Source organism: Mustelus asterias, unplaced genomic scaffold (genome assembly GCF_964213995.1).
Source record: "Mustelus asterias unplaced genomic scaffold, sMusAst1.hap1.1 HAP1_SCAFFOLD_798, whole genome shotgun sequence".
Classification (NCBI taxonomy): Eukaryota; Metazoa; Chordata; class Chondrichthyes; order Carcharhiniformes; family Triakidae; genus Mustelus; species Mustelus asterias.
Window position 1 is genome coordinate 2,827 of NW_027590745.1, and position 109,246 is coordinate 112,072.

The following is a 109,246-nucleotide window of genomic DNA, read 5'->3' on the forward strand; positions in this document are numbered from 1 at the left end:
CTGCCTGTGCCTGCAGGAATGGAGCTTTTAGATAAGTACCTGTAGTTTAATTTAACTCCCTGGTGGACCGCACTCCCCTAAACCCCTGCACCTGCAAAGACTTTTTCCCCCCTCTTCAGGATTTAGAGATGAGGGCAGGAGGAGAATGGCCCTGGGCCACAGACAGACACCATGTGTGTGGTCCAGGGCCCTTCCCCTCCAGATCTTGTCTCAGTCTTTAGTTTATTTATCATTGTCACAAGTAGAGTCTTGAAGTCGTTTGTCAGTCCAGTCCCTCAATGATGGGTCTGTGGCCCAAATCCCTTGCCTCTTCTCTGGGTTCTCTTCTCGCCGAAGGAGTGAGGGATAACTTTTGCCCTTTGGAATCAAAGATGTCTTCATCGCATCTCTACAGACACGTGCCCACACACCCAATATTAAAGGCTTCATTTCGTGGCGACTAAATCTGGAAATGATTGGACCATTCCCCCATCAATCGCACCCAGCAATTCTATAAATTACTCAGTTTGATTTTGTGCATCTAATTTGTATTAGATAGCTATCCTTCACTTATTTCGTTTTGATAAATAAGTAATTATGAATAGTGTGCAATAAAGTGTTGTTAGAAAACAAGTTTTATATTTCCAACCAAAAACAAAAAGTGCTGGGAACCCTCAGCAGGTCTGACAGCATCTGTGGAGAGAGAATAGAGCCAATGTTTTGAGTCTGGATCATCTGAGATTTTCCAGCATTATCTGTATTTGTTTCAGATTCCAGCATCTGCAGTAAATTGCTTCTATTTTATATTTCCAAGATCACTGCTTTTATAATTTATACTGAGGTAAAGGAGAAAATTCCTGGAAAGTATTTACTTTTAGGAAGGAGTTCTTGGAATTTGACATTTTCCTGAAAGGGGTTCACGGGATGTGAAAGTTTGGGAATCATTGGACCAGGCTGATCCTGCAGTAAACTAGACTTCCCAAAAACACACTCATTATTCCCCATCCCAACCCAGGACACTGAGCACATTTGTTGTGTTTCTACCTTTTGTATTTCTGGTACATTGATGACTATGTTGGTACCACTTCTTGCTATCATCCTGAACTGGTGAATTTCATCGAACTTTGCTCTGCCTTCCCCCAACATCACTAGGTCCATTCCCAACTCTTCCCTTCCTTTCCTAAACTCTCCATTTCCGTAACTGACGGACAATCAGTGTATTGGCAAGCTCAGTGACTCTCATAGTTACTTTGTGACTGTATAACATTGGGGCACAGCAACAGTGGACTCAGGTCAGTCACTTTATAACACTTGGATGCAGCATTTGGTAATAGAGGTGTTACTGGATAACACCATTGTATAATACAGGGGATTCAGGACAGTTACTTCATAATTCTTGGGTACAATTTTGCTGGGTACAGGCTTGTTACAGTAAAACAGGTACAGTGCTGGCAGATAGAGGTCCAGTATTCTGGGGTACAGTACTGGTGGGTACAGGTTTATTAGTGTACAACACTGGGGTACAAATCTGTTACTATACAACACTAAGCTACAGTACAGGTGAGCACAGATTTGTTACTGTACAACACGGGTACAATACTGGTGGGTACAGGTCTGTCACTGTATAACATGGGTATTGTACTGGTGAGTACAGGTCTGTCCTTGTATAACACTGGGGTACCTTGCTGGTGGATAGAAGCCTGTCACCATATAAACACTGGAGTACAGTGCTGGTGGGTATAAGTTTGTCACTGTATAAGACTGGGGTACAGTGCTGGTGGGTGTATATCTGTCACTGTAACACTGGGGTATAATACTGGTGGGTGTATATCTGTCACTGTAACACTGGGGTATAATACTGGTGGGTGTATATCTGTCACTGTAACACTGGGGTATAATACTGGTGGGTGTATATCTGTCACTGTAACACTGGGGTATAATACTGGTGGGTGTATATCTGTCACTGTAACACTGGGGTATAATACTGGTGGGTGTATATTTGTCACTGTGTAACACTGGGGTATAATACTGGTGGGTGTATATCTCACTGTAACACTGGGGTATAATACTGGTGGGTGTATATCTGTCACTGTAACACTGGGGTATAATACTGGTGGGTGTATATCTGTCACTGTAACACTGGGGTATAATACTGGTGGGTGTATATCTGTCACTGTAACACTGGGGTATAATACTGGTGGGTGTATATCTGTCACTGTAACACTGGGGTATAATACTGGTGGGTGTATATCTGTCACTGTAACACTGGGGTATAATACTGGTGGGTGTATATCTGTCACTGTAACACTGGGGTATAATACTGGTGGGTGTATATCTGTCACTGTGTAACACGGGTATAATACTGGTGGGTGTATATCTGTCACTGTAACACTGGGGTATAATACTGGTGGGTGTATATCTGTCACTGTAACACTGGGGTATAATACTGGTGGGTGTATATCGGTCACTGTAACACTGGGGTATAATACTGGTGGGTGTATATCTGTCACTGTAACACTGGGGTATAATACTGGTGGGTGTATATCTGTCACTGTAACACTGGGGTATAATACTGGTGGGTGTATATCTGTCACTGTAACACTGGGGTATAATACTGGTGGGTGTATATCTGTCACTGTAACACTGGGGTATAATACTGGTGGGTGTATATCTGTCACTGTAACACTGGGGTATAATACTGGTGGGTGTATATCTGTCACTGTAACACTGGGGTATAATACTGGTGGGTGTATATCTGTCACTGTAACACTGGGGTATAATACTGGTGGGTGTATATCTGTCACTGTAACACTGGGGTATAATACTGGTGGGTGTATATCTGTCACTGTAACACTGGGGTATAATACTGGTGGGTGTATATCTGTCACTGTAACACTGGGGTATAATACTGGTGGGTGTATATCTGTCACTGTAACACTGGGGTATAATACTGGTGGGTGTATATCTGTCACTGTAACACTGGGGTATAATACTGGTGGGTGTATATCTGTCACTGTAACACTGGGGTATAATACTGGTGGGTGTATATCTGTCACTGTAACACTGGGGTATAATACTGGTGGGTGTATATCTGTCACTGTAACACTGGGGTATAATACTGGTGGGTGTATATCTGTCACTGTGTAACACGGGTATAATACTGGTGGGTGTATATCTGTCACTGTAACACTGGGGTATAATACTGGTGGGTGTATATCTGTCACTGTAACACTGGGGTATAATACTGGTGGGTGTATATCTGTCACTGTAACACGGGTATAATACTGGTGGGTGTATATCTGTCACTGTAACACTGGGGTATAATACTGGTGGGTGTATATCTGTCACTGTAACACTGGGGTATAATACTGGTGGGTGTATATCTGTCACTGTAACACTGGGGTATAATACTGGTGGGTGTATATTTGTCACTGTAACACTGGGGTATAATACTGGTGGGTGTATATCTGTCACTGTAACACTGGGGTATAATACTGGTGGGTGTATATCTGTCACTGTAACACTGGGGTATAATACTGGTGGGTGTATATCTGTCACTGTAACACTGGGGTATAATACTGGTGGGTGTATATCTGTCACTGTAACACTGGGGTATAATACTGGTGGGTGTATATCTGTCACTGTAACACTGGGGTATAATACTGGTGGGTGTATATCTGTCACTGTAACACGGGTATAATACTGGTGGGTGTATATCTGTCACTGTAACACTGGGTATAATACTGGTGGGTGTATATCTGTCACTGTAACACTGGGGTATAATACTGGTGGGTGTATATCTGTCACTGTAACACTGGGGTATAATACTGGTGGGTGTATATCTGTCACTGTAACACTGGGGTATAATACTGGTGGGTGTATATCTGTCACTGTAACACTGGGGTATAATACTGGTGGGTGTATATCTGTCACTGTAACACTGGGGTATAATACTGGTGGGTGTATATCTGTCACTGTAACACTGGGGTATAATACTGGTGGGTGTATATCTGTCACTGTAACACTGGGGTATAATACTGGTGGGTGTATATCTGTCACTGTAACACTGGGGTATAATACTGGTGGGTGTATATCTGTCACTGTAACACTGGGGTATAACACTGGTGGGTGTATATCTGTCACTGTAACACTGGGGTATAATACTGGTGGGTGTATATCTGTCACTGTAACACTGGGGTATAATACTGGTGGGTGTATATCTGTCACTGTAACACTGGGGTATAATACTGCTGGGTCCTGTCACTATGAAACATAGAAAATAGAAGCAGGAGTATTCGACCCTTAGAGTCTGCTCCGCCATTCATTAGGATCATGGCTGATCATTCATCTCAACACCCTGTTCCTGCTTTCCCCCTATATCTTTTGATCCCTTTAGTCTCAAGAGCTATATCTAACCCCTTCTTTAAAACATACCATGTTTTGGCCTTAACTGCTTTCTGTGGTAGAGAATTCCACAGGCTCACTACTCTGTGAGGAAAGGTTTCCTCATCTCAGTCCCAAATGGTCTACCCCTTATCTTCAGACTAATTCCCGCAACCGAGAACATTCTTCCAGCTGCTCAAAAAAAACTTTTAAAAACTTAAACACTAGAGCAAGAACATTTTTCCTCAGATAAGGAGACCAAAACTGCACACAATATTCCAGGTGTGGCCTCTCCAAGGCCCTATATAACTGCAGCAAGACATCCCTTCTCCTGTACTCAAAACCTCTCACTATGAAAGCCAACATACTATTTGCCTGCTGCATCTGCATGCTTACTTTCAGCGACTGGTGTACAAAAACATCCAGGTATCATTGCACATTCCCCACTCTCAATCTAGTCATTCAGTTAATAATCTGCTTTTCTGGTTTTGCTAACAAAGGGGATAAACTCACATTTGTCCTCATTATACTGCATCTGTCATGCATTTGCCCACTCACTCAACTTGTCCAAATGGTACTGAAGCATTTCTGCATCCTCCTCATAGCTCACCCTTCCACCCCACTTTGTGGATAACACAGGTACAGTACTGATGGATACAGGTCTGTCACTATAACATGGGTATTGTACTGATGAGTACAAGTCTGTCTTTGTATAACACGGGTACAGTGCTGGTGTATATAAGTCTGTCACTGTATAATACTGGGGGTACAGTACTGGTGGGTACAGGCCTGTCCCTTTGTAACACAGGTAGGTGCTTGCATTGTTCATAGTCCCATTTCCTTTCTCCTCACTGAGTTGACTGCCCAGTTGTTCACACAGGACTGGTGCTGAGCGTCACCACATCCCAGTTTGACCTGCGGTTTCCCCACTGAAGATTTAGATATTGTATAAAATTGGCTCATCTTTTGTACTCAAATTCCTGTGACACACCTCAGAAGAAAAGTCAGGAGAGGAACTGGTATGTCTGCAGCTTCTTATCTAGCCCATGAGTTTACTTAAGAGCAATTGGATTTTGTATCTTAATGAGTGCACACACCCATATATTTCAGGAGAAGATCATTGTATTTTACATGGTACAGTGCTGTCCCCAATAAAGAACACAGTGACTCACTCAAATTCAACAATCTCAGATCATAACATCTGCCCCCATTTTTTCTCCTTTTAATCTACAATATGCTGGTTTTAGTTCTTCCCTCTTGTTTTATTTCAGTTTTCAGACTGTAGCTATTCATGATTCTGTCATTTTCCTCTGTACTATCTTTTGTTTCTCTTACTTGTGCCATGACCATCACTTATCCCCTTGCACCGTCATCCCCTTTAACATTTCATCTCTCCTGTCTTCCAACATCTAACAGGCCTTCTCTTTTGTTCTTTGTCCCACCTTTTCCCCCCTTTCACTTAAAACTTATTATACCACTTAACTTTTCCCACTTCTGATGAAAGTCACCAACCGAAATGTTAACTCTGTTTTTCTCTCCATAGATGCTGCCAAACCTGCTGAGAATTTCCAACATGTTTTGTTTGCTTGCTTCAGGAGATTTGCTGATGTGTTGAAATGCTTGTGCACATCCATCACAATTTATTACAGAACCTTCAGAAAATATACAAAATGAAACCCCAACATTTTATCCTGAGTTCCTTTGAGCTGGTACCTGGGATTCATCAGAAACATACTGATTGATCTTCGGATTTATATAGTTAGCTGTCACTCTCTGAAATCCCACAGGGAAGGCCCAAGCAGTAGGCTTAAAGGGACACGCCAGGCTGCAATAGCAGGTAGCCTGTGCACAGCGCCAGGGGATCATTGCCAGCTCTGGTAATGTGTCCTACCATCAGAATCTGGTGCTGTTGTACAAGTAACAGCTTGGGCAATGTGCGAGCCACGGCACAGTGTTGTATTCTCACCTTTGAGCTGGAAAGTTGAGTTCAAGCCTCAAGACTCAACACAAAGATCCCACAGTAAGACTTAAAGAAGAGCAGGCGAGCTCTCTATGGTGACCTGGTCACTATCTATCCCTCCATTAACATCACTAAAAGCACATTATTTGGTCGTTATCTCATTTCAAAGGGACATTGCTTTTGCTAAATTAGCTGCTGCATTTCTATACATTGCAGCAGTGACATCTTCAGAAAGTACCTCATTAGCTATAAAGCACCTGGGGACACACAGACTTTGAAGGGTGCTGTAGAAATGCTTATTTACTAGTCAACACTGTGAGTAAATGTTGTGATCCAATGAATGACACGTCAGAAAGCACAGTATATATCTTCATCAAGTTTGAAAAGTTGACATCACAGAATTATTCCCTTCAAGGTGCAACTCAAGAATTTGGTTCCTAAACCTTTTCCCCTATGATTTTTTTCCTGGAGAGGAGGGGGGCACTCCCCCAGGGGGCAAAGCACCTTCTCCTCACCTTGGCAAAATGGCCACTTCTTAGGTTTGTCAATTGTGGGACCTTAATTCTGTCCAGGCGAGGGGGGTCAAACCTTGAGGGTTTATGAACCTTATCACTAAATACTATCTTGAGTGCTGCAGAGCAACCCCCTGACTATCCATTGTTGGAATTGCAATCTTGGCTTCTTGGAGAAAGGGAGTTAATATGGACATCTGCAAAATGTTTCTGTAATCCATTGAAGGCCCTGTCTCTGGCTGGAAATGCTGCCCAATTGTTCACTTTGTTAACCCTTAGCATCTTGGATACTTATTTGAGAGTCGAGCTCCTGGAGTGCTGGTGGCCTAGTGCTGCTCCATACCAAGCTCCCGGGTTCCATTCTGCTTTTGCAGTGGGTTATCTGGGCTGAGTAAGATCTGCAGTAAGGGGTAGTGTCTTAGCTCAACATTCCTGGGATCATGAGCAAAGAATTGTCCAGCTTTCCCACAATTATCCAGGGACTTGCACCAGAATGTGGGCGTGTGAGAATGTGGGATGAGGACTTGACTGGGCTTGACTCTGATATTCCTCACAGCTGGACTATCTAACGAACATTATCCAATCTCACACACTAGGAATGAGCACTTGGGGAAGGTATCGGCAGAAACTCAACCCCAGGAGAGAGGAGATTACCAGTGCCCACAGGACGTTCTCCCAGTAGGAGAGGAAGTGAGCTGTGCCCAAGGAATACCCTTCCTGAAGGAGAGGAGGGATGACACTCGTACACATGGAACTCAGACTTAGGAGGTGAGACCAGAATATTAACATTTGTGAGCTTTAAGGCTGCTCTTTTGTTATTCAAGACATTCAGGGTCAGTAAGCTAAGGACAAATGATGGACACATTTGGTTTGAATAGACATCTTGACTTAGGAGACATGTGATATGGACACACGCACTTTATAAATAACCGAGGGCCATTTGATACGTTTCAGCCTTCTGAGAACTTTTTAAACTTCGCTTTCACGGTTGAAGATGCCATTCACAGGCACTGTTTCGCACAGCTCCTGTTCAATAAGACATGTTTCCCACTCACTGGATATCAAACAAGATAAATTAGAAAGAAAATGATTGGCGGGGGTGTGGGTGTTGTTAAACAAGGACCCCCTCCAATGTTAGAAAGAGCAAGAGAGGACCTGATCCTGGCTCAGCTGGGATGTAGCACCTTCTAATTACACTGCGCTAAACAAAACCTTCGAGGTTGATACGGAAACAGTCCATGAATTCTGCAGAGTTGATGGACGTTTTGTGAGAAAGGGAAGGCACTTTGATCAGGCAGGAGGAAGCGCTGTATTTAATGAGAGTTCAGGAGCCACCGCAGAAGTAACCTCGACATGGGACACTCTTCCGCAGATGCACCAGTGCCAAGTATCAGAGGGCAACCTTATCTTTAAATAGGTAGATCCAGGAACAACTACAGAAAGGCAGCTCCTCCTCCACCCCTCTCCATCTGCAGTATGTACCCACAGTTTGCTCACATCTCCTGAAGGACCTTCCCCTCACCCCATTCTGTGCTGAACACAACACCGACTCCACCATCACAACCCAATACCAATCGGACCCACATTCAAATCCTTGCTGCTCCATCTCACTAACACAATCCTGGCCTCAGGCCTCGTAACAGTCTGACAACCATTACATCAATCTAACTCTCAGTAACAATGGCTGGGACACTGCTTTAATCTACTTCAAACACATAAAGACATTTATAACGGGCAAAAGAAAATAATAAAGGGAAGTGTGGGATGGTTGTTAGAGGCAGACGGATGGGGAGAGGTAGGGAGAGGGAGACGGCAATGAAAAACAAGAGGCGACTCATCCATGGAAGAGGTTTGTGTCAGTGATTGAAGCCGCCGCTGCTGGACAGTCTCTGAAGCAGTCTTTCAGCACCATTTTGTTAGTCAGCTCCTTGTGGTCCAAATGCTCTCTGCACTCACTGATAGCAGCATAATAATATTCTGTCCTTCACACACAGGCAATCACAGAACCCAGCAAAATAAAACAACACAGCCAGCCCAGGGTGGAGAGGAAGAATCAAATAAAACCATCACTTACTTTGAAAAGAACTCATCCTGCTTGCTTTTTTAAAAAATTCCCAGTTTCCAAGCACGAGGAAAGATGGTAGGAAGGGAGCTTTGCAGATTAAAACACAAAAAAAAATCCTCCCACACGATCTTGCAGCCCACTGCAAACAGCCCAGAAGGTTGCTGACGTCACTGATTCATGAATGGATGTAAATTGGCCTGTTTTAGAATTCAGCACAGATCTGTGAGTTGCAAGAGGAGGGGGTGGAGGGAGGGGGTGGGGGGATGCTGGAAGCCAATGGGGATGTGTGTAGCTGCAGCCTGGCTCTCTTGGATTGAAAGCATTGGCCAGGTTCACTGATTAAGCTGAGCAGCACGTCGTGCCGTGGGCTGCATCAGGATCTTGAATTCTGCCTTGCAGCCTTGCGTCAGGAGCAGACTGACCTCCTTAGGCAGCGAGGCCACTGCTGCCTCACAGGCTGGGTGCTGCCGTGACGCACAACGCTATATGCGACGGATGATGCTGGGCTGTGCTGGGGCAAATACCTCCCTGTCAAAACGGGATTGCTTCGTCAACTGCTGGTCAGAAGCAAGGATGAGCCTGGCAAGCTTAAAAATGAGAGCTAGCGAGCTTCACTGAAAGTGACATATTTACACACTCCTAATGCTGGAAGGGTAGACTCATGACCTTTTGGTTTTCCTCTTTACCACTAGTCAAAAGCTAGGAGGCCTACCTTATAAAAGACTCCCATCGCCAATCTCGGTGATGAGACAGCCAGACCCTAGGCACTCAGCTCTCTGCCTCCCCCCCCGACTCGGTACTGCATCTTGTACAGCTTTCCTCAACAGTGCATTTTAATAATACAGAAACATCTTTAGATGGGCATTGACCATCACAACACCCAGTTAGCCAATCAGACTAACAAAGATGCATCAACAACAGTGGGTCAAAACACCATTAACCACCTCCAGACAATGCAGTAACCCCCAGGACTGCACTGGAGCATCATTGTGGATTTCAGTGTCCAAATCCTGCAATGAGGGTTGGCCGTCACCCCTGTGCTTTATGACTTACATTTGTTTATCAATGCAGCATCACAAGGTTTCAGGGTTTTAGTTTGAATGCTTTAGTACTTGTGTTCCTTAGCATTACATAAGGTGTCATAAGGGACTATTTTATTACAGAATATATCATCACATGGGGTTCATACTGTTACAGAATGCATATGAACATACAAGATAGGAGCAGAAGAAGTTCGGTAGAAGAGTCATTTAGATCCAAAACTTTAACTCTGTTATCCCTCCACAGATGCTGCCAGACCTGCTGAATTTATCCAGCATTTTTTATTTTTGATTCCCAGCACCTACAGTATTTTGCTTTTATTTGCCATCTGGCCCCTTGAGTGAACCTGTTCCATCATTCAATATGATCGTGGCTGATCTGTTCTCAAATTCCACATTCCCATCTACCCCCGATAACCTTTCATTTCTTTGCCTAACAAGAATCTATCCACCTCTGCCTTAAAAATATTCAGTGACCCCGCTTCCACTGCCTTCAGAGGCAGAGAGTTCCAAACTCACACGACCCTCTGAGAGAAAATATTTCTCCTAATCTCTGTCCTATAAGGGCAAACCCTAATTTTAAAACAGTACCCCCATGTTCTGGATCTGCCCACGATTGCAGAGTTCCCCAAGATTTTCAGAGTTCCTCAAATCACTGCTCTCATCATATTCTGAGGTCCACACTCAATGCCTTGCGCCTTCACTTGCACATTCTCAACTTCCCTCTTCAGCAGCACTGACTCACACCATCTCAAAACTGATCTGGTTCCCAATTTCCTTTCATCCTTTGCCTAATCCTCCACCTGGACATTAGCTTTCATTTTTTCCCCTCAGGTTTCAAGAACGGTAAACTTCCATCAAGTCCAATATCTCACTGAAGCCTTCTTCACCTTGACTTTCTTCCTTTGATCCCCATTGCTTCTTCCAATCTCACTGCTTGCCATGTTTTCAACTATCCCCTTTGCCCTTCCCCTTTCTGATTCCAAACAATCTGCATTTCCTTTGCCTACTTTCAAAGTAGGTGTGGTGTTGAACTCTTCTTCTATCATCTTCATCTCCTCGTCCACCTCTTTGGCCAGGTGTCCTCCTCTCAGCACAGCACACTCTTTTATCTATCTCCAGTATTCTCCCTCCACACACCTCTATCTTCTTACCTTTTGTTTTGCTTGGGAACTGTTTCTGTGACACAACCATCTTTATTTCCCTGCTCCCTTTACTCACTCTCATCTATCTCTCAAGGTGCAGCATTCTGTTCTTTAACGTTCAACCCCAACATTGTCAACAAACCTTTGACAAGGGTGGTGCTTGTTATTCCATATCAACCTCTACCTATTGGAGGCTGAACACCAACTCTCAGGCATCTCCTCTTATCTCTTTTAGACTATAACCCGACTACTGAACACCATGCCATCAGTTCCAATATGTCACTGACCACATCTTCACTAGGGATTTTCCCTCCAAGGCCTCCAACTTCACAGTCCCACAGATCCCCTAACAAGGGGTCATCAGCCTGAAATGTTAACTTTGTTTCTCTCTCCAAAGATACTGCCTGAGCTGCCAGGTATTCCCAATATTTTCTGTTTTCATTTCAGATTTCCAGCATCCCAGTATTTTGTTTTTTCATCAGTGCCAGGAACCCATACTGCATTACCACAAGAGTTTCAGGGCTGTCACAGAATCGTTACAGTGCAGAAGGAGGCCGTTCAGCAATTGTATCTGCACTGGATCTCCAAATAAGCATCATGAATTATAGATTCACAGAATTATTATGGTGCAGAAGGAGGCCATTTGGCCCATCGGGTCTGCACTAGCTCTTCAAACAAGCATCATGACTTGGCGTTATTCCCCTGCCTTTTTCCCGTAACGCTGCACATTGTTCGTATTCAAGCAATCGTCTAATGTCCTCTTGAATGCCTGGATTAAACCTCCCTTCACCACACTTTCAGGCAGAGCATTCCAGACCCAAACCACCCACTGTGTGTAAAACAAAATCACACCTTACATTTGCTCCTTTTGCAAATCACTTTAAATCTGTGCCCTCTCATTCTTGATCCTTTTATGAGCAGTTTCTCCCTATCTATGTCCAGAACCCTCATGATTTTGAACGCCCCTATCAAATCTCGTCTTGGCCTTCTTTTCTTCAAGGAGAACAGTCCCAACCTCTCCAATCTATCCTCATAACTGAAGTTTCTCATTCCTGGAATTATTTTTATAAGTATCTTCTGCACTCTCTCCAGTGCGTTCACATCCTTCCTATAGTGAGAGACATATCTATTGAATCATAGAATCCTACAATGCAGAAGGAGGCCATTCGGCCCATCGAGTCTGCACCAACCACAATCCCACCCAGGCCCTATCCCCGTAACCCCATGCATTAACTCTAGCTAGTCCCCCTGACACGAAGGGGCAATTTAGCATGGCCAATCCACCTAACCCGCATATCTTTGGACTGTCGGAGGAAACCGGAGCACCCGGAGGAAACCACGCAGACATGGGAAGAATGTGAAAACTCTGCACAGACAGTGACCCAAGCCAGGAATTGAACCCGGGTTCATGGCGCTGTGAGGCATCGGTGCTAACCACTGTGCCACCATGCCACCCCCATAGTGGGGCACCCAGAACTGTACATAATATTTCAGCTGAGGTCTAGCAAATGTCTTGTATATGTTCAGCACAACCTCCTTTCTCTTGTACTCTATGCCCCTATTATAAAGTCCAGAATTCTAGGTACTTTATTATCTCTCTCCACCTGTGAATGATCTATGCAGATCCTTCTGCTCCTGCAAGAATTTTAAGAATTTTACCCCTCATTTTATATTGTCCCTCAATGTTTTTCACCTCACATTTCTCCACATCGAAATGAATCTGCCACCCACTCCACCAACTTGCCTATGTCCTTTTGAAGTTCCGCACTGACCTCTTCACAGTTTACAATACTTCCAAGTTTAGTGTCATCTGCAAACTTTGAAATTGTCCCTTGCACACCAAGATCTAGATCATTAATATATATCAGGAGAAGCAAGGAACCCAAGGGCAATTCTCCTGCTTTTTGCCCCCATACCCTTGAAAATTGTTATGGAACACATCACAGCATTCTATACCATTAAATAATGCATCATCAAAATGGATTCAAATGTTACAGAATGCAATATCACAAGGGGTTCATAGTGATAGAGTCACAATGGGACAGAAGGAGGCCATTTGACCCATTAAGTCCATGCCCAATGCATCATCATTAGGCTATAATAGTTATAAAATACATCATCACCAGCGTTTCACACTGTTATAACACTTACCATCACAAGGTGTCCATACAGATACAGAGCACATCAAAAGATTCAAACTATTAAGACGGGTGGGGATGGACAGGAAATTAAATTAACCTAAATATAAATAAAACAGGAAGAAAGAACATAGATAAGAATAAACTAAGTGAGGACATGGGTGGAAAAGTAGAATTATGGAACAGGAGTGTAAAAGGATGGTTAAAAATAAAGTAAGAGAAGTGTTATTAAAATGAGTTAAACTGTCTGTACTGTACAGCAATGCACATCGTGTCTCTAAAAAGCTAGGGAAACTGAAGTACACTGTGAGAAAGCAGATTATTAAGACGTGGCCACAGAAAAAAACAAGTCTGGGAATTAAACATTGCAGAGTTAAACATATTTAGGGAAGATAATGAGAAAACATAATAGCAGTAGAAAAAAGTGGTGTGGCTATCAGTTTGTCAGAAATAGAACTTATAAAAGATAATGAAGTATTAATCACACTAATAGGTCTACAGACCAGCAATTAGAGAAAGGCATGTGGAGAAAGGAATATGTAAAGTATTAGGGGATTGAGTAAAACACATGAAATGATCTAGTAATTGTGGATGAACTACGGCTGAACTAGAGAAACATTTGAGGGGAAGTAAGTACAGGAATAGCAAGGACAAGTGTGGCAGGGAGAATATAAAGAAATTAGAAGAGAAATCAAAGACATAACTCAGAGGACAGAGAGGAACTAGGGGACTAAATTGTCAGCAGGCGGATAAATAAAAAAGGACATGGGGATAGGAATATGGTCATGCAAAATGGACTAGATAATATCATAGACAACAATAGAGAAATGTCTGAAATATTAAATAATTACTTCAGTATTGACCAGGGACAGGACTAATCGATATGGTAATGGTATTAGAAATAAGATAATTGCAATTAAATTAAAAAGAAGTGAAATACTAAATAAACTAATTTAAGTCCAATTTAATAAAGAGTAGATATTTAGGCTGGATGTTGCAAAGAGAAGGCTTAAGGGTGCTGGCCTAATAGAGTCTTTAAAATTATGGAAAGTTTTAATAGAGTAAGCAAGATTATTTCCATTTGTGAGGAAGAGCAAAACTAACAGCCATCAATATCAGAGAACCACCAGGAAATCAAATAGGAAAGTCAGGAGAGGCGTCTTTTTTTATCCATTCACGGGATGTGGGCATCACTGGTTGAAGCAGCGTTTATTGTCCATCCCTAACTGCCCTCCGTTTCAGAGCATTTGAGAGTCAACCACATTGCTGTGGGTCTGGAGTCACATGTAGACCAGACCTGGTAAGGACGGCAGATTTCCTTCCCTAAAGAACATTAATGAACCAGGTGGGTTTTTACAACAATCGGCAATTTCATGGTCATCATTAGACTTTTTTTATTCCAGATTTTGAATTCAAATATTACCATCTGCCGTGATAGGATTCGAACCCGGGTCTCCGGATTATCACTCTAGTGACAGTATTACTATGCCACTGCCTCCCCCACTCCCTTTGCCTAGAGAGTGGTGAGAATGTGGAACTCACTACCACGAGGTGGTGAAAGCTATAGATGCATTTAAAGGGAAGCTGGGCAAGCAGAGGAGGGAAAAGTAACTGATGGGACATGCTGATAGAATTAGATGAGGAAAGACAGGAGAGAACTTGAGTGGAGCCAAAACACTGACATGGACTGTTTCTCTGCCGTCTATCCTACATCATCATAAGGATTGTAACTGTTGTAGAACATGTCATCACGAGATTTGTGTGGTTATTGAATGTGTCAAAAAGGTTCCACATTACAAAGCATTTATAACAGGCCATTCAGCCCAGCAGGTGCATGCTACTCTTTATGTTCCACATGGGTTACCTCTCACTTATCTTCATCTAACTCCCATCAACATTTCCTTCTGTTCTCTTTCCCTCCTACACTATTCACCTCAATGACTCCTTGTGGTAGTGAGTTTCCCACTCTACTAAAGAGATTTCTCCTCAGTTGCCTATTGCATTGATAAGTTACTAACTTCTATTCATGATCCCGAGTCTGGACTTGGCTAAAATTGAAAGCAACTTCCATATATCTACCCAACAAACCCTTTAGAATCTTAAGGATCTCTAACATGTCACCCCTCAGTCCTCTTTCCTGGAGAAAAGAGTTTAAGTGTCACAAGTAGGCTTAGTAGAAAATTCCCTAGTCGCCACACTCCGACACCTGTTCAGATACACTGAGGAAGAATTTTAACATGGCCAATGGATCTTACCAGCATGTCTTTCGAACTGTGAGATGAAACCGGAGCACCCGGAGGAAACCCACACAGACACAGAGGGAACGTGCAGACTCCGCACAGCCAGTGACCCAAAGCCAGAATTGAACCCAGGTCCCTGGCGCTGTGAGGCAGCAGTGCTAACCACTGGGCCGCCACAACCTGTTTAATCTTTCCTGATAGGTAGAACCTCTCAGTTCTGATATTCTGGTAAATGTTTTACACACCTTGTTCAGTGCTTCTACATTTTATAAAATGGACACCAGAACTGTACACTTTACTCCTGTTGAGGTCTAACCAAGGTTCTATACACAACTTCTCTGCTTTTTAATTCTTTAGAAATTAACTTCTATGGGTTTTTATGGCCATATTAACCAGTGCTGCTTAGTGATTTGTGCATCAGTAACCTCCCACACCTCACAAATCCGTCTGTTCCTCTACCTCATTTGGACATTTTCAAAGATTACTAGATGGAGATCTGGAAAGGTCAGGTTGTCTTATGACAAATTACCCTGTTTGATTGGAATCCATCCACCATGTACCTTAAACTTTCACTCCCTCCAGCACTGGTGCACAGTGTGTACCATCTACAAGATGCGCTGCAGCAACTCATCAAGGCCTCTTAGACACCAAATCCACCAAACCTGCAACCATGACCAACTAGAAGGACAAGGGAAGCAGACGGATGGGAACATCACCATCTGCAACATCCCCTCCAGGTCACACCCCGTCTTGACCTGGAACTATATCGCCATTGCTTCACTGTTGCTGGAAGTCCCTTCCTAACAGCACTGCAGGTGCAGGTCCACTGCATGGACTGCGGCGGTTCAACAAGGCAGTTCACCACCACCTTCTCAGGTGTAATTAGGGATGACCAATAAATGCTGGCCTAGCCAGCAACGCTCACATTTCATGAAAAACAAAATTAAAGAAAAATAGCAACATTTTTGTGCATTATCACTTCAAGTTTCATACATTTAAGGAAAGCTAAGGGTTCAATATCGCTATTGAACACCCCACCACCAGGGGTCCACAGAATGCAAATCACAAAGTATCTATTCTGTTATAGGACACATCATTAGAATGGTTTCAGGGCATTACCACCAGAGGTCCTTAAGGTCATAAAACATCATGGCCGGAATTTTAGTGCCCTGCCCACCATGGGAATTGGAGCGGGCGAGGGGTGGACAATGGGAAGGTCCGTTGACCTCGGGCGGGATTTTACGGTTTCGGGATGAGCAAGGCCTTAAAACCCCGCCCCATCACATGGAGTCCATAGTTCATGTTACATGTTACCTGGGGGAGTCCTCACTGTTTTACAGCACATTATCACAAGGAAGGCTGTGAAAAGCAGATAGATTTTTTAAAAATTCATTCATGGGACGTGGGCTTTGCTGGTGAGACCAGCATTTATTGTCCATCCCCAATTGCCCTTGAGAGGATGGTGGTGAGCTGCTTTCTTGAATTGCTGCAGTGCACGTGATGTAGGTACATCCACGGTGCTGTTAGGAAGGGCATTCCAGGATTTTGCCACTGCAACAGCGAAGGAATGGAGATATATTTCCACATCAGAATGGTGAGTGGCTAGGAGTGGAACTTCTAGGTGATGGGGTTCCCAGGTATCTGCTGCACTTGTCCTTCGAGATGGTATCGGTAGGTGATCAAGGTAAAACAGTAAATGATCAATGGGAGGACATTGGATAATCTGGGGACAGAGAAGATTATTGTCCTGAGAGAAAGGAAAGACATTTAAAGCTACAACTACAAAAGCTACACAAGGTATTGTGCTCAAAATAACACCGAGAGATGTGATATAGTTTAATAATGCAGTAGAGAACCAAGCTGAATTCTGAAATTCCAGAGGGAAACTGAAAAAGGAAATGAAGAACAAAGAGAAAGTGAGATACGTTTAGTGGGTAGCATAAAGAGATATCTAAGAGAAGATGGAGTTAATTTAGGACCAAAACGGAAGTCTTATGGGAGGCATGGAGCATAGCTGAGGTGCTAACTGAATACTTTTCATTTGATTTCATGAAGTAGATGACTCTGCCAATGTTTAAAGAAAAGCAGAGGGAGTGGATAAATTAAATAGGATAGAAATAGCCAAAGAGAAAGTACTTAAAAAACTTGGTAGTGATTGTCTCTTTAAGGGCAACACAGCAGAGTAAGAATCACCTGGGTGGGTGACCAATCGGGACTGAGAGTGGGGAATCACCCCTGGGGGAGGAGTTCTCTTAGGCAGAGACATTCCTGAACTAGCAGCAGAAATGACAACCTCCACACAGAGCTCAGTCTGCGAATTTGGGAAGAGCTTGAAAATTCATCTCTACCCTCCAGCTAAAATTTCATTTTCATCCATATAATCCATCACTACCCCCCCCCCCCCCGCATAACTATTCCATATCCAGTCTTTCTGCCTCCATCTCTACTATTCACCTGCAATTCTGCTCTCCATTCTGACACTTCAGCCCCACACTTCTGCCTCGATCCCGACATGTGCCCGTCACCCTGACACACTATCTAAAACCTTACGCACTGCCTCTCCAACAAAACATTAGTACATTTAGCCCTGTCTCTCTACCGCCTGTCTCTGTAATGAGTGATGGTACAGTGCTACCTCTCTCTCTCTCTCTCCCTCTCTGTCTTTAAACTGAGAACAAAAACAGTAAGGTTTGTCTGGCTTGTCTCCATAAACCAGTAGGGGTACGGTAACGCCTGTTTCAATCTTGTTATGAGTGGGTGGTTTGCGACCTGTATCTCTGACTGTATATTGAGCACTGGTACATTGAGACCAGTTTCCCTGACTCTGTAGTGAACTCTGGTACAGCGAGACCAGTATTTCTAACTGTATAATGAACACAGGTACAGTGAGACCTGTATCTCTGCCTGTATAATGAACAATGTGTGATGTTGCCGGGGCCTGGGGATTGCGCTAGGTGAAATGGAGTTCTCTCACTCAGTTCAATAACTCACCGTTGTCCAGATACAATGGGCAGGATTTTATGGCCTCGCTCATCCCAAAACTGTAAAATCCCGCTTGAGGTCAATGGACCATTCCGTTGTCTGCCCCTCGCCCACTCCGATTCCCAGGGCGGTAAAATTCCGACCAATATAAATGTTTATTCACCTGTCTTCAGGCACTCATCGAAACAGAAATAAAGGAATTAAATACCTCGCTCATCCTTGAGCCCAATTTTGCATACAGTTCTGCACACAGTAAATCCTTCCTTCTCCAAGGTAGCTTCCTCTCACTCACTAGTGGGCTACCCACCTAGCGGGATTCAGTACTATGCTTATATAGTCTGATAAGACTGCACAATTGGTCCTCATCAGACTGCCATCTGACTCCCTATGGCCATCTCAGTAGGATAAGGTCTTGTCCAGATATTATGAGGGAAAAACCGACCTTCCAACGCACAGCCCCTGGTGACACCACATAACCCCTGGCCTAAACATATCTTGGGGAGCAATGTCTACCTGCAGACTGAATATACAGAAACAATTTCTGCTTGGAGGTTCATATCTGTTTCTTCCAGATTCCTGTGACCACAACCACTGCGCTGGGAAATAGAACCACTAGCCTTTTGAGGAGCTCTAGCATGTTCAGTGATTATTCATTTCCCACAAAGTTCTTTACCATTCAACTCATAAACAGTATCGTCTGCATCTTGAGGATCATCAAATTCAACAAAGCCATATCCGTTCTTTATGTCCACCTCCAAGATTTTTCCGTGGTCCTTGAAGACGCGCTCCATGGGCCTGGTAACTGAGCCTTCTGGAGTAAACCCGCGACATCTCCTTTCCCTCTCTTTTCCACACACCCACTGGTGGGAGGCTTCTGATGCAGCGCTCTCGGGCTGCTACCATAGCGCCTAGAACAAAGGACAATCCTGACCAATCAATACTTGATGTGGCAAGTGCTTTACAACACCAACCTTGACCTGGTAGGCCCCTGGGGTGTTTGAAAGTAGAGCTGCCCTATGGAATATGCCTGGGCATCCCCAGCCACACAAGTGATGGCCAAGGCATATGCTCCTTCCTCCAAGAACATGTCTTTGGACACCATGCTCGGATCCACCTAAGTTACAATGCTCCCCGACTCCCAGATGGCTTCCACAGTTCTCTCTTCCACGTGACGGGTTTTTGGGGGTGCAGGGTTGATGGTGCGGCAGGCTGCAATGAGGTTACAGTCCATATACTTGGGGTCATTCTTGTAGGGACATTGACCAGCCAGGTGTCTCACTTCCCTACAATAGCATGATCTCCCCTCTTTTTCCTCCGTTGTGTCTGCCATCGCAGTTGCGGTGAAGGTGTTATCCATATTGGATTCTATTCTGAGAGCCATGGCTTCCTAGTCACCTCTTAGGCAACGGCTCCAGATGTTGTCATCGGGGAACAGCGCCCTTCAGTTTGGGCCCTACTTCAGACTTCCTGTCTTCAGTGGTACTGATGTGGAAATGCCGGTGTTGGACTGGGTGGGCTACAGTAAGAAGCCTCACATCACCAGGTTAAAGTCCAACAGGTTTATTTGGAATCACAACCCAGATGGACCAGGTGTATGAGATCAACCATCTGAATCGTGATTCCAAATAAACCTGTTGGACCTTAACCTGGTGTTGTGAGACTTCTTACTGTTCATTAGTACTGCTGTTGCTCAACGGATTACACTGCTTGATCCACCTATTGGGGATTCCCTTGTCTCACCAATCTCCTTACATCCAGTGGTAAAGTCCTGATAAGCGATCCATCGTAGAATCCCTACAGTGCAGAAGAGGCCATTCGGCCCATTGAGTCTTCACTGACTCTGACAGAGTATCTTACCTCTCACCTACCCTATTCCTGTAACCCCATACATTTCCCACGGCTAATCCACCTAACCTGCACATCTTTGGACTGTGGGAGGAAACCCACTCAGACATGGGGAGAATGTGCAAACTGCACACAGACAGTGACCCAAGGCTAGAATCAAACTCAGGTCCCTGGTGCTGTGAGGCAGCAGTGCTAACCATGTGCCGCCAGCACAACTCTTCCCACCACAAGTCCTAGGCTGAGCTCCTCTGGTTATAGCCACCTCTTGGCCAGGTGCATGAGATCAACCGTCTGGGCCTGGGGTGCTCTGTCTTCTTTGTATACCCAGGCATGGAAGCGCTGAACCTGTGTAACCATCATCACTCCTAACCACGGTACAGTTTCTTTCTTCAGTGCCTCGTAATCCTCTGCTGCTTTCTCTTCCAGGTCATAATAAGCCTCTGGGTTTCACCAGGCACATGCGGGGCAATAATTCCATCCCGTTGTTCTCATGGCCAGGCGTTCCTGTTCACTGTCCGCTGAAATATCCTCAGAAAAGTTCCTCTGGAACTGCTGGGAGAGATTAAACCATCCAACTGGCAAGCTCAGCACTTAACCTATGGCGTTCAACCTGTAGTTGCTGATGACTCTTCCTTTACTCTTCCAGCAACAAACAGTTAGTCTCCACTTGAGTCCGAATGGCTTCGTACTGGGCCAGTACAGCCTGGACCGGTTGTTGTTGTATTAGGGCTTCCATGATTGAACTGAGTTCTCTGTGATTACCCATGACCTAACCCCACATTCTCCAGCAAATATGATGTCTCCAGGGGCTGGGGATTGCACTAGGTGGGGTGGAGTTTCTCAGTTCAATAACTCGCTGTTGTCCAGGTACAATATAAAGGTGAATGTTTATTTACAGAACTTCAGACACTCACCAAAAGAGAAAAAAAGAGAATTAAATAACTAGTTCTTCCTTGCGCCTAACTTTACACACAGTTCTACACACAGTACATCCTTCCATCTCCAAGGCAGCTTCCGCTCATTCACACGTGGGCTTCCCACCCAGCGAGACTCAGTACTCTGCTTATATAGCTTGGACCCTCGTTGTATCAATTATTAATCAGTCTGCATGTGACTTGCTGTGGCCATCTTGGTAGGAAAAGCTCTTGTCCAGATACTGGAGGATATCATGAGGGAAAATCCGACCCTCCAACACACAGCCCCTGGTGACATCACAAACCTCCCAGTTAAACCTGTATCTCTGACTGTATAATGAATTATAGTCCAGTCAGACCAATTTCACTGACTGTATAATGAACATTGGGACAGCGAGACCTGTATCACTGACTGTATAATGAACACTGGTACAATGCGACCAGCATCTCTGACTCTTTAAGGAACACTGGATCAATGAGACCTGGATCTCTGACTGTATAATGAACACTGGCACAGTGAGACCTGCATTTATGACTGTATAATGAACACTGGAACAGTGAGACATGTATCTCTGACTGTATAATGAACACTGGCACAGTGAGACATGTATCTCTGACTGTATAATGAACACTGGCACAGTGAGACCTGCATTTATGACTGTATAATGAACACAGGAACAGTGAGACCTGTATTTCTGAATGTATAATGAACACAGGAAAATGAGACCTGTATCTCTAACTGTATAATGAACACTGAAACAGTGAGACCTGTGTCTCTGACTGTATAATGCAGATTAGTGCAGTCAGACTGTTAGCACTGACTGTATAATGAACACAGGAAGTGTGAGACCTGTATCTCTGACTGTATAATGAACATGGGTACAGTGAGACAGATATCTCTGACTGTATAATGAACACTGGGGCAATGAGACTGGGGTCTCTGACTGTATAATGAACACTGGCACAGTAAGACCTGTATCTCTGACTGTATAATGAACACTGTTACAGTGAGACCTGTATCCCTGACTGTATAATGAACACTGGCACAGTAAGACCTGTATCTCTGACTGTATGATGAACACTCGAACAGTGAGACCTGTATCGCTGACTGTATAATGAACATTGGTACAATGCGATCTTATCTCTGACTCTATAATGAACACTGGGACAATGAGACTTGGATCTCTGACTGTACAATGAACACTGACACAGTGAGACCTGGATCTCTGACTGTATAATGAACATTGGCCCAGTGAGACCTGTATTTATGACTGTATAATGAATGCAGGGACAGTGAGACCCGTATCTCTGAATGTATAATGAACACAAGGAAATGAAACCTATATCTCTGACTGTATAATGAACACTGGAACAGTGAGACCTGTATCTCTGACTGTAAAGTGAACACTGGTACAGTGAGGCCTGTATCTCTGACTGTATGATGAACACTGGTACAGTGAGACCTGTATCTCTGACTGTATAATGAACACTGGGAGAGTGAGGCCTGTATCTCTGACTATGATGAACACTGGTACAGTGAATGCTGTATCTTTGACTGTATAATGCAGACTAGTACAGTCAGACTGCTATCTCTGACTATATAATGAACATTGGTACAGTGAAAGCTATACATCTGACTGTATAATGAACACTGGGAGAATGAGACCTGTATCTCTGACTGTATAATGAACACTGGTCCAGTGAATGCTGTATCTCTGACTGTATAATGCAGATGAGTACAGTCAGACTGTTATCATTGACTGTATAATGAACACTGGGACAATGAGACCTGTAGCTCTGGCTGTATAATGAACACTGGGACAATGAGACTTTGATCTCTGACTGTATGATGAACACTGGTACAGTGAGACCTGTATCTCTGACTGTATAATGAACACTGGAACATCAAGTCCACTGTCTCTGACTGTATAATGAACATTGGTACAGTGAGAGCTGTATCTCTGACTGTATAATGCAGACTAGTACAGTCAGATGTTATCACTGACTGTATAATGAACAGAGAGAGAGTGGGACCAGTATCTCTGACTATAATGAACAATGGTACAGTGAGAGCTGTATCTCTGACTGTATAATGCAGACTAGTACAGTCAGACTGTTATTACTGACTGTATAATGAACACTGGGAGGGTGTGACCTGTATCTCTGACTGTATGATGAACACTGGATCAGTGAGACCAGTATCTCTGACTGTATGATGAACACTGGTACAGTGACACCGATATTTCTGACTGTATAATGAAATCTGGGACAATGAGACCTGTATCTCTCTCTGACTGTATAATGAACACTGGCACAGTGAGACCTGGATCTCTGACTGTATGATGAACACTGGAACAGTGAGACCTGTATCCCTGACTGTATAAAGAACACTGGTACAGTGAAAGCTGTATCTCTGACTGTATAATGCAGACTAGTACAGTCAGACCGTTATCACTGACTGTATAATGAACACTGGGAGAGTGAGACCTGTATCTCTGACTGTAAAATGAACATTGGCACAGTGAGACCTGTATTTATGACTGTATAATGAATGCAGGGGCAGTGAGACCTGTATCTGTGAATGTATAATGAACACAGGGAAATGAAACCTGTATCTCTGACTGTATAATGAACACTGGAACAGTGAGAGCAATATCTCTGACTGTATGATGAATACTGGGATAGTGAGACCTGTATTTCTGACTGTAAAATGAACACTGGGAGGGTGAGATCTGTATCTCTGACTGTATAATGAACACTGGTACAGTGAGACCTGTATCCCTGGCTGTATAATGAACAGTGGAATATTGACACCTGTATCTCTGGCTGTGTAATGAACACTGGTACAGTGAGAGCTGTATCTCTGACTGTATAATGAGCACAAGGAAATGAAACCTGTATCTCTGACTGTATAATGAACACTGGCACAGTGAGAGCAATATCTCTGTCTGTATGATGAATACTGGGATAGTGAGACCTGTATTTCTGAGTGCATGATGAACACTGGTACAGTGAAAGCTATATCTCTGACTGTATAATGAACACTGGGAGAGTGAGAGCTGTATCTCTGACTGTATAATGTACAGTGGAATATTGACACCTGTATCTCTGTATGTATAATGAACACTAGCACAGTGAGAGCTGTATCTCTGACTGTATAATGCAGACTAGTACAGTTAAACGGTTATCAATGACTGTATAATAAACAGTGGGAGAGTGAGACCAGTATCTCTGACTGTATAATGAACGCTGGTAGAGTTACACTGATATTTCTGACTGTATAATTACCTCTGGGACAATGAGACCTCTATCTCTGACTGCATAATGAACACTGAAACAGTGTGACCTGTATCTCTGACTGTATAATGAACAGTGGTACAGTGAGACCTGTATCTCTGACTGTATAATGAATTGTGGTACAGTGAGACCTGTATCTCTGACTGTATAATGAATTGTGGTACAGTGAGACCTGTATCTCTGACTGTATAATGAACACTGGTACAAAGACTTGTCTCAGTCTCTCTTCTATCACTATAATATTTCACAGGATACAAAGTGGTTTGGTCACACACACAGGATCGTGAAGGGGGATTTTCTTTTGTCCTTGTATATCATTGATTCTAAACGGCAGCAATCACAACCTATTATATCACAAGTTAAAGTAAAGGTTATTTATTAGTCATAAGTAAGGCTTACATTAACACTACAATGAAGTTACTGTCAAATTCCCCTAGTCGCCACGCTCTGCGCCTGTTCGGGTCAATGCACCTAACCAGCACGTTTTTCAGAATGTGGGAGGAAACCAGAGCACCCGGAGGAAACCCATGCAGACACGGGGAGAATGTGCAAACTTCACACAGACAATGATGCAAGCCGGGAATCGAACCCGGGTCCCTGGCGCTGTGAAGCAGCAGTGCTAACCACTGTACTACCAGTGCCACCCCTCGTTAGTTCTATAACCAGAGAACTCCTGAAACTGGAATCAGAGGCTGCCCATGGGATACCGGACACACTCACAGGATCTCAAGGTTTGGAGATTAACACGAAATATGTGCTTAGGCGTATGGAACTGACAGGACATGAGCAGCGTGTTTACACAGCACACCGCACATTGTGTACCAATTACACAGCAACAGATGGATTGCTGCTGGTAAAAGCTGAAACGAAGGCTGGAAGGGTGGAAGAGCAAACAGGAGCAAAGGGGGAACATCTGGATTCACACCGAGAGTTCCCAGGCTGAGTGAGCCTTGTGTTTAAGAGGAGGCAGACAAAGGGCCTCAGGACAGATTGAATCGACACGATGTCGATAGGCAAAACCAGGGCGCGAGTGTTTGTGCTGAGGTTTGGCCCCACTCCTGTACACAGCTCCATAACGTGTGACCCTGGTGAATCTGACCAACTGAACACTGCATGAGAGGAGAACAGCCCCGTGAGCCAGGCCACATCAGCATTGCTGTGAAAACGTACACACACACACACTGGCAGCAACACAAACACTTACATGGGATGACGCTCTTCACCGGGACACATTAGGAAGAGGAAGCGAGTTTTGATCCTCAGCATTTCCTGAATGCATTGTTCCAGCGGAATAATCACTTTCCCTTTAACCAGGGACCCAGCACTGACCTATCTGCTGTCAGTGAACTCCTGCCAATGAATTTGTGACTGCCTTGTGTCTGAGGTGGCACTGCAAACTTCAAGCATGTGATCCCGCATTGTTGCTGCCAAGAAGCTTCAGCCGTCTGTCCCGTTACCCGCTCCTCCGAAACCACTGCCTCGGGACAAAGGTCAGCCTCCAACACCCACCCACACACAGGCAAATCATTAATGGAAAGTCTGCATTATTATACTGCAGCTTCTGTCTGTTTCTCTTGGATTCGAACATCCTGAGTTAAGGTAGTTTACACCTCACGGTGTAGGTTAGACACACCTCAGTCTGCAGACCCCCACCGCATACAGCTCAAGAATAGCAGAAAAATATATTTGAGTTCTCTCCCCTACACACTGCACCAAACACTTCCAGTTTAGATATGGGTAGTGTGGGGGAAGGGGAAGAAAGTCTAACTTGTCTCCCGCAAATACTGGGACTGGTGCCGCGGTAATCATGTAATGTGCAGTGTGAATGCTACACAGGAATGCACACACGTGTAATTGTGTATCATACAGCACTCACATTCACTTTTCCACACACTCACAGATACACTCTCACACTTACAGATATACTCACTCTCACACTTACGCACACTCACTCTCACACATTTACTCTCTCACACACTTTTACACACACATTCACTCACTCACTCACACACACACACACACGTTTTTACACAAATTCACATTCAGTCACTATCACACACTTACAAACACACACTCACTCACACACCTTCACACAATTTTACACATTTATTCACTCTCACATTTACACACACACTTTTACACACACATCCACTCAGTCACACTCTTACACATACTTCCACTCACACACTTACATACACACTCACTCACTCTCACCCACATATCCAGACACACTCATTTACTCACACACACTCATTTTCATAAACTTACACACACTCACTCTCACACACTTTTACACATTTCCTCTCACACACTCACGTTCACACACTTACACATATTCACTCTCACAAATGTTTACACTCACACATCCACTCACTCACACACACTTCAACGCAAACACACACATCCACCCACTCACATTTAAACACACTCTCATACATATATACTTTTACACGTACATCTGCTAACCCACACATACTTCCACTCACATTTTCCCACACACTCACACATTCACTCACACACACACACTCTCAATCACTCTAATTGTCACACTCCATAGAACCATAGAAAATTACAGCTCAGAAACAGGCCTTTTGGCCCTTCTTGTCTGTGCCGAACCATTTTTTTGCCTAGTCCCACTGACTTGCACTTGGACCATATCCCTCCACACCCCTCTCATCCATGAACCCGTCCAAGTTTTTCTTAAATGTTAAAAGTGACCCCGCATTTACCACTTTATCCGGCAGCTCATTCCACACTCCCACCACTCTGCGTGAAGAAGCCCCCCCTAATATTCTCTTTAAACTTTTCTCCTTTCACCCTTAACCCATGCCCTCTGGTTTTCTTCTCCCCTAGCCTCAGCGGAAAAAGCCTGCTTGCATTCACTCTATCTATACCCATCAAAATCTTATACACCTCTATCAAATCTCCCCTCAATCTTCTACGCTCCAGGGAATAAAGTCCCAACCTATTCAATCTCTCTCTGTAACTCAGCTTCTCAAGTCCCGGCAACATCCTTGTGAACCTTCTCTGCACTCTTTCAACCTTATTTACATCCTTCCTGTAACTAGGTGACCAAAACTGTACACAATATTCCAAATTCGGCCTCACCAATGCCTTATATAACCTTACCATAACACTCCAACTTTTATACTCGATACTCCGATTTATAAAGGCCAATGTACCAAAGGCACTCTTTACGACCCTATCCACCTGTAACGTCACTTTTAGGGAATTCTGTACCTGTATTCCCAGATCCCTCTGTTCAACTGCACTCTTCAGAGTCCTACCATTTACCCTGTACGTTCTTCTTTGGTTTGTCCTTCCAAAGTGCAATATCTCACACTTGTCTGCGTTAAATTCCATTTGCCATTTTTCAGCCCATTTTTCTAGTTGGTCCAAATCCCTCTGCAAGCTTTGAAAACCTTCCTCACTGTCCACTACACCTCCAATCTTTGTATCATCAGCAAACTTGCTGATTCAATTTACCACATTATCATCCAGATCATTGATATAGATGACAAACAACAATGGACCCAACACCGATCCCTGCGGCACACCACTAGTCACAGGCCTCCACTCAGAGAAGCAATTCTCCACAACCACTCTCTGGCTTCTTCCATTGAGCCAGTGTCTAATCCAATTTACTACCTCCCCATGTATACCTAGCGACTGAACCTTCCTAACTAACCTCCCATGAGGGACCTTGTCAAAGGCCTTGCTGAAATCCAGGTAGACAACATCCACCGCCTTCCCTTCATCCACTTTCCTGGTAACCTCCTCGAAAAACTCTAATAGATTGGTCAAACATGACCTACCACGCACAAAGCCATGTTGACTCTCCCTAATAAGTCCCTGTCTATCCAAATATTTGTAGATCCTATCCCTTATCACACCTTCCAATAACTTGCCCACCACCGACGTCAAACGTACTGGCCTATAATTTCCCGGATTTCTTTTGGAACCTTTTTTAAATAACGGAACAACATGAGCCACCCTCCAATCATCCGGCACCTCCCCCGTGAATACTGACATTTTAAATATGTCTGCCAGGGCCCCTGCAAGTTCAACACTAGCTTCCCTCAAGGTCCGTGGGAATACCCTGTCCGGTCCTGGGGATTTATCCACTCTGATTTGCCTCAAGACAGCGAGCACCTCCTCCCCTTTAATCTGTAAAGGTTCCATGACCTCCCTACCCGTTTGCCCTATTTCCGTAGACTCCATGCCCGTTTCCTCAGTAAATACGGATGCAAAAAAACCATTTAGTATCTCCCCCATCTCTTTTGGTTCCATACACAGTCTACCACTCTGGTCTTCAAGAGGACCAATTTTATCCCTCACTATCCTTTTGCTCTTAACATACCTATAGAAGCTCTTTGGATTTTCCTTCACTCTGTCTGCCAAAGCAACCTCATGTCTTCTTTTAGCCCTCCTGATTTCCCTCTTAAGTAGCTTCTTGCACTTTTTATACTCCTCGACTCTCACACCCACCCTCACCCTTACACCCACTTTCAAACACACTCTCTCACAGTCACACCCACTGTCAGTATAATGCACTCTCACTCTCACACACCCTCACCCATTCTCTCAGACACACTCTCATCTCCAATCTCAAACACACTAGCTGGGAGTTTCTGGTCCTTCATGCTATGGAATTGGAAATTCCTGCTCAATGCCAATGGACCTTTGGCTCATCTATCAAATTTTCTGAAATTTCCTGCTATAGGTAGGACGAGAAGATCCAAATCCAGGTGACTCTCACACACACACTCACACACTGTCCATTCTCAGGCACATTCTATGTCCCAGTGCACAATATCCAGTGTCCCAGCTGACATTACCTAGTGTCCCAGCTGACAATATCCAGTGTTCCAGCTGACATTACCCAGTGTCCCAGCTGACACTACCCAGTGTCCCAGCTGACACTACCCAGTGTCCCAGCTAACATCATCTAGTATCCCACCTGACTACCCAGTGTTCCAGCTGACACTAACCAGTGTCCCAGCTGACATTCCCCAGTGTCCCAGCTAACACTACCCAGTGTCGCAGCTGACATTACCCAATGTTCCAGCTACCACTACCCAGTGTCCCAGTTGACATAATCCAGATCATCCAATATCCCACCTGACTACCCAGTTTCCCAGTTGACATAATCCAGATCATCCAGTATCCCACCTGACTACCCAGTTTCCCAGTTGACATTCCCCAGTGTTCTAGCTGACACTAACCAGTGTCCCAGCTGACATTCCCCAGTGTCCCAGCTGACACTACCCAGTGTCGCAGCTGACATTACCCAATGTCCCAGCTACCACTACCCAGTGTCCCAGTTGACATAATCCGGATCATCCAGTGTCCCACCTGACTCTACCCAGTGTCCCAGCTGACATTTCCCAGTGTCCTAGCTGACATTCCCCAGTGTTCCAGCTGATACTACCCAGTGTTCCAGCTGACACTACCCAGTGTCGCAGCTGACATTACCCAATGTCCCAGCTGACATTTCCCAGTGTCCTAGCTGACATTCCCCAGTGTTCCAGCTGATACTACCCAGTGTTCCAGCTGACACTACCCAGTGTCGCAGCTGACATTACCCAATGTCCCAGCTGACATTATCCAGTGTCCCAGCTGACATTATTGAGTGTCCCAGCTGACATTCCCCAGTGTTCCAGCTGACAATGAACTCAGTTCCAGTGAGAGTCAGCACTTTGAGCAGAGAGGGGGGAACAGCATGGTAATGCCGCAAAGGTGCCCCATCTTCAAAAAGCTGGGGGAGGAGTTGGGTGAGCATAACATTCAGTAATGATCACTATATTATTCAAGTGTAAGATATCAATCACATGACTGTAGACAAAGGGGAATCACAGCTTTGACAGTCTGTACATGATATCAGGATAAATCTATGTCTGATTATGTGGCATCATTATGGGCAAATCATCAATTTATCTGTCTCAGTTTGATTCCACTCCTGGCTCCATCCTTGTTATCCTGTGGGGAATGGGAATCCCTCAACCACAGGCCCGTCTAGTGTTGGCAATTCTGATTGGGTGTGTTCCTGGACATTTCATCACATGACCTCCCGATGACACGACCTTCTGCCTCTGACTGCCCTGAACAGTCAGTCCTTTTGTTTCTCCAATAGTTTCATAACTAAAGCAAAACCACATGAAAAAGCACGTAATTTCTCTGAATGTTCTCTTCCCCCATGACATTTTACCAGAGAACGGCATGGTGGCACAGTGGTTAGCACTGCTGCCTCACAGTGCCAGGGACCCAGGTTCGATTCCAGCCTTGGGTCACTGTCTGTGCGGACTCTGCATGTTCTCCCCGTGTCTGCATGGGTTTCCTCCGGGTGCTCCAGTTTTCTCCCACAGTCCGAAAGACATCCTGGTTAGGCGCATTGGCTGTGCAACATCCTCCCTCAGTGTTACCCGAACAGGCGCCGGAGTGTGGCGACTAGGGGATTTTCACAGTAGCTTCATTGCAGAGTTAATATAAGCTCACTTGTGACACTAATAAAAAAACTTAAACTTAGATTCCTCACAGTTGTGTCCCAGAGATTGAACTTTCATTCTCGGAGTCCTCTGGCCCTACCGATCCTGGAGATTTAGCCAACCTAGGTTGACAGGAATTTAAGAGCGTTTTAATTATCCTTGGGTAATAGTTATCTCTCACCCAGCATTGCTAAGCAGGTGCTTCTCTTCAGTTAACCTCCCTGCTGCTTGTGGGATTCTGCTGTATGAGAGTGGCTACATTTCATAAGTACTTCATTGGCTGTAAAGCACTTTGGGACACCCCAAGGTTTTGAATGGTGTCATAAAAATGCATGTGATTGAATATCTCCCTGTTGTTGGTCCAGGGTTGGTTCAGGGGCACCTGTAAGCGGATGCCTGGAGCTCCCCGCCCAACCTCCGGCATTTCTGTGTTTCCTGTGATCTGTCTTTGACTCTGTTTAATCTGAAACTCTAAAGTACAAGCTGCCTGCGGAACATAAGGTCAGGTCATCAGCGTTCAGTAAAGACTTGAACCTGTCAGCTAAAAAAGGGAGTGCAGGTCTCAGAGTGGGGGTGGGGAAATTGTGGTGGGTTAAGTAAACTATGAGGGGGACAGTCAACCATGAACATTCTGCTCTCAGTGAGGTTAATACAGTTTAAAAAAGAAAACTTAACAAAACATAACCCTGCTGATTCTAACTGTGACACTCACAAAACCAGAACTGGATGACTCTCGAGAAGTGGCACTTCAACTCGGCCTACCTGTTCATGTCCCCAGCAGCGGCGAGAGACTCCAAGCAGGCAATGTCACACTTGTCACTGACTACAGGGAAGACAGCCTCTGGCCCGTGGCAGGTGTCTGTGGGAAGAAGCAAGCACCAAATGTTTGTCAGCCTGGCAGCGATCGGTAATCCACCCCCACTCCACCCAGGTACGAGGATCCCTTCCTGTTGATTCACATTCCACAACACGCAACAAATACACAACCTCCAAATCCGGCCTGTTGTGGATTCAGTTGTCACAACAAGGCCATCAAACTGGAGAGCTGCAGCCCGGCACTGCCCAGCTGATTTGTGTTCCTTATTGTGTGAGTGAACGTCAAACACAGAGACACACACACTCATATACACACACACTCATATACACACACAGACATACACACACACACACATACAGATACACACACATAACACAGACAGACATACACACACACATACAGATACACACACACACACATAACACAGACAGACATACACACACATACAGATACACACACAACACAGACAGACATACACACACACACATACAGATACACACACACACATAACACAGACAGACATACACACACACATACAGATACACACACACACACAACACAGACAGACATACACACACACACACATACAGATACACACACACACATAACACAGACAGACAGACATACACACACACACATACAGATACACACACATAACACAGACAGACATACACACACACATATACACACACACATATAACACAGACAGACAGACACACACACACATACAGATACACACACATAACACAGACAGACATACACACACACACACACACATACAGATACACACACATAACACAGACAGACATACACACACACACATACAGATACACACACACACAACACAGACAGACACACACACTCATATAGACATACACACATACAGATACACACACACACACACATAACACAGACACACACACACATACATAACACACACAGAGATACACACACACACATACATAACACACACAGAGATACACACACACATATACACACACATATACAGATACACACACATAACACAGACAGACACACACACACATACACACACATACAGATACACACACACACATAACACATACAGAGATACACACACATACAAACAGATAGACACACACACACACATACTCAAACATACACCCAGACACAAACATACACACTGGCACTCAAACACATACAGACAAGCACAGAGACAGACACACACACACACACATATACCTGAAGGAAGAAAGGATTAAATTCAGTCCTTGTATTTATATCTGCGAGTGAGTGTGAGATTGAGATTAGGTTGCTAACTCGCCAGGGTTAGCCTGGAGTCTCCAGGAGTTGATGATTAATCTCCAGCTGGACACAGCTCCAGACATGACCATCCCCTTTTTTTGAAAGCTGCTGTTTATTAGTTATAAAAATGTTGGCAATGGGGAAAAGGTTGTTTGACTCACAGTCAAGCATCATCCAATTTGATAATCAAAACCTTGATATTAACAGTGAGGCATGGGGAGAGTGGTGGGTGGGGTCTGAGCAGAGGGAGAAGGGGGTGGGGAGACTGCAAACCCAGGAATGATCTAGATCTGCTGAATTTGCCAGGACCTCAAGTGAATGTTTTTCCAGTGGTATGACGGCCATGGGGGATGGTCAGTAGATCCCCCTGTGGGCCTCGTAAAATACGAGCTCCTCTACTAGGTGAGTGGAGGCTCACCCAATAGGGAAGGAACAGCAGGGAGTTTAAAACCAGCTGACCCCACTCAGGCAGGCAGCTGAAAAACTTCAGGGCTGACCAGCACTCTATAGCCACTGAGCGGCATTTAAAACACATTGTAAATAAAGGATGATGGTGACGGAAGACTGGCCTCAGTAAGATATGCTTGGTGACGAGGAGTAAAGTGAGTTTTTTTCTTCCCTCTGGACCAACTTTACCGTGAAGACAAGTAATCCTCCGGTTGATAAACTTGAAGCCTAAGATGCAAGCATTGAAGGCTGGGCCCAGTACGCAGAGCGCGTGTGTTATCTTTTTTGGGCCAACAATATTGAGGGGGATGAGAAGCAGAAAGTAATCCTGTTGATAGCATGCGGGGTCCTGACCTTCAATGTAATCAAAAGCCTGACCTACCCGAATGCCCCCAACTCCAAAACCTTTAATGAATTGTGAACTTGGTTAAAGGCTATTATGAACCAAACATTCCGTAATATTCCAGTGATACCGCTTTAACACAGCAGGGTGAACCACTGGGGAATCTGTCACTGGATTTCTGACCAGACTATGTAAATGGGCAGAACACAGTGAATTCGGGCCACCCTTGAACGACATGTTGCGAGATGGACTGGCCTGTGGAATTAACAATGTGACAGTCCAAAAACAATTAATGGCAGAACCCAATTTGGATTTTAAGGCAGCCATTGAGATGGCTCTATCATTGGAGAATGCAGAGAAAGGAGCTCAGGAATTACAGGGGACGTCAGACAGCAATGTCCTCCGATTGGGGGGAGGGGCCTCAAGCAGCATTCATCCCTCAACTGAGAGTGATGGAATCAGTAAAATTATCACAGAATCCCATACAGTGGTGGAGCCCAAGTTGCATCACCAAGTAGTCAAGGAAGGGCAGGGACAGCCTTCAAACTCCTAGGAAGCATATTCCAGAAGGTTGTAGATGCCAGAGAGCGGACTATTGAAAGTTCTGCAGAAAACCACAACCAAGACTGAGAAAGGGACAGTCAAAATGTGTGCTAATTTTAAAAAATCGGCCAAGGTCAGAACCAGACCGTACCTTGCTGATAGGCCCACTACCAGGAATTGGGTCAACACAATTAAATCACATCTCCATGACAAGGGTTGACCCCATCATGATGGAGTTGTTAGTAAATGGCCATCCATTAGAAATGGAAATGGGGCTGTGGTTCTGTTATCGAGGAGTAGACTTATAATTGCCTCCAGGCTGGAATTCAGCTCCTGAACTTCGAAAGCACAAAGGCCAGGCTGGTCACCAGGGGAATCATTGCAGATAAAAGGCACCACAGCGACCCACGTGATTTACAGGCAGCAGTCAGCTCAACTCATACTCATCATTGTAGAGGGACAAGGGCCTATCCATATGGGGATAGATTGGTTCCAACGCATCAGACTGAACTGGCTGGAGATCTTTAGGCTGGGCACAGGGGGACAGTACAAAGTCACCAAGAAGCACCCTGAAGTTTTCCAAGAAGGGTTTGGCAAAATAAGGAGAGCCAAAGTTAAGATCTACGTCGACCCTGATGCTACAGTTGAGTATTTTAGAGCGAGACCAATTCCAAACGCCCTGTTGGAAAAAGCAGTCGGAAATGCAATGCCTGGAAAAGCTGGGCATCAGCTTGGGCAGAGAACACATTGGAGTAGGGTGAAAATTAGAGGCTGGAATAGGGGAAGAATGTGAGGCAGGGAGTTCAGAGGCTGGACTTGGGGGGTTGGTTTATTGTGAAGAGGGGGGTGATTGGAGCCTGGGTCAGTGGACCAAAGGCAGGAAGGCAGTCTTATTTAGGGTCTGGGACAGAAATACTCCTTTTCCTGGCTCACAAGTAGAGTTGATTGTCTCCCTCCGGTTGTTAGGTTTCCGGGGAGACACTGCCCATGGAGGTTAAACCAGAAAATCCCTACAAATTGGTGCACAGTTTCACTATCATGAATTGCCAATGGATATATGTTGCTCAGACCCCCTCTATATCTAACACGCATAATCTCTGCTTAGGAGTGTTTGATGGGACAGTATACTAGGAGTTTTACTTGGTATTTAGCCTGCTCAGTCCCTGTTTTGGGAGTGTTTGATGGGACAGTGTATTAGGAGTTTTACTCTGTATCTAACACGCACAATCTCTGTTTTGGGCGTGTTTGATGTGACAGAGTATTAGGAGTTTTACTCTGTATCCAATGTGTACAATCCCTGATTTGGGCGGGTTTGGTTTTACTATTAAGTTGTTGGGACAGCCAAAATTTTTCAAAGAAGGAATGCATTAGTCACCTTCTACCTCACCTTAAGAAACAAGATTCAGAATTATGTGTTAGGAATGTGAGAAATGTGAAAGCTTCTGATAAGCATCAGGAACTGCTGGAGTTTGCATAGTCCAGTGGATCCTGTACATTTTAACTGCACATACACTGCAACCTGCATGATGTTTGTTCAAAGGTTCGATCCTCAGTTCATGCTGAGCTGAATGATCTTGAACGCTACAACTGATCTTAGCGTCCCCATGGCCAGTGACAAGGGCAAGCAGTCTCATGGATGATAAATGGCTCTTTGGACAAGGTTAGTGGTTGCCAGTGGTGTGACGTCAAGAGTCAGCGTCCCCACTCAGGCGATAGTTGGGCTATTTACATCCTTCATTATCATAGAATCCCTACGGTACAGAAGGAGACCATTCAGCCCTGCACTGAGTCTCCGAAAGAGCATCTTACTCAAGTGCAGCCCCCGCATGGCTATGTTGAACTTTGTGCCTTGTGTGTCTACATTATGACATTCGAAACAAGATCATTGAAATGCGGGACAATATACTTAACCGGCAAGTTATAGGGGAACAGCTCATTCGTGTCACAGAATTGCATCCATTATTACATTATTGTTATATTATTTGAAAAGAATTAGGAACTATATTGTCATGCGCATGTATACATAGGTATCCAGGATGCCACATCACTCAGTGCTGCACCAAAGTCTATGCACCGAACTAGCACTGTATCTTTCTGCAGCACCTGGTGAGCTCTGAGAAAGACATTCAGCGTCTGCTCCCGTATCTGTGTAAAGCAGTGTGATCATTTCAAACTTCTGGGAACCACAATGCGCAACATGGTGGCAGCAGGTGTTTGCAAGTAAAACCCAAACATTATACACAAAATAAATGCCATATTAGATTATAAAAATCAATCCAAGTTCATGCCAGAGAAAAAACAATGGAATGAGTTGTGCAAAAGTAAATGGTTGCCACTGCAACAATGAACACATGATTCCAGCTCAAGATGGATTGGGGGGCTGATGATGTCGTGGAGACATTTGAGCAGCTTAAACAAAACTGCAGATTGACATTCAGTAGCTTTCTAAAGGCACGAGTGAACAGGAAAGGGTCAGCTCCATCCTTTCGTGGACTGGAGAGAAAGGTTTAGATCTTTTCAATAGCCGGGAAATGAATGAGGATGGCAGTAAAAGCACAAACATTTCTGAGAAATTCAGCACAAATCTCCAGCCAAAATCAAGCCATTGGAACCATTGATCTGAAACTCAGAGCCTGAAGCAGGAACCAGGTGAGCTGTTGTCAATTTCTTGAGAAATGTAGTCAACAAACGTAAATTCAAAGAAATGGCTGAAAGGTCGACAGATCGGTTCATTGGAGCTCAGCGCACCCTGATGTACAAAAGGCTCTGATTGGAAAGGGCAAGCCTACAATATTGCAGAGTGTTGACACTGCCAGAGCACAGGAAGCCATGAGTAGGCAGATAAAGACACTGACTGCCCAAACAGCTAGTCTTCAGTTAAGTCAAGAGAAAGAGATCAGGGTTGGTGCAGTGAAACAGCAACAAAAAACTGCACACCAGACAGGGAGAAAGACATCCCAGAGATGTGGGTGACCATGATCTCACAAATAGAAGGAAATGCCCTGTACACCTATCAAAATGCAGAGCTTGTGGAAAGTCCAATCACTGGAAAAAGATGTTCAGAACAAAGGAATCTGATGATAAAGGATTTACCAGAGGCAGAGCAACAGGACGACTGAGCAAGAAAAGAAACCAAAATATAAATATTCATACCCTGGAAGATGACAATGAATACAAAGACACAACAGACATAGGAAACATTGAACTGCATGAAATTGCCAAATGTGGCAAAGAAAAGACATTCACACAATCTTTTCAGATCAGGGAGAATGTGGGAAATAAACCCACAACCATAAATCTAAAGCAGAAGTTTGATACTGGAGCACAGTTTAGTATCATCCCACTCAAACAAGATCTTTCCTGAGAATTCGAAAGAAAATGGTTCCCTAAAGAAAGATGCTCTGAAACTGAAGAACATCACGCTGATGGCAACTGAGGGTGAAATTCTCTGGCCGCGCTGGTCTAAAAGTCAGAAATTCCTGCCCGACCATCAATGGCATTTCACATTCTCCACAACCGGCCCGCTAAAATTCCAGTGGTGGGCAGGCTGGGAGAATTCTGGCCTGAGGGTTGACAGCTAAGAACAACCCAAATTGGAGGGACACACAATGGGAAAGATGTTAACTGTATGGTTTTTGTCATTGAAAAAGATGGTTCTGCTATCCTGGGGCTGAGCAGTTGCAAAGAGCTGCAGCTATTCTCATTAAGTGATGAGATGAGGAAGGGTCACTGAGGGTTGAAGATGGTTACCCACTGAAAAGTGCCCTCTGATCAGAAACAAGAAAGATGTGGTCCAAATGCATCTAGATGAGATGGTTGGATGTTTTGAAGATTTTCAGGAGCACATCATAGAACCATAAAATCTCTACTGTGCAGAAGGAGGCCATTCAGCCCATCAAGTTTACGCTGATTCTCTGAAAAACATCTTACCAAGGTCTATCCAATCCCTGTCTTTCTTTTGACACTAAGAAGCAATTTAACATGGCCAATCCACCTAACCCACACATCTTTGGACTGTGGGAGGAAACTGGAGCACCGGAGGAAACCCACGCAGACACGGGGAGAACGTGCAAACTCCACACAGTCACCCGAGGCCGGAATTGAATCTGGGTCCATGGTGCTGTGAGGCAGCAGTGCTAACCACTGTGTCACTGTGCTGTCCAATCACTATTGATTCAGGAAAGAAACCAGTGATTCATCTCCCATATAAAGTACCAATAGAACTCAAAGGAAAGATTGAAAGAGCTCCAAGAGTTGGATGAAAAGAAAGTCACAGAGCCTACAGATTGTTGTGTGTGAGAAGCCAAAATAATGGTTACAAATTTGCTTGGATCCCAAAGATCTTAATCAAACAGTAAAAAGGAATCACTTCCCTTTTCCAATTCTGAGGAAATTGCGCCAGTTTTGGCAGCAGTAAATCTTTTCAGCAAGCTTGACACCAGAAATGGCTACTGGAAATCTTCACTGTTGACGACATTCAACACACCCTTTGGATGTAATAAATTCCTTTACCTTTTGGCCTGGGCAATGATATGTTCCAGCAGAAAGTGGACAAGACAATACAAGAGATGCAAAGGAGCAGTTGGTATAACTGATACTATCCAAATCTATGGTGTAGGTGAAAAAGATCAGGAAAGCTGAAATGTAGTGAAATACAGACAAATGCATTTTGAAGGTGACAAAATGTCTGTTCTTCACAATGATGGATATGCCTGGTACAAGCCAAAAATCTGAAAAATTCTCAAAAATCTGAAAAAATCTCAAATCTCAAAAATCTCTGCAATGGAAACTCTAAGAGACAAGAGAGGGTTAAGATATTTCCTTGGCTTGATCAATATGTGGGATCTACCATACCTCACATGTCAGAACACACAGCAAACATACCAGAGCTGGTAAAGGAAAATGTTGAGTATTATTAGTCAGAGTTCCGTCAGAGGAGTTCCAGCAAATTTAATGAAGTAGTATACAAGGAGACAAATCAGTCATTCTAGAACAGAGAAATGTATCATTCTGCAAGTAGTTGCTTCTGCAGGGCCTCTGGCACAAGATGGAAAGCCGATAATATTTGCATCCAAAACTCTCACATCACATGAGACTAGATATACCAACATAGAAAACGTGCTTTTGAATGGGAGAAGTTCCATAAATATATCTGGATGAAGTTCATGGTGGAGACTGATCATTGTCCATTGGAGCAGATCTACAAGGAAATACCCGTGTAGAGCACCAGCAGGATTACTGAGGCTAATTCCAAGGCTTTCAAAGTTGTGCTTGTACTCTGAAATACAAGCCAGGATGAGAAAAGGTGCTGGCAGAAGCCCTACCTCGGACGTCACCACAGAAGAGATAAAATCTAGGTCCATCATTCAGTGAATGTAGCAGCACCAAAACTGAGTCAGATTAGAGCTGAGACCAGCAAAGATGAAGACTTATAGATGCTCTCTCAGCAAGTGATCCAGGGGCAGCCTGATAAAGTACAGCAAACACAGCCAGCAATGTGGCAGTACTGGTCTATCAGAAATGACATCTCACTAGAAGATGGTGTTCTGCTTGCCATATTCAGGATCATTGTAGCCAAAATGATGCAGAGAAAACTTCTCCAGAAGATACTCGAGGGCTACAAGGAAATGGAAAGGTGTAAGCTCAGAGTCAGATTAACCATGTACTAGAGAGGCATCTGCAAATATGTGTGGTATGGACCAGAAGGAGAGAATTACACATCAGAAAGAGGAGATGATAGCTATTGAAGTACCAACCAGACCATGGAATATTGTGGGAACTGATTTAATCACACACAATCAAGAGTGGTATCTCATAGAAAGTTCCCTTTTATCAGAAAGGTGAAAGATTAGACACCTATAAACAATCATGGCAACAGTATACGCTCTAATTGCTAAGTGGGGGATTCCTGAAAGGACAATGCATGAAAATGGAATGCAATTTTCCTCTAGATAGTTTAAGAAAATTGCTGAACAATATGGGTTCTACATCATCATTATCTTACCCAAGAGAACAGGGTTTTACAGAAAGATGCATCCAGATGGCCCACGGAACCCCCACGAAATGCTGAAAGTCAAAGGAAGGCCCAAACTTGGCTTTATCAGTCCGAGCTGTATCTCCAAAAGCTGACATGAAATCATCAGCAGAGCTACTCAATGGCAGGAAGTACAAAACAAATTTCCTGAGCAAAATACATCCTCCCAGTGACCAGGAGGAGTAAGACAACAACTCACTGATGCACAGGTTGGAGGAAGTCAACACATTAAAAAGCATGCCAAATCCTTGCCCGAGTTGTTGAGAGGACAAACTGTACTCGGACAGGATTCAATCATGAGAACCTGGAACTAAACAAAAATTGTCGGTGAAGCAGATACTCCAATGTCTTACATCAGAGAGTGAAATCTGTAAGAGATCTGTAAGAAGGAGCAGTATTCACCGGAGCTGGTGAGGTAGTAAAGGTTATCAGTAACACCAGCAACCTCATTAACAATGACAGAACATCAGCAACATCAAGCACAACTCCTACAACATCCAGAGCAACACACACATCGCCAGTGCAGCATGTCAACTCATCACTGAGAGAAATTCATCCCAAATCCACAAGATGGAGGAACAACATCCTACCACCTAATAATGTTTTAGAGGAAAGAAAATAAGCAAAGGCTTGTAAGCTATTCGGATTAATTACTAAAGTCGATCTTTAGTTTAGATATATTATAAAAGAGCTAATGATTGGAACAATTGTATTGACCTGTAGAGGCATTGGCTGGAACTCTATCATCTCGCCCGCTATGGAATTGGAGCGGGCGAGAGTCCGACAACAGAAATCTCTGTTGACCTCGGGCAGGAATTTCCGGTCTCGCCCGAGCGAGGCCCTAAAATCCCGCCCATTATATCCAAATAAAGAAAGAAGAATGTTATATTGTTATATTATTCAGAAGAGTTAAGAACTACATCATTAGGCACATGTATACAGATGTCTCACTTCTCGGCCTTTTGGCGAAGACCAAGTGTCGGATCAAGCCCAAGATGGGGGCAGGGGGCAAACCTTATCTTGTCAGCTTGGATCTTAAGTTTGTCTCTCTTGTGGGGACCATGAATTGGTTTCAATTGTAATCTGAATTTGTTTTTGAAGCAAGCAAGGACTGGATTTGGGCTTGCCCAGCCTACCCTGAGCATTGGCTTTGTAATTTTAAGGATGGAGTAAAAAATGTTTTAAAAACAATTTGTACAGATGTATCCAGAATGCTACACTCACTCACTACTGCACCACAACCTGTGCACAGAACTAACAATACATCATTCCACGGTACATGGTGAGATCTGAGAAATACATTCAATGTCAACTTCTGTGTAAAATGGTGTGATTATTTCAAACTTCTGGGAAGCACAAGACACAGCACATTCATTCTTTGCAAAGGATTCTTGGTAAAGATGGAAAATAGAAAACATTGTAAATAGCAAAATAGCAGCTGATGGTGTGTGGGGATGAGACAGTGCAGAGGAGCTGCTCTGTTAGGTACTAGGTTATCCGTATTTAACCTGCCCTTGGAGTGGTTAATCGGATAGTGTGAAGGGTCCTTTATCCTGACTTAATCTGTGCTGTTCCTAATCTGAGTGTCTGAGACTGGGTTCTGGAAATGCTAAATATCGACATTCGTCACCTCATAAAAGGAAAGTAGAACACTCTGTAACAGAAATGTTTGCAGTCTCTGTTATCCCTGTTATTGTTTGCCTCTGCTGATTTTCTGTTAAAATGACCCCAGAAGATTTATTCTCTTTTCTAATTAATTTTTAAAATAGTCCAGGAGGTGAATGAATACAGGAGCGTGATATACTGTATCCTGACGAGACATCTGTACAATGCAGCCATATCCGATTCCTGCAGCATGGAACGTTGATGCAGACCACTCAGCTTTTTATAAAGCAGCTGAAATACTGCAGTTCATCTGAAGGAGCAGCTCTTCTTCAAAGACTCCAGGGAGTGTCGAGGTTTTCTTGGCAATGTGGATTGAGGAAATATTTGTCCGTGTGATAAAGTCACCTAACTCCCTGAGACTGATCCAGAAAGAATTCTTTGAAATCAGGCCTGCACTCCTGCCTCAATACCAGTGTCCTGTTGGCAAGTTGACAGCAACTCATCCCCATCAACAATTACACCCCACCCATTCCCCAATCTCCCAAACGCATTCCCCAACTCCCTCAACCCATTCTGCAACCCCCCAGCCCGTTCCCCAACTCCCTGCCATTCCCCAACACCCCCAACCCATTCTCCAACCCCCCCAGTCCGTTCCCCAGCTCCCCACCATTCTCCAACCACCTCCCATTCCCCAACCCCTTCAGCCCATTCCCTAACACCCCCACCCCATTCCACATCATCCTCCCATTCCTCAACACCCCCAATCCATTCCTCAACACCCTTCCATTCCCCAACTCCCCCAACCCATTCCTCAATTTCCCCACCCATTCCCCAACCCCACCAACCCATTCCGCAACCCTCCCCACCCCATTCACCAAAACCCCCACCCACTCCCCAATGCACATCCCCTATTCCCCAAAACCCCCAACCCATTCAACGCTCCCCATCCCATTCCCCACCCCATTCCCCAACCCCCACCCATTCCCCAATGCCTACCGCCAATGTCCAACACTCCAAACTCATTCCTCAACCCCTCCCCACCCATTCCTCAACACCCCCCCCCCTTCCCCAACCCATTCCCCAACGCCCATAACCCATTCCCCAACACTCACCCATTTGGAAGTTGGCTGTGCCCACAGGAGTGTCCCATGGGAGAAAAGAACAGGAATAAGAAATTGGTGAATGGAGAAGGTGTTAATTTGCCCTCCTGGGTTAATGTAAAAGGCCTCTTGAGAACTATCTCAAAGAGCATTTGCGGAGTTCTCCCTGTTGTGTGGACAATATTTATCCCTCAACAGACACCTTAGAAATAGATGATTGGGTCAGTATGTCACTGCTGTCTGCGGGAGCTTGCTATGTTTAAACTGGCCACTCTGTTTCCTACATTAAAACAGTAACCACTCTTCAAAAAATCCTTCACTGGTTGCAAAGCACTTTGGGATGTTCTGAGATTGTGAAAGGTGCTATATCAATGCAAGTTCTTTCTTTGCTCTCTAACTAAATTCCAAACCACGAGAGCAGATCATTAATTTTGAGTTGGCAGAAAGTCGACAAATCCTACGGACTTTGAAATCACCAGTTGTCCTAACAAATTTGCAAAGGTAGTTGCAGAAAAAAAACAGCAACGTTTTAAACAAGAGAAAACATTTGAAAAGCCCGTGTTTATTTATAGATGTGACCTTTGTACAAAGCAACCACTGGACCTTTCCTTTCACTTTTGAAAAATAACAGGTTCTGTCTATGGTTGCAGTTTATAAACAGGAAATGCTGGAATCGCTGAGCCTGACCTGCTGAGTGTTTTCAGCATTTTGTGTTGATACCTCAGATTTCTGGCGTCTGCAGGTTTTTGCCTTCTGCTCAGTCCCCAGGGTGAGGTGAGGAGCAGACACATGCATTCCTCTCAACTCCTAACAACTTCTGCCAGTGAAACTCCCCGTTTGTATTGCGGAATGGGGATGTGTACAAAATGAGACGCATCAATAGAATTAGTGACGAGGTGATTTGCTCCAGACCTCTGGGATGCCCAGCAAATCGATACAGAGATAAAGTACCAATCCAATTCAGCAGAAAGGGTCAGAGACTGAGGCGATGGCGAAGTGGACATACAGTGAAATAGTTCCTCTGGGCAGAACCTTGTGCCCTCCCCCCATGGCAGATTTGGGGACAGGGATCATTTAATTAGGCAGCAGGGTGGAGGGCGGAGGGGGGTTGGGAATTCTGCCACTCTCCCACCCCTGGTGACAAGGATCGTAAATGGACTTCTTGCACCGCTGCCGATTAAGTGGGCAATTAATGCCCATTCAAGGGTCCCTTTCCCCTACTTTCAAACTTTCAAGTTTGCTGATGACACCACCGTACCTCACAGTGTCAGGGACCCAGGTTCGATTCTCGGCTTGGGTCACTGTCTGTGCGGAGTTTGCACATTCTCCCTGTGTCTGCATGGGTTTTCTCCAGGTGCTCCGTTTCCTCCCACAGTCCAACATTTAGTCATGCTAAATATACTCTCAGTGTACCCGAAAAGACACTGGAGCGTAGTGACGAGGGAATTTTCACATTAACTTCATGGCAGTGTTAATGAAAGTCTACTTGTGACAAATAAATAAACTTAAAACTTAACTGAATGAGATAGAAAATCTGGTAAACTGGTGTGACGACAATAATCTCTCCCTCAATGTCAACAAAACAAAGGAGATTGTTGTTGACTTCCGGAAGCGTGGTGGAGAACATGCCCCTGTCTATATCAATGGGGATGAAGTAGAAATGGTCGAGAGCTTCAGGTTTTTAGGTGGCAGATCACCAACAACCTGTCCTGGTCCCCCCATGCCGACACTATGGTTAAGAAAGCCCACCAATGCCTCTACTTTCTCAGAAGACTAAGGAAATTTGGCATGTCAGCTACGACTCTCACCAACGTTTGCAGATGCACCATAGAAAGCATTCTCTCTGGTTGTATCACAGCTTGGTATGGTTCCTGCTCTGCCCAAGACCGCAAGGAACTACAAAAGGTCGTGAATGTAGCCCAATCCATCACGCAAACCAGCCTCCCATCCATTGACTCTGTCTACACTTACCGCTGCCTAGGCAAAGCAGCCAGCAAAATTAAGGACCCCACGCACCCTGGATATTCTCTCTTCCACCTTCTTCCGTTGGGAAAAAAAAAGTCTGAGGTCACTTACCAACCGACTCAAGAACAGCTTCTTCCCTGCTGCTGTCAGACTTTTGAATGAACTTACCTTGTATAAATAAGATCTTTCTCTACACTCTAACTATGTAACACTACATTCTGCACTCTCTTGTTTTCTTCTCTATGAATGGTATGCTTTGTATAGCGCGCAGGAAACAATACTTTTCACTGTATACTAATACATGTGACAATAATAAATCAAATACTGCGGGTATTAACCCAGCTAGGGGGAGGGGGAGGTGGGGGGGGGTAGGGGGGTTCCCCAGTTAGGAAGCATGCCAAGCAAACCCTGGCATATTTGCTTGCAGGTTCCAGGAGGAGGTGGGGGAACCCAGCATCTGGGTGTGATATCTCAAAGGATTGGCCACCATCAAGTTTAGTAACTAAACAAACTATTGGAAGAATCAACTATGTGTGCGGAACTTGGCTATCAGTTTCTGCTCAGCGATTCTGCGTTGTCGTGTGTCGTGAAGGCCGCCTTGGAGAACACTTACCCGAAGATCAGAGGCTGAATGCCCGTGACTGCTGAAGTGTTCCCCGATTGAAAGGGAACACTCCTGCCTGGTGATTATCGAGCGGTGTTCATTCATCCGTTGTCATAGCGTCTGCATGGTCTCCCCAATGTACCATGTCTCGGACATTCAGCTTCTGATCTTCGGGTAAGCGTTCTCCAAGGCGGCCTTCACGACACACAACAATGCAGAGTCGCTCAGCAGGAACTGATAGCCAAGTTCCGCACACATGAGGACGGCCTCAACCGGGATCTTGGGTTCATGTCACACTATCTGTAACCCCCGCGACTTGCCTGGGCTTGCAAAATCTCACTAACTGTCCTGGCTGGAGACAATACACACCTCTTTAACCTCTGCTTAACCCTCTCTCCACTTACATTATCTGTACCTTTAAGACTTGATTACCTGTAAAGACTCGCATTCCAACCATTATCTTGTAAATTGAGTTTGTGTCTTTATATGCCCTGTTTGTGAACACAACTCCCACTCACCTGATGAAGGGGCGAGACTCCGAAAGCTTGTGGCTTGTGCTACCAAATAAACCTGTTGGACTTTAACCTGGTGTTGTGAGACTTCTTACTGTGCTTACTCCAGTCCAACGCCGGCATCTCCACATAGTGACGCAGTTCAGCAGGTGCTGTCTCCACAGCAGAGATAGCTTTGGTTTGATTTTCAGAATTTGGACTCTCAACTTGTAAAGGTGCATCTGTGCTTATTATTTATTTAGTCCTCGCAGGAATATTACTTGACCCTTCCTCAGGTTGACTTGCTTCTATACTTTTTTCATTCACAACAATATTACTGGCAGGTGTAACCGGAGCAGACTACCCCCATTGGTTCTCCATGTGATTCCTTTCTTCTCAAGTGATGTAAATGCTTTTGCAGAATTTTATCTTGAATTTGCCCCTCATATACCTACCCCTTTCTGGCCACAACAACGCCTGGGACCCAACTCGGACCAGTCACAAATATTTGATATATATTAGATCACCGACCTCGAATGCCCTCTCAATCCTAGTTGAATTGTGATTCTTCTTTTGAACACTTTGCTTTGCCTCCACCATCCCTGCCAAATTGGGAAACACCAGGTCCAACCTGGTCCTCATATGCCTGCCCATCAGCGACTTGGCAGGAGTTACTCCAGTGGTCATGTATGGTGTCGTCCTGTCGTTGATGAGAAAACGTGCTCATTTTGTCTGCAGGGATGCTGACGGTTGCTTTTTCATGGCTGCCTTAAAGGTCTGTGATGTCCTCTCAGTGAGTTCATTCGATGAGTGGTGGAAAGGTCGATACAGAGATGCTTGATGCCATTTGATGACATGAAATGTTGGAACTCCTTGCTGGTAAATACTATTTCACTGTCTGAAACCAACATCTCTGAGCTTTGCCTTAACCTTTTCACTATTGCAAAATAAGTCGTGCACTTCATTTCATAAATATCCAGCCGTTTTGAGTGTGTGTCCACGATAAGTAGGAACATTGTACCCATAAATGGGCCTATAAAATCCACGTGAAGTCTCACCCATGGCCGGCCTGGCCTTCCCAAGGGTGCAGTGGGGCTGCGGATGGTAACTTCTGTTGTACCTGACAATGGTCGCACCGCTAAATCATGCTCCCTGTGTTTGCATCTATCCCAGGCCACCAAACGTAGCTGTGAGCCAACATTTTCATCTTGGACATACCTGGGTGGGCGCTGTGTAATTCCTCAACTAACAACTTTCTGCCAGGTATGGAGACCACCACCCTCAATTCCCGCAGAATGATGCCGTCTTCACCGCTCAGTGCATCCTTCCTTCTTTGAAAGGGTTTTAGCCGTTCAGACATTCTATCATAATGCCAGCCATCAAGAATCATGTGCTTTAATTCGGATAATATTGGATCTCTTTCTCCATTGAGAAAATTAAAGGCTAAGACATTTTTTTGTGGCACTGCTGGGGATGGCATATTGGGAGACAGCTCAAGGTGTCTGCATTTGATCTATGTGCCCCTAGCCAACAATAAACATTGTATCCTTACAGACGCTATCTGAGGGATTGCTTTATATTCTCTGAACAGTCCGAGTAACATTTTATGATCAGTGATTATGGTAAAATGCCGCCCACAAATATATTGGTGGAATTTCTTGAAGATGGTGGCCAAACCCTTTTTCTCGATCAGTGAGTATGCCTTCTCTGCTTCAGTTAGAGTCCTTGAAGCGTAGTGAATGGGCTTTCTGACTCGTCATTCATTTCATGTGATACAACATGGGGCAGCACGATGGCATAGTGGTTAGCACTGCTACCTCACAGCGCCGAGGACCTGGGTTCGATTCCTGGCTTGGGTCACTGTCTGTGTGGAGTTTGCATGTTCTCCCCATGTCTGCGTGGGTTTCCTCTGGGTGCTCCGGTTTCCTCTCACAGTCCAAACATGTGCGGGTTAGGTGGATTGGCCAAGTTAAATTGCCACTTAGTATCAGGGGGACGAGTAGGGTAAATATGTGGGGTTACGGGACTAGGGCCTGGGTGGGATTGTGGTCGGTGCAGACTCAATGGCCTGAATGGCCTCCTTCTGCACTGTAGGGATTCTATGAACATAAGGAGATGCATCACAAGTGAGTCTGATTCCTTTAGAAGGATCAAAGTGGATTAAAAGGTAGGATGGTTGCAGGGTTTACTTCACTTGTCTGAAGGCTTCTTTTTACTGTGTCTTCTAGTATCATCTTTGGTTTTTTTTTAATAACGCATGTAGAGGTGCCAGCATCATAGACAAGTATGGAATGAATCTCCCATAATCATTTACTATTCCAAGGAAAGACTTTCACTTGTATGCGGTGCTTCTTTAATGGCCCTAACTTCATCTTCTATCGGATGCAATCCTTATGTATCCACTCTAAAACCCAAATAAATCACCTCATTTGACTGAAAAGTACACCCCTCTCTCTTTAGTCTTACTCCAGCTTTGCATATGTTAGACCCCAATCAACTTTGCATACAATTCCTCTATTTTAGGTATACAGCACCTGGTCAGTCTCGGCTGCCCGGTTTATTGTTACTTTGTAGTCTTCGTATATTTGTACGATCCTATCTGGTTTGATGACCGGCACAATGGGAGCTGCCCACTCTGCAAATTACATGGGCTTTATGATGCCCAAATCTTCTAATTGTTTAAGTTTGGTCTCCACCTTCTCATGCATCAAATAAGGCATGGGCTTGGAGGGCTGAAGGGCCTGTTCCTGTGCTGTAATTTTCTTTGTTCTTTGTTAAGTCTGGCTCTATAGAATTTTGATGTAGCTTCTGGATCCACATGAACTTTGGCTTTCAAGCCTCAGATTTTGCCCAATTCATCTTGAATGCCCAATGGTATCTTCTGAGGACTTCATGTAAGCCCCCTTCATTCATTTTAAAAATTTCTAGCCAATTTAGTTACCTGAAGCCAATCTTGACCCATCAAGCTTAGTCCTTGGCCCAGAACTACAAGTAATAGCTGTTGGGTAGATTGCCGTTTGTAACTTAGAGGTTGTTGTTGTTTCCAAGATCCGTATAGCCTCACCCGTGTACATAGCCAGTTTGACTGCAGTATTTTTTAATCTCAGGGGTTAGACCCCTCTCAGTAGGTATCGATAAACTTGCTCTCCTACTACTGTGGTGGAGGCTCCTATCCACCTCCATTTTGAATGGACGACCATTGACCATCAGTATTATTGAGATAGGGGCTACCTTGCCCACTTTAATATTATTCAACTTATGTACATTTGGTCCCCCTTTACAATTATTCTTCATGCTGTTCACTGGAGGTGAAATCTTGACCCTGCTAGCACCCTGCTGGACTCTGCAATTGCTTCTTACATTCCCCATTCTGCCACAGGTATAACACAGCTTCCTTGAACTTTCATTTCTTCTGGGGGTGATTTCCCCCACACCGATAGCACTCTTCCCAAATCTTGGTTTGTTGACCGAATCTCTTATACCTCTGCACTTACGCTCTGCATTTCTTTGCTTGTTAAACCCTGTGGGCATCCTTGGCGCCGCTGCCACTAGCAACTTCCCTCCAAACTTGATGGATCTTGCATGCCTTGAAGCTCTATAGCATCCTTTTACACACTTTCCATGGCAAGGGCCATTTCTAGCGCCTTCTTTAGGGGTATTTCTGCTTCTGCCAACAGTTTTTTCCCGAATGGCAGTATTATTCACCCCACACACTAGACGGTCTCTCAACATATCATTAAGGGCAGACCCAAATTCACAATGTCCAGCTGTTTGTCTCAATCTCGCCATGAAAGCTGCAGTCACTTCCTCAGGAGCTCTTGCTGTTGAGTTGAACTTATATCTTTGTATGATTACCAAGAACTTTGGATGATAATGCCCTTTTACTATTTCCACCAGCTGTTTGAAGGTTTGAGAGTCAGCACATCTGGAGAAGTCAAGTTCCTCATTAAATTGTAGGTTTGGGAACTGCAAGTTGTTAGAAGTATTACCCTCTTCTCCACAATCCTCTATTTCATTTGCTTTTCAAAAATATTGCTAGCTTTTGATGTATTGAACCCAATTTTCTGAATTAGGATCAAAGGGTTGTAATTTTCAGAATAGAGGCATTGTTGTAACTTCCCGACTCTTGAATGGACCTGGCTTTAATGACTCTGCTCTGTCTATGTGGCAATTTGAAAGTTCTCTGTTGACCCTTATCACCAATGTGACATCAAAGAGTTGGTGACTCCCAAGTTTAGTAACTAAACAAACTATTTATCATAATGAATCAACTACGTACAGAGTGCAAGAAATGTGCCACTGACTATTTGGACTCCAGTCTCAGACTGACTGAGAAAGCCCGTGCTCAGCCCTGGGATTCGCACACTCCGGGCGCGATTGGTTGATTGGGTCACATGACCCTCCAAAACCTTGCACCCCCCCCCCCCCCCCCCCCCCGCCCCCCCGCCACTGCTGCTGATCCCTCTCCCCTCCATCCTCATTTCCCTCTTCACTCACCTGGGCCTGGGGCCCTCCTCGATCCGACACCTCAGGTGGGTGTAGTATAGTCATCGCCTCCCGGTGACATTGCTGAGTGCAGAAGAGCTTTCGGCCGTTGATTGACTGGCAGTTTTTGGTGGACATGACTTCCAACCCCCCCAATGGGAGCTTGCTGTGCACAAATTGGATGGCACGTTTCCTTCATTATAAACAGTGACTACTTCAAAAGTACTTCACTGGCTGCCAAGAGCTTTGGATTGTCCTGGGCTCCTGAAAGACACTACAGAAATGCAATCTCTTTCTTTCATTTCTCTCTGTTAATCTGTTAGATATTGTAGAGTGAAGCCTGACTGCAGCAATTGCTGATAAATAGCTGGCTGTCACCAGGTGAGGCATGTTGGGACTGGGTGCAGTATATGATGCTACGACAACGGATGAATGAACACCGCTCGACAATCACCAGGCAGGAGTGTTCCCTTCCAGTCGGGGAGCACTTCAGCAGTCACGGGCATTTAGCCTCTGATCTCCGGGTAAGCGTTCTCCAAGGCGGCCTTCACAACACACGACAGCGCAGAGTCGCTGAGCAGAAACTGATAGCCAAGTTCCGCACACATGAGGACGGCCTCAACCGGGATCTTGGGTTCATGTCACACTATCTGTAACCCCCACGACTTGCCAGGGCTTGCAAAATCTCACTAAGTGTCCTGGCTGGAGACAATACACATCTCTTTAACCTGTGCTTAACCCTCTCTCCACTCACATTGTCTGTACCTTTAAGACTTGATTACCTGTAAAGACTTGCATTCCAACCATTATCTTGTAAATTGAGTTTGTGTCTTTATATGCCCTGTTTGTGAACACAACTCCCACTCACCTGATGAAGGGGCCTGAGACTCTGAAAGCTAGTGCTGCCAAATAAACCTGTTGGACTTTAACCTGGTGTTGTGAGACTTATTACTGTGCAGTATATGAATGCAGACCGCCCTACCCCAGAAAGAGGTCTTACCCACAGCACAGGGCTGTTTGTAGCTTTGTGAGTATCACTGGTAGTTTAAGCTGCTTCTCCAGAAGTGAAAGGTCAGGCGATAACCTCAGTAACTCACTCAGCTAACACTCAGCGAACCACTCCAGCCGCTCAAATTACAAGTGAGCACCCAGTGACTCATGTCTGCACTTTTAAAGCTTAAAATAAAAGCATCATTCATGGAGAGGAGGGCGGGTATGGCTCTGGCTTGGGTGAACACTGTAAGAAGTCCCACAACACCAGGTTAAAGTCCAACAGGTTTATTTGTAGCAAACGCCACTAGCTTTCGGAACTGGCTGTTCCTTCGTCAGGTGGGTGGGAGTTCTGCTGATCCCTCTCCCCTCCATCCTCATTTCCCTCTTCACTCACCTGGGCCTGGGGCCCTCCTCGATCCGACACCTTAGGTGGGTGGTCACAGACAAGCTGCACATTGACGGAGTGGAATCCCTTGCGATTCATGAATGCGCCGCGTGTCACCATGGAGCGTCATCAGACCTTTTGGGTCCTCCAAATCATCAGATGATGCACCAGAACCCCCGCCCGCCTGACGAAGGAACAGCCAGTTCCGAAAGCTAGTGGCGTTTGCTACAAATAAACCTGTTGGACTTTAACCTGGTGTTGTGAGACTTCTTACTGTGTTTACCCCAGTCCAACGCCGGCATCTCCACATCTTGAGTGAACTCAAGCAGTGAACTCTAGTGAGTGAACTCGAGCAGTGCGGTGATGGATATGTCTGGTAAATCGGGGGTTGGTTTAGCTCAGTTGGCTGGACGGCTGGTTAGTGATACAGAGCAACGCCAGCAGCACGGGTTCAATTCCTGTACAGGCTGAGGCTTGTCAACCTTGCCCCTTGCCTGAGGTGTGAATCCTCAGATTAAATCACCATCAGTCAACTCTCCCCCTCAAAGAGCAGAGCAGCTTATGGTCATCTGTGACTATGGCGACTTTACCGTTCCCCATGTCTGGTAAATGTACTTATTTACATAAAGAAATTAGGGGCGAAATTCTCCAGCCTCCCAGGAGGCGTTGTTTCCTGCCGCGAGTGGGGGTGCGCTGCCAGCGGGACTGGAGAATGCTCCCAGAGTGAACAGTTGGAGAATTCCGGTCAAGATCTTTCACAATCTTGGGAAGTTCCAAAGCTCTTTGTAACCAATGAGGTACAGTCATTATTGTCATGCAGGGACCCTAGCAACCAATTTCTGCACAGTAAGCTCCCACAAACAGATCTTGGTTGTGGGATAAATATTGGCAACAACACCACAGAGAACACCCCTTCTTAGATAACACTACGGAATCATTTACATTGCATTCAAAAGATGACGCCTGCATCAATTCTGTCAACCTAGTTCCCATTTAAAATCTCCAGAGGTTTTCTAAGAGTGGATGATACCTTTTGGGATTGCCCAGGGAGCTGGCTGGAGCACTGGAATCAGCCCTATCAACAATCTGTATCATCAGAAGGATTGAAGTGGACACAGGACTGGATGGAGTTGGTGGGAGGATTTACCCACTCGGAGTGACAGACACCTGAAAAGTTCCAACAGTTTTGGAAATTATGGGCTGGAGTTTAACTGCTCATTGTGCTGGCTGCCGGGGAGCCCAGCAGCACATGGGGAAGCCGGAAGTTTCCGGAGAGGGTTTGTGAGTGTCTTTTTAACCCAGTCACTGCAATAGCAATCTGACTGCCTGTTGGACCAGCGGGCATGAAATAAAAACACAAAAATGCCTATTTTTCACTGAACTATGGGGATCCTGTCGGCTGAAAGTTGAAAGATTACCCAGATGTCTCAATAAAGCAGGAAATTTCAACTGCAAGAGAATATCTCACTTCACTGAAATCTCCTCCAGCTCTGATGCCGCTGCTGTAACAGTCCACAGGAAGATTCACTCCCCAGCCAATGCAAGCAAGAAATGTGGCCCAGTGCGCTCTATGGTGGCACGCGGCGCATTCATGAATCGCAAGGGATTCCACTCCCTCAATGTGCAGCTTGTCTGTGACCTCACAATGAACTTCATGCAGGTGTGAGCCCATTGCCCATGGAGCGTCCATGACAGCTACATCTTGGGCCACTCTCAGATCCCAGCTATCTTTGAGGGAGAGCGGCAGCTGGACAGATGGCTCCTTGGGGACATTGGGTACCCACTCAGGAGGTGTCTGATGATGCGACAAACACCAGCGGAGACTCATTATAGTGAGCCTCATGCTTCAATGCGCGTGCTGATCGAGCAGGTGACTAGCCTGCTGAAGATGTGGTTCTAGTGCCTGAACCGGTCACCCCACAGAGGGTCCTCCAAATCACTGTAGTCTGCTGTGCTCTCCACAACTTGGTGCTGCCAAGAGGAGACCACCTGGACCTGAAGGAGATGGAGGAGCACCACATCTCCCCGGATGAGGAGGACTTCGAGGAGGGCAGTGAGAGTGACCACGCAGAAGAGGAGGCGGAAGAAGCCCGGGCAATGGTCAGAGCCTGACTGGGCCGACATGCTAGGAATGGCCTCATCACATCTCGCTTCGGGGACAAGCAGGGCGAGGGAGCAACTAGCTCTCCCACCATGGGGACTAACATCTAACCAGTGATGTGGTGCCAGCAGTGTGCTCCTATGCTTTTGTGCAGGGCACTGAAGCTATTGGCCAGACTCTGCGGGAGAACAATGATGGCTTGCATTGAGGAAAGAGCAATGCTCCTCTCATCCTCAGCGATATGTCTGACTCCTATGAACTGAACGCGACCTGCCATCGAAAGGGCTTATCATAGGGCTCAGAAATGTGGGCTGCGCAGCATCAGCTACTACAGGTCCCCCACCCACGTCAGAGGTCGTGGTGTTCACCTCCATCTTACAGCTGAGGTGGGCAGCCTGGCAGCACCTCAACAGCTCTTGGCCTCGTGATCACTAGAGAACACTGTTAGGCTTGAGAGGGGTGCGCTTTGACAGAGGGGGCGGTGGGGGGTTCACCCCAACATGGCTGGGGGATGGGCTGCTGGCGGAGTGGGGCTGCCAGCAGCAGCGCCTCCTTACTGTGTTGTCGGTGTGGGAGGGACATGGCACTGCCATTCTCACACTCCACAGGGAGGAGGAGCTGGGTGAGGCGGTGGTTCTCCAAGCTTGGAGGCATCAACAAGACAGGGTGGAGGCTCTGGGTGAACAAAATGACATTTAATGCCAAACAATCAGTACAAAATGCTGACCTATCAACCCTGATGCCTATATTCACCCATACCCAAAGTGCCTACGGTTCCTTAATCTTCCTCATCCTCACACTGAGCCTAGGTGTATCCCCAGGATCCACAGCTAAGGTTGAGGTGGTCTGCCGACTTCCACACTCTTTTGCCTGAGATGACCTTGACGGGCATCCCCTTGCTTCCGGGCAGCACCGATGTTTGACTGTTGCCTTCCTCCGTGTGTCACAGGGAGGGCAGTGTCAGATGGGCTGGAGACTCCCAGGGTCCCCTGGCTGGAAGGTCCCTTGACTGTACTTCTGCTGATCCTCTTCCCTTTGGGTTCCTGAGGGCCCCTGTGCTCCTCCATGGGATGGAGGGGGAGCTGGAATGAGATCCAGAAGCGCCGCTGTCCTCTGGCACTGCCACTCATGGATTCCCACCAGTGCCTGCACCATGCAGTTGAAGCCCTGCGGCATGGAGCTCACGCCCTCCGACATGGCAGTCATGAGTTGAGCCATGGTGTGGACATTTCCTGCCATGGAATGCTCATCCTGCGGCAAGGTCTCCATTGCAGATGTCACCCTCGCAGTGTTGGCCTCAATCCGCTGCAGGGACAGCATCATTTCATTGGATAGATGGCGATGGGGTTCCTCCAATAGGCCTTGCAGTCCTTAAAGGGCTGCTTCCTGATACTCATGACTGCGCCTTTGCAACTGCAGCAGCTGTGGGACAACCGGGCCCAGGGGTACATCATCAGCAAGGGTAAGGGGAATCCTAGGCTCCAGCATCTCTCCCCGAGTGCCAGCTACCTGGGACATCCCTGTCTCTATTTGTTAAGAATCTTCAGCTGTGAGTGTCCCAGAAACCTGTCTACTTAGTGAACCCACTGAGGTTTAAGTATCTGTTCTGGTGCCAAGTGCGGGTGCCAGCTGTGATGCCTCTTCAATGGTGGGGTTGGAGAAGTCCCCCTCTGGGCTGCTGGAGTCTGGTGGGTCCAGGTGGTCCAAGGATGGTATGGTCTGTTCTGTTGGTCGGTCTGCAAGAGAAGGGACATGGCATCAGTGCACTGCAGGGGACATGGAGGGAACATTGATTACTCACTGGAGACTTGAGGAATGACAGCATACGTGTTGAGGATTCTCTAATTTCTCTGCTGCCCCCACAGTACCAACAGTATAGGCACAGTCTTCCTCCTCCCCAGCCAGATCGAGGGCACGCTCCTCAAAACCCGTGAGGGTTCTCAGCTCAGGCATGACTCTTGCTGGCTGCACCCGCTGACGCCTGATTGAATTTGTCCTGCAGTGACAGATGGGGAGAGTGTAAAGAACAAAGAACAATACAGCACAGGAACAGGCTCTTCGGCCCTCCAAGCCCGTGCCGCTCCCTGGTCCAAACTAGACCATTCTTTTGTATCCCTCCATTCCCACTCCGTTCATATGGCTATCTAGATAAGTCTTAAACGTTCCCAGTGTGTCCGCCTCCACCACCTTGCCTGGCAGCGCATTCCAGGCCCCCACCACCCTCTGTGTAAAATATGTCCTTCTGATATCTGTGTTAAACCTCCCCCCCTTCACCTTGAACCTATGACCCCTCGTGAACGTCACCACCGACCTGGTGAAAAGCTTCCCACCGTTCACCCTATCTATGCCTTTCATAATTTTATACACCTCTATTAACTCTCCCCTCATCCTCCGTCTTTCCAGGGAGAACAACCCCAGTTTACCCAATCTCTCCTCATAACTAAGCCCCTCCATACCAGGCAACATCCTGGTAAACCTCCTCTGTACTCTCTCCAAAGCCTCCACGTCCTTCTGGTAGTGTGGCGACCAGAACTGGATGCAGTATTCCAAATGCAGCCGAACCAACGTTCTATACATCTGCAACATCAGACCCCAACTTTTATGCACTATGCCCCGTCCTATAAAGGCAAGCATGCCATATGCCTTCTTCACCACCTTCTCCACCTGTGACGTCACCTTCAAGGATCTGTGGACTTGTACACCCAGGTCCCTCTGCGTATCTACACCCTTTATGGTTCTGCCATTTATCGTATAGCTCCTCCCTACATTATTTCTACCAAAATGCATCACTTCGCATTTATCAGGATTGAACTCCATCTGTCATTTCTTTGCCCAAATTTCCAGCCTATCTATATCCTTCTGTAGCTTCTGACAATGCTCCTCACTATCTGCAAGTCCTGCCAATTTTGTGTCGTCCGCAAACTTACTGATCACCCCAGTTACACCTTCTTCCAGATCGTTTATATAAATCACAAACAGCAGAGGTCCCAATACAGAGCCCTGCGGAACACCACTAGTCACAGGCCTCCAGCCGGAAAAAGACCCTTCCACTACCACCCTCTGTCTTCTGTGACCAAGCCAGTTCTCCACCCATCTAGCCACCTCCCCCTTTATCCCATGAGATCCAACCTTTTTCACCAGCCTACCATGAGGGACTTTGTCAAACGCTTTACTAAAGTCCATATAGACTACATCCACGGCCCTTCCCTCGTCAACCATTCTGGTCACTTCTTCAAAAAACTCCACCAGGTTAGTGAGGCATGACCTCCCTCTCACAAAACCATGCTGACTATCGTTAATGAGTTTATTCCTTTCTAAATGCGCATACATCCTATCTCTAAGAATCTTCTCCAACAACTTCCCCACCACGGACGTCAAGCTCACCGGCCTATAATTTCCCGGGTTATCCTTCCTACCCTTCTTAAATAATGGGACCACATTAGCTATCCTCCAATCCTCTGGGACCTCATCTGCATCCAGTGACGAGACAAAGATTTGCGTCAAGAGGCCCAGCGATTTCATCTCTCGTCTCCCTGAGCAGCCTTGGATAGATTCCATCAGGCCCTGGGGATTTGTCAGTCTTTATATTCTCTAACAAACCTAACACTTCCTCCCTTGTAATGGAGATTTTCTCCAACGGTTCAACACTCCCCTCCGAGACACTCCCAGTCAACACATCCCTCTCCTTTGTGAATACCGACGCAAAGTATTCATTTAGGATCTCCCCTACTTCTTTGGGCTTCAAGCATAATTCCCCACTTTTGTCCCTGAGAGGTCCAAATTTTTCCCTGACAACCCTTTTGTTCCTAACGTATGAATAAAATGCCTTGGGATTCTCCTTAATCCTGTCTGCCAAGGTCATTTCGTGACCCCTTTTTGCCCTTCTAATTCCCCGTTTGAGTTCTTTCCTACTTTCTTTGTACTCCTCCAGAGCTCCCTCCGTTTTTAGCTGCCTGGACCTAACATACGCCTCTCTTTTCTTTTTGACCAGTCCCTCAATTTCCCTGGTTATCCACGGTTCTCGAATCCTACCCTTCCTATCCTTTTTTACAGGCACATGCCTGTCCTGCAGCCCTAACAACTGTTCCTTAAAAGACTCCCACATGCCAGATGTGGATTTACCCTCAAACAGCCTCTCCCAATCAAGAGCTGCCAATTTCTGCCTAATCCCACTAAAGTTAGCCTTCCCCCAATCCAACACCTTACCCATAGGACAACACTCATCCTTTTCCATGACTATCCGAAAGTTTACAGAATTGTGGTCACTGTTCGCCACATGTTCCCCCACTGAAACTTTGATGACCTGACCGGGCTCATTCCCCAGTACTAGGTCCAGTATAGCCCCCTCTCTAGTCGGGCTATCTACATATTGTTCCAAAGAACCAGTGGGAGACTGGTGGAGGGGAGAATTCACTTACCCTGGCTGAGTGAAGATCATTCATCTTCTTCTGACACTGCTGCCTCCTCCTCGTCTGGTGTGCACTTGCACTGACGAGGGCTGCTACTGCATCCCAGGCGGGGGTGGTGACCCTGCTGGAAGGCCATCTCCTGGAGTGGGGGGTAGAATGTGTCCCGCCTCTGCTCCACTCCATCCAACATCCTGGTGAGGGCTCCCTCTGAAAAGTGAGGTGAGGCCTTCCTGGCTGTCATCCCCTGCAGTTGTGGAACAAGTTCTGGTGGAGTACTGGGGGTGCTGTAATATGGAGCTCCCCAGTGACTGCAGCAGTTAAGTTGTTGCAGGGCGGGCGTATCAGATGGATTGGTCGCAAGTGCGGTGTGATACTCGTGGGCATAGAAGTTATTGCTAATGAGGCATAAGATTCAACTGGAAAACATGCTGGCACCGTCTGGAAAACACTCAATTTTAGTGCTGGAACCAACACTCTGTTGAAGTTCATTTATTAATGTCAAAAATAGGTTTACATTAACACTGCAATGGAGTTACCGTGAAAATCCCCTAGTCGCCACACTCCGGCGTCTGTTCGGGTACATTGAGGGAGAATTTAGCATGGCCAATGCACCTAACCAACACGTCTTCCAGACTGTGGGAGGAAATCAGAGCATCCGGAAGAAACCCATGCAGACACGGGGAGAACGTGCAAACTCCACACAGACAGTGATCCAAGCCGGGAATTGAACCCAGGTCCCTGGCGCTGTGAGGCAGCAGTGCTAACCACTGTGCCACCGTGCCACCCATTGTCCCTCCTATGAGAAGAGAGCACAGAACATCAGGGAGCGATTGAGATTTGGGGGGTGGCTCTCCAGCCGTCTCCACAGTGGCAGGTAGAGAATAGATAAGTTGGAGATAAGTTGCATGCTTGGCCATCAGCTACCTGGTGACAGAACTAAATATCACTCAGTCACATGGCATACAGCACACACACATATTGACTTGATGTCAGCAGCTTGTCAAATGTGACCATGCACACAGTGATGACTTAATGCCATCTTACCCTGACAATTCTTAATCACATATTCAGCTCCCACAGGCCTATCAAGCATTCAGCAGGAGGTGTTGCAGGAGAATGAAGACTCCTTGAGGAGATCACTTCCAAGGTAGTGAAAGAGAACCAGAGAGCAAAAGCCTTTCACTTAGGCAAGGAGGCAGGTCTCAGTATTTATAGGATGTTTTGCCTGTCATTTGTTCAGCATCCCCCCGGCCCCTCAGGTTCCGCTGCCCTCGTGTCTCCCTTCCGCAGGTGAGTTCCAGGAAACCCAGGAACCCATGCAGTCAGAATTAAATTCTGAATGCTCAGCTAAACAAACACTGATTGCTTTTTGACGTTTATTCATATGTCTCCAGGGGGTTTCCCACCTTCAGCCAAACGAGTTGAAATCAAAGCCAGAGGTTGGTGGGTTGCTGCTAGCTTCCCGGCGCACCATCAACTTCAGTCCTTTTAATCTGGGATAAAAGCATTGTCCTATGATGAGAGACTGAGGAAATTGTGTTCACCTTCTCTTGAGTTTAGAAGAATGAGAGCTGATCTAATTGAAACATACAAGATCAGGAAGGGGCTGGACAGGGTAGAAACTGAGAGGGTGTTTTCCCCTGACTGGTGAATCTAGATGTGGAGATGCCGGCGTTGGACTGGGGTAAGCACAGTACACTTCTTACTGGTGAATCTAGAACATGGGGGCACAGTCTTAGGACAGGGGTCAATCATTTAGGAATGAGGAATTCCTTCACTGAAAGGGTTGCGAATCTTTGGAATTCTCTACCCCAGAGGGTTGCAGATGTTTGAGTATATTTCAGGTTGAAGTAGATGGATATTTTTGATCTCTCATGTATTCGAGGGTTTGTGTGTGTAGTGGAGGTGAAGATGAAGATCAGCCGTATTTGTAATGTATGGCGGAGGATGCTTGTCTATTCCCGCTCCTATGTTCTCAACCAGCTGCCCTCTCCCAAACCCACTCATGTTTTTCAAATGTCTTTGAAATTCCTGTTGACTATTCCCAATATGCTCTGATATCTTTAGATAAGGGCTACTCTTCCTCCAGGTTCACACTCGCGCACTTCAACTTTTATATTTCGTTCACTTACAAAATCTCATGTCCTCCATCCCACAGAATTGCAGTTAGCTCTCCATTAACTCCACCCAGAGCTGCTGGGTTAAGAGACTCATGGGTCTAGCATTAAAGAGAGGTGGTGAGGAGAGTGTGGTGATGTGGGGCACACACAGCAAGGTGGGGCACTCCCACAGCATTGTACCCTCCTCGTTAAAACAGCAAAAGTGGGTATTCGACAGGTTGGGGACACAATACCTATTTATCCATATAAAATCTTTACCCTCCTTGACCCTCCTCTGCCCATCGGTATTCTCTTAACATTGGGGATATTACTATAATACCGAAGCCTCAGCTTTGGGGATCCTGAACTGAAGGGTGGGTGGACTCTGGATTAAGGATTCTGAGCATCAGTATAACCCTGGAGAAGATTCCCCTCTCACTCCTAGGGTCTAAACCTATGGCCAGTTCCAAGTCTATCTGCTGTGGACTCTCCTCACTTTGGTTCACACATCTCAGCTCCTGTTCATTTGTGCAGTCCTGCCATATCTGGAAGAAAGCACACCCCAGCCTGGACACAACAACCTTATAATAGCCTTGATCCAACTGATTTTCTTTAATGAAACGTTTCTCCCATAATAACAGGCTGGGAAAGAACCAGGCATAAAACAGGTCTCATTCCCAAACCTGTCATTAGTAAGTGCAAAAGCAAGCTGCTTTGATACTGATTGTGTGCTATGTAAAAACCACCAGTTTGAAACTGAGGGTCTCAGTGCTACCAGAGGCCCCAAGTAAATTTGGCTTGGCTCGCAGTTATCAGGCCTCAGCACCTACTGTATATATTTACAAAGAGGATGAATGGCAACTGAGCAATATCTTCAGGACATTTTCCAGCAGTACCATTGTTGAGGGAGCCTCAGCAGCACCTTGACTCTTTGGAAAGAACTTCAATCCAATGGCCTAGTGGTATTATCGCTCAGCTATTAATCCAGAAACCCAGATAATGTTCTGAGGATCTGGGTTCGAATCCCGCCACAGCAGATGGTGGAATTTGAATTCAATTAAAAAAATCTGGAATTAAGAGTCTACTGATGACCATGAAACTATTGTTGATTGTCAGAGAAATCCATCTGGTTAACTAATGTCCTTTAGGGAAGGAAATCTGCCATCCTTACCTGGTCTGGCCTACCTGTGACTCCAGAGCCACAGCAGCTGCCCTCTGAAATGGCCTAGCAAGCCACTCAGTTGTAACAATCCCTCCAAAGTCTCAACAAAGAAATGAAACCGGACGGACCACCTGGACCATCGGCCTAGGCACCGGAAAAGACAACAGCAAAACAAACAGCCCTGTCGACCCGGCAAGGTCCTGGGTCTTGGGTTCCAAAATTGGGAGAGCTGTCTCACAGACTAGTCAAGCAACAGCCTGACATAGTCATTCTCACGGAATCATACTTTACAAATAACCCCCCCCCCCCCCAGACACCACCATTACCATCCCTGGATATGTCCTGTCCCACCAGCAAGGCAGACCTAGCAGAGGTGGTGGCTGTGGTGAACCATAGATGGTTACCACTATGGGTACTGAACCATAGATGGTCAGCACTATGGGTACTTGTACATATGTTACTGTTGTCACTGTTGGGGTTAGGGTTGGGGTGTTCTACCTGTTGATATTGTTCTGTGGTACACTCCAGTTGGCTCCGCCTACCTGTAGGAGTATAAAGGTCACTGCACTGCCTGGTGACCCTTTAGTCTGGGATTGTATTGTTATATAGTATGCTCCATTCTTGTTACTAATAAAAGCCTTTATTTACCGGGTACGATCTAGCCTCCCGAGTGATTTAATCGCGCATCAGTGGCACAGTGATATACAGTCAGGAGGGAGTTGCCCTGGGAGTCCTTAACATTGACTCCAGGCTCCATGAAGTCTCATGGCTTCAGGTTAAACATGGGCAAGGAAACCTCTTACTGGCTACCACGTACCATCCTCCTTCAGCTGATGAATCAGTATTCCTCCATTTTGAACATGTTGGGTGGTTAGGGTGCAAAATATACTCTGGATGGGGGATTTCAATGTCCACCAATGTCCACCAAGAGTGGCTGGGCAGCAGCACTACTGATCGAGCTGGTCGGGTCCTAAAGGATATAACTGCTAGACTGGGTCTGCAACAGGTGGTGAAGGAACCAACAAGAAGAAATAACATACTTGACCTCATCCTTACCAGTCTGCCAGTTGCAGATGCATCTGTCCATGACAGTATCGGTAAGGGTGACCACTGTACAGTCCTTGTGAAGATGAAGTCCCGCCTTCACATTGAGAATAACTTCCATTGTGTTGTGTGGCACCATCACCGTGCTGAATGGGGCAGACTTTGACTGGGCATCCATGAGGCACTGTGGGCCATCAACAGCAGCGGAATTGTGCTCCAGCACAATCTGCAGTCTCATGGCTCGGCATATCCCCCACTCAACCATTACCATCAAGCCAGGGGATCAACCCTGGTTCAATGGAGAGTGCAGGAGGGCATGCCAGGAGCAGCACCAGGCATACCTAAAAATGAGGTGTCAACCTGGCGAAGCTACCAAACGGGACTACTTGCAAGCCAAATGGCAAAAACAGCAAGTGATAGACAGAGCTAAGCGATCCCATAACCAACAGATCAGATCTAAGCTCTGCTGTCCTGCCACATTCAGTTGAGAATGGTGGTGGACAATTAAACAACTCACTGGAGGAGGAGGAGGCTCCACAAATATCCCCATCCTCAATGATGGAGGGGCCCAGCACATCAGTGCAAAGGATAAGGCTGAAGTATTCACAGCAATCTTCAGCCAGAAGTGGGCGGCACGGTAGCACAGTGGTTAGCACTGCTGCTTCACAGCTCCAGGGACCTGGGTTCGATTCCCGGCTTGGAGTGGAGTTTGCACATTCTCCTCGTGTCTGCGTGGGTTTCTTCCGGGTGCTCCGGTTTCCTCCCACAGTCCAAAGATGTGTGGGTTAGGTTGATTGGCCATGCTAAAATTGCCCTTAGTGTCCTGAGATGCGTAGGTTAGAGGGATTAGTGGCTAAAATATGTAGGGGTATGGGGGTAGGGCCTGGATGGGATTGTGGTTAGTGCAGACTCGATGGGCCGAATGGCGTCTTTCTGTGCTGTAGGGTTTCTATGATTTCCATGAAGTGCCGAGTGGATGATCCATCTCGGCCTCCTCCAGTGATCCCCAGCATCTCAGATGCCAGTCTCCAGCCAATTTGATTCACTCCACATGATATCAAGAAACGGTTGGAGGCACTGGATACTGCAAAGGCAACATTCCAGCAATAGTACTGAAGACTTGTGCTCCAGAACTTGCCGCTCCCCTTGCCAAGCTCTTCCAGTACAGTTACAATACTGGCATCTACCCAACAATGTGGAAAATTGCCCAGGTATATCCTGTACACAAAAAGCAGGACAAATCCAACCCAGCAAATTACCGCCCAATCAGTCTACTCTCGATCATCAGTAAAGTGATGGAAGGGGTCATCAACAGTGCTTTCAAGCAGCACCTGCTCAGCAATAACCTGCTCAGTGACGCCCAGTTTGGGTTTGCCAGGGTCACTCAGCTCCTGACCTCATTACAGCCTGAGTTCAAACATGGACTAAAGAGCTGAATTCAAGAGGTGAGGTGAGAGCGACAGCCCTTAACATCAAGGCTGCATTTGACCGAGTGTGGCATCAAGGAGCCCTAGCGAAACTGGAATCAATGAGTATCAGGGGGCAAACTCTCCACTGGTACATAGGAAGATGGTTGTAGAGGGTCAGTCATCTCAGCTCCACGACATCTCTGCAGGAGTCCCTCAGGGTAGTGTCCATGGCCCAACCACCTTCAGCTGCTTCATCAATGACCTTCCCTCCATCATAAGGTCAGAAGTGGGGATGTTCGCCGATGATTGCACAATGTTCAGCACACTTTGCGGCTCCTCAGATACTGAAGCAGTTCATGTTCAAATGCAACAAGATCTGGACAGTCTCCAGGCTTGGGCTGACAAGTAGCAAATAACATTCGCGCCACACAAATGCCAGGCAATGACCATCACCAATAAGAGACACTCTAACCACTGCCCCTTGACATTCAATGGTGTAACCATCACTGAATCCCCCACTGTCAACATCCTTGGGGTTACCATTGACCAGAAACTCAACTGGACTCACCACATAAACACAGTGGCTTCAAGAGCAGGTCAGAGGCTAGGAATACTGTGGCAAGTAACTCACCTCCTGACTCCCCAGAGCCTATCCACCATTTACAAGGTACAAGTCAGGAGTGTGATGGAATACTCTCCACTTGCCTGGATGGGTGCAGCTCCAACAACACTCAAGAAGCTTGACACCATCCAGGACAAAGCAGCCCGCTTGATTGGCACCACATCTACAAACATTCAATCCCTCCACCACCAACGCTCAGTAGCAGCAGTGTGTACTATCTACAAGATGCACTGCAGCAATTCACCAAAGATCCTTGGACAGCATTTTGCAACCCACCACCACTTCCATCTAAAAGGACAAGGGCAGCAGATAAATGGGAACACCACCTGCCAGTTCCTCTCCAAGCCACTCACCATCCTGATGTGGCAATATATCAACATCCCTTCGCAGTCGCTGAGTCAAAATCCTGGAATTCCTTCCCTAATGGCATTGTGGATCAACCCACAGAACATGGACTGCAGCAATTCAAGAAGGCAGCTCACCACCACCTTCTCAAGGACAACTAGGGATGGGCGATAAACGCCAGACAGCGACGCCCATGTTCCACGAATGAATTTAAAAAAAACCTTCCGGCACTGTATAACAGTCAATGGCTTTATGCACGCACACTATATAAAGAGTTGTCAATGGGTTTCTACACACGCTGTATAGGGTGTTGTCATTGGGTTCATACACACTATACAGGGTGTTGTCTTTAGGTTATTGACACTGTCTAGACTGTTGTCAATGGGTTTATACACACACTGTATGGAGTGTTGTCAATGGGTTTATACACACTGTATAGAGTGTTATCAATAGGTTTATGGACACTGTATAGAGTGTTGTCAATGGGATTATACATACTGCATAGAGTGTTGTCTTTGGGTTTATACACACTGTATAGAGTGTTGTCAATGGGTTTATACACACACTGTATAGAGTGTTGTCTTTGGGCTTATGCACTCTGCATAGAGTGTGGTCAGTAGGTTTACGCACACTGTATAGAGTGTTGTCAATGGGTTTATACACACTGTATAGAGTGCTGTCAATGGGTTTATACACACTGTATAGGATGTAGTCTTTGGGTTTATTCACACACTGTATAGAAAGTTGTCTTTGGGTTTATACACACACTGTATAGAGTGTTGTCAATGGGTTTATACACACACTGTATAGAGTGTTGTCAATGGGTTTATACACACGCTGTATAGAGTGTTGTCAATGGGTTTATACACACACTGTATAGAGTGTTGTCTTTGGGCTTATGCACTCTGTATAGAGTGTGGTCAGTAGGTTTACGCACACTGTTTAGAGTGTTGTCAATGGGTTTATACACACTGTATAGAGTGCTGTCAATGGGTTTATACACACTGTATAGGATGTAGTCTTTGGGTTTATTCACACACTGTATAGAAAGTTGTCTTTGGGTTTATACACACACTGTATAGAGTGTTGTCTTTGAGTTTATACACACATTGTATAGTGTTGTCAATGGATTTAAACAGACACTGTGTAGAGTGTTGTCAATGGGTTTATACACACTGTAAAGAGCATTGTCAATGGGTTTTTACACACACTGTTTAGAGTGTTGTCTTTGGGCTTAGACACACTGTATAGAGTGTGGTCAATAGGTTTATGCACACTGTATAGAGTGTTGTCAATATGTTTATGCACACACTGTATAGAGTGTTGTCAATGGGTTTATACACACTGTGTAGAGTGTTGTCAAAGGGTTTATACACACTGTATAGGGTGTTGTCTTGGGTTGATACACACACTGTATATAGTCTTGTCTTTGGGTTGATACACACTGTGTAGAGTGTTGTCTTTGGGCTTAGACCCACTATATAGAGTGCGGTCAATAGGTTTATGCACACTGTACAGTGTGTTGTTAGTGGGTTTATACATGGTATATAGAGTGTTGACAATGGCTTTATACACAGTGTATAAAGGGTTGTCAATTTGTTTATATACATACTGTATCGAGTGCTGTCTTTGTGTTTATACACTCACTGTATATAGCCTTGTCTTTGTGTTGATATGCATACTGTATAGAGTGCTGTCTTTGGGTTTATACACACACTATTTACAGACGTATCAGTGGGATTATACACACTGTATAGAGTGTTGTCAATGGGTTTATACACGGTGTATAGAGTTGTCTTTGGGTTTATACACACTGTATTCAGTGTTGTCAGAAGGTTTAGTCACACTGTATAGAGTATTGTCAATGGCTTTATTCACATACTGTATAGGGTGTTGTCTTTGGGTTCATAAACATACTGCATAGAGTGTTGTGAATGGGTTTATACACACTGTATAGAGTGTTGTCAATGGGTAAATACACACACTGCATAGAGTGTTGTCAATGGGTAAATACACACACTGCATAGAGTGTTGTCAATGGGTTTATACACACACTGTATAGAGTGTTGTCAATGGGTTTATACACACTGTATAGGGTGTTGTCTTTGGATTGATACACATACTGTATATAGTCTTGTCTTTGGGTTGATACACACTGTATAGAGTGTAGCCTTTAGGCTTAGACACACTGTATAGAGTGCGGTCAATAGGTTTATGCACATTGTATAGAGTGTTGTCAATGGCTTTATACATAGTGTATAAAGTGTTGTCAATTGGTTTATATACACACTGTATAGGGTGTTGTGTTTGGGTTGATACACACTGTATAGATTGTTGCCTTTGAACTTAGATACACTGTATAGAGTGCAGTCAATAGGTTTATGCACACTATAGAGTTGTCAATGGCTTTATACACACACTGTATAGAGTGTTGTCAATGGGCTTATACACACTGTACAGTATGTTGTCAATGGGTTTATACACGGTATATAGAATGTTGTCAATGGCTTTAGACACAGTGTATAAAGTGTTGTCAATTGGTTTATATACACACTGTATAGGGTGTTGTCAATGGGTTTAAACATGCTTTATGGAGTGTTGTCCATGGGTTTATACACACTGTATAGAGTGTTGTCAATGGGTTTATACACACACTGTATAGAGTGTTGTCTTTGGGTTTATACACACTGTATAGAGTGTTGTCTTTGGGTTTACACACACTGTATAGAGTGTTGTCTTTGGGTTTATATACATATATTTAGTATATATAAATGATTTGGAGGAAAATGTAACTGGATTGATTAGTAAGTTTGCGGACAACACAAAGGTTGGTGGATTTGCGAATAGCAATGAGGACCATCAGAGGATACAGCAAGATATAGATCAGTTGGAGACTTGGGCGGAGAGATGGCAGATAGAGTTTAATCCGGACAAATGTGAGGTAATGCATTTTGGAAGGTCTAATACAGATAGGAAATATACAGTAAATGGCAGTACCCTTAAGAGTATTGATAGGCAAAGGGATCTGGGAGTACAGGTACACAGGTCACTGAAAGTGGCAATGCAGGTGGAGAAGGTAGTCAAGAAGGCATACGGCATGCTTGCCTTCATCGGCCGGGGTATTGAGTTTAAACATTGGCAAGTCGTGTTGCAGCTTTATAGAGCCTTAGTTAGGCTGCACTTGGAATATAGTGCTCAAATCTGGTCGCCACACTACCAGAAGGATATGGAGGCTTTGGTGAGGGTACAGAAAAGATTTACCAGGATGTTGCCTGGTATGGAGGGCATTAGCTATCAGGAAAGGTTGGAGAAACTTGGTTTGTTCTCACTGGAGCGACGGAGGTTGAGGGGCGACCTGATAGAAATCTACAAGATTATGAGAGGCATTGACAGAGTGGATAGTCAGAAGCCTTTTCCCAGGGTAGAAGAGTCAATTACTAGGGGCATAGATTTAAGGTGCAAGGGGCAAGGTTTATACACACACTCCGTATAGAGTGTTGTCAATGAGTTTATACACATTGTTTAGAGTGCTGTCAATGGGTTTATACACACTGTGTAGGGTGTTGTCTTCGGACTTTTGCACTCTGTATGGAGTGTTGTCAATGAGTTAATACACACTGTATAGAGTGTTGTCTTTGGGTTTATACACACACTGTCTAGAGTGTTGTCTTTGGGTTTATACACACACTGTCTAGAGTGTTGTCTTTGGGTTCATACATACTGTATAGAGTGTTGTCAATATGTTTATACACACTGTATATGGTATTGTCTTTGGGTTTATGCACACGCTAGGACCACTATGACTTAGACCACTTAGACACACTATGTAGAGTACTGTCAATGGCTTTATTCACATACTGTATAGAATGTTGTCAATGGCTTTATACACGGTGTATAGAGTGTTGTCTTTGGATTTATACACACACTGTATAGAGTGTTGTCAATGGGTTTATACATGGTATATGGAGTGTTGTCAACAGCTTTAGACATAGTGTATAGAGTGTTGTCAATGGCTTTATACACGGTGTATAAAGTGTTGTCAATTGGTTTATATACACACTGTACAGAGTGTTGTCAATGGGTTTATACACACACTGTACAGAGTGTTGTCAATGGGTTTATACACACACTGTACAGAGTGTTGTCAATGGGTTTATACACACACTGTACAGAGTGTTGTCAATGGGTTTATACACACACTGTACAGAGTGTTGTCAATGGGTTTATACACACACTGTACAGAGTGTTGTCAATGGGTTTATACACACACTGTACAGAGTGTTGTCAATGGGTTTATACACACACTGTACAGAGTGTTGTCAATGGGTTTATACACACACTGTACAGAGTGTTGTCAATGGGTTTATACACACACTGTACAGAGTGTTGTCAATGGGTTTATACACACACTGTACAGAGTGTTGTCAATGGGTTTATACACACACTGTACAGAGTGTTGTCAATGGGTTTATACACACACTGTACAGAGTGTTGTCAATGGGTTTATACACACACTGTACAGAGTGTTGTCAATGGGTTTATACACACACTGTACAGAGTGTTGTCAATGGGTTTATACACACACTGTACAGAGTGTTGTCAATGGGTTTATACACACACTGTACAGAGTGTTGTCAATGGGTTTATACACACACTGTACAGAGTGTTGTCAATGGGTTTATACACACACTGTATAGAGTGTTGTCAATGGGTTTATACACACACTGTATAGAGTGTTGTCAATGGGTTTATACACACACTGTACAGAGTGTTGTCTTTGGGCTTATGCACTCTGTATAGAGTGTGGTCAGTAGGTCAGTGTGGCCAGTCTGCAGCCGATGCCTCCTGCCGGAGTGGACATGCGGCCATGCCATCCCACGAAACCTTCAGGATGAAGCGATTCCTCGCTAACAAGATGAAGCAGAACCGGCCGATTCCACAGTGTAAAGGGATACACCATCACTGGTACATTACCAGCCACAGCCATCTCTCCTGCTCTCTTGCCCCTGCAGGGAAGAGTAATCTGTGGCTGGTAGTGAACCAGTGATGGTGCCAGGAGACATCGGCCGCAGACACGCAGCGGAACCCCCCCGACCGGAGGATGAAACATCACAACACCCCCTCTCCCCCACCCTGCCCCCCCCAGGGGATGAGACGTCACACCCCCTCCCCTCCACCACCCCTCCCGCCCTGACCAGAGGATGACCTGGGTCAGAGAGCCGTTGCAGTTTCTGACTCTGCTCTTTGGAGGCTGCAGCAGCGACTTCAGACTTTTATTTTGCAGGTCGGTTACAGCGCGGACGCGGATTGGGCCAGAAGACGGTAAAGTGGGATTTGGCGGTAGAGTTGGGCGCGCGGTTCATTAAGTCAATTTAAATGCATGCAAATGCATTTAAATCGTCGCGCCGCCCGATTCGGGCGCGGGAATCGGCTGTCGGTAAAGGTGCAATCTGCTCAGATTCGGGTGCAGATTGCGTTAAAGGCCCACCGTGATTTGGTAAAATCAGGCCCACTGTGTAGAGTGTTGTCAATGGGTTCATCCACACACTTCATAGGGTGTTGTCAATGGGTTTCTACACACACTTCATAGGGTGTTGTCAATGGGTTTCTACACACACTGTATAGAATGTTTTCAATGGGTTGATACACACACACTGTATAGAATATTGTCAATGGGTTTATAAAGGGTGTATAAAGTGTTGTCAGTGGGTTTAAATTTATTCACACTTTGGATAGAGCAGTTGTCCCCAACCTTTTTAAGTACAAGATCACGTCTAGGATCAAAATGCAGCACAAAAACTATTCTTCAAAATTCAACTTTACTAAAATCCCTCAAAATGTACTTATGCATAACACTCACCATATCCTTGTACAACAATTCCACCTTTGTGGCTACTGTTAAAACATCAAGCAGCCTTCTCTTGATGGCTGTCAGAATTTTATCTTTGTCTTTAAAGTGTTTAAACAGGTGTCAGCAGCAACCATCATAGCCTCCTTGATAACTTCTGCATTGATTAACAATTGCTTAGGTTTTGCAAACAAATGGCTAATGTGAAAAGACGCCTTTTTTCAAGCCTTATCTTTAGGTACAGATTTTGAAAAGAGTGACTGTTGGACTTGCAAAATTCCCTTTAATTCCCCAGCTTTCTTTGGCGCTGTATAAAGGGAAATGTTCTTGAAATTTTACATGCATTGTCTTGTGATGCTGTTCCAAATTACCTTTTTTACTCAAGGCCACACTCCGTTGACAAATGCTCTTGCCTTTTACATTCATAAAAAGAAATTCACTTTCCCATTCCTGGTGTAAGTGATAGGTTTTTGCCCTCTTGGTGGTCCCTGGCTCTTCACTTATTGTTTTGTCTTCACCCAACTTAGTTCACGTTTTGGCACCTCGATTCGGCAGTCAATGTACTGATTCATTCATCATCACAAGGAGCCAGAGTTTGCGCATTTTTGGCATGGTTCAGCATTCAATAAGTTGATTTGCTCTGTGATGAAAGTGTGCAAATGATGAGTATATGTATAGTGTGTTTTTTAATGTTTCAAGAGAATGTTTTAAAGTTCAGCTTTTTTCTACAGGTAGTCAGTATGTCTGGAGGGAACATAGCTCAGGTGCTGGGAAGCAGGATAATTAAGCATTTCAACCTTGTATGTTAAGTAGTGTTAATGGGCTTTTGTTTAATTTAGTTCTCCTGAGATTTCACAGTAGAGTGATTGACAGGATCATGTGATATTGTGGTTTATGTGCAGTCCTGGATCTGTAGCAAAGAAAGAAAAAGGCTTTTGAAGAAAGAAATTGGAATTTGGCTGTTCTGGTTGAAGCTAGGAGAGTTTTGCAGGGTTCTGAAAGCTCTATATCTCTCCAAGGCTGTCTACACTCAGTATAGCAAGTATATTTCTGCTTGCTAACTGTATTTAAAGGGGATTTAAGTCTGCCAGAAGAATGCTGCTTATTTGGAACTGAAATAGTGATAAGTAAGAAATTCAAATTGTTTCTTTTCATGTTTAAGGATTGTTCGACTATTAAGAGTTAACTTGCTTCATTTTGTTCGAGTTATACTTAAACAGTGTAATGAATAAAACTTGTTTTGATAAAACATCCATAATTTATCAGTGGAATTATCCCTGGAGCGAAGTATCCTTTCCTCACATTTATGCCAAAACAAAAAAATTATTGGGGTCTAGTCTGGATTCATAATATACTTTAGGGTTTGGATCCGGGACCCCAACAGTAGATGAATGGGAACCAGCTGTATGTAACATTAGACCCGAACAGTGCGTCGTGATGAGAAGGCGAACTTACGTACATTTTTGGTGCAGTTCGGCAATCAATGAGTTGATTCACTAGTCATCACGAGAAGCCAGAGTCCCAAGCATTTTCGGCAGCTGTTCAGCAGCTTATTCATTCATCATCACAAGATGCCCAAGTCATGCGCATTTCGGGAGTGCTTTGGCAGCCAATGGAAATTGACTTTTTGAGACTCCCTCATCGACCTGTCGATCCCATCGTCTATTTGGAGACCACTGGTATCGAGTGTTGTCAGTGGGTTTATAAGCACACTGTGAAAAGCTATAAATTCATTCACCTTCAACACAACAGCAGTGACAGACCTGCACATAGCCGCAGTACTGTACCCCAGTGTCTTATAGTGACAGACCAATATTCACCAGTACTATACCCCATTGTCTTATAGTGACAGACCTGTGTTGATCAGACCTGTACCCTAGTGACTTAGTGATAGACCAATACTCACCAGTGTCTCAGTGTTATACAGTGACAGACCTATACCCACCAGTACTGTACCCCAGGAGGAGATTAAAGTTGGGAACTAAATATTCATTGTTATGTGACCTTTCATAAGGATAGGCAGAAAGGAAAGGGTTGTGGGTAGCTTTGTTAGTATGAGATGGAATAAGTACAATAGCAAGAAATGATCTTGGATCAGAAGATGTAGAATCCATATAATGGAGGTAAGAAATAACAAGGAGAAGGTGGTACTGGTTGGAGTAGTCTATACGCCTCCTAACAATTGCTATCTTGATGGAGAATAAATCAGGAGATAATAAGGGCATGTAATAAAGATAGTACATTAATCATGAGTGACTTTAATTTTAATGTGGATTGGGAAAATCAAATTGGCAGAGGCAGCCATGAGAAAGAATTCATAGAGAGTATTTGGCACAGTTTCTGAGAATAATATGTTGTGGATCCAACCAGGGATCAGGCTATTTTGGATTTGATAATGTGTAATGAGGTAGGTTTGATAAACAATCTCAGAGTAAAATATCCCCTAAGAAACAGTGACCATAACATGGTAGAAATTCAACATTCAGTTTGAAAGTGAGAAACTTGGTCAGAAACAAATCTGCTGAACTTAAATGATAGGTAGTTAGAAAGGAATATGGGCAGAGTTGGCTGGAGTGAACTGGGGAAGGAGATTTGCAGAAAAGACAGTTGATCAGCATTGGCAGACGTTTATGAAAATAGTTTATGACTCACAACTAAGATATATCCCAATGAAGAAGAAGGATTTCTGAGGGGATAAATTAACCATGGTTTTTTTAAATACTTTTCCAATTCAATCAAATCAAGTCCAATTCAGAGTCTCAACAAGTTGAGACATTCCGGATCCAAGCTGACAAGACAGGGTCTGCAACCCCTGTCTTGGGCCTGATCTACATGAGCCAAGCTGATTGGAGTAGGCGCAGGTCTTCCTCCTCCAACGCTTGATCTCATTTGCATCTTAGCCAAAAGGCCGAGATGCCGCTTTTAAAAATTGCTTCATATGAAAGTGAAGCTTAAATGTAACCTGATGACCTCAACCAAGTGCAGCATCCGCATAACTACACTTGATCTTAGCCAAAAGGCCCAACCAAGGAAAACAAGGACAGCATTGAACTGAAAGAAAAAAAATACAATGTGGCAAAGATTGCTGGCAAGCCAGAGGACCGGGAAAGTTTTAAAATCCGAGTGATGACTAAAAAAATAAAGAGGGAGAATATAAACTATGAGAGTAAACTTGCAAATAATATAAAAACAGATAGTAAGCACCTCTTTAAATATATAAAAAGGAAGAGAGAGGTCAAAGTGAATATAGGCCCCTTAGAGAATGAGACTGGGGAAATAATGGGAACCAGGAAATGGCAGAGGAGTTAAATAAATACTTTGGCCAGGATTCTCCCAAAAAATCTAAGTGCCCAATAGGTGGGAAAACAGGAGAGTTTCGCGTCCGTTTTTTGAGTTTACATAGTGGAACGAATGTCTGGCACTCTGTGCTCCACAGAGTGCTTCAGGGAGATTCACGCAGGAAAGTGGGGAGTGTGGCCTCATTCCGCTGGAGAATCTGGCAGCATAGTGTTCAGCAGGCCACTGCGCATGCGCCAATCTATCAGTGTGGAGATCGGCGCATGCACACTGCCCGCCCCCCCCATTGCCGGCCTCCTTCTCCTGATCATCAGCTTCCCAAACCCCCCACCAATCACTGGCCTACCCAACCCCTTCCCTCTGGCCAGCCCCAATCGTCAGCCCCCATGTGCAGCCCTGATTGTCACCCCCCATGTGCAGCCTCAATCTCCCTCCCCCATGTGCAGTCCCGTTTCCACCCCCCCCCCCCCCCCCTTCATGTGCAGTCCCAATATCCCCCCCATGGCCAGCCCCGATCTCCTTCCTCCACGTGCAGTCACGATTGCCTCCACCCAACTGCACCGATCCCTAATGCAGAATGCACAGCTTGTTCTCCCCACCACAATCAATTGGCCCCCAGTAGACCCTGACCGCAGTAGGCCCCGCCCCCTTGGCACTGCCTGGTGCCCAGCGGACATGGCCAGGGTGGCAGTGCCACTGCCAAAGGGGCACCCCCCCACCCATGACCTCTCAGGGGGGCCTCAATGGCCTCTGTCCCAACAGTGGGGTGAGCACATCTGGTCCCGTTGATGGGGACCAATTGTAATCCCTGCTGGTGGTACTGATAGGAACCTCTCCCGGTGGGGGGGTGGGGATCCACTAAAGGGCCCAGAGACTACCGTCCAGGGCTCACTTATCATATTGAAATGGCAATTTCAATGTCTAAAAGCTTTGCCTGAGAGACTGTCCCACTACAGGCCCCCACTGCTCATCCCCTTCGTGTCTGTCTTCACAGTAGAAGACACTAATAACATTCAAAATACTAATTAATTAAGTGGAAGAAGGGGAGAGGAAATAAATACAATAACTATCGCTAGAAAAAAGTACGAGGAAAACTAATGGGCCTAAAGGCCTGCAAGTCTCTTGGACCTGATGGGTTGCAGCCTTTTTAAAGTTTATTTATTAGTGTCACAAGTAGGCTTACATTAACACTGCAATGAAGTTACTATGAAAATCCCCTAGTCGCCACACTCTGGTGCCTGTTCGGTTACACTGAGGGAGAAGTTAGCATGGCCAATGCACCTAACCAGTACGTCTGACAAATCTGTTAGCGTTCTTTGAGGAGGTAACAAGGAATTTAGATAAAGGAGAACCAGTGGACGTGATTTATTTAGATTTCCAGAAGGCTTTTGGCAAGGTGCCACATAGGAGACTGTTAAATAAATGAAGTGCCCATGGTGTTAAGGGTAAGATCCTGGCATGGATAGAGGATTGGCTGACTGGCAGAAGGCAGAGAGTGGGGATAAAGGGGTCTTTTTCAGGATGGCAGCCGGTGACTAGTGGTGTGCCTCAGAGGTCAGTGCTGGGACCACAACTTTTCACAATATACATTAACGATTTGGAGGAAGGAACTGAACGCACTGTTGCTAAGTTTGCAGATGATACAAAGATATGTAGAGGGACAGGTAGTATTGAGGAAGCAAGTGGGCTGCAGAAGGACTTGGACAGGTTAGGAGAGTGGGCAAAGAAGTGGCAGATGGAATACAATGTGGAAAAGTGTGAGGTTATGCACTTTGGAAGGAGAAATGGAGGCATAGACTATTTTCTAAATGGGAAAATGCTTAGGAAATCAGAAACACAAAGGGACTTGGGCGTCATTGTTTAAGATTCTCTTAAGGTTCAGTCGGCAGTTAGGAAGGCAAATGCAATGTTAGCATTCGTGTCGAGAGGGCTAGAATACAAGAGACAGCAGTGCTAACCACTGTGCCATCGTGCCACCTAGGATATTAAATGAAGTAGTTACAGAGATAGTAGATGCATTGGTAGTAATCTTCTAGTAATAGATGGAATATACTTGGATTTTCAAAAAGCGTTCGATAAGGTATTGTCCTAAAAGCTACTTAATCAGGTAAGAGCCAATGGTGTTGGGGCTAGTATATTAGCATGGATAGCGGATTGGCTAACTAATAGAAGACAGAGAGTTGGGACAGAGAGAGGGGCATTTTCAGGGTGGTAACCTGTAACTAGTGGAGGGATCACTGCTGGGGCCACAGTTATTTACAAGATATTAATGACTAGGACAAAGGAAGTGAATGTATTATTGCCAAGTTTGTCGATGACACAAAAATAGGTGGGAAGGCAAGTAGTGAGGATGATACAAAGAGTCTATAGAGGGATATTGACAGGTTAGGTGAGTGGGCAAAAACTTGGCAGATGGAATTCAATGTAATTATGCACTTTTGTAGGAATAATAAAGGAGCTGAATATTATTTAAATGGAGAAAGACTGCAGAAAGCTGCAGCAAAGGGAGATTTGGCGTCCTTGTGCATAAATAACAAAAAGCTAGCGTGCATGTTCAACAGATAATAGGGAAGACAAATGGAATGTTGGCCTTTATTTTAAATGGAATGGAGTATAAAAATAGGGAAATCTTGCTCAAACTATACAAGGCACTAGTTAGATCACAGTTGGAATACTGTGAACAGTTTTTTGGTCCCCTTATACTGGCATTGGAGGCAGTCCAGAGAAGGTTCACGAGGTTGATCCGCAGGTATGGAGGGATTTTCTTATGAGGCGAGATTGAGTAGGTTGGGCCTGTACTCATTGGAGTTGAGAAGAATGGGAGGTGATCTTATTGAGAAATACTGGATTCTGAGGGGCTTGATAGGGTAGACGCTGAGAGATTGTTTCCCTTTGTGAGAGAGTCTAGGACCCGAGGGCATTATCTCAGAGTAAGGGGTCGCCCATTTAAGACAGCCACTCACCTGGTGAAGGAGCAGCACTCCGAAAGCTCGTGATACCAAATAAACCTGTTGGACTTTAACCTGATGTTGTGAGACTTCTTACTTCGCCCAGTCAAGACAGACGAGAAGGAATTTCTTCTCAGAGGGTGGTAAATCTGTGGAATTCCTTGCTGCAGAGGGCTGGAGAGGCTGGTGGACATTAAGTATGTCCAAGGCTGAGATAGACAGATTTTTAACAGGGAATCAAGGGCTATGGGGATAAGATGGGAAAGTGGAGCTGAGGATTATCGTATCAGATCAGTCATGATCTCATTGAATGGCAGAACAGACTTGATGGGCCAAATGGCCTACTTCTGCTCCTATCTCTTATGGTACGGTCTAACCTCTCTTTAAAACCCTCCTTAAAATCTCTCTGACTTTGTTACCCTGTCCTGATATCTCTTTATGTGGTTTGATGTTAACTCTAGTCTGATAACACTCCACTTCCATGGAATTTAACCATGTTAAAGTTGCTATAGTGACCCATGCTGACTCTGATCAGGATGCTGAGGTGACAGAACCTTGTAGCACTCAGTACCTGCCCTCAGCTGACTTCCAAGTTTCTCAGACATGGTCACTGACTAGCAAGGCACAAGAGGAAACCTTTGCTGATTCCCCCTCAATTCCCTGAACCTGCTCAAACCACCAACCTCGAGCCCATCTCAAGGATGCGATTGCATGGCTTAGCATCACCGAGGGAACCTGGGACCCCCTGGATTGTGTGGCTTGCTTACCCACTGAAGAATTGGTGGGGAGGTGGGTGGAGATGCCCTTGGAGCCATGCTGCTGGTATACTTTGTACCACAGGGTGTTACCTGAAGGCAATGGGGGAGTGAATATTAGAGTTGAGCTCGAGTTGACCTTCAGTTCAACCCCACACTTAGGTGCAGTGATCATACAGAGTCTTACTGGCCTGGATGGAAACAGCAGACCCAGCAGAGGGTGCAATCCGGAAACTTCCACTTGCCGGGGCTTTGTAAAACACTGGTGGTGCATTATCATCAGAGCTCTAGCTCAAATCAGCATTGAGATGGAATCAACAAGAATGACACAGTTTGTTGCCTCTTTAGGTCCCAGGGCAGAGTAGAAAGCAGTTCAATCCATTCAACTTCTTGGAATGTTACAGCATCAGGAGGCCATTCGGCCCATCAAACCTTTGTCTGCTTTCTGACAGAACTCTTCAAATCATCTCATTCCTCTGCCCTTTCACCCTAGCCCCCTCACATTTTTCTTTTTCAAGTATTTATTCAAGTCCCTTTTGAAAGTTAGTATTGAATCTTTGCCCGGTCAGGCAATGCTTTCCAGAGCCCAACAAGATTGTTGTGTCAAAACCTCTTCACATCTCATCTCTTGTTATTTTTTGCCAATTACTCTAAATCCGTGTCCTCTGGTTACTGGTCTCCCCCCATCGGTGAGAACAGCTTCTCCCTATCTGACCTATGAAAACTCCGTTAGGGCGGCACGGTAGCACAGTGGTTAGCACTGCTGCTTCACAGCTCCAGGGTCCCGGGTTCGATTCCCGGCTCGGGTCACTGTCTGTGTGGAGTTTGCACATTCTCCTCGTGTCTGCGTGGGTTTCCTCCGGGTGCTCCGGTTTCCTCCCACAGTCCAAAGATGTGCGGGTTAGGTTGATTGGCCAGGTTAAAAAAAAAAAAATTGCCCCTTAGAGTCCTGGGATGCGTAGGTTAGAGGGATTAATGGGTAAAATATGTGGGGGTAGGGCCTGGGTGGGATTGTGGTCGGTGCTGACTCGATGGGCCGAATGGCCTCCTTCTGCACTGTAGGGTTTCTATGATTTCTATGAATGCTGGAAAATCTTTAATTGCAGTTTTTAAATGACTCACCATAATATGTGGACAACCCCAGCTTATCCGCATCAAGGGTTTCCCTCATTTCTTTCAGAAAATACAATTTTGGGAGGTGGTATTTTAGTAATTTGAGATATGAATGCAAATGAAAATGGATGACTTTGCACCTGTGGATTAGAAGTTTTCCACCACTTGGTGTTCCCTCATCTCATGTCGGGGTGTGTTGTGGAGCATGTGATGGAGAATGACATTCATGATTTGTCAATAATTCTTATTGTTGTATAGTATGACTGGATGGTAGGTGAACTAGATAGCCTGTGGTTATTTGTTGTCTAGCTTTGTCTGTGTTCCTAATGTTCATAACTTCATAAGATATAGGAGCAGAATTAGGCCATTTGGCCCAGCCATTTGATCATGGCTGATAAACATCATGAGAACAAGCTAGTATTCCTGAATTTGAATCCAATGAAGGTCAGTCTTCCTGAAACGTCTACATTATTAATCTCTATCAGAATTGTTATTGTTCCCTCCCCATCCTGTTCTGTCATAGACATGCTACTGGAATGCAAGAATGCTGGATCAAAAGAGTGTTGTCTATATGTCAATCTATATTTGTTCTTGTCTTCCATTCCTGCAGATCCACACCCCCGACAACTTCCTCCAGTTCTCCAATCCTCTGGGACATCTGTGCTTCTCCAATGCTAGCCCTTTGTGAATGCCCGATTTTAATTGTTCAGGCTGGCCAACACAGCTAGCAGGGCCCACACTTGGTGCTTCAACATCAATCAGCCTCTCTCTCTATTGGAGCGTTCCTTTGTCCTCCAGCAAATTGAGGCCTTGTGAGAAACTCGGGCCCTTTGGGAGACCAGGGTCACAAGTGGTGAATTGCTTTGGATCAGAAGGGTCGGTAAACAGAGGACAGAGATTTATGACAATTGCCAAAAGAATCAGAGGTGAGATGAAGAGCATTCTTTTTTATGCACTGAGGTGCTGTGATCTGGAATTCACTGCCAGAAAGGCTTGTAAAAACAGATTTAGAAACAGTTCTCAAAAGGGCATTGCATAAATTCTTAATGAGGGAAAGTTTATGGAGCTATTGGAAAAGAACAGGTGAATGGAACTAATTGGATAGCCAAGAGCAAGCACTAGCATGATAGAGCACAGAAAGAGGCCAGTAAACCAATCATTCTACAATCCTGTCTGAAATATCAAGCTCACAAGGCCAGTGAATTTACGTACATACAGGCAGCTCTTTTAATAGGTCACAGATTGATATCGGAGTCACAAGCAATCATTTCAGAACATCCCAAAGCTGCAGAGGATGAATCACCCCTTCAGGGTCACTGCTCTCTTACTCAAAAGGCAACAGAACTTGCTTACCTCAGTCTGCAGGTCAGGGAGATGCTGGAGTCGCCTCATCATGGACTAGACGATGGGGCTAAACTGCAGGCTAGCCTCAGCCCTACAGACCCAGGCAGCAAAGATAGGCAGGCAGTGTAGTATTACTGCGCAAGCTGCATTTGGTATCCAGTAGTAATTGTACAAGGAGGACAGGTCAGAGCTGGTGTAATCTGCACCACAGAGGCCAAGTTACTGAACTCATCAATAATTTACTCGATTTGGAATGATTGGAGCAACATCTTCTGTGTCTTCATTTTAATGACACCCTTCCCTCCCTTCCCTCCCCAAACATCGAATTGCTTCTTAGCTGTGTTTACTGTCTACAGTTCCTCGCGGCTGTCAAATTTCCAGCAAACAGGAGGCATGACATTATCGGAGAAAGCATCGATCGGATCACAGACTGAAAGGGTTAGATCACTGATCTTCATCAGAGAGGATCATCACTTCATTCTACCTCAGCCCCTCTCCCTTATCTGAAACTTCAGCACCTCCCTTCTCCACTGATTTAACACTCTCTGTGCTGACCTCTTAGGCTAGAGCCTCCATAAAAATCTGTCAAGTGATTTCTATTCTGCTCACCTACTAATGCCCCCCTCTCAACTGGCCTCCCCACCCATCCCTTGTCAGAGCCTGGAGTTCTCTCTGTGGACTTCGCTCATTCTGCTCCAGCTCTATATCCTGTTCTGATTCAGGCCCTCACCATCCTCTCCCTGGGTGATATCTGGAACTGTGCACAGAGGAAGAGAAAGGGGAAGGTGTTGCCGCTGGAAGAGATTGGGCTAAAGCGTGATCTGTACACAGGAGAGTTTAGACAAATGGTGGTATCTGGAATTGAATTGAGGAGACAGTAGTCTTTAACCTCCATCTATTGTAATGGCAGTGAATGAGCCTGTTGCATGTAGAGGATCAGTTATCATAGACATATGACACCACACAGCTGAGGGAATAAATATTAGCAAATACTCCCAACTATTTTTAAATTATTCCTCTTGTTCTTCTTCATTAGAATCATAGAATAGTACAGCATGGAAAGAGGCCATTCAACACATTGAAATTGCATCAGTTCTCTTGAAGAGCAATCCAGTTAGTCCTACATTGTGCTCTTCCCCCATATCCACAACCCCGCTCTTTCCCCGTGTCCCACAGCCCCGCTCTTTCCCCGTGTCCCACAGCCCCGCTCTTTCCCCGTGTCCCACAGCCCCGCTCTTTCCCCGTGTCCCACAGCCCCGCCCTTTGCCCGTGTCCCACAGCCCCGCCCTTTGCCCGTGTCCCACAGCCCCACTCTTTGCCCATATCCCACAGCCCCACTCTTTGCCCATATCCCACAGCCCTGCTCTTTCGTCATACCCCTCCAATTTGTCTCCTTCAAGTATTTATCCAATTCCGTCTTGAAGGCTGCTATTGAATCTGTGTCCATTACCCACAGTGCATTCCAAATCCTTACCACTCACATTTCCTCTTGTCACCTCTTCTTCTTCTGTCAATCATCTTCCTCCCAGCCATTTGGAAACAATCTTCTTTACCTAAATCCCTGTCTTCTTAGCCTTCTCTGCTCTTTGAACAACCCAAGCTTCTCTGGTCTTCTCCACAAAGCTCTCATCCCCCAATCTGGCTAACATTCTACCCTTTCCAAAGCCTTCATGTCTTTCCTAAAGTTTGATGCCCAGTATTGACATTATGGCTGGATTTTCCAGTGGCAATCATCATGGGCAAGACAGAAAATGTGATGAACCATTGACTTTGGCGTGGGACCAAAACTCCCGGCCTAGTCCAGCTACAACCAAGTATACAGGTTTGACATAGCTTGTCCTTTATGCCTCATTTATAAATTCCATCATTGCATAAGTTTTATTAACTGCTTTGCTGACCTCTCCTGCCACCTTCAACGATTCATGCATAAATACCCCAGGATCTCTCTACCTGAAACGCCTTTAAAACGGCACCATTCAGCTTTTATTGTCTCTCTGCATTCTTACTTAAGTCTATCACTCCACACGTTTATGCATTGAATTTGATCTGCCAAGTGTCCGTCCATTCTCCCTGCCTGTCTACATCCTCTGGAAGTCCATCACTACTGTCCTTACTCTTTACCATACTTCTAAACTGTGTGTCAGCTGCAGATTTTGAGATTGTGCCGTGTGCCAGTCCAAGTCATTAATATGTCTGAAAAAACAACCATTTACAACTTGATCCTATCCCTTTATCCATTTTGTCACTATGCTGTTACTGCCCTTTTTTTTCTCTAGTATCTCCCACAAATGAACTTTCTTCCCAGGAGTCACTGAGTTATTCATAGTCGGTCACTCATGTAGGAGCGTAGTAGTCAAACTACATCCTGTCCTCCCCCAATTTCAACACATCCATGCAATTCCTAACTGGGGACATTGGATCATTAGATCTAACTCCTTCACTGTCACTGCTGTTCACACCTGCTAATCTGGCTGAAAGTAGGATCTGGGACTATTTGCTCTGTGGGGACCACACACACACTACCATTACTGACCCAGTTACAATACTGTAATCAAACAGGGTAGCACAGTGGTTAGCACTGCTGCCTCACAGTGCAAGGAACCCAGGTTCAATTCCAGCCCTGGGTGGAGTTTGCATATTCTTTTCATGCCTGTGTATGTGCTCCAATTTCCTCCCATTATCCAAAAATGTGCAGGTTAGGTGGATTGGCCATGCTAAATTGCCCCTTAGTGTCCCAAGATGTGCAGCTGGATGGATTAGCCATGGTAAACGTGTAAATGGTAAATGGGGGTAGAGTCGGCCTAAGTTCGATACTGTCAGAGGGTTGGTGCAGACCCAATGGTCCAAATGGCCTCCATCTGCACTGTAGGGATTCTATGAAGTAGTTTGCCAGCAATTATACAGAGTGCCCAAGAGTGTATCAGAATTGTGTTAGCAAATTTACAGGGCCCTTGCCAGTACGGAGCCCTTAGGAACATATCAGCAAGTAATATGGAGGGTGTGTATCAACTATTGTGTATCAATTATAGAGACCCCAGGGAAGTGTGTCAGTAATTGTACAGGGACCCCAGGGGAGTGTGTCAGTAATTGTACAGAGACCCCCTAGGGGAGTGTGTCAGTAATTGTACAGAGACCCCCTAGAGGAGTGTGTCAGTAATTGTACAGAGACCCCAGGGGAGTGAGTCAGTAATTGTACAGAGACCCCAGGGGAGTGTGTCAGTAATTGTACAGAGACCCCAGGGGAATGTGTCAGTAATTGTACAGAGACCCCAGGGGAGTGTGTCAGTAATTGTACAGAGACCCCAGGGGAGTGAGTCAGTAATTGTACAGAGACCCCAGGGGAGTGTGTCAGTAATTGTACAGAGACCCCAGGGGAATGTGTCAGTAATTGTACAGAGACCCCAGGGGAGTGTGTCAGTAATTGTACAGAGACCCCAGGGGAATGTGTCAGTAATTGTACAGAGACCCCAGGGGAGTGTGTCAGTAATTGTACAGAGACCCCAGGGGAATGTGTCAGTAATTGTACAGAGACCCCAGGGGAATGTGTCAGTAAATGTACAGAGACCCCAGGGGAATGTGTCAGTAATTGTACAGAGACCCCAGGGGAATGTGTCAGTAATTGTACAGAGACCCCCTAGGGGAGTGTGTCAGTAATTGTACAGTGACCCCAGGGGAGTGAGTCAGTAATTGTACAGAGACCCCAGGGGAGTGTGTCAGTAATTGTACAGAGACCCCCTAGGGGAGTGTGTCAGTAATTGTACAGTGACCCCAGGGGAGTGAGTCAGTAATTGTACAGAGACCCCAGGGGAGTGTGTCAGTAATTGTACAGAGACCCCCTAGGGGAGTGTGTCAGTAATTGTACAGAGACCCCAGGGGAGTGTGTCAGTAATTGTACAGAGACCCCCTAGGGGAGTGTGTCAGTAACTGTACAGAGACCCCAGGGGAATGTGTCAGTAATTGTACAGTGACCCCAGGGGAGTGAGTCAGTAATTGTACAGAGACCCCCTAGGGGAGTGTGTCAGTAATTGTACAGAGACCCCAGGGGAATGTGTCAGTAATTGTACAGTGACCCCAGGGGAGTGTGTCAGTAATTGTACAGAGACCCCAGGGGAGTGAGTCAGTAACTGTACAGAGACCCCAGGGGAATGTGTCAGTAATTGTACAGAGACCCCAGGGGAATGTGTCAGTAATTGTACAGTGACCCCAGGGGAGTGTGTCAGTAATTGTACAGAGACCCCAGGGGAGTGTGTCAGTAATTGTACAGTGACCCCAGGGGAGTGTGTCAGTAATTGTACAGGGAACCCAGGGGAGTGTGTCAGTAATTGTACAGAGACCCCCTAGGGGAGTGTGTCAGTAATTGTACAGTGACCCCAGGGGAGTGAGTCAGTAATTGTACAGAGACCCCAGGGGAGTGTGTCAGTAATTGTACAGAGACCCCCTAGGGGAGTGTGTCAGTAATTGTACAGTGACCCCAGGGGAGTGAGTCAGTAATTGTACAGAGACCCCAGGGGAGTGTGTCAGTAATTGTACAGAGACCCACTAGGGGAGTGTGTCAGTAATTGTACAGAGACCCCAGGGGAGTGTGTCAGTAATTGTACAGAGACCCCCTAGGGGAGTGTGTCAGTAATTGTACAGTGACCCCAGGGGAGTGAGTCAGTAATTGTACAGAGACCCCAGGGGAGTGTGTCAGTAATTGTACAGAGACCCCCTAGGGGAGTGTGTCAGTAATTGTACAGTGACCCCAGGGGAGTGAGTCAGTAATTGTACAGAGACCCCAGGGGAGTGTGTCAGTAATTGTACAGAGACCCCAGGGGAATGTGTCAGTAATTGTACAGAGACCCCAGGGGAATGTGTCAGTAATTGTACAGAGACCCCAGGGGAGTGTGTCAGTAATTGTACAGAGACCCCAGGGGAATGTGTCAGTAATTGTACAGAGACCCCCTAGGGGAGTGTGTCAGTAATTGTACAGAGACCCCAGGGGAATGTGTCAGTTATTGTACAGAGACCCCAGGGGAATGTGTCAGTAATTGCACAGAGACCCCCGAGGGGAGTGTGTTAGTAATTGTACAGAGACCCCCTAGGGGAGTGTGTCAGTAATTGTACAGAGACCCCCTAGGGGAGTGTGTCAGTAATTGTACAGAGACCCCAGGGGAATGTGTCAGTAATTGTACAGAGACCCCAGGGGAATGTGTCAGTAATTGTACAGAGACCCCAGGGGAATGTGTCAGTAATTGTACAGAGACCCCTTAGGGGAGTGTGTCAGTAATTGTACAGAGACCCCCTAGGGGAGTGTGTCAGTAATTGTACAGAGACCCCCTAGGGGAGTGTGTCAGTAATTGTACAGAGACCCCAGGGGAGTGAGTCAGTAATTGTACAGAGACCCCAGGGGAATGTGTCAGTAATTGTACAGAGACCCCAGGGGAATGTGTCAGTAATTGTACAGAGACCCCAGGGGAATGTGTCAGTAATTGTACAGAGACCCCAGGGGAATGTGTCAGTAATTGTACAGAGACCCCTTAGGGGAGTGTGTCAGTAATTGTACAGAGACCCCAGGGGAATGTGTCAGTAATTGTACAGAGACCCCAGGGGAATGTGTCAGTAATTGTACAGAGACCCCAGGGGAGTGTGTCAGTAATTGTACAGAGACCCCTTAGGGGAGTGTGTCAGTAATTGTACAGAGACCCCAGGGGAATGTGTCAGTAATTGTACAGAGACCCCAGGGGAGTGTGTCAGTAATTGTACAGAGACCCCTTAGGGGAGTGTGTCAGTAATTGTACAGAGACCCCAGGGGAATGTGTCAGTAATTGTACAGAGACCCCAGGGGAATGTGTCAGTAATTGTACAGAGACCCCAGGGGAGTGTGTCAGTAATTGTACAGAGACCCCTTAGGGGAGTGTGTCAGTAATTGTACAGAGACCCCAGGGGAATGTGTCAGTAATTGTACAGAGACCCCAGGGGAGTGTGTCAGTAATTGTACAGAGACCCCTTAGGGGAGTGTGTCAGTAATTGTACAGAGACCCCAGGGGAATGTGTCAGTAATTGTACAGAGACCCCAGGGGAATGTGTCAGTAATTGTACAGAGACCCCAGGGGAATGTGTCAGTAATTGTACAGAGACCCCTTAGGGGAGTGTGTCAGTAATTGTACAGAGACCCCCTAGGGGAGTGTGTCAGTAATTGTACAGAGACCCCAGGGGAATGTGTCAGTAATTGTACAGAGACCCCAGGGGAATGTGTCAGTAAATGTACAGAGACCCCAGGGGAATGTGTCAGTAATTGTACAGAGACCCCAGGGGAATGTGTCAGTAATTGTACAGAGACCCCAGGGGAATGTGTCAGTAATTGTACAGAGACCCCAGGGGAGTGTGTCAGTAATTGTACAGGGACCCCAGGGGAATGTGTCAGTAATTGTACAGAGACCCCAGGGGAGTGTGTCAGTAATTGTACAGAGACCCCAGGGGAGTGTGTCAGTAATTGTACAGAGACCCCAGGGGAGTGTGTCAGTAATTGTACAGGGACCCCAGGGGAGTGTGTCAGTAATTGTACAGAGACCCCAGGGGAGTGTGTCAGTAATTGTACAGAGACCCCAGGGGAGTGTGTCAGTAATTGTACAGAGACCCCAGGGGAGTGTGTCAGTAATTGTACAGAGACCCCTTAGGGGAGTGTGTCAGTAATTGTACAGAGACCCCAGGGGAATGTGTCAGTAATTGTACAGAGACCCCAGGGGAATGTGTCAGTAATTGTACAGAGACCCCAGGGGAATGTGTCAGTAATTGTACAGAGACCCCTTAGGGGAGTGTGTCAGTAATTGTACAGAGACCCCCTAGGGGAGTGTGTCAGTAATTGTACAGAGACCCCCTAGGGGAGTGTGTCAGTAATTGTACAGAGACCCCAGGGGAATGTGTCAGTAATTGTACAGAGACCCCAGGGGAATGTGTCAGTAATTGTACAGAGACCCCCTAGGGGAGTGTGTCAGTAATTGTACAGAGACCCCAGGGGAGTGAGTCAGTAATTGTACAGAGACCCCAGGGGAGCGTGTCAGTAATTGTACAGAGACCCCCTAGGGGAGTGTGTCAGTAATTGTACAGAGACCCCAGGGGAATGTGTCAGTAATTGTACAGAGACCCCAGGGGAATGTGTCAGTAATTGTACAGAGACCCCAGGGGAGTGTGTCAGTAATTGTACAGAGACCCCAGGGGAATGTGTCAGTAATTGTACAGAGACCCCAGGGGAGTGTGTCAGTAATTGTACAGAGACCCCCTAGGGGAGTGTGTCAGTAATTGTACAGAGACCCCAGGGGAGCGTGTCAGTAATTGTACAGAGACCCCCTAGGGGAGTGTGTCAGTAATTGTACAGAGACCCCAGGGGAGTGTGTCAGTAATTGTACAGAGACCCCAGGGGAGTGTGTCAGTAATTGTACAGAGACCCCAGGGGAGTGAGTCAGTAATTGTACAGAGACCCCAGGGGAGTGTGTCAGTAATTGTACAGAGACCCCAGGGGAGTGTGTCAGTAATTGTACAGAGACCCCAGGGGAATGTGTCAGTAATTGTACAGAGACCCCCTAGGGGAGTGTGTCAGTAATTGTACAGAGACCCCCTAGGGGAGTGTGTCAGTAATTGTACAGAGACCCCCTAGGGGAGTGTGTCAGTAATTGTACAGAGACCCCAGGGGAGTGTGTCAGTAATTGTACAGAGACCCCCTAGGGGAGTGTGTCAGTAATTGTACAGAGACCCCCTAGGGGAGTGTGTCAGTAATTGTACAGAGACCCCCTAGGGGAGTGTGTCAGTAATTGTACAGAGACCCCCTAGGGGAGTGTGTCAGTAATTGTACAGAGACCCCAGGGGAGTGAGTCAGTAATTGTACAGAGACCCCAGGGGAGTGTGTCAGTAATTGTACAGAGACCCCAGGGGAGTGTGTCAGTAATTGTACAGAGACCCCAGGGGAGTGTGTCAGTAATTGTACAGAGACCCTAGGGGAGTGTGTCAGTAATTGTACAGAGACCCCAGGGGAGTGTGTCAGTAATTGTACAGAGACCCCAGGGGAGTGTGTCAGTAATTGTACAGAGACCCCAGGGGAATGTGTCAGTAATTGTACAGAGACCCCAGGGGAATGTGTCAGTAATTGTACAGAGACCCCAGGGGAGTGTGTCAATAACTGTACAGAGACCCCAGGGGAGTGTGTCAGTAATTGTACAGAGACCCCAGGGGAGTGTGTCAATAACTGTACAGAGACCCCAGGGGAGTGTGTCAGTAATTGTACAGAGAGCCCAGGGGAGTGTGTCAATAACTGTACAGAGACCCCAGGGGAGTGTGTCAGTAATTGTTCAGAGAGCCCAGGGGAGGGTGTCAGTAAATGTACAGAGACCCCAGGGGAGTGTGTCAGTAATTGTACAGAGACCCCAGGGGAGTGTGTCAATAACTGTACAGAGACCCCAGGGGAGTGTGTCAGTAATTGTACAGAGAGCCCAGGGGAGGGTGTCAGTAAATGTACAGAGACCCCAGGGGTGTGTGTCAGTAATTGTACAGAGAGCCCAGGGGAGGGTGTCAGTAAATGTACAGAGACCCCAGGGGAGTGTGTCAATAACTGTGCAGAGACCCCCTAGGGGAGTGTGTCAGTAATTGTACAGAGACCCTAGGGGAGTGTGTCAGTAATTGTACAGAGACCCCAGGGGAGTGTGTCAGTAAGTGTACAGAGAGCCCAGGGGAGTGTGTCAGTAATTGTACAGAGACCCCAGGGGAGTGTGTCAGTAAGTGTACAGAGACCCCAGGGGAGTGTGTCAGTAATTGTACAGAGACCCTAGGGGAGTGTGTCAGTAATTGTACAGAGACCCCAGGGGAGTGTGTCAGTAACTGTACAGAGACCCCCTAGGGGAGTGTGTCAGTAATTGTACAGAGACCCCAGGGGAGTGTGTCAGTAAGTGTACAGAGAGCCCAGGGGAGTGTGTCAGTAATTGTACAGAGACCCCAGGGGAGTGTGTCAGTAATTGTACAGAGACCCTAGGGGAGTGTGTCAGTAACTGTACAGAGACCCCCTAGGGGAGTGTGTCAGTAATTGTACAGAGACCCCAGGGGAGTGTGTCAGTAATTGTACAGAGACCCCAGGGGAGTGTGTCAGTAATTGTACAGAGACCCTAGGGGAGTGTGTCAGTAAATGTACAGAGACCCCCTAGGGGAGTGTGTCAGTAATTGTACAGAGACCCCAGGGGAGTGTGTCAGTAATTGTACAGAGACCCCAGGGGAATGTGTCAGTAATTGTACAGAGACCCCAGGGGAATGTGTCAGTAATTGTACAGAGACCCTAGGGGAGTGTGTCAGTAAATGTACAGAGACCCCAGGGGAGTGTGTCAGTAATTGTACAGAGACCCCAGGGGAGTGTGTCAGTAATTGTACAGAGACCCCCTAGGGGAGTGTGTCAGTAATTGTACAGAGACCCCAGGGGAGTGTGTCAGTAATTGTACAGAGACCCCCTAGGGGAGTGTGTCAGTAATTGTACAGAGACCCCAGGGGAGTGTGTCAGTAATTGTACAGAGACCCCAGGGGAGTGAGTCAGTAAGTGTACAGAGAGCCCAGGGGAGTGTGTCAGTAATTGTACAGGGACCCCAGGGGAGTGTGTCAGTAATTGTATAGAGAGCCCAGGGGAGTGTGTCAGTAATTGTACAGGGACCCCAGGGGAGTGTGTCAGTAATTGTACAGGGACCCCAGGGGAGTGTGTCAATAACTGTACAGAGACCCCAGGGGAGTGTGTCAGTAAGTGTACAGAGAGCCCAGGGGAGTGTGTCAGTAATTGTACAGGGACCCCAGGGGAGTGTGTCAGTAATTGTACAGGGACCCCAGGGGAGTGTGTCAGTAATTGTACAGAGACCCCAGGGGAGTGTGTCAGTAATTGTACAGAGACCCCAGGGGAGTGTGTCAGTAATTGTACAGAGACCCCAGGGGAGTGAGTCAGTAATTGTACAGGGACCCCAGGGGAGTGAGTCAGTAATTGTACAGAGACCCCAGGGGAGTGTGTCAGTAATTGTACAGAGACCCCTTAGGGGAGTGTGTCAGTAATTGTACAGAGACCCCCTAGGGGAGTGTGTCAGTAATTGTACAGAGACCCCAGGGGAATGTGTCAGTAATTGTACAGAGACACCAGGGGAGGGTGTCAGTAAATGTACAGAGACCCCAGGGGAGTGTGTCAGTAATTGTACAGAGAGCCCAGGGGAGTGTGTCAGTAATTGTACAGAGACCCCAGGGGAGTGAGTCAGTAATTGTACAGAGACCCCAGGGGAGTGTGTCAGTAATTGTACAGAGACCCCAGGGGAGTGAGTCAGTAATTGTACAGAGACCCCAGGGGAGTGTGTCAGTAATTGTACAGAGACCCCAGGGGAATGTGTCAGTAATTGTACAGAGACCCCAGGGGAATGTGTCAGTAATTGTACAGAGACCCCAGGGGAGTGTGTCAGTAATTGTACAGAGACCCCAGGGGAATGTGTCAGTAATTGTACAGAGACCCCAGGGGAATGTGTCAGTAATTGTACAGAGACCCCAGGGGAATGTGTCAGTAATTGTACAGAGACACCAGGGGAGTGTGTCAGTAATTGTACAGAGACCCCAGGGGAGTGTGTCAGTAATTGTACAGAGACCCCAGGGGAGTGTGTCAGTAATTGTACAGAGACCCCAGGGGAGTGTGTCAGTAATTGTACAGAGACCCCCTAGGGGAGTGTGTCAGTAATTGTACAGAGACCCCAGGGGAGTGTGTCAGTAATTGTACAGAGACCCCAGGGGAATGTGTCAGTAATTGTACAGAGACACCAGGGGAGTGTGTCAATAACTGTACAGAGACCCCAGGGGAGGGTGTCAGTAAATGTACAGAGACCCCAGGGGAGTGTGTCAGTAATTGTACAGAGACCCCAGGGGAGTGTGTCAGTAATTGTACAGAGACCCCAGGGGAGGGTGTCAGTAAATGTACAGAGACCCCAGGGGAGTGTGTCAGTAATTGTACAGAGAGCCCAGGGGAGTGTGTCAGTAATTGTACAGGGACCCCAGGGGAGTGTGTCAATAACTGTACAGAGACCCCAGGGGAGGGTGTCAGTAAATGTACAGAGACCCCAGGGGAGTGTGTCAGTAATTGTACAGAGACCCCAGGGGAGTGTGTCAGTAATTATACAGAGACCCCAGGGGAGGGTGTCAGTAAATGTACAGAGACCCCAGGGGAGTGTGTCAGTAATTGTACAGAGAGCCCAGGGGAGTGTGTCAGTAATTGTACAGGGACCCCAGGGGAGTGTGTCAATAACTGTACAGAGACCCCAGGGGAGGGTGTCAGTAAATGTACAGAGACCCCAGGGGAGTGTGTCAGTAATTGTACAGAGACCCCAGGGGAGTGTGTCAGTAAATGTACAGAGACCCCCTAGGGGAGTGTGTCAGTAATTGTACAGAGACCCCAGGGGAGTGTGTCAGTAAATGTACAGAGACCCCCTAGGGGAGTGTGTCAGTAATTGTACAGAGACCCCAGGGGAGTGTGTCAGTAATTGTACAGAGATCCCCTAGGGGAGTGTGTCAGTAATTGTACAGAGACCCCCTAGGGGAGTGTGTCAGTAATTGTACAGAGACCCCCTAGGGGAGTGTGTCAGTAATTGTACAGAGACCCCCTAGGGGAGTGTGTCAGTAATTGTACAGAGACCCCCTAGGGGAGTGTGTCAGTAAATGTACAGAGACCCCCTAGGGGAGTGTGTCAGTAATTGTACAGAGACCCTAGGGGAGTGTGTCAGTAAATGTACAGAGACCCCCTAGGGGAGTGTGTCAGTAATTGTACAGAGACCCTAGGGGAGTGTGTCAGTAAATGTACAGAGACCCCCTAGGGGAGTGTGTCAGTAATTGTACAGAGACCCTAGGGGAGTGTGTCAGTAAATGTACAGAGACCCCCTAGGGGAGTGTGTCAGTAATTGTACAGAGACCCTAGGGGAGTGTGTCAGTAAATGTACAGAGACCCCCTAGGGGAGTGTGTCAGTAAGTGTACAGAGAGCCCAGGGGAGTGTGTCAGTAATTGTACAGGGACCCCAGGGGAGTGTGTCAGTAATTGTATAGAGAGCCCAGGGGAGTGTGTCAGTAATTGTACAGGGACCCCAGGGGAGTGTGTCAGTAATTGTACAGGGACCCCAGGGGAGTGTGTCAATAACTGTACAGAGACCCCAGGGGAGTGTGTCAGTAAGTGTACAGAGAGCCCAGGGGAGTGTGTCAGTAATTGTACAGGGACCCCAGGGGAGTGTGTCAGTAATTGTACAGGGACCCCAGGGGAGTGTGTCAGTAATTGTACAGGGACCCCAGGGGAGTGTGTCAGTAATTGTACAGAGACCCCAGGGGAGTGTGTCAGTAATTGTACAGAGACCCCAGGGGAGTGTGTCAGTAATTGTACAGAGACCCCAGGGGAGTGTGTCAGTAATTGTACAGAGACCCCAGGGGAGTGTGTGAGTGATTGTACAGGGACCCCCCTAGGGGAGTGTGTCAGTAATTGTACAGAGACCCCAGGGGAGTGTGTCAGTAATTGTACAGAGACCCCCTCGGGGAGTGTGTCAGTAATTGTACAGGGACCCCAGGGGAGTGTGTCAGTAATTGTACAGAGACCCCAGGGGAGTGTGTCAGTAATTGTACAGGGACCCCAGGGGAGTGTGTCAGTCATTGTACAGAGACCCCAGGGGAATGTGTCAGTAATTGTACAGAGACCCCAGGGGAGTGTGTCAGTAATTGTACAGGGACCCCAGGGGAGTGTGTCAGTAATTGTACAGAGACCCCAGGGGAGTGTGTCAGTAATTGTACAGAGACCCCAGGGGAGTGTGTCAGTGATTGTACAGAGACCCTAGGGGAGTGTGTCAATAACTGTACAGAGATCCCAGGGGAGTGTGTCAGTAATTGTACAGAGACCCCAGGGGAGTGTGTCAGTGATTGTACAGAGATCCCAGGGGAGTGTGTCAGTATTTGTACAGAGACCCCAGGGGAGTGTGTCAGTAATTGTACAGAGACCCCAGGGGAGTGTGTCAGTAATTGTACAGAGACCCCAGGGGAGTGTGTCAGTGATTGTACAGAGACCCTAGGGGAGTGTGTCAATAACTGTACAGAGACCCCAGGGGAGTGTGTCAGTAATTGCACAGAGATCCCAGGGAAATGTCAGGAGGTGTTTCGTGTGTTTGGGAGTGGGCCAGTAATTCTTTGGGCTGGTCAGGATACTTGCTAAAATGGTACTTTTGAGTTCCAGACCTTTATATCTGTAGTGAGATTAATGGATAACTAATGCCCAAATCCAGCAAGTTGTTAAAATGACTGGGACGCGAAGGGTGTGTGGCCGTTTGTGCGCAGAATAGTGTAAATCAGTCGGCAACTCCTGGAGATTCAAAACTCACATCGTAACCCTTAACTCTCTTGAACTATTGGTCAATGTATGCATCAATAACCATATTACTCATGAGCAGGAGGGGTTCAAAATCATGATTAGTTCTGGTCGAATAAATAAGACAAAATTATTTTCAGATATTTAAGTGTTGGGAATCAGAGCACACAGAATGACATTAATTGATAAAAGAACCAGAGGCAACATAAGCAACACAATTTCATGCTGCAAGTTGTTATGAACTGGAATGAAAGGGTAGTGGAAGTGGACTTAATTGTAATTTTCACAAGGAACTGGATAGCTATTTGAAGGGAAAATAATTTGCAAAGAGTAAGAGAGTGGAATGGGACTGACTGTCTTCCAAAGGGGCAGGATTATATGATTCTCGAATATTGAATTGCGTAGGCTGCTTGACAGAATGCAGCACACAAAGTCAGAAAATGCAGGAAAATCTCAGCAGGTCTGACAGCATCTGCGGAGAGAGAATAGAGCCAACGTTTCCAGGCTGGGTGACCCTTCATCAGGGCTAAGAGCAAAGAAAACCAGAAGAGATTTATACCTGAAGAAGGAGCTTGAGGCTCCGAAAGCTAGTGCTGCCAAATAAACCTGTTGGACTTTAACCTGGTGTTGTGAGACTGGTGCTTACCCCAGTCCAACGCCGGCATCTCCACATCCTGAAATATGACAGAGAGACCTCGGCCTTTGAAAAAGCCTCTACAATTGTAGAAATCTTTCTGATCAAACTGTAGAGATATTTAGGAGTGTTAACCAGTGGGTGGGCTGAATGGTGCAGGTAGGGCATGGGCATGACTGACCCCCAGCAAGCACGAAAGTCAGTGAGAGAGAGGAATTGGGTTGCTGCTAGCAGGAAGGCAGCAACAGATGCCTCAATGTGCCCTTTGGAGGATGTCGAGAGAAGCAAGGAGGAGGGAAGGTGTGTGAGTGATCCTGAGCTTGAAAGCAGAAGCAGCTGCACTGAACAAGACAAGGTGGATCTCCTACTCTGGGGTTTGAGGAGCTGACCCACTTATTGATGTCTTTCTGACCGACACACATGAGCGAGTTGAGGCTCAGTTTGCTCTGCTGGTTGTTATCAGTCAGCACATTGTGGGACAAGCTGCAGAGAAAGACACTCAACGTGACACAGCTCCCAGGCGTCTGGGGGCCTCTGGTGGTGGATCAACACCAGCACAGAGAGAGCAACATTGAAGGACTGGATATTGCCAGCGAGCTGGGGAGGGAGTGGAGGCATTCGAGGATGGGAAACCCAAATTTAATAGCAGGACCTGATTGGCCCGTTTTTTTCCCATTCCCTGGTGGCAGCCAGGGAGATTGAGAGGCTGGCCGATTGTGGGAATAAATCCGACAGATTGGAGGGTCACAGGTTTGACAATCTGATTGCTGATGAACAACTGGCCTCAGCACAATGGGAGCGTTGAGTGACACTGGGTCAGGGGCCACAGACTCGCTCCCAGCTCAAAAGATGAGGGATTCGAGCACCACCCTGCAGTTCACCAGTAAGTGCGTCCAGTGGGAGTGGGTGGTCTTCTTCCCCATTGAAAGGGGTAGGTGGGGTATTTTAGTCATGGTTGCATCCCATTGAGGAGAGCATACTCTGCAGATAGAACCCGTGAGGAAGGCAATGGAAAACATCTGAGATACTTGTAACTACAATACAAATCTCTTGAGTGAGACTTCAGGACCTGCCCCGGGGAATAGAACCAAATCGGCAGATCAGAACAGGAAATTAGGAAGATCACTGTCCTGTGATTCCTTTTGAAGAGGAGATGGTAATATCACTGGACTAGTAATCCATGGGCCCAGGCTAATGCTCTGGGGTCACAGGTTCAAATGTCACCACAGCAGCTGGTGGAATTTAAATTCAGTTATATTTCTGGAATTGAAAGTTAGCCTCAGGAACAGTGACTGTGATAATCATCATTGATTGCTGTAAAAACCCATCTGGCTTACGAATGACCTTTGCCCCTACCATCCTTACCTGATCTGGCCTACATGTGACTCCAGATCCTCAGCAATGTGATTGACTCTTCGCTGCCCAAGGGCAAATACAGATGGGCAGCAAATGCTGACCTTGTCCGTGAGGCACACATTCTAGAAAGAACTGGTGCAGTATCTGGGTGACACTTACTGTCCTCCCTGACTTTCATCAAAGAATGAAAGACAGTCTGGATCCATTGACCTGAATCACAGCCAGATTCCCATCACACACGGAACTAAAGATTAGCTTGGTTCATTTAGAAAATGCAATAAATTAACTCTTAATGAGAAATATATACAAGGAGGTCTGGGACAGACAGTGATCTTTCCCCCTCTTACCCTGTGTTGAAATTAGATCCATCAATGGGACAAATATCCGATATAGGTTGAGCAGACACCCAGAATCCTGTATCCAATGGTCACACATATTTAAAGTGAAAATTTGTCTGGAATTAAGAACTCACCAGCACAACCCACAGGACTCAACATTTAAGAAGTATTTCGATGAGCACTTGAAATACCAAGGCATACAAGGCTACGGGCCAAGTGCTGGAAAAAGGGATTCAAATAGATGCTTGAAGGCCAGTGCAGACACAATGGGCCGAAGAGCCTCTTTTTGTGATGTAAACTCTATAAGGACAGAGAGGGAAATTAAAAAATGTCATTCTGGTGCATTGGGAGTGCTCTCCAGAGATTTTGCATGAGGACAATGCAGATCATAAAACTCATTAAAAAAATGTCACAGAGACAGCCTGCACACCCTGGCAGCCATTCACCAGAAACATCACTCAAACATGTCGCATGTCATTGACTCAGGTGCTTTCTCCCCTCTTTCTTGCAGAAGGTGGCACATAACAACAAGCAGCAGCAATGAATTGGAGGAGGACAAGCCTGTTACTCCCACCCTCCGGTGCATCGCTGAGACCGTCGCCACAGGCCAGGCTGAAACAATCGATAATGAAGCTATCTGCAAACCTAATCGTCCTTCCGTCATCCCACTTCTCCCTCACCCCTCAATCTCTGACTAAGAATCAGTAGAGGGTGCAAGCATGCATCTTACTGTTTCCCCCTTCATCACACCCCAACTCTTGTCCCTTTTCCACTTCTGAAAAACTAAGATCCAGTGCCTTCCCAGTGAACTGAGGAGGAGGAAGATAATGAAGATGGAGCAGACACCCACACTTGATCTCTCAGCCACCTGTATAGTACTGAAGCAGCACAATGCAGGATAATGCAGATACCAACTTGCCAAAAGAGCAAAGTGACCAGTTCTGCTGCAGAGGACCTAGATAGAACTTCAAAGGACTGGGTTACAGAACCCTGGGAATCCTGCCAAAACAACCTGCTCTCAATTTCTCATTCAGAATGTAAATGTCCATTATTAACTTGGCAGAGAGCTTGAAGGTCATGCATTCCAGCAATGAAAGGGTGCACACCTCCATCAACAGACCTGTGACACCAATGACAATGATGGTGAATATCTTGCCCACCATTGCAGCACACCTTCCAAAGGTCCGAGTGTCGCAGTGGAAGTCAAACTGTGGCCACCATGGCTCTGGGATGACACTACATGGAGAGGATTCCAGTGTGTCACAGTTGTCCATAATTCAGATCTCCATTGGATTGTTGAGCTAGCTTCCTGGGACAGTGATTCCATGGAGCACGGATCTGTTTTCCTCTCTCAGGATGGCAGTTTTTGTGGTCCCATTCACTGCCATTCTGCCAGGGGCCTTGTTGTTGCCTGTTAGCCCAGGTTACTGCCGACCAGGCTGTGCTGTTGCAGTATGAAGCTGGGCCCAGAGGGCGCAAGTTTGCCCTCCAAAGACAGCCACGGTTTCCTCAACTGGAGGTCAGCAGATTTCAGACACTGGGGGAGAACCTTGTAGATGTACTAGGAGGGACAAAGTGGAAGAAGCACTGAGGGAATCCACGAAGATGATTAGATAATACATGCAGGCTTTATGACACGATTGAATTTATAAATTTGGAATGAATATGCATTTTCTGACGGTTGTTCTTATTGTATTATTGGAGAGAGGTCGGTGTGATGGAGTGAGAGAGGGGTGGACTGTTGGTGAATGGAGAGATGAGGTTACTGCTGTCACCCATCATAATGCTGGAAGGAAGGGGCTATTTTCATTCCAGCCCTCCTCCTCATGTTTCCTGTTAAGACTTGATCCTCCTCATGTGTTGCTTAGTTAGTTGTGGTAAGGACTAGCCACTCTATAGCATGTTCAGTGCAAAGCCACAAATCTTCATTCTTGCTCAGCTGAGTGCTGCAGGCAGCAGAAAGGTTACTTGAGGAAGTTAGTGGGTATTCCATTCTGTGTAGTGTCTGTTGTAGTAGCATGGTTCTCATTAGGGCGGGTGTCCACATGTACATAGGTTTCAGATCAGAATTACAACCCTGTCCTTGGTGGGTAATCATTGTTGCCCAGTAGTCAACCTATGATTGTTGTGATAGTTCAGACACAAATGACAAGGTTACTGCCACAGAATGAAGGAATCACGGCTGTTTAAATTCATCCGTGGGACATGGACATCATTGGCTGGGTCAGCATTTATTGCCCATCACTAAGTGCCCTGGAGAGCTGCCTTTTTGAACTGCTGCAGTCCACGTGGTTTAGGTGAACCCACAGTGCAGTTAGGGAGGAAGTTCCAGGATTTTGACCCCAGCGACAATGAAGGAATGGCGATATATTTCCAATTCATGATTGTGTGGGGTTGGGGGCAAGGGGCTTCCAGGTGGTGGTGTGCCCATGTATCTGCTGCCCTTGTCCTTCTAGATGGTCGTGGGTTTGGAAGATGCTTCCTCAGGAGCCTTGGTGAGTTCCTACACTGCACCTTGTAGATGGTACATACAGCTGTCAGTGTGTGTAGGTGGTGGAGTGTAAGTTTGTGGATGTGGTGCCAATCAAGTGGGCTTATTTGTCCTGGATAGTGTACAGCTTCTTGAGTGGTGTCAGAGCTGCACCCACCCAGGCAAGTGGAGAGTATTCCGTCACATTCCTGACTTGGTGGAAATTGAATTCAATAAAAAAAAAATTGGAATTAAGAATCTACTGATGACCATGAAACCATTGTCGATTGTCGGAAAAACCCATCTGGTTCACTAATGTCCTTTAGGGAAGGAAATCTGCCGTCCTAACCTGGTCTGGCCTACATGTGACTCCAGAGCCACAGCAATGTGGTTGACTCTCAACTGCCCTTGGACAACTAGGAATGGTCAGTAAATGCTGGCCAGCCAGCAACACTCAGTTCCATGAAAAAAATAATAAGAAACAAATTCAGCAACTATGGCCTGCTACAGAAGCACCCAGTTGCAGGTAATAGGAATTAGGACCAGAAGTAGGCAACTTCAGCCCTTCGAGCCTCCTCTGCAGGAGATAATATGGAAGAGAGACACCCAGAGATGATGTTTGCAGACACTTTGACTGTGTGCCAGGATATCCCACCCTGCAACAGTACATACAAATAGGGATCAGGAGTAGGCCATTTGGCCCCTCGAACCTGCTCTCCCACGACATAAGATCTTGGCTAATCTGACTGAGGCCTCAACTCCACTTTACTTTCCAGTGCGTAGAGATATGCCAGTCTGCATTGCTGTACTAGGATATCCCACCCCGTATCAGTGCCATGATACCACCCCCATCAGGTTGCTCCACCCTGGGTCAGGATATCCTACCCTGTGATGTCTGTCCAAAGATGTTGATACCGGAGATGAGGGGTTTGGATTATGAGAGGCTGAGGAGATTGGGTTTGTACTCGTTGGAGTTTAGAAGGATGAAGGGGATCTTATGGAGACTTATAAGATAATGCGGGGGCTGGATAGGGTGGAGGCGGAGAGATTCTTTCCACTTAGTAGGGAAGTTAAAACTAGAGGACACAGCCTCAAAATAAAGGGGGGCCGGTTTAAGACAGAGTTGAGGAGGAACTTCTTCTCCCAGAGGGTGGTGAATCTATGGAATTCTCTGCCCACTGAGGTGGTGGAGGCTACCTCGCTGAATATGTTTAAAGCGCGGATGGATGGATTCCTGATCGGTAAGGGAATTAAGGGTTATGGGGATCAGGCGGGTAAGTGGTACTGATCCACTTCTGATCAGCCATGATCTTGTTGAATGGCGGGGCAGGCTTGAGGGGCTAGATGGCCTACTCCTGCTCCTATTTCTTATGTTCTTATGTGTAGGTTAGGTGGATTGGCCATTGTAAATATGCAGGGTTACAGGGGTAGGACGGTGGGGGTAGGGGGGCTGGGCCTGGTTAAGATGCTCCTTCGGAGAGTAGGTGTGGACTCAATGGGCTGAATGGCCCCCTTCTGTACTGTAGGGACTCTATGGTGTCAGGACCAGAACACCCCTCCGTGTGTCATTGTGCCTGGGTACCCCACCTCACATCATTGTGCCTGGATACTCCATCATATCATTTGACAGATGCGATTTGGAAGGATCATTCTGCTTCATTCTAATTTAACAAGTGACAACATGAAACATCTGCTTGGTGATAAACTGAAATTTCACACCATATAAGGAGTCATTGGCTCAACTGCACCACTGACATCGGGAGGGTTTGGGGGAAGCCATGACACTTGAAGGATGCACTAATGTAAGAAGTAGGAGTAGACTACATGGCCCCAATGATCAACAAGATCAGGACTGATCCTCAACCTCAACTCCCCTATCCCACCTGTTTGCCATATCCCTCAGTTCCCAACAATAGGGCAGCACAGTCTTCTCAGCACCAGGAACCCTGGTTCGATTCCAGCCTCGAGTGACTGTGTGGAGTTTGCGTATTCTTCCCATGTCTGTGGGGGGTTTCCTCCAACAATCCAAAGAGGTGTGGGTTAGTGGATTGGCCATGTTAAATTACCCCTTAATGCCCAAAGATGTGTAGGTTAGGGGGATTAGTGGGGTAAATACATGAGGTTACAGGGATAGGGCCTGGGTGGGATACTCTTTTGGAGAGTCAGTGCAGACTCAATGGGCCGAATGGCCTCCTTCTGCACCATATGGATTCTATGATCCTAAACTGTTCATCTCAGTCTTGAATATATTCAACAGCTGAGCATCCACAACCCAGGACTCTCAACTCTGTAGAAATTTCTTATCTCAGTCTGAAATGCCTGTCCCCTTACACTGAAACTGTTTCCCCAGTTCTAGACTTTCAGTACCAACCCCACTCAGAAGCTCATGTTTCATTGCGATCACCTCTCATTCTTCCAAACTCCAGAGAGCATTGGTCTGATTTACTCAGCCTCTCATCCCAGGGCAGCTGTCTCATCTCCCAACCATTCTAGTGAATCTTCAGTCCACATCCTCTGAGGAAAGTACCAGAGATCTAAACTCCACACTGTATCCCAGGTGTTAGCTCACTAAAACCCGGTAAGATTACAAGACTTCCTTACTACTCTTGTATTTTGTTCCCTTGCAATAAAGGCCAATTAATCTGCCTTCCTAATTACTTCCTGCAACTGAAAACTAAGTGTGTGTTTCTTGTAAAAGGACACAGTGGTGGCACAGTGGTTAGCACTACTGCCTCACAGCGTCAGGGACCCGGGTTTAATTCTGGCCTCGGGTCACTGTCTGTGTGGAGTTTGCACATTCTCCCCGTGTTTGCGTGGGTTTCCTCCGGGTGCTGCAGTTTCCTCCCAGTCTAAAGATGTGCAGGTTAGGTGGATAGGCCATGGTAAATTTGCAGGGTTACGGGGATAGGACAGCGGGTGGGCCTTCTGGAGAGTCAACGCAGACTTGATGGGCCGAATGGCCTCAGTTTGCACTGTCAGGGTTCTATGGCCACCCTGATCCTTCTGAACATTGACACATTTCTAAAATTTAAAAAATGATTTTTCTATTCTTCCTACCAAAATGAATAACCTTGCATTTCCCCATTATACTCCATGTTCTTGTTCACTCACTTAACCTGTTTATATCCTTTTGCAGACTCTGTGTCCCCTTCACAGTTTACGTTCCCACCTAGCTTTGTATTGTCATAGAAACATGGCACCAGGGTTCAACCTTTCAGCCCCTCAAGCCTATTCTGCCATTCAAGGAGATCAGAGCTGATCTGCAACCTGACTCTCTACATCTGCCTGCCCCTCTCCCCATTCCTTAGACTAATAAAAATCTATCAATCTAGATTTAAAATTAACTTGTCGAGCAAATTTGGATATATTACTCTCTGTTTTCATTCAAGTTATTGATTATCAATAGCAGAGATCCCAGCACTGTTCATTAGGATCCAGAAAATGATCCACCGCGGTTTTCTGTTCCTTAACATAACTTGCCAATATTTACTCCCAACCCCAACAGTCCACATCTTCCTTATTGGGTGGTATATTCTGGAGGCAACGAGGGTCTTAGCTGACACTGGCAGAACTCCCACTTTGCCTCTTTTTGGGAAAACTCCCATATCAAATACGAATCAAGTATTGAACTGGGCACTGATGGACCTTACCCAGGATCTAGGACCTGGAGGGTGCTGTGTGTGTGGAAATCCCGCCTACTGGAGGGCTGCTGCCAATTAGGCCAGCCTCTGCTTCTGAATGGCAGCACCACTGGTTGCTGCTGGTATTGCACCACCCATCAAGGAATCCCAGGTTGGGGGGGGGGGGGGTGAAATCAGTAGCAAGGTGGGGGATGGCCCTCAAGTTCCTCAATCAGGAACTGAGTGCCTTTGAACAATGGCCACTCTAACCCCGGGAGCCCGTAAGCAACTCCACATGAGATTGGTGACGAGAAACCACCTGCCACTAGGCAAATACTATGGTGGTGGAAGAAGCCCTTAAATAGGCATTACCTGTCCACTAAGGGCCTCAATTTGGCAGTGGTAGGGGAAGGTTGTCTATGAGGGTGGAATGCAGTAGGGACCTCACCTTTTACCCTTCAGGCAACACGATGGCACAGTGGTTAGCATTGGTGCCTTACAGCACCAGGGACTTGGGTTCGATTCCCGACTTGGGTCACTGTCTGTGTGGAGTTTGCACTTTCTCCCAATGTCTGTGTGGGTTCCGTCTGGGTGCTCCGGTTTCCCCCCTCAGTCTGAAAGACGTGCTGGTTTGGTGCGTTGGCTGTGCTAAGTTCTCCCTCAGTGTACCCGAACAGGTGCCGGAGTGTGGCGGCTGTGATTTTCACAGTAGCTTCATTACAGTGTGAATGTAAGCCTACTTCTGACTAAAACTTTGATTGATTAAATGCCCCCACCACAAACGTTGCTGGGGGGTAGGGCATTAAATTCCACCTTTGTGTGGCACCTTACTGAAAGCTGTTTGAAAATCCAAATATTCCACATCCATTTGTTACATCCTTTAAAAAGAATTGTCAAACACAATTTCTCTTTCATTAAAGCGTGCTGACTTTACCCAGTGACATGATTTTCTAAATGTCTTTTAGCATTTACTGAATAATGGATGAGAGTTGTTCCTGGTGATTGATGTCAGGCTTACCATCCAGTAGCTCCCAGTTTCCTCTCCCCTCTCCTTTCTTGAATAATGGTGTTACATTTGCTACCTTCCACTGGGGCCGTTCCAAAACCTTGGGGATTTTGGAAGATTATAAGCCATGGATCCACTCGTTCTAAAGACACCTCTTTTAGAACTCAAGGGTGAAGGTTGTTAGGATTAGGGGATTTATTAACTTTTAGTCCCATTCATTTCTTCAATATTTTAATATTAATTTACTTTGTTCTCAACTCTCATTAGACTCTTGATTCCTACCGTCTCTGATAGGTTTTGTGTGTCCTCTTGCAACTAGTTTTCATATTTCTGATATGAACACTTCTGATAAGTGTAATCTTATTTTCTCTCTCAATTTTTTTAGGTCACCCTCTGCTGATCCACAGGCTTGCTATTCTTGGTATTCGAAGCCTCCTCTTTTAATCTAATACACTTAACCTCTTTGGTTAGTCACCTATGTGGAGTTTTTATTTTTCAATGGAATGTAGATTGGTAGAGAATTATGAAATACTTCTTTAAATGTTCATTATTATTCAACTAATGAACATAATTGGATCTTTATCGGATTTATATCACATGCAAACTCAAATGTAAACTTTATATTATGATCACTCTTTCCCAAAGGATCCCTCTCCATGAGATGCTAATTAACCCATTAATCATCATAAATTCCCCTTCCAACCCTTTCATGTCTGTTTACAGCCCCAGTTGTTTCACCAAGACACTGATCCCAGCTCAGCAGCCCATCCCAAAGTACAATGCCCTCTTTCCAGAGTACTACTACCATAAGACCGTAAGAGTTTTAGACATAGGAGTGGAAGCAGTCTGCTCTGAAGCTCAATGAGACCATGACAGATCTGATGTGCCAGTACCCCACGATTCAAAAGCCGTCTCCCACGACTCTTCGCGCCAAGCATTCAATTTTCTGATGTTTAACACCGTCTGCTGGTCTGCACTGAGCTCAGCTAGCAATCCAGAGAATGTCTTTGATGTTGTGTGTTTTAATTTGGATCTTAGCTTCCTCTCAGCAGTACTTCTTTTCTCGAGCTTACGTGTGCCCCAACAATTGTTCCTTTCCCTGCCACTCCAACACCTTCTTTATGAGGTCACTGCATGAAGAATGTCCATAACCCTGGAACAGGACTGGTAACAGAAACTTCACTGCTGGTTGCAGCTGCAGAGAACAGCTAATTCATGGTTCCAACTTAAAGACTTTACCCTCATCCACACAGGCAGCAAGAACCTCATACCTCAAAGTTGGATAAAGGGCTGAGGTTCCTCCAGCACTGTACCTCCTGTCATGACCACTAATCTGCCCTGAACCACAGGTTTTAAGGAACCTCTTAAACTAGAAGTGGGGATGCAGTAACATTTAATAGGGAATTCCAGAGTTTAAGGCATTTGACAGAGTACCACAGAAAAGACTGGTTAATGAAATCGAGGCTTGGGGAATAGGAAGGCCAGCGTGCAAGGGGATAAAAACTTGGCTTAAGGACAGAAAGCAGTAAGTGGTGAGTGGTGATAGATGGTTGTTTTTCTGTCTGGAGGGTGGGAGACAGTGGTATTCCTCGAGGGTTAGAGCTAGGGCCACTGCCTCTTTTTGATATATACTGGATCTTGGAATACGGAGCAAAATTTCAAAATTGGCTGGTCACACAAAACTTGGGAGGCTGTTATGAATTGCCTGTAGAAGGACATGGGCTGACAGAATGGGCAGATCAGTGACAGATAGAATTGAATACAGGGAAAGTGAGTGATTCAGTTGGCAGAAAGGATAGGGAGACCAATATAGATTTAATCGCACAATTCCGGAGAGTGTGAAGGAACAAAAGGGCCTTGGTGTTCATGTGCATCAATCTTTGAAGATGACAGGACACACAATGTGGTTAGCAATGCATACGGGATCTTGGGCTTCATAAAAGCACAAAAGCAGGGAAGTTATGTTGAAGCCGTATAAAGCTCTGGCCAGGTCCCAGCTTGAGTACTGTATCCAGTTCTGAGCACCACACTTCAGGAAGGATGTGAGTGAGGATCCATGGGAGGGTGCAGAACATTTGCTAGAATGGTTCCAGGGATGGGGTGGCACAGTGGTTAGCACTGCTGCCTCTCAGCCCCGGGTTCAATTCCCGGCTTGGGTCACTGTGTGGAGTTTGCACATTCTCCCCGTGTCTGCTTGGGTTTCCTCCGGGTGCTCCGGCTTCCTCCCACAGTCTGAAAGACAAGCTGATTAGGTGCACTGACCCGAACAGGCACCAAGTGTGGCAACTGGGGGAATTTCACAGTAACTTCATTGCATTGTTAATGTAAGCCTTACTTGTGACTAACAAATAAACTTCAAAAACTTTTTTAAAAGGATGAGAGTTTTAGTTGCAGGTTAGGTTGGAAAAGTTGGGGTTTTTCTCTTTGGAGCCAAGGAGATTGAGAGGAGATAGGATAGAAATGTACAAGATGAAGACAGGTTTGTATAAGTTAGGCAAAGAAAAATTGTTTCCATTAGCTGGTTGTACAAGGGCTAGGGAAGCAAGATTTCAGGTTTTGGGCAAGAGATGCAGCAGGATTGAGGAAGAACTTTGTTATGCAGCGCGAGGTTACAACAGGGAACTTTAAACAATCAACAATTTCAATAAGAAATTGGCTGAGTACTCAAAGAAACTAAACTTGCATGGCTATAGGGATCAAGTAGGGTAATGGCACTGACTGGATGACTACGTGGAGAGCTGGCACAGACTTGATGGGCTAAATGGCCTTCTTGTGTGTCATAAATGACTCACGAAATTCTGGAGTGAAACTTGGAGCCTGGAACTTCTGGCTCAGATGCGAGGTCTTACCTATTGAGCCACAAAACCTCTGTCGCAAACAGCTCAGTGAACATAGCATAAAGGAACCTCCTCTACAGCGATCAATTATATCAACAGGTTATTCTTCTGGTTGTTGTTACAATTCAACGTGTTTTTGGTGCTTTGCATAAGGTTTAAAATCTTAAAGGCCGACAGGGAGGATGATGCAGCTAAGGCTTCTGTACAAGCCAGTTTCTCAAAGATATGGGTGAGCTAGTAGGTTTTCCCTCTTGTAATTAAGTATGACTGGGAGAATCAGCAGAGGTTATGGAGAGCAGGACAAGTTGCCCGAAGAGGGAGGTGGGAAGAAAGGTTCTCAGCAGAAGGCCAGTGAACATCAGTGGATCAATGTTTGAAACGTCTGCACTTCATAAAACAGGTTGTTACTAAAATCTACTAACAACTACAACCATAACTCCAACCTCATTGCAAGGTGTGCATTGCCAGTGGCTGTGAAGGTGACAGTGGTGATGAACGTTTATGTGCCTGTCCCATTTGGGTTGCTGTGATTGATGTTAACAGCACCTCTCAGTTTGTAGTGCACTGTTGTATAAGATCTCTGAATCCCTCTAAGCAAGGAAAGAAATTCATATAATTCCCTCTTGCCAGAGAGAAGCAGACAAAGATACCATGTGGGTTTGTGAGTATGTAGCCTGCCTCTCATGTCAACTCTGCAACGCACCTGAATGAAAAGGGATTCCACTTCCTCAATGTCCAGTTGATGTGTGACCATAGCCAGCGAATCATTCAGATCAATGCAGCAGTCATAATGCATTCATTCTGTGACAGTCCCCTGGGCCAAACTGCATTTCAGCCAACATGATAAACCAAAGAGTAGTCACTTGGCAAGTCGAGCAATCTGCTGACAATATGGGGAATGACTCTGGTTCACAATCCATACACTTTTCCAGAGGACAAGAATGAGGAAGAAGCAGGGAGACAACCTCTCTCTGGAAAACTAAATTGAATACAATACCAGTAAGCACAGCCCCAATTCTCTATTAATTCCACAGTCCTTCCCAGTGTCACTGTCAGTGTTTACATGGCCATAATGCAAATGTAAAACCCAACATTCTCATTCCAAATCTATCCAATGAATTAAACCATGCATTATCCCATATAAATATAAGCTCACCTTGTGCATTCCCTTAGCACCTGTTCTCACCAATACTAGTGATCTTCTAACATTGTTCCTCCAGTGACTCCATTATACTTGGTGAAAGGCTGCTGACTTTTACTGGGGGGAGACTGCAGATGGTCGTGGATAACTGAACAGCTAGAAGCCCCAGCTTCAGACTGCACCATATCTGCAGGCAATAGCCAGGTTATTGGTGGAATGGCACGCATGCTGCCTTCCTGGAAGAGGGCAGCATGAAGTAATTGCCACTCCCCCGGGACAGCATCTCAGCAATCAGAATCATGTGTTGGAGGACACAGCTGAGAGAGCCTGGAACATGATGGCTTCCATGCCCAGATTGGCAGCAGTCTCAGCCTCTGCTGTAGCACTCAGGAGGCAGGATGGTTGTTGCTCGTGTTACAGTTGACCATCAGACACTGCGTTCTGATCTGACACCATTCCAGTGCCATTCTGGAAAGGACAGGTTCCTAGCCCTGTGCCAAGACGGTGGCAGACACCTCAGTGTTCCTTGAGAATGAACACAAGCTTTCTGGCAGGTCTGTGCACTCTCGGCTTTTTTTCCATAGGCTTGCCCATCAAAGTCCTCATCTGGGTTCTCTGCAGCAAACCTCGTGACGACCTTGGCCTCCAGTGAGCTGGCAGCTGTGCTGTCGGTTCCCCAGGCCGACAAAGCCCACGTGCAGATCCTGTCGTTACATTATCCTTGAACATAGGTAGCTGCTTATTCTTTAAAGCCAGGATCTGCGAATGTGAAACCGTGTGACAGTGTCCCTGCATCATCACTCTTCTTGCCTTTCCTTCAATGGCTGGACAGCTTGCAGTTTTCTTTGGGCATTTAAAATAAAAATAAGGGACAAGGGTTGGGTTGAGTTGAGGTGAGGGGTGAGGAGAAAGAAAGGTGTGCGTGCTTACAACATCGGCACTTCCTCAGCCTAGAGAGTTAGGGCTGAGGGAGAAGTGAGATGTTAGGAGAATTAGATATGGGGATACCATCAATGATGAATTCAGCCCTGCCACTGACTATAGTGCTTCTCAAAATGGAGAGCGCCATTTCTTTCACTGGGGTTAGAACTTGCAGTCTCATCTCCCACTCTTCTGTTCGTTCCAAAGAATCCCTACAATGCAGAAAGAGGCCATTCATGTGCAGACTCTCCGAAAGAGCATGTTACCCATGCCCACCTCCATCCCCCACTCTATCCCCATAACCCCGCACATTTAGCATGGCCGATCCACCTAACCTACACATCTTTGGACTGTGGAAGGAAACTGGAGCACCTGGAGGAAACCCAGGGAAACACAAGGAGAATGTGCAAACTCCACACAGACAGTGACCCGAGGCTGGAATTGAATCCGGGTCCCTGGCACTGTGAGGCAGCAATACTAATCACTGTGCCACCGTGCTACCTACTAGTTGTGCTGCAGCAGCTGCAGGATTTGATTTGGATTTATTATTGACACATGTATTGGTATACAGTGAAAAGTATTGTTTCTTGCGCGCTATACAGCCGTGAGATGCTATGAACGCTATACAGGAGTGAGGGGACTGTGTGTCAGTGGTCATCATGCAATGTGTTTGCATGATTTGACTGTCTTGGTTGAATAGCCATTAGTGTGCGCTTGCTGCAAAAGTGGATGTGAAGCTTGTAGCAGTGCCAAGTGTGTGTGTGTGTGTGTGTGCATGCATGTGTGTGTACGCATGTGAGGGAGAGGTTAAGCTCTGAGTGTTGGATAGGTGTTCTGACTGACAGAAGCTGTGGTCAGTGGTGACGGAGGTTTGGTGAATTGGACAGTGTTTCAGATGGTAGGATATAGCATTTAAAGATACACTCCCCAATCTTTACCAATTGTCTTTAAGCTTCTGGCAGTATCTACATCCAGTTTCTGGAGGG

At 45.9% G+C, this 109,246-nt stretch overlaps 1 long non-coding RNA gene across 1 annotated transcript; it reads left to right on the top strand.

Annotated features, from left to right (window-relative positions):
• Positions 1–31,549: 31,549 nt before the first annotated feature.
• On the top strand, positions 31,550–97,940 carry LOC144487448 (uncharacterized). Its single transcript, XR_013496413.1, has 3 exons — positions 31,550–31,916; positions 79,844–80,159; positions 96,777–97,940. It is a non-coding gene; the product is annotated as an uncharacterized LOC144487448 (long non-coding RNA).
• Positions 97,941–109,246: the final 11,306 nt, after the last annotated feature.